General features: G+C 36.8%; 5 protein-coding genes across 6 annotated transcripts; all 5 read right to left on the reverse strand.

Annotated features, from left to right (window-relative positions):
- Positions 1-1,740: 1,740 nt before the first annotated feature.
- cnpy3 (canopy FGF signaling regulator 3) lies at positions 1,741-12,372 on the reverse strand. Of its 2 annotated transcripts, XR_014029897.1 has the most exons (7): positions 12,155-12,352; positions 11,434-11,560; positions 11,208-11,304; positions 10,724-10,846; positions 4,143-4,260; positions 2,907-3,276; positions 1,804-2,701 (listed from the first exon to the last, which is right to left on the reverse strand). XR_014029897.1 is itself a non-coding variant. In XM_081361448.1 (6 exons), the coding sequence occupies exons 1-6, from the start codon at positions 12,252-12,254 to the stop codon at positions 3,014-3,016; spliced, it is 828 nt and encodes a 275-aa protein (XP_081217574.1). In that variant the 5' UTR covers positions 12,255-12,372; the 3' UTR covers positions 1,741-3,013. The 2 variants fall into 2 exon arrangements, 1 of the variants encoding a protein (XP_081217574.1); XM_081361448.1 differs by having other exon boundaries at positions 1,741-3,276; positions 12,155-12,372.
- A 999-nt stretch (positions 12,373-13,371) lies between these two features.
- trpc5a (transient receptor potential cation channel, subfamily C, member 5a) lies at positions 13,372-73,106 on the reverse strand. The gene is made up of 10 exons (XM_081361442.1): positions 72,714-73,106; positions 64,671-65,192; positions 38,085-38,421; positions 36,612-36,751; positions 34,564-34,886; positions 29,850-30,045; positions 22,030-22,242; positions 18,406-18,447; positions 18,097-18,186; positions 13,372-16,516 (listed from the first exon to the last, which is right to left on the reverse strand). Exons 1-10 carry the CDS (start codon positions 73,098-73,100, stop codon positions 15,638-15,640), a joined length of 3,129 nt encoding a protein of 1,042 aa, XP_081217568.1. The 5' UTR covers positions 73,101-73,106; the 3' UTR covers positions 13,372-15,637.
- Positions 73,107-97,859: 24,753 nt separating this feature from the next.
- LOC308688434 (uncharacterized protein) lies at positions 97,860-99,419 on the reverse strand. The gene is made up of 3 exons (XM_081361454.1): positions 99,191-99,419; positions 98,227-98,559; positions 97,860-98,130 (listed from the first exon to the last, which is right to left on the reverse strand). Exons 1-3 carry the CDS (start codon positions 99,264-99,266, stop codon positions 98,030-98,032), a joined length of 510 nt encoding a protein of 169 aa, XP_081217580.1. The 5' UTR covers positions 99,267-99,419; the 3' UTR covers positions 97,860-98,029.
- Positions 99,420-107,173: 7,754 nt separating this feature from the next.
- LOC308688435 (uncharacterized protein) lies at positions 107,174-109,748 on the reverse strand. The gene is made up of 3 exons (XM_081361455.1): positions 109,609-109,748; positions 108,659-108,991; positions 107,174-108,562 (listed from the first exon to the last, which is right to left on the reverse strand). Exons 1-3 carry the CDS (start codon positions 109,682-109,684, stop codon positions 108,462-108,464), a joined length of 510 nt encoding a protein of 169 aa, XP_081217581.1. The 5' UTR covers positions 109,685-109,748; the 3' UTR covers positions 107,174-108,461.
- A 1,763-nt stretch (positions 109,749-111,511) lies between these two features.
- Positions 111,512-112,768, reverse strand: LOC308688921 (OX-2 membrane glycoprotein-like; the record flags this gene model as incomplete). The annotated part of the gene is made up of 2 exons (XM_081362357.1): positions 111,512-111,831; positions 112,414-112,768. Coding segments are annotated over 2 exons (675 nt in total), but the record flags the coding sequence as incomplete, so codon positions are not given.
- Between the last annotated feature and the right edge of the window lie 3,236 nt (positions 112,769-116,004).

A 116,004-nucleotide genomic window follows, 5' to 3' on the forward strand; every position in this document is an offset into this window, starting at 1 on the left:
GAAAACCGAGAATTTTTTTAGTACTTTACTGTTATTTTAATTAATATTATACTATACTAAATGAATCCTATCTTTTTAAATTAATATCCTACATATTAATTACTCTCCACGCCCATGTTATTAACAACTAAGAATCTTCAGTCCACCAACAGGGTTAAAAAAAAACAAAAAACAAGCCCAATTCTTTCAAATTAAATGTTAATTACCATGGGTAAACCGGAAGCCATGCAGGATATACATGATTTCACTGACTAAAAAAAAAGAAAAAAAGGCCCACAGAAGAGATATTTATATTACTCACACATACTGTCTCTGGTGTAATATACCGGGTGATTGCAATGTAAAAGATCAATATTTCAATTTCAGACTGCATTTTTATTCTCAGAGATTAGAGAACAATCAAATACTCGATTTTCTCCATCTGCCGAAGGAAGAATCTCCCGGCATAACTGATAGCAAAATGAAAAGGTTTTAGCCTGGGGGCAAGATGTTTGTTTTTATGAATTATTCATTGAGATGTGTTTGTGCAAGTGAATAGGCATTTTCTCCAATACTGAAGGGCAAATAATACAGATTGCTCAAACATAACAGAAGAGGAATTTGACATTGAGAAGTGGAAACGCGGACAAAGCCTTCAGGGTCACTGACTGATAAACAGTCATCGTGACAAACGGAGCGACACTGAAGCTTGTATATTAAACAACAATTCTTACATCTGGGGCTTAAGAGCTTTGATAGATTTGTAGGATGTTGATTGTACAAATTTATTTATTTTTATTTATTTATTTATTTTGGGAGGGGGGGGGCACAACTGTTAAATAATGTGGCAAAAATAATAATAAATTATTTTTTGATAATCACCGGTAATATCAAATAATTTCCGTTTCTGTTGTTTTTGCTCAAGGTTTGCTATACTATAGAGCACAAACATACCAACAAGGACAAAGCTACATTAGAATGTCGGTATGAAACGGAAGTAGCCTAGGCTAGCGATTTTGTGACATATCCGAGTTAAAAGGCTTCTCGAACAAGAAAATAATATTTTCTATTTTGTCCATATGAAATAGATGGGATTGTTGTGGTTTGACAGGTTGTGACATAGGCTACACACACGTTGGGTTTCCGTGTTTTTCCATAGACAAAGGATTTTATACTGTACAAACTGTATGCACAAACACAACCCTCACAGAAAACTTTCTGCATTTTTACATTTTCAAAAAAACAAAAAAAAAAAAAAAAACATAATTTGGAGACGTCATTTAATTTTACTCATGGGGGAGACAGGGAAATCTGCAGGTCGGAGTAATGGGCGTGTCGAAAGGTGACTTCCCCCAACGGAAACTGACCCCACACCCTGACAGACAGCTTTCGCGACCAATGATAAAGATCTTTCTCCACGCGCCTACCTTTCGGCACGCCCATTAGTCCAATCTGCAGATAACAACGCTTGGTGAAAAAAAGTCTCAATAAGGTAAAAAAATTCTTCTATTACTATACTTGTGGGGACAGTCGTAAGGAATACCATGATCTTTCTTCTCACACACTCGTTGAATGCTAACCTGAATAGTTCTGTTACAACAAACCACAAGTAAACTATTCAGAATATCGTAGTAACACATTCCCACATTCACATAAAACTATAAAAGCAAGGATTTGTTTTCTTCTTGGCGTTACCACCCCCTTGTGGTAAAGGCTGCAAAACAACTGCTTAAAACACATTTTCTTCAGACATATTTAAAAATAATAATAATAATAATAATAATTCAACCCAAAAGTTGCTTGTTGTTGGTTTCTTTTTTATTTATCAGTCATACAACTCACTCACTTGTCAAAAGCATCAGCTAATGAGCTGGTCCCAAGAAACACAAACCGGCACATGTTCCTCCTATTACAGCATGTGCATATCCAGTTCAATCTCAGGTCAATAACTTTCATACACACTCCACATCGCACTCCAAACAACACTAATCTGAATATACATACAAACACCTGCAGGAGCTCACACACATACACATACATACATACAGCTTTTGGAAATAGCCTGATACATAAACAGTTGAAGTAAACAATACCATACAGAAAAGTATTAAGAAAAAATTAAGTCAAACATTCCCTGTAAGTGACATCACATACATAAACACTGCAAACACAAAAACAAACATGGACAGATCAAGCAAAAATGGTACAACCATATTTGGATTTTAAAAAAAGAAAGAAAGAAAAGGTCCCTGCTTTCTCAGGGTTACATCTGCATTACTTAAATGAGAGATGTGGAAAATTAACAGGTGCCAAGTTCAGACTGTTCCATCTAAAAATAAAATAATAAAATTAAATATTTATGGAGAAAAAAATATCAGCGCATTTTATGGACATGTAGAATCACAAAAAACAAAACATATTTGTTGCATCACATAAAATGTTTTCATACAAATATTATCCTATACAAAAAAATTGTGTACCACCTAATCATATTACTACTGAAAAAAGCTCCAATAATGTATTTTCTTATTTGGAATCTATGAGGGATCTACAATGATGAAAATGAATGGCAAGTAAAAGTAACAGTGGTTAAAAGACTAAATTTATAACCTATAATCTAAACTAAATTTTAGGAAAGAAACATGAGTGAGAGGAAAAGAAATGAGAACCATTCCAGAATCCATTCCAAGAGCTTTCCGGCTTCATTGATTCAAAACACTTCCTGAAAGAACAATTTTAGCATGTTATCAATGTCACCAGCATGAGAACAAACACAAGCAAACGTTTAAATCCAAGCTCTGATTTGATTGGTCTACAGTAGCTGCCATTTTAGGATCTGAAATGGCGTTTGATTTTAGCATCTTCCTATTCATGTAACATTCCAGTGACATGTTCTGTCTGATCTAGAAAGAGGACCTCAATATTACCTCCTTCTCATGGACTTAAAACTCAACGTACATCTTGGTATCAGTTGTAATTTTAGACGTCAAGAGGTCAAGCATCAGAAAACAAACAAAAAAGGCAAAGAACTATATCAGAGTTCAGTTTTCTCCTGATTAAGAGGAACTTTCTTCTGAATCTCGTCCTCATCTGAGGTGTGTCCAGCTTCTTCGGTTTTCCGCTTTTTGGTGTTGTGAAGCTTGGACTTTTCCTTCTTCTTCTTCTTCACCTTCTTTTCCTTTTTCTGCCCATCCTCGCTGTCTTTACCCTTCTTCTTTTTGCCCTTCTTTTTCTTCTTGTCCTCTGCGATGGCTGCCGTGTCTCCCTTTCTCCCAGCCCATGTCTCTTTAAGACAGTCTGCAGAGAGAGAGTCAAAGGCACGCGTTTGCACATCTTTATACTGACTGTTCGCACTGTTATCAGCAACAAGTGATCAAATTAGAGCTTTGTGTTCGGGAAGTGATGTCTTTTTCTGGCAGATCTATATTGGTTGCTATAGCAATGATATAAGAGCCAGCACAATGCCAAATTAATCATTAATCTTCTATAACAGGAAGCAACAAGCTGGTGATATGAAGACAGACAGCTAATCGTTTGTATTCTGACCACAACTATATAAATGACAATTAAAAGGGATAGTCTACCCAAAAAATGTACTCGTCCAACTCATGTTGTTTCAAAGAAGACATTTTGAAGAATGTTGGTAACCAAACAGTTTTGTTCCAATTGACTTCCATTGTATGCACAAAAAATACAATGAAAGTCAATGGGAACCGAAACTGTTTGGTTACCAACATTCATCAAAATATTTTGTTCATGTTCCACAGAAGACAGAAAGTCATACAGGTTTGGAACAACATGTGGGCGAGTAAATGATGATAGAATTTTTGGGTGAACTATCCATTTAATGCATCTTTGCTGAATAAAAGAATTTCTTTAAAAAAAAATAAAAAATTTAAAGCCTTGTCCATTTAGTTGTACAAGCATGCGCACAGGACACCAGCTGAAGCTGCTATTCGCTTTAGAGTACGTCATTTACTATTTTAGCTCCTGTGGCCTTGAGTAACTGTCTGATTCTTCCCAGAAACAACGGCTCTTAAAACCGGTGCCGATAAAGGAGATCAAGAGTTTTAGTCTATAAGAAGTCATAATATTATGTCTAGTGCGGTTTAACTGTTAAGTGGGTGTGTGATGAAGTAAAACAGCTGTTAGTTTCACATTACCAGTGTCTTGTCCTTTCAGCACATGTTTTTCACACAGGTAAGTGGTGAGATCTTCCTCCTGGCTGCCTTTATACCAGTCTTCAATGACTTCTTCATACTGCTCTACCATCACGTCACACTGAGGGAAGAAAACACACATCTCTTACTGGGGAATATCAGATCTCTCATTTACCTGGACATACACTGCAAACAGGTACACAGATTTACACAGATTGTTTTATACACTTAACCACTAATATAAAACAAAATACAATATATATAATGTGTATATATATATATATACAGTGTGTGCAGAATTATTAGGCACGTTGATTTTCTGATCATATTTTATTTCCAGGAACATTTTGCCAATTCCAAACCATATTAAACTTAATAACTACTATTAATTTTCTATTTAATCATGTATAAGTGATATATAATTGTTCATGAAGGCTGGAAATTAAAAATGTCTTATTTTCAAGTGTGCAGAATTATTAGGCAAGTTTTCTTTTACAGATAAAATAAGCCAAAAATGAGATTTAACAAAGACTGAAAAGTCAAAAATTATTAAATCCCCATGAGAAGAATGCAAAACTAATGCAATACTAGAGATTACAGTTAAGGCATGACCATTGGACAGTGAAATGCTCATTGGGTCAGCAGGGTCAGACAAAAACAGGTGGAGAAGAAAAAACACATGTTAACTGCAAAAGAATGGAGAATTAAGGTGAAGAATTAAGTGTGAAACCATCGGGAACCCTTTAGTCTCCAGCACCACCATTTTCCAGAACTGCAACCTACCTGGAGTCTCCAGAAGAGCAAGGTGTCAGGGTCTCAGAGACTTGGGTTAGGCAAAGAATCCTAAAAAATGACCCCCTCTTAATAAGAGTCACAAGCTGAAGTGTTGTTAAATACATGAAGACTGTTTTTTAATAGGCTTTATAGACAGACAGATTGAGAGTGACTCTTGAAGGACCAGCACCACATCCTCTTCTACCACTGTTTGAAGAATTCATCTTCCAGAATATGTTTTAATACGTTTTGGGAGTTAATTTTTAGTCCATCTCTGCAAAACGGACTTCAGGGTAGGAGATGGACTAAAAATAAACTCACAAAACGTAAACACGGCTGAAAGTTAAAGCTGGTGTAAAAGATCGTGCAACATCCATTATTTGGACTTGGTTCGGATTTAAGCCGTCCGACGTAGACTGTGTGGTGTAACAGTTCGGTAAGTTAACACACGACTAATCCGTTCTACCACCTCAAATTCAAAACGAAACATATCACTGAATACCAGCGCGCGCGTATTATTCCCAATATATCTGAGTGGTGTAGAACATAATCTCTGTCTGCGCCCGATTTAAAGAATCGTTGTTGTGTTTCTTTTTAACTGAAAAGACATCAGTTAGAATATTCTAATTTTAAATTTGGGGTTTCATAAGCTCCAAGCCATAATAAACATTAGACCTACTTAAGTCTCTGCAGCTAGTGTACTTAAATTTTATTTATCTGCAAAATTATGTTGTATACTTACAGTTTTGCACAATATATGTTCTCAAAACTACATGCACCCTTTAAAAAAAAAAAAAAAAAAAAACCTTTAGCAATTGTTTAGCAGGGTCTGTGTAACCTGTTCTGAAATGGTTTTATTATAATATCGTTATCGCAAGAGGCTGCAATGTATCACAATATGGATTTTAGGCCATATCGCCCATCCCTAATTGATAGCCTATATAGTAGTTGATAATAACATAGGCCTACCTAATGTTGCCTACGGACGGTAACAGTACAGTAGTAACTTTTTACAGTCTATGAGTAGAACAGCTTTCTCAAGCAGTTTGTGATGCATTTTGGAAACAGGAGATGAGCCCCTGTTCTAATGCGTCACCTGGCTTGAGAAACCCGTTCTCAAAGACTTACTTTTATAGTCATTATTTGGGTAGCACACATTCTGAATGCCTTCAGCAGAATTCAAATGAGCCATTTTAATCTAGATTAATCTAGATTAATTTCAAAATTAATCTAGATTAATCTAGATTAAAAAAATTAATCTATGCCCACCTCTAATATATATATATATATATATACACTCACCTAAAGGATTATTAGGAACACCATACTAATACTGTGTTTGACACGCTTTCGCCTTCAGAACTGCCTTAATTCTACGTGGCATTGATTCAACAAGGTGCTGAAAGCATTCTTTAGAAATGTTGGCCCATATTGATAGGATTGCATCTTGCAGTTGATGGAGATTTGTGGGATGAACATCCAGGGCACGAAGCTCCTGTTCCACCACATCCCAAAGATGCTCTATTGGGTTGAGATCTGGTGACTGTTGGGGCCATTTTAGTACAGTGAACTCATTGTCATGTTCAAGAAACCAGTTTGAAATGATTCGAGCTTTGTGACATGGTGCATTAACCTGCTGGAAGTAGCCATCAGAGGATGGGTACATGGTGGTCATAAAGGGATGGACATGGTCAGAAACAATGCTCAGATAGGCCGTGGCATTTAAACGATGCCCAATTGGCACTAATGGGCCTAAAGTGTGCCAAGAAAACATCCCCCACACCATTACACCACCACCACCAGCCTGCACAGTGGTAACAAGGAATGATGGATCCATGTTCTCATTCTGTTTACGCCAAATTCTGACTCTACCATCTGAATGTCTCAACAGAAATCGAGACTCATCAGACCAGGCAACATTTTTCCAGTCTTCAACTGTCCAATTGGTGAGCTCGTGCAAATTGTAGCCTCTTTTTCCTATTTGTAGTGGAGATGAGTGGTACCCGGTGGGGTCTTCTGCTGTTGTAGCCCATCCGCCTCAAGGTTGTGCGTGTTGTGGCTTCACAAATGCTTTGCTGCATACCTCGGTTGTAACGAGTGGTTATTTCAGTCAAAGTTGCTCTTCTATCAGCTTGAATCAGTCGGCCCATTCTCCTCTGACCTCTAGCATCAACAAGGCATTTTCGCCCACAGGACTGCCGCATACTGGATGTTTTTCCCTTTTCACACCATTCTTTGTAAACCCTAGAAATGGTTGTGCGTGAAAATCCCAGTAACTGAGCAGAATGTGAAATACTCAGACACGTCTGGCACCAACAACCATGCCACGCTCCAAATTGCTTAAATCACCTTTCTTTCCCATTCTGACATTCAGTTTGGAGTTCAGGAGGTTGTCTTGACCAGGACCACACCCCTAAATGCATTGAAGCAACTGCCATGTGATTGGTTGATTAGGTAATTGCACTAATGAGAAATTGAACAGGTGTTCCTAATAATCCTTTAGGTGAGTGTGTATATATATATATATATATATATATATATATATATATATATATATATGTGTGTGCATGTGTGTGTGTGTGATGTGAGTGTGAGTTCACACTCACATCACACACACACACATATATATGTGTGTGTGTGTGTGCGTGTGCGTGTGCGTGTGTGCGCGTATATATATATATATACAAAGATATATTTACAGATACATACACTACCGTTCAAAAGTTTGGGGTCAGTAAGATTTTTAATGTTTTTAAAAGAAGTCTCTTCTGCTCACCAAGGCTGCATTTATTTGATTAAAAAAACAAACAAAAACAGTAATATTGTGAAATATTATTCCAATTTAAAACAGCTGTTTTCTATGTGAATATACAGTAAAGTGTAATTTATTCCTGTGATCAAAGCTGAATTTTAAACATCATTACTCCAGTATTCAGTGTCACATGATCCTTCAGAAATCATTCTAATATGATGATTTGATGCTCAAGAAACATTTATGATTATTATCAATGTTGAAAACAGTTATATACATTTTTATTTCATGATGCTATGATGAATAGAAAGTTCAAAAGAACAGCATTTATCTGAAATCTAAAGCTTTTGAAACATTAAACACTACCGTTCAAAAGTTTGGGGTCAGTAAGAATTTTAATTTTATTTTTGGGGGAAATAAATAAAATAAATCAATAATTATTCATCAAGGATGAGTTAAACTGATCACTGTTACAGTAAAGACATTTATAATGTTAGAAAATATTCAATTTTAAATAAATGCTGTTCTTTTGAACTTTCTATTCATCAAAGAATTTTGAAAAAAAAAATTGTACACAACTGTTTTCAACATTGATAATAATAATGAATGTTTCTCGATCACCAAATGCATACCTGTCAACAGTCCCGGCTCCAGGACAAACTACTTGGGGGGGCTTTTACAATTTTTAGGTGGGCTTGCGTGACGACGGGGGGGGGGGGGGGGGGGGGTTAATAAGACGTGCGCGAAATGTGATTGGAAATATTTCGTGGGGATATCGCGGCGAAATGTGATTGTTGTCCATCATTCTGCGCAATTGTTGAAAAAGAAAAACGTCACGTCGCAACATTTGACATATTTGCGTTTTAAACTATGAAGGCGAGCACTTTGAGCTAAGGTGAGTTATGTCGGTGGAGAAGTACTATCAAATCCCATTCAATTTTTCACTATAGAAAGTGAAACTAAAAACTGACCGATGAGAGCTGAATCTACTTAACATGTGCTGATAACGTATAGGCCGCCTAACCTTAATTTATTTTCTTAATATTTCTCTTGTGGCCCATGGTGAAAAAATTGAGAATTATTTCATGTTAAACACGTTGTTTTTTAAATGAGGACTAATATAACATCTTCTTCGCTGCGCGTCGGTTATGCAGTGATGCGCTATGAGATTATTGCGGGCCTAATTAATTGTAGCCTAATATTGATTTGATAATAAAAGTAGCCTAATAATTGTAACAGACCTTATGTTTGATTGTGTATATGCACATTAATTCTGGATGTGCTGGCGCTCGTTCTATGTGTGCAATGCATTTTAACCTCGGGGCTAGTAGATAGGCAATTAAGGTCATGCATTGCGTACTTGGGGTGTCACGGTCTTCGGATTTTCCTCTCACATGTGTGTGAAAAGACGTTTAATAGCCTAAAGTAAAGAACAGTTCAGGCAGTTCTCGTTTATTGTTATCTTATTCATAAAGTGTTTAGGCGAACCCTGCACGAACGCTCAGTCACATAATCATCATTCAGATCACCGCAAGGGGGGCTTGAGATCATCTTAGGGGGGGCTAAGCCCCCCCAAGCCCCCCCTTGACGCCGGGCCTGAGGTTACAATGACGGGTAGGTTTAGGGGTCAGTGTTTGGTGTAGGCAATCAGTACTGTGATTCACATGACCAATAAAATCTTTAGAATCGGCTGCAGGGCGGGATTTCCACTGAAGTAGTTTGGGGGAAAAAATCGCGCAAAGAACAGCAGCATCCGAGGATGGATGAACATGAGAGAGATGGCATTAACACACGCAATTATGTCAAAATGTCCGTTTTGTCGAGTATCCTCATAAGAACAGTCTGAGCAGTCTATTAGTTAAAAAAAAAAAAAGTCGTAAATGAAAGTAAAGAGTTGTGAGAGAATGAGACGCGTGTGAGATCCGTCAGCGGCTGTTTTTAAAGAGACAGTAGCCAATAAAGCTTTCTGTCAGTAAAGTTAATCAAAGAACAAAGGTAACAGAGAAAAGCACTCACTGCTCTTGACTAAAGATCTTTTTTTACTTTAATAAGGATTAATCTATGTACAATTTAAATTGTATGCAGTGCAAACTGTTTGATAACTTCAATTTCTGTATATTTTTCCTACCTGTTAGACAAATATTTAAAATATACTGTTTTATGTTTTTCTACATTAATTTGGAGATTAACTGTGAAATTATTACATTATAAAATGTAAGTTTTTTTAATGGCAATTAATCGTGATTAATTAATGTAGTTAATTCTTGCAATTGATAAAAATAAATAAAGAAACATGAATAAGTCTTATGTTTATTTTAATTGAATAGTATGTATGTATTTTTAATGTCTATTTAGCCTGCCTCTGCCATCCCGTTCAGATTTCCCGTATTTTGGTATCCAAATGTTGAGAGGTATGCCAAATGTACATGCTGAAAATTCAGCTTTGATCACAGGAATAAATTACAGTTTAAAATATATTAAAATAGAAAACAGTAATTTTAAGTTGTCATAATATTTCACAATATTAATATTTTTTTAATGTTTTTTTTTATCAAATAAATGCAGCCTTGGTGAGCAGAAGATACTTCTTTTAAACACATTAAAAAATCTTGCCAATATATATATACCTTGCCAATATATATATATATATATATATATATATATATATATATATATATATATATATATATATATATATACACACACACACACACACATATACACATCTCATATATATATATACACACACACACACACACACATATACACATATATATATATATATATATACATACATACACGATACATTTTTCAGGATTGTTTGATGAATATAAAGTTCAAAATAACAGCATTTATTTAAAATAGAAACTATTGTTACTTTATAAATGTCTTTATTGCCATTTTAAGACCAATTTAATTCAACCTTTCTGAATAAAAGTATTCATAATAAAAATAAAAATAAACTTTTGTACAGTAATGGACAGTAATAAGACTTTCAGCATGAATCACATTAATGGCAAAATTGAATCCACTGACAATCTCTCAGTCACTCGCACACCTGTTTTTTGAGGTCAGCCACTTCTGCACTGGTCTCATTCCACAGTTCAAAGGGAATGTCCATGACCACCTTCACGCCTTTATTAACCAGGTTATGTAAGGTAGAGAATGTCTCAGACATACCCTGAGCAGAGAAAGAGAAATGATCAGATCTCACCGTTTGACACATGACACATCACAGCATAGATATTACAGTAAAATAATTCACAATCTCAACATCACATACTGTACATCCCTTCATTTACTAGATTATCAGTTAAAGAAACCTTTTGACACTACATTTATGGCATTCATGATATGAAATGTGATCATTTATCATTGGCACTGCAATTTGGTGCATTCAATTTTCATTCATTAACAACTTTTCACTCTACAACCAAGTCTTAGTCACTCAAGATTGTTCAATAAATGTTAATTATTCAGCAAGAGCACTAAAGTTGTGGTGCAAAAACATAAAGGTGGTAGAAGAGCATGTAGTAGCCAACCTTTGCGAAGCGATTGCTGCCATCTCTCTCTTTGTGTAGATTGTACTGCATAATCCTTGAGCAAACGTTCTCCATCACCTCTATGAAACGAATATCACTGAAAAGCAAAAGACAGCAATAGATGTTGCTCAACTCACACTGCATCTAAATACAGTATGCACATGTCCACTAGACCAGATGCCTCATTATTTAGCTTAAGATCATGGTTTGCATTGAAAACACTTACGATTTGACATATTTGATTGGCGGTGCACCTTTATCATCCAGGAAACGGTAGTTGGTTTCAATCACTTCTTTTGTTTTGCCAGTCTCTTCAAATGCAGACTTCATCTCAATACTCACAAATTTGCACACTATACAAACATATAGACCATATTCAGATTTAGAAGACCAGAAAGAGGAACAGAAAGCTGCAAAGTCTCAAAAGCTAGTGCACTGCCTACATAGACTGCACTGTCGGTCATTATAAGCCCATTCAAAGGTTCCATGCAGTCTAGGTAGGCAGCACACTAGGTTTTGAGACACCAAGTAAGGTCCATTGAAAAGGGGAATATCCTGAATTCATAAATCATTAGAATTGTATAGTACAATATATTATACCACATATAACGTAGTACGACAGGTAAAAGAAATAATGTGGAATATCAATTACTTCAATGTTCAGACAGTTTACCGTTTTGGGAAATTGAAATGATTCAAGTGATCTTTTTCGATTTAAAGCTGTTATGAAACAAAAAACTAAGTAGACTGCCATTAATATAGGCTACATGAACCTCTGAAATGAGTCTGAAACAGATCTTAGACCTCTTATATTATGTAAAATATGTGCGTGCGATTGCATTGAAGCATGATTTTATCAAGCATTGAACATTGGTGTGGAGATGCACAAAAGATCATGATGTATATGAAATCAAAATATTGATTAATTATAAATAAGGACAGTTTACCTTCACATTTATCTGGCAGATGCACCCACTCATCGTCCCCGCTTTTTTTAGCAGCTGTGGCACTTACGAGAAATAACACGACGCAGGTAACAACATTCATTTTTGTTAGTGAGAAATATTTACAATGAGCAATACTAAAATACCGGACATAGTTATTTAACTAGCCGCTATTTCCACTGAAGCTTTCACTTCCGCTGTGGCAGGTTGACGCAGACACTGAGCGGAGTGGACCAATCACGGCAGCCGAAGTGGCATGAGCGAGCCAATGAAAAACGTGGGCGGGGTCGACGATAAGTAGTATTCTTGCATGAGAGATGTTTATGACAGAACGTCTTGACGTAGGCTATATTTAACAGTAAGTAAGTTAGTTTGAAGAAAGAAAGAATTTGTACGTTTTCTTAAATGTGGTAGAAATTCCTCTTATGCAGGTCAGGTTCTAGAACAATGCAACTAAACAAAACTCTAATATGAATTAAACTAGTATTTGTGCAATGGGTGTACGCAACCACTAGAGGGCATCGCACTCCACATAATTAGATTTTCCACAGAAACGAAAAATTGCAATCATAAATTAGCATGTCATGTGTTTGCAGTGTTTCCTAATCTTATCCCTGCCAAAGACTCGTAGGAACATTTTCTCTGTCATTTACAAGAGTCCCTCATTTGTAGAAGATGTCAGCTTCGTTTTTCATATTCCGCTTACAAAGTTCATGGTAATATAAATAAATGTGTACTAATAAAAATTTCTCATTTAAGGGCATTGTTTATACTTTATACAATACCTTTACACAACACACATTTTTAGTAGAGTCCAAAGTGAAATTTAAGAACCTCTGTCCTACATTAAATAATTTACATGCATACATTTTTCATACATGCATGTTGCACGTGCAAAGTCCAGCTTGATTTAACACCTTGAAGTCAATACTGCACTTCTCACCTCAGTGACTGAATGTGCTGATTAATAAAGGTAATTAAAATGCGAGGCAAAAGTCATCACATTTATCTGAATTTGCGGTGCCAATTTGACATAACTACTGTACCGTGGTGTTTGCATGGATCCCACAGGAAAGCATTGCATATTTGCATAGTATGGTACTTGTTTTGTTAATACCAAAACTCTGTTCTCAATTTACTGTACATCTTAGAGCCAGGAAAAAGTAGAGCACTTATCGACATTTATATCTATGGCAAGAAACCAAAGACATCACCAGGGTTATTTAGCTTTATTGAATCTGCATATTCGGCATTCCCTTGAGTTCAGTTTCTGGCTGTCAGAACTACTTTTTATCTTCATCGTATGTTCACACATTTCCAAGGAAAAGTAGAAACTTGTAAGAATCATACAAGAGTAGCATGTATTTCATTCAAGTGTTTACATAAGCATTTACAGCGCCTTGGCAAAAGTAATCAGGCCTTGACCAATTCTGTCATGTTACTGGATTACACAGTCCCACATTACAGTTGTGCCCATTTCAAAGCAGTTTTGTTACATTTAATCCCTTCATTGTAATATTTTGGAACCTTTTTACAGCTATGACAGCATCACTCAGAAATGTTTACATAGCGTAATTGTAAGACACTCCCATTTTTGTTGAATTTATATGTATTTCATAAATATCATATCATCCAATACTCTGCAAACTGTACAGATAATTTCTGCCCCAAAACCAACTTTTATTCCTAATTTCCAACATAAAACAATAACAAATTAAAATAACTTCTAAACACAAGTATGACTAATGTCATATTTATAACTCAGTAAAGTATCAGAGCTGGTTAAATGACTGAATATTTTTGCAAGGCACTGTACATGGTTCATCAGCATTCATCATCGCAGAGCAGGGGGATGTCTTATTCGATGCATCTCCCCCATACCTGATTATAATAATATACTAATTAATATTCACATACAGTAAAAAGTAAGCAGTCAAAAAAAAAAACAGCTCCAAAAACATTGTAATAGTATAATCTATAAATAATGTCTGTCTATACTAAAACAGTCTTGAAATTAAATCATTTGTACATGCTATTCAAAATACAAAAATAAGATTTCAGTCATGTTAGATTCTAGCATAACTTCAGCCCTCCGGGTGCATAACACAAGTAACGTCACACTATGATGTGCACGTATCATAGCACTAATGTGAGAAACCTTCACCGGGTGAGTGCCAGCGGCTCACTGATCAGTTACTGAGAAAAAGAAAATTCAAACCTGTTCCACCGAGAGCATCATGTCCTGAAACGTTCACCGTAAGTCCATATCAGATGTGTTTCTTGCTCAAGTACACTTTCCAATGAGAACTTTCTATGAAAATTAAATACATGAACTGGCAATGCTTCCAGTGCACATTGCTGATATAGTGTATTGACTGGTGTGGTTTAGGGTTTACGTCAACATGAAATGGCACACGCAAACAATTTTTCTTATGTAACGCGACATTTGTGAGTGAAATAGGATATTCAATGTTAAAAGTAATGTAGTGTGGGACTCAAGTCTACCATTCCCAAAAGTATCCCATTAGTAACGCTTTGTAAATCAGTCAAATAATTAGCGTGAGTTTCTTTCAATTTTAACTTTAACTGACATTAAATTGATGCACTAACAATTCGATAAAAAGATGTTCGAAAATTGAATTCATAGCCTGCACATCAACCAAAAAGACAAGTCGTTTTAAGTGGCGGAGCAGGTTATTACATTTTGACTTATAATATTTTTATCTTTGGAAAAACATGCATTGATGCATCATACACAATACAACCAGAAAAATTGATTAAGAAAATAAATTGTCAATTTTGATTTCAAGTTGACTTTTAGGTTGACCCAAAATCTTAACCCTCATGTTATTTTGACCTGGAGAGGATTTTCTTTTCCCAAAAATGTTATCGCGTTAGAATAAAACTGACTGACTTCACTCACACAGGGTATAACTACTTCCCAATTTTTTGGGGGATAATTTTTGTACTTTTTTGGAGATTTTTTCTCCCCAACCTTGTTACACTTGTGGTATTACACTTGTACAAAATGGAACAACTTGTGGCGTTCCCGGTCAAAAATGACCGTCATACAAAAAATAGCTTATAAATCTCTCGTTATGCTATATTATCACCAAATATTGGATTCAATCTTTTTCTCAACTTGATTTCTTTCAATTAGGACAAGTTTTGTATTTATGTTTGAAACTGACTTTTGATTTTTGGGATGATATGATGCAATGAAGACACAAAAATGAGTTTGTCTGCTTTGCTGATTATGGCACTTTTCTGTCCCTTTCTGAATCTCTGTCATCCATCATTTTATTTACTCACCCCATCTGTCTTGTAAATGACTTTCGATTTGGTTAAATCTCAGAGAGAAATGAAAAATATTGCAGCAGCAAACAAAAGAACAAACAAGAATCGGTCGTTGTCAAGGTAATAGTTATTGATATCATCACTGATTATTGTTATTATCAAAGTGCTGTACAGTACAGACTAGCAATACTATAGCTGTGTGGTCACCGAATCGTCCTGTTCCGTTACCCAGCGGGACGAGTCTGGCGTTCGTCCGCCGCAGGGCCCGACCAACCCCTGGAACACGTCCTCGTTTGAGTCCAGGAGGCGGGAGCTGGAGGCGGAGAAACTGGAAGCACAGTGCAGGGAAGAAGGTGGACACAGAGGTCCTAATGTCAGTAAAACATCCCTCCCGTTAGCTCTCTGTCTGGTTGGCATTGCAACACTGTCGCCCTCATTTAAAGCGGCCACGTCCACCTGATTGAGGTTGGTCTCGCTGCGGGTGACCGGACCATCGCCTCTGGTGAAGCCCAAGTCCTGCCAGGCCCCCGGCGGGTGAAGCAATCCATCTGAGATAGTGTATGTTGCAGCAGTGACACCTGCGGCCTGCGGGATGTGGCTGCCCATGCGTGAGAACAGCAGCCCGAGCCGTCTGAAGGAGTTCTTCTTGGAACTAGAGAAGCGTGAAAAGCGCCTCCAAGTTCGTGAAAGTGCAGGTCTTGCTGGAGCCACTGAGGACAGGGAAGAGGAGGGCGAGGGATTCTTCCTCAGTCCGTTGATCTTTGGTTTACCTTCCCTGTACGCAGACGATGCTGCCGCTGCCGTCGTCGTGGAGGCCTCCATTCCGGAGATGGAGCGGAAAAGGGCGGAGACTCCGTACGACGGATCTGAAGGCGTGATGGTTTTGAAAGAGACGCCTTTGGCCCCGACGCTGCTCCCGTCGCTGTGGTAACAGGCCTCGCCGTCGTCGCTGGCCTCGTCCCGAAGCGTGGCCTCGCTGCTCGAGGAATAGTTCCGCCGGGGCGGCTTTCGGTTGCCGAGAAGGTCCAAAACTTCGTAGCGAAAGCTGGAAATGTCCTGTTTCAGCTCCTACGGCAGAGTATTACTCAATTACACGATGCATTCGAAAAATATCCTCATTTTAGCACAACAGAATCCAAGATTCTAACATGATGCATGACAAAAGTAAATCACTACTAGTCATATTATATTAAATGTTACTATTCTGATGAACTGTTTTTAGAAACCAGATTTCACCGTGGGTCGAGAAAGAGCACTAAAATGAAGGCACTGTCATGGATTATTGCTTTATGACTTAAGGTGCAATTAATGGATGAAAATATCCCGTATGGATATCATTGTAAAAAAACATCTGTGAAATTTATGGTAAAATGACAGCTGTGGTTGTCAGAACTTTACTGTAAAAAAATTGGTAACGGATTGAACTTAAAGGTATAGCGGAGGATTTTCTTTTTCCGGGTGGATCATCAAGACTATTGGTGCTCCTAAGTGTCAATCATTCTGGTGATATGTTTACGTAAGGCCGTCTTACGTGCTCGTGCACAAGATTCACAAGATGGCGTGCGCTCAAAACACAGGTTGGGCTTCCCACTGATGCCTCAGTCGCGAAGTTTCTACTTGACAGGTAAAGTTTGGCATGCTATTTGGAGAAATCCATTCAAAATCACTGCTAGTAAAAGTTAATGTAAGCTATGATTAGCTCGTGCATACGTTTAATAGGCGTTCCCTCTCGGGAGCAGGTAGAGTGTTGCGCATGTGCATTTTTTCAAAAAGTGAAGAGGGCGGTTCTTTTCTAAAATTCGGGAAAATCCTCCGCTATACCTTTAAATTTACTGTAAAAAAACGTATTTCATTAACTGATATAATGTTAATGGTAACACTTTAGTTTGAGGAACACATTCACCATTAACTATGACTTTTGCCTCAATAAACTCCTAATTGACTGCTTATTAATAGTTAGTAAGGTAGTTGTTGTAGTGGTTAAGTTTAGGTAGGCTATTGGGTGGGTTAAGGGATGTAGAATATGGTCATGTAGAAAAAGGCATTAATATGTTCTTTATAAGTACTAATAAACAGCCAATTTACAAGTAATATGCAAGCTAATAAGCAAAGAGTTAATAGTGAGAATTGGTCCCCAAACTAAAGTGTGACCATGTTAATATACAAACGTACTAAAATCTGTCTTGTACCTTTATAATATACTGACAACCACCTTAGAAATAGAGAAAGCCACATGATGAATAAAACAACAAAAATTTAGTGTACAATTATATGATTTGTCCCTTCAGAAATATAGTTTATCACTGTATTTTGTAAGGAAAGTACCATTACTGTTAACCAATAAACAGGTTTTTTACTCTTAAAATAGTAATCATAATATATATTTCACATTTTTTCAAGTGTGCTAGTGTAGTGTTAGTGTAACACGTGTGCTAGTGTACCAAAAATGTTTGTTACATGATAATTAGTAACAAAAAGTAACAATTGTGAATAAAGATAATAAAAATACAATACAAAAGAAGATGCCCAGATTTTGTAGAAACACTGGAGCATTTGAAGAATGATTATTTGTGACAGTTGTTTTGTTGGTGAGCATCCATTTCCTTATGTCTGCAAGATTAATAGAGAGCAGTCAGTTTCTGAAGCACCTTAAAATTCTCCTCCGTCAGCCCTTCGTTTGTCTTAGCGTTGCGGATCATGGACGCCACGTACCTCTTCACTAGACTACGGATGACCTCCTGAGGGGTTGAAGGAGAAGAAGAGAAAGCAAGCAATCAGACAGAACTCCATAATCTTGTTAATCTGGAAATGTACAGCTGGATCGTTGGTGTGACATTGCAAGGAAAAAGAGAGACGGGAAAAACAAAGCCAGAGGCAAAGTGATGTAATGCAATTACATGCACAATGTTGTTTTCTTGCATATGTGTGTAATTGCAGAGCTTTATCTGCTGGCATACCTGATAATGCTGATTCTGTATCAGCCTGTCAACATGCTTTTCCTAAAAGGAGAAACAAATATTCACACTGTAATTATAGGGTAATTGAGCTCATTGACTAATCAAATACATGCCACTTATTTATTTGTTTGTTGGATAATTATTCAATTAAATTCCAGGGTCATTCACAATAAACTGTGGCATTTGTGCGCTACGTGTCCCCATTACTTACAATTGACATTAACAGGGCACTAAAGTTTAAATGAATTATAATATAATATAATGAATCTGAATTAAATACATTTATAAATTCATTATATATAATTTAGGGTCGATTACAGATGTTTGTCATTCAATATGCATGTTCACATTCGTCATTTCTACATTTGAATGGCCTTGAATGGTAAACCATACATTTACCGTAGTTTTTGCATATTATTTACTGTAAGTCGGTTCCCTACTGTACTTTGATGATTGTAAATTTAGGGTAAAAAAAAAAAGTTTCTGTTACCACTATGTTAGCATTTATATCGGCCTCTGCAATATTAATATCACACTGCAGTTAGAATATTTTTAGCATAGGAGAGGTTGATAAACACACAATACCATTCAGATGTTTTGCGGACTGCAAGATTTTTTACAGAAGTAAGAATATTTGAAAAGAAGTCTCTTCTTCTCTTCCAGCTAACCAAGACTTTGTTCATTTGAAGAATGCAGTAAAAACACAAATCATGTGAAATATTATTCATGTGATGCAAAGCTGTATTTTCAGCATCATTACTCCAGTCTTCAGTGTCACATGATCCGTATTTAAAATCAATTTTAAATACATGAAATGTATTTAAAATTGAATGAATCTCACAAATTGATGGTTTGCACACACACACAAACATGCACATACAATAAGACATGAGTCTCACAGCTGTGTAAATAACCCAGCTAGACGCTACAGAGCTCCTGCGCATCTACGAGCTCCCTTAGGGTGAAAGGAATAGTCATTTTTCCCCCATTGCATTAAATATTCAACATCGTCAGCATTCATCAAAGTTTTGGCAGAGATAATCTTCAGAAATCATTCTAATATGCCTATTTGATACTCAAGAAGCATTTCTGATTATTATCAATGTTGAAAACAGTTTTGCTGCTTAATATTTTTGTGAAAACCGTGCATTGTTTAATTCAGGATTGGTTGAGGTTCATGAAAGCTCAGAAGAACGGCATTTATTTGAAATAGAAATCTTTTGGGTTACACTTTATTTTAAGGTGTCTTTGTTACACTGTAATTATACATTTAAGTACTGAGTAATATTAAGCAACTACATATCTAAGGTTTAGTGTTAATAGCATGTAATTATGCATAATTTAGTAACTGAATGTAACATAACAATGACACTGTCAAATAAAGTGTTACCATCTTTTGTTACATATGAATGTCTTTACTGTCACTTTTAATGCATTGTTGCTGAATAAAATTTTTTTTTTTTCGCTTTTAAACAGTAGTGTACAAAAAAAGTTGGACAGTAAAAAGACACAGTAACTATGGAAGCAAAGGTTTATATCAACACTTTCCTTTCACATCCACAATGAAGGAATTAATCAAAATGTTCAAATGCTATTTAAATGTAAATTCTAATGTGCAGCCCTGCAATGCTTCTGCACTGTATCGAGATGTATTTATCCAGCAGATGCTTTTTCAATTGGATATTCAAAATGTGATGCACATGCAGAAAAAGGCATTCTGATATCGCAGTATGAGCTGTAAAAGATCTTTAATATTCTTCTCAGATATTGCAGGAGAGCTGCTCTCCTCTTGGCTCTACATGTAGGCAGCTTTATATAATGATCAAGGTTTGATCCCAGCACAGCAATGCCAGCAAACATGTGGGAGAGAGTTTTGAGTGAGTGTGCTTCGGTTGTGTGTGTGTGTGTGTGTGTGTGTGTGCGCGCGCGCGTGAATGACAGTGGAATCAGTGCATCAGGTGGAACCAGAGAGGTTATATTCGAAACAGAAATGACGAAAGTCCCGGGAGTTTCGAGGGAAGTTGCATGGCAACACAGGAGGTTAAACTCCAGACAGACTTGGGCCATGTTACACCTCATTACATCATCAAAGGAGACATACAAACTTGTTGAATAAAGGAATCTTCCTTCATAGAAGTTTAATTAATTCACATGAAACTCCACCGATTCAATTGAAATGAAATTTGCTACCAATCTGGCCACTCTGAATGAAAGCAGTATTTGGAGTTAGGGGGGAGGGGGGCTGACAAGCTGATTGTGATGTCAAAAAAAGGCAAAGACCTGTCTCATGAATATTGATTAGGTCATGCTGACGTTGCTAGGTAACCTTCCTGGTTATCTAACTTAATTAATATTCATGCACCAAGCCTTTGCCATAGTAGCCCTGATAAATGGGTATTTCAGATAAAATGCAGCTGACCATGCTAAAAACTGTGTTAAACCGCATGTTGCCAGTTCTTATATAAGAAATATCCAAGCTGTTTTCTTGACCTCATATTAATTGATTAAAGACTATACAGAATAATTGTACTTTTAAAAATGTAAAATGCAAGACCATTTAAATGGTACTACTGAAGACAAGTAGTAATGGTGGACAATTTTCATTTAAAATATACACTACCTGGAATACAATATTTTTATTCAGCAAGGAAGCATAAAAGTGACAGTAAAGACATTTAAAATGTTACAAAAGATTTATATCTCAAATAAATGCTGTTCTTTTGAATTTTCCATTGATCAAGGAATCACGAAAAAAAATGTATCACGGTTTCCACAAAAATATTAAGCTGTTTTCAACATTGATAATAATCATAAATGTTTCTTGAGCAGCAAATCAGCATATTATAATGATTTCTGAAGGATCATGTGACACTGAAGACTGGAGGAATGATGCTGAAATGATCACAGGAATAAATTGAAATAGAAAACAGTTATTTTAAATTTGAATAATATTTCACAATATTACTATTTTACTGTATTTTTGATTAAATAAATGCAGCCTGGGTGAGCAGAAGAGACTTCTTTCGTCTTACTGACCCCAAACTTTTGAACGGTAGTGTATACTGTACTTTCCCTTAAAATGAATGTATATTTGAACCTGAAGTCTTAATGTTAATACAAAAAGAAAGCAACCCAATGAGTGTATATGTGCACTGCAGATATGTTTGAGGTGTAAGGTGTTGTAGACATACAACACTGACATCACCGACTTAATCGGAAGATCAAGGTTTGAAGCAGAATATTTGATCTGATGTTGATTTGAATGTGCTAGATTTTTTAAGTTGTTGTCTTTCTTAAAGTCAAAGGTTTTTACATGTACACTATTTCTTTCACCCAGTGATACCTGGTAATGCATGATGATACCAGTCCAAATACAATTACTGCAGCCCACTATGTGTCAAAAAACCAATAGTTCAAAAGCAATAAAAATGTAAATGAGCTGTTTTAGCATTCAACATGCTGATATATGTGTGTGGCTGTGCTGTTAGTCACTGTAATGGGTAATCAGTTACACAATGTGCCGGCTGCATTGTGCTTAAGGTGTCATTTAAACCAGAACCACTTGATCAGATTCAGATGAAATCACAGAGAGAATGTTCAAATTAATTCAGGGTTTTTCTTTACCGTAAACTCCTTCAGATTCTCATGTTTATGAGGGATTTCTTCAGGTGGAGCAGCCTCCGACCCGCAGAGGCGCCCGTGTACCCACAGACACAGGTACCAGAAGGACTTAGGACTGGGGACTATATTGAATGGTGGAGGGAGTGTCCCACCCTCATCAAAGTAACTCATCCACAGCTTGGTCCGAGCAAACTTCCATTCGATGTCAGCGTGGTCCTGAGGCACAGTAACGAAAGAATTAATAAGAAGAAGAACTGAATCAGAGTAATCAACAAAATATTCTACCAATGCATCTAGTACTGTGGTTCTCAACCACTGAGGGTGCCTCAGCAAACTGAATTCAAGATGAATTCAAAGTATTTAAATTAATAAATGATTATTAATGTATTCAAATAACTTTTAATTCACTCAATAACTATTGTTTTGATTGAAGAATATGTTCTGGAATCACAAAATCAATCATGGTTAACAAATATATAAATACACTCAGTTTCTTTTCCTAAAAACATTTTAAAACAAGCAGCTTTGTCATAATCATGGAAGACAGATATATATAGATAGAACCACTGATATAGTATATAATAAAACAAATGGATATTTATATTAAACGGTATATTATATTAAAAAAAACTATGAATGACCATTTGTGATGATATACAAGTCAAGTCAAGTCAAGTCAAGTTTATTTATATAGCGCTTTTCACAACACAGGTTGTATCAAAGCAGCTTCACAGTAATAAATTAGAACAATACATCAATGTTTGTTTCTAGTGGAACGTCTACGTTCGGTAATGCTGATCAATAGTATCGTTGATTGATTAATTCAATTAAATATCCCCAAATATCCCCAACTGAGCAAGCCAAAGGCAACAGTGGCAAGGAACCGAAAAACTCCATCAGGTGACCTAATGGAGAAAAAAAAAAAAAAAAAACCTTGGGAGAACCCGGGCTCAGTCGGGGGCCAGTTCTCCTCTGGCGTTTATGAACTAGAGGTCGGATTTAACTGTAGGATTAAAAGTATTATATGAATGCCTGGCTGAAGAGATGCGTCTTTAATCTAGTTTTAAACTGGGAGAGCGAGTCTGAGCAACGAACAGTATCCGGAAGACTATTCCAGAGTTTTGGTGCTAAATGTGAAAATGCTCTCCCTCCTTTGGTGGATCTGGATATCCTAGGTATGACCAAAAGCCTCGAATTTAGTGACCTTAAAGAGCGCGATGGATTATAGGGCGATAGAAGATCGGTTAAATAGACTGGAGCTAAGCCGTTTAGGGCTTTATAAGTCAGTAGCAATACCTTGTAATTAATACGGGACTTTATAGGTAACCAATGTAGGGATGATAAAATCGGTGTTATATGATCATATTTTCTTGATCTAGTTAGAACTCTAGCGGCGGCATTTTGGACTAACTGTAGCTTGTTTATTAAGGATGCAGGACAACCGGCTAATAACGCATTACAGTAATCTAGTCTCGAGGTCATGAATGCATGAACTAACTTTTCTGCGTCAGAAACTGATAGCATATTACGTAGCTTAGCAATGTTTCTAAGGTGGAAAAAGGCTGTTCTTGTAACATATGAAATATGATTTTCAAAAGACAGGTTGCAGTCTAATATAACACCCAGGTCTTTTACTGTAGAGGATGAAGTAACAGGACATCCTACTATGTTAAAGTTGTATTGTGAGAGGTTTTGTGGGTGGTTTTTTGAACCGATAAGTAGTACCTCTGTCTTGTCTGGATTTAATAAAAGAAAATTATGCGTCATCCAATCTTTTATATCTTTAACACACTCTGTCAATTTGGATAATTTAGCGTTTTCATCTGGCCGTGATGAAATATAGATTTGAGTGTCATCAGCATAACAATGGAAACTAATTCCATGTTTCCTTATAATATTTCCAAGTGGTAGCATATATATTGAGAATAATAGAGGGCCTAACACAGATCCCTGCGGCACTCCATAGTTTACTGGAGTTATGATAGATTTTTCTCCATTTAAATAAACAAAATGGTAGCGGTCAGATAAATACGATCTAAACCAGCTTAATGCTTGTCCTTGAACACCAGTATAATTTTGTAGTCGATCTAAGAGTATTGTATGATCTATAGTATCGAACGCAGCACTAAGATCAAGTAAAACTAATATTGAGATACAGCCTTGGTCAGAAGCTAAAAGTAAATCATTTGTGATTTTAACGAGCGCAGTTTCAGTGCTATGATGCGGCCTGAATCCAGACTGAAACTTTTCATAGGTGTCATTTTCTTGTAAGAAAGAGCCCAGTTGAGCGGACACAACTTTTTCTAGTATTTTAGACATAAAAGGTAGATTTGAAATGGGTCTATAATTTACTAGATTATTCGGATCTAATTGTGGTTTCTTAATGAGAGGTTTTATAACTGCCAGTTTAAATGTTCTTGGAACATGACCTAAAGATAAAGACGAGTTAATAATATTGAGGAGAGGCTCTTCCACTACAGGTAACACTTCTTTCAATAGTTTAGTTGGTATGGGATCTAATAAACATGTTGTTGTTTTAGAGGAAATGATAAATTTATTTAACTCTTTTTGTTCTATAGTTGAAAAGCACTGTAATTGTTCTTGCGGCGTGATAATTGAGGCTGAATTATAAGGCGCGATTGAGGATTGAACGTTTACAATTGTGGTTCTGATGTTTTCTATTTTCTCAGTGAAGAACTTCATGAAATCATTACTACTAAACTGTAATGGAATACTTTGTTCAGGAGACATCTGTTTATTTGTTAGTCTCGCCACAGTGTTAAATAAGAACTTAGGATTGTTATGGTTGTTTTCTATTAGTTTGCGTAGATGCTCAGCCCTGGCCGCTTTTAGGGCCTTTTTATAACGTGACATACTGTCTTTCCATGCGATTCTAAAGACCTCTAAGTTGGTTTGTTTCCATTTACGCTCTAAATTACGGGTTTCTCTCTTTAGAACACGCGTAGTACTGTTGTACCATGGTGCTTTACTTTTCTCTCTGACCTTTTTTAATCTAATGGGCGCAACAATATCCAATGATCCAGAGAGAATGGTGCTCATAGTGCTAGTTAATTCCTCAAGTTCATCTGTTTGTTTGGGTTCACTGAGCAGCTGAGACAGATCCGATAAGCTGTTTGAAAAATTATCTATGGTGGATGGAAGGATTGTTCTGCCTAATCGATAACGCGGCGCAGCATGATATATTACAGGAGTACGTAATATGCAAGTTACCATGTAATGGTCAGTGACATCGTCACTTTGTGGAATGATATCTATATCGGTTGGATCGGTTCCATGTGATATAATTAAATCGAGTGTATGATTAAATCGATGAGTCGGTCCGGTAATGTTTTGCTTGACCCCAAAGGAGTTTAATAAATCTGTAAACGCAGCCCCTAACGCATCATTTTGATTATCTACATGGATATTAAAGTCTCCAACAATTAATGCTTTATCGAAGTTAACTAATAGGTCTGAGAGAAAATCTGCAAACTCTTTTAGGAAATCAGCGTAAGGCCCAGGCGGTCTATATACGGTAGCCAAGGCTAGAGATAATAGGGATGTTTTTCGAACATCTAAGAGCGTAACATTTAGTACAAGTACTTCAAATGAAATAAACTTATAACCCGTTTTCTGAGTAACATTGAGAAAATCTCTATAGATTGTTGCAACACCGCCGCCACGACCAATCAGACGGGGCTCGTGCTTATAGGAGTATCCTGATGGAGTAGACTCATTTAAACCGAAATAATCATTTGGTTTAAGCCAGGTTTCAGTAAGGCAAAGTACATCGAAGCTATTATCTGTGACTATTTCATTTACAATAACTGCCTTAGGTGTGAGTGATCTAATGTTTAGAAGACCTAGCTTTAAAAATTGTTTTTGATTACCAATAGCAACATTTTCTGGTTTAATAACAATTAGATTTTTTCTAGATCCTGCAGTAGATTTATGATTTGATCTCACTAAACGAGGAATAGACACAGTTTCTATGCAATGTTCTACACTATTTATATCAGTTAAATTGGTGCAGCAGAGACTATGATTTGGACTTTTGTTTACTAGTCAAAAGGTATTTAACATTTTGGAGATGTTATCTGACAGAAGATCCGATCCGAATCTGCTTGGGTGTAAGCCATCAGCACGGTAAAGCCTAGGACGCTCCCAAAACAGATTCCAATTATTTACAAAGAGAAGTTTCTGCTCATTGCACCATGACATTAACCATTCATTAAGCGCAAATAATCTACTAAACTTTTCATGACCTAGTCGATACGTGGGAAGCGGTCCTGACACAATAATCGTTATATCAGGCGATGTGCTGCGTACCGTATCGATCAGATTCCTGAAGTCTTTCTTCAAAACCTCCGTTTGGCGCAGTCTGATGTCGGCCCCTCCCGCGTGCAGGACAACGGTTCCGACGCGCTCGTTCAGAATCTCGGGAACGTGAGCAGCGATTTCAGAAACACGAGCACCAGGAAAGCAGTGACTATGCACCTTACTTTTATTTAACGTAGCGTGTACGTGTCGAACGATGGAATCGCCGATGATCACAGCAACGCGTTCTGTTTCGCGAAGAGGGGAGAAGCGGTTTTGTGTGGATATCTCGAAAACCGGGAGGGTCGGAGAGAGTTTTCTTGGTCTAGACCTGACTCGCGACTTCCGCTGCGGAAAAATCCAGGCTTCGTGATGGCATGTTGGAGCCGGAGTGAACGAGACCATGGCTGATCGCGACCTCGACGTTCGGGACCGATGTTGAGGAACGCACGGAGTAGACGAGGTCGGAGTCAGCGGGTTAGTAACATTAATCTCTGATTTGTGTGCCTCGGCACGTGATGTTTCGAGAGCCAAACGCCGGTCTATCAGCTCGGCTTTTCTTACTAAAAGGTCGTGGATCTGTTTCTCAACAGCTTCCAGCTCAGACTGCACCGCGTGCAGCTCAAATGTGTCCTCACCTGCACCAAAAGGTAGACTACTTACATTTGATATATTCGCCATTTTAACAGATGGACAGTAAGTTAAGTTAGCAACGACGCTACCAGTGGTGCTATCAATATTAATACTAATTTATGGCTTAAGTCTTGGATATAATCCGTCTTTTCAGTGGTACGGGTGTAGAGTAGACGCACGATAGGCGAAAAAATGTTTGTTTGTAACTTAAATGAGTGCGGAGAAGACGCGTTCAGCCGTGATCCACGGACGTAACCTATAAGAGTATCCAGCGTTGGATCACTAGGCTTGAGACGCGTCTACTCAACAATCCGCGTTATAACTATGAGGTGAGGAAAAGTAGAAAATGTTCGTTGTAAGTGAGTTTAAAGAGACCCTCTGGGGTCTGAGCTGTTTTCTGGGCCCTGGAGGTGTTCTGACATGCTCTGACATTTGTGGTTATTTCTGTTACTTGTGACATTTTCATGGCTAAAGTCTAATTACACTGTATTCAGCACAAACTCTGCTACAATAATATATCAGCAGCATGTATGTAAAAGTTTGTAGTTTTGAGATAATGACATTTATGCGTGGTTTGTGAAAATACAAAAATAAATTCTCACTGAAATAAGGTCATGAAACCCCTACTGATTATTTCTTCACAAGACTTTTGAAAATTGTATCACGTAGCCTAGAATATTTGCTCTAAAACTATGTGAGAATCACCCTGACTGCTCATTCAGAGAAGACAATATATTGATTTAAAAATTTTACGACGTGTTTTGTGTTAGAAAGCAATATGCGAAGGGGCGGATCATCTCATTAATATGAAAGCTTTCCACACCTGAGAAAGACAAAGAACCTCCCTAATGGCCCTATTAGGAGCTTATCAGGGCCCATCATTCTGACCAACCTTGCACAAAGAATGAGGAGATTTAAAAAAGAATGGCTTTTAAAATTGTTTGGATTTATTTACAACACAACATAATCCAAAGATACACAACAAAAAAGCACTTATTGAAGAAAGAGACCTTTGTGCCATTCCTAAAAACATTGTACATACCTTTCATTTTCTAAGGTGTTTGATTTTCACTTTACCATGTTCATGTACAGAGACATGTACTGTGAATGTTGAAGTCAGCAGGACTCAGTGGCATCTGGGCCCTGAAAAAAAAAAGTGAACATACTGATATCAAGAGAAAGGCCTGCACGATTTTGGGAATACATTTTAGATTTTTCTTGTTAAAATTGCTTTTTAAAATTCACAGAATACACACACTCACACAAATGTTTCCAACAATATATTATATAATGAACACCAGTTTTGTTGTGCCTTGTAGGTATAGGCTATGCGCAGTGCTGCATAAAATAATAACAATATAGCAGCCTATATATATTTTCAAAAAGATTTCAGTAACAACTAAGCTAGAGAAAAATATATTGATTATCATGTTACTTCAAATGTTTCCATTCGTTATGATGATATGAAATGAGATAATAGTAAAAACATGAAGCCGTTTGGAGCGTTTTGCTTTTCCAAAATATGATACATTCAAACGCGATCGCGATCAAAAATATGATACATTAAAACGCGATCGCGATCAAAAATATGATACATTCAAACGCGATCGCGCTCAAATATAAAACATTATGGTTAGGCCTACCGTATACATATCTACGTTTGAGCAGATATCCACAAACACAGTAACAGTAAACACGGGTCTAAATATTATAATATTCACCATATATCTAGCAACAGTTCAACTGCAATGTGAAATTTATGCAACAATAGCAAACTAATATGTAAGAATTTCTTACCTTATCTTTCTTGTCTTCAAATATCGTTCTTCTTCTTCTGATGTAAATCCAATCTAAGCTCAGGCACGTCTTTCAAACTCGACGAAAAGTGAAGTGAAGTGTTTTGTTGTTGAGGTAATGAAGGCGATCGCGTTCCATGTGGAGATTTGCATGTGAATCTCTTTTGCTCGTGTGGGCGTGGTAAATTAAAAAATAATTAGGAAGCGTTTGAGAAGCTGGACATCTTGTTGGTTTTATACAAATTACTTAAACAGAGAATGTTTGTTTTCGTTTTGAATCCGATCATTTAAAAGTACACACTTAAATGTTTATAAAGGTGTATGGCTCATAAATGTGTGACAAGTATTCGCTGAGTTTTGTTTCAGTTTATAGACGTGCTCAAGAAAAAAAAGTTCACCGCGACGGAGAGGCAGAACGCACACCTTGTTTATTTTCTTTATTTTACAAAAGCACAATGTTTTGTTTTGATTTGATTGGAAGTGGACACATACAAAAGTAGAAATGCCACAGATTCTTTTTTTATATTTCTTTTTTCTGTATGACCATAAATGACGGAGAAATTTAAGTTTATAGTGCTACAATGTGGAGAAAATGCAGCAAAACGCGCCGGCGCGTTTGTCGACCTCAGAGGGTTAAAGAGAAATCAAGAATTATAAATCAATCGATGGAGCTCCAAAGACAACAACGCGCTCAGACGCGACGCATGCGCATTCGAAACAGGAAGTTCAAAATCACTAGTGCTAGTGCTAGTGCTAGTATACACTACCGTTAAAAAGTTTGGGGGTGTAAAGTTTTTTTTTTTAATCCGAGATTAGAATGAGGGATCATGTGACACTGACTAGACTAACTCAGCTTTGCTATCACAGAAAATATACTGAAGTGGAAAGCAGTGTAATAATATTTCACAATATTATTTATTATTTTTGATCAAATAAATGCAGCCTTGGTGAGAAGAACATATGATAAAAAAAACAAGCCATAAACCCATAAACTTTTAAATGGTTGTGAACACCTATTGAAAAGACTACATCAAACTGTATATTTCTGGCCTTTGGATTATTGTGCTCAGTACTCACAGCGATCAGCTGGTAGGAGTTGTTCATCATAGCGATGAGCATGTTGAGGAGAACCACCAGTGAGATGACGTTGTAGGTGCCGAACATGGTGGCTCCAACAAACTCAGTGAACTCGTGACGAGCCTTCACATTGGTTACATAAAGATTCAAGAGGCCAAATATCGACCAGAACAGAGACTGAAGTGTCTCAAATAACCTGAAAGATTAAGGGAAAAAAGGCAAGAAAGAAAGAAAAAATGAATATTAGATTAGGAATATTGTGCAACATCATCACAGATGCGTTAAGGATGGGCCAGAAAAGATCACGAAGCTCCGGGGGTAAACAGTTCATTAGGAAATAATGTGAAATGGATCAAGTTATTATTGTGTGTGAATGATGGTGAATATGAGAGATTATAACTTGGAGAGATGGGGCAATTGTAACAATTCACTCTCCCCCACCCAATAAAATGTGAAATGATGTTCCCACATTCTAAATATGTTAGTAAATAACATATACATTATGTATATATACATAAAAAGCATTGGACACTTAAATATGCTTCCATTGCATAAAAATATGCTCATATATATCATATATATATATATATATATATATATATATATATATATATGATAAATCAGTGTTTAAGTCCATTGCTATATTTATTATTCCTTTGCAGTTGCATTTAGAAAGTTTAAATTCATCTTCATCGCACTGACAGTCTGAAAATGTATTTAAAATTGAATGAATCTCACAAATTGATGGTTTGCACACACACACAAACATGCACATACAATAAGACATGAGTCTCACAGCTGTGTAAATAACCCAGCTAGACGCTACAGAGCTCCTGCGCATCTACGAGCTCCCTTAGGGTGAAAGGAATAGTCATTTTTCCCCCATTGCATTAAATATTCAACATCGTCAGCATTCATCAAAGTTTTGGCAGAGATAAATACAATATGGTTTCCAGAAAATAGGAAAAAGAACAGAACAGAGATGACACAGCACTGTGGATCATGCATGGGAGCGGGTATTAAACTGCGTGTGATAGCATTTGATGGGAGAAACTTCAGTGGCATCGACATATAAAAGAAACACACAAAAAGGCTATGGAGTAAAAGCTGAGAACGAAAAGTGCAGCATCCGGGACAGGTGAGGAAAAAATATTTCATTGTTTGTAACAGACTTCTGGCTGCATTTAATTCCCAACAGCAGTGGCAGCCCTGACTCACTTTGTGCCCATAGCCAAAAAACAAACAATAGAAATAACAACACGTGATAGTTAGTAGTGTATACTTCCCCAGGTAAATGGCGCACATGTACAAGGATGTAAAAGAAAACGGGACTTGTCGAACAAGGCCTTCTGTTATTGCACCAAGGTCAGTTCCGACACTCATGTGCCCATTGTAGGGGCTTTCAGCTGTGGACAGGGGTCATCATAGTGACCAGGAGCAACACACTAGGCTTGACATTTCAGAAATGCTATGACCCAGTTGTCTGACCATAAAAATGTGGCCCTTGTCAAAGCAGTTGCTCAGATCTTAATTCATTCTATATACAATATACAATATACTGTATATATATATATACCTATATATATCTTATCTGTGTGAATAGTAGTGTCGATTTTGATCACATGGGCCAAATTTAGAAGGCTGTATCCATGTTATATTTTTGCCACATTCATATAATAAATGGAAAAAAAAGCACCTAAACCACATGACTGCCGTGACAGACCTGCCGTGGCAGAGCCCTAATGGAGGCACACAGGTTTGCCTCAAGCACCTCACTGGCTTGTCAGAGATAGTGACATAACAACTGGCAGCCCACTAGAGCCAGCAGCTCCGCACATCCTGTGCCGGTTCAGCCGACATTTGGCATTTCAAGCTTTCCAATTCAAAGGCCAAAATAATACAGAGAAGACATGAACATTTTTTTAGTGTACTGTGTGCTGCTATGCACTGCTATGCAAAAAAAAAAAAAAATGTATATCTAAACATCCATAAAAACCAGATACATTTACTTGAGAAGCAAAACGTAATTATTAAAAAATATGTTGAATAAATTTACAATTTAATTCTCAATTATTTGAGAATACTTGTTTCCAGAGAATAAATCTTGAATCAAGTTGATTTTTCTTACCCTATTGGGAAATTGTTCTTTTTCCCCCAATATGGTCTCAGATTAAAAATGCTAATAGTGCAAGTATTACTGGGAAAGCAGACAAAATACTGATTAATAAAAACGTGTCTCTTTGAAAGGCTCAAGCCGTATGGGATGTCAAAGACTTTAATCTGTGAAGGGGAGTCTCTGTGACTGAACCTCAGAAAACACCACAGGAAGCCTGAAGGAGCTTGTGCTGCTTCAGATGTGATATGAGTTGAGGGATTTGATATCTCCGTGTGGTAATGCCACATACAGCTCATGTGCAGCTGCAGGCAAAAAAAAAAAAAAAAAAAAAAAAAAAAAACGAATTCTGATGGAAATGCAAGAAAATCCCAGGACGATTCAACAACATGCTCAGATATTTTATGTTTCAGGTGTTTATGTTTCACAGAGCAGCTGCAGTTTTCTGAGAGACACAGCACAGATTTATCTTCTTTCTCAACGCTTGCTCTCAAATATTCATGAGGTGATTCTTGAATTTATTGTGTTATTGTGCAGTGGTGGATGATTGTGCAGTTATCGATGTGATCAACAAATCACAGGAAAAGCAAGAGGTCTTGACGAATATTCAGAAGCAGCATCAGCATTGACTGAGCCTGACCTGGAGCTGCAGTGCAGGGAAGGATGAATGTATGTTGTAAACAAACAGTGTTGAGCAAGCTTCCTTCAAACAACAGTCAAGGTACCATTTTGACTACATAGGGCTAATAAAATGTAGTTAACTACATTGAAGCTATATGGGGGCCAATAGAGTTCAGCAGAATGACATATTTTTGTACTTGTGGTTTCATTTTCCTTAAGTCAATGGGATTTTTGAATGGATTTTTGGTTAAATGTTTTTAACAAACGATCAAATAAGGTCTGTTTTTAACATAAGCTCAAGATATTTTTATCCTATGGCATAAAATACACGTAATACCTCCTTGTGATTTTTTTAAAGCTTTTACTAGTCATGAAGAAAGCGGTTGTTAACAAATCCAACTAAAAACACATATCTATGGCCTAGTATACACATAACACATTATAGACTTCTATAATTCAATGTTAGGCTGCATAGGTCAGCCGGAACTGGGAACACTTCCCCTGAATCCTGATGTACTTGTTACATCATAAGAAGGATGGCGTCTACGTTAATATTAGTCTCTCTGTTTATCTCGAGGTTTACCGCAGTCCGTCGGATCCAGGCTGTATCCAGATCTGATGAAGGAACTGCGCCTGGACGCGACGACAATGAAGAAAGCGGTTGTTAACAAATGGCTTAATGGGACCAACTTTAACTGAGGATTGTCCATCACTGAAAATGTCATTAAAAACCACGCTTCGATTGTAAATAATATAATGATATATACTTAAAATAATTGTGTAAGTTGTAAAACAATACAAACGCAAACGGAGCAAAAACAAGTGTTTGTTGACGAAATTGGGCTACGTTTACACTGGTTCAAGTGTTGAAAAGTGTTGTAGAGACCCCAATAACGTGATATGTACCTCCCAGAATGTGATTTTTACCAGAGAAACCCTGCCAAAAAACGTGGATTTTACCGCCCGGAACACGATTGGGATAAGTAGACTGTCAAGGCTATTTTATTCACTTTAAACATCGGATGAAGTGATTCTTTTCTCTTAAATACAGTCATTAATAAATTAGTCATGACAATAAAATGATGATATCCAATGTATTTTTCCACGAGTCCGCTATTCTAGCGATTATAATGGTGATAAGTTTATGTGTGAACTGATATTAGGCTAATATTGTAGATATTTGTGTTGGATTTTGCTCAATATGATGTTAAGTGGCAGATCAGTGGACTTGCTGCAGTTGAAAATCTAAGAGACGTCCTCTGTCCCACAAAATACTATGTGAAGGATGCAAATAATTTAATAATTGTACAGTAAATAGGGCTTTCCTCTGTGTACACATATCCTTACAAGTACAATTTTGCCTGTATTATTTGAGTCCCCTTAAAAAATTGCTCTTGAGAAATTTTGTTTATTGTCCCTCCAACTGTTGCAACGTTACTTATAGTCAAGAGAATGTGTTAAAGGAACTATCAAAATAAAGCGAAACCAGAATCATAAACTTTTGTTGGTCACAGAGTTTATATTCTGCAATAATAAATCCCATTGTGAACCAGGGTGATGATAACTTCCGGGTTGTCCGACAAAAATACGTCATCACTGCAGCACTATATATTGAAGCTATTTAAAAAAATCTTTTTAAATATGTAACATAAAATGATACATAACAGTCAATTTACACTAAATACCACAAATAGAATTAGAAAACCTCTCAGTTTATGAATAACATAGTGATAAACTACAGAACTACAAAATGATTGTAATAGAAATCTATATTGTACATCACTTCAAAAATACGTAAAATGCTGCACGGGATTTACTGCAGGGACAATAATTAATCTGTGACTGTTTTTTTTTTTCTGATTCAAACAAACTGATTCACTAAAGAACAAAAAGAACAAAATAACACAACAAACTGATGACAAAGGGAGGGATGAAGAAATATGAAGATGCTAGCCCGGTCATAAAAGCTGATAAACTCACGTAGAGAATGCATTGTTCTGTTTCTCGCAGCGGATCCCCTTGCAATGGTTGGGTTCGTCTGCTGCCTCGGTCTCGTAGTAGAAGTAAAGCTGGTTGAGTCCATTGGCAAAGGCCAGCAGCACAAGACAGTAGATGAAGAGGAACTTGAGGATGTCCAGCAACATACGGCCCAGAGAAATCTGCAGTGGGCCCAGATGAGAGTTGGCTGTGAAGAGGGAGATGAGCCGAAGCGAGCTGAAGATGTTAGCAATGGCAAATAAAGCCTCAGCGATCAGCGTCGGATGCCACATCTCCCATTCCTCTCGTGGACGAGAACTGTTATACTGGAGAGAACATAAAAACATTCAGAAATATTGCTAATTATTTCATGATTTAGTTTCAGCGTTAGAAGGGATTCTAGCTACGCAAACATGATGCAAAAGTACTGCAAAAATGCATGTTACGTGCACTGCCGTTCAAACGTTTGGGGTTGGTAAGGTTTTTGAAAGAAGTCTCTTATGCTCACCAAGTCTGCATTTGTTTGATCAAAAATATAGTAAAAACAGCTTTCTATTTTAATAACTAATATTTTCAAATGTAATTGATTCCTGTGATGGCAAAGCTGTATTTTCAGTGTCACATGATCCTTCAGAAATCATTCTAATATGCTGATTTGGAGCTCAAGAAACATTTAATATTATTATCAGTGTGGAAAATGGTTGCCCTGCTTAATATTTTTTGAACGGTAGTGCATGCACAATGGGACCATCCTTACAGTTGGTTGGCCAAGAGTTTCCATATTTGTGTAGAGTCCATTTTTAGCCTTATTCACATACTGTAACACCCACAATACAACATAGCAGGTGCTAAATGCACTGATATAGCGCTGCATCATGCTTATTTAAATTCATTGCCAAGTCACTGTCATTTGTTTCTGGGCAAATAAGCCTTCTTTTTATGCAAATGTGGCTCAATGGATCGAATTCACAAACATGAACGGATTGGCTTATTTGCCTGATGCAGTTAACGCTGCGCTATAACCACCTGCAGAAGCTGACAGTAATTGTATTTAAAAAGTATGTTTGTGTACATTTTCTAGTGATCGTGGCAGCAGTAATTCATCAAATGATGATCAAAAGATGGAGAGCAAAAGACGTGCTGTGTAGTCGAGCAATATTTAGCCATTTTAAAGAGCCTAGATTGCAATGGTGAAGCACAGGAAAGAAAAAAATTGAAATGCAGATTGCAATCAGCACTAATTTTGTGGGCGTGTTTGCACCATTACCTGATTTGCATAATTCCTTGAGTTAATCAGGTGCTGTAACAATACAGACAACAGATGCAAATGACACAACACTATCAACAGGTTCAAATCATTAGTGAATTCCCTCTAGAATGTTTTGAAATGGTCTGATAAAGAAAAAACGGACATTTTTAATGCGCCAACTACAGATCCATTAGATTTTGTATTGTTTTTCCAGGCAGTTGAGTCAACGGTCAAATAGGTTCTTGGAGATTTCCTGAGCTTTTTCCTTGCATAACTTGAGGGTGGAACAAGACGGCTTCTTCCCTCTGCACCATCCTTCAATTCCATGTTTCAGTGGGCAGAGAAATAAGGCTGGCTTTTGAGTGCAAGGCATGGCCGAGCTCTTCTTGCTTTAAATTCTGCTCTCTACTGGGACTAAGACCACAATATTAACTGACTCATAAATTCACCCTCTATTCCCACGTTTTGAAATCATACTATACATGTAGTCAGGAACATTCGCACAGACATTTATAGCTTTAAATGCATTTCTTGAGAACATGTCCAAATGCAAAACAGAACATAAATTGTATGGCTTAAACCATTGGATTTCTCATCTCACAAATGTACACACACACACACACACACACACACACACGCTGTAAGGGACTCGTGTGGGCTGAGACCCTTCCATGCAGGGTGACTAACACAGCTGCAGATGGTCATGGAGTCTGGAGTGTGTCTGTGTGCATGTGCTCGCGTGCATTCGAGTATGAGCGAGGATGACTTAACCGAGAGCAAAACAATTAAGGGAGGAGCTCACCTTGACATAAGCAACGATCTTTAAAGAAATAGTGGCCAAATACAGAGAATTCATAGCAAAGTCCATCAGGTTCCACCAGTCATGGACGTACTCATTAAAACCTCCGTCCCACATCTCCTTAATCTCAGCCCATATGAAGCCTATGTGCAAAACACACAAACATATAGGAATAAACTTGGGATGGAACATATCAGCTATTGAAAGATACTTTAATTTATCATATGGGTTGATATAACTGGATATATATTGGATAATATTGCATTAATAATTGTGCATGCTCATTTCCCCTATTTATTAAAAAACGGTTACACTTTATTTCGATTGTCCAGTTTAGACCAACTAACTACAAGTAACTTTGCAACTACATGCCAACTAACTCTAATTAAAGTATTAGTAGACTGTCTGCTTAATATCTGCTAACACTATCTTTTTACAGACATTCTATTAGGTAACTATGAAACTACATGTCAACTTATTCTTCTTACCTAACACCTGAAAGTCTACTAGTCTACTCTAATGAGAATTAGTTGACAAGTAGCAGCAAAGTTACTTATAGTTAGTATGATGAAAAAGGTAATAAATAATTCAATTTAATAACAATGTTATATTTAATCATATGCAAATCTCACAATGAAAATACATTTTTCATACTGTACATTATAACGCTGTGATGCCTGAATTCACTTGTAGATTTGTATTACTGTTTTAATTTTAATTTATTGTATCAGTTTTTGTATGCATTTATTGGATGAAATTGCATTTTTAATTGTTCATGCTCATTTCTGCCACTTTTACATTTAGATTAGCTTTGCCATTGTTTAATACTCACTTTAACTTATAAAACACTAATAACTTAATAATTTAATAACACAGTTAAATGTAATCAAATCTTACAATGAATATCAACAGTACATTATAAAGCTGTGATGCCTAAACTCACTTTAATGTTTTTTTTTATTTTATTTTATTTAGACAAAATATCATTTAATTTAAATCTTATTGGTTATTGGCAATAATAGGATAATAATAATGGGTTTATCAAATTACATTTGTTATTGCACACTATGAACTGTAAATTATATTTTATATAAATATATATATCTGTATGAGATAGACTTTAACATTACAAATTAAATCAAACATTTCAATCTATGTCAGTTACATTTTGAATTGTAAGTCAATGTGAGATTTTTAAACTTTAAACTTTAATCTTAAAGGTCTAAAACATGTCTGAAAACACTAAAATAAATATAAAAATATACAAATATCAAAGCTGGAAATAATCTGCAAAAAAGTTGAAAGCTGTTAGGGTTTAATTATAATTGCAGGACTTTATTACTTAGGGCTAAGGGTTAAGTAAAAAATCCCTTATACAGCGTCAACTTGCACACACTATAAATATGCAATTTCATTACTAATTTTTACAAGCTAAGCAACCTACATCCCCATCATCACACACACAATCATACTCACCCAGCACCCAAGGTAATATCATCCACTCCACCACAGTGGGCGGAGGGCCCTGTATGTGTAGGTTGGTGCGTGCTATGTGCTGTGAGGCCAGGAGGAGGAGGAAGAGGAAGGTGAGGTAGGAGGCTGTGTGGCAGATAAATTTAATGAAGGGTTTTTTGATGAAGAGCCCCAGTGCGCTTTTGGGAGCCAGAAGGTAGACCAGCGAGAAGACAGGGAAGAGCAGGCCGATAATGAAACACATGACCAGCTTAACTGCCCAGTGACGACGACGCCAGCCAGGAAATCCATCATACCATAGTGTGGCCAAGAGCTGCTGACAGTTTGGCTGTGCCACGAACTAGAGAAGAAAAAAAAGAGAGCTTTGTAAATGGATTTGTAAATGCTCATGCATAATGGCAACCATACGCAGAAGGACCAATTAGCTAGGAGAAAAAGGAGCATTACTCACTCTGACAAGAATGAGCAATATTTCATCTATCCAACAGATGGGTAAAACTACATATTTTCTTAATCCTCTTGTTGGTGGGTGGCATGAATGACTAGTTGACTATCTGATCTTAAGGAGAACCTGTATAAATAGGGTCCACCAGACCAGACTCAAAATCAGATATGTTTCTTATGGGACATTCACAGGATGCATTCAAGTGTCAAAAAACTGAAGATGAAGCAACAGAATGGAACAAGATTAAATGCAATATGCAGTCTTGAGCTGAACTTGTCAACTGAAGATGTTTTCAACTTCACATGCAAACAATCATGGACAAACTTTTGATGGGTACTCTATATAATCGCATTTATGATTTATGATGCATCTTACCAGCAACAATATAATGTCTCCTTTACAGTCAAATGCAATTGTAAAAGTACAAAAAAAAATGAAAGTAACTGCCTTTATCTATAAAAATGATAAATCGATGTACATTTATTGCATAAACATGGCTCGCTTTAAAAGACACACCAAACCTGTGAATCATTTCTCCGCATTTGTTGTTGATTGAACCATGCGTGTTAACACATTTAGCTCTGAAATGTCACTCATGGTTTGCAGCTGAATGCGAATGTTGGAACAGGAAGACAAACGACAAAGAAAAAGAAAGGGGGTTGAAGCTTTCAAGTGTCAAAAAGGACACAAAAGCACAATAAAAGTGTCAGAAAATAAAACATATGATGTGCTTGCTATATTCACAATCTTTTAGAGTGCTTTCACTCTAGCACTTTTGGTGCACACCCGGGTTCGAATGATGTCAGAGTTCGGTTCATTTGGATAATGTGAACTCTGTTTTCCGAACTCGGGTGTGCACCCGTGAACCGTACCAGTCCGCATAAAAAAGGGTGGTCTGGGGTACGGATCATGTGAAATCAAGTACGGTTTTCTGCTGATATGAATGCAATCGTACTAAATCTCTGAAGTGAACCTCTATTAATGACGTATGATTTAATAAAACTGCGTGTTTGAGTATGTTTCACTCACTTTCCTGACAAGCGTGAGTGACGTACTGCAAGCAGAGAGAATGTGTAATTTCTGATCTTCTTCAGCAGAAATGGACCCCCGTGTTCTTTAGAACATTTGCACACATTTGCGTCAGACAGACACAAGTGCCATTATGTGCTGATGCTTTGGAAACCAAAGGATCAAAAACCAAAATTTAAAAGTGAGGTGAGCACCGTTGTGCATTTTACCACCTTCTCCTGCGTCGTTGTAACCATGCATAGGGTAAACAGATGCTGCTTTGATGCAGTTCGGACAGAAATAATATAATGTGAACACAATCCAGCGGGGGCAGCAATCGAACTCGGGTTTGAACCTCCTTGAAACCAACACGGAAGTGTATTAAATGGCAATTCATCGGCCCTGTCCCAAATGGCACACTCCGGACTTCCTCAGAGTCCACACTTTGGTGACGTCATGTAGTGCAGACCTATAGGGCCCTTGGCGCGAGTCCACGAGGGCGCATTGAGAGGTATTTTTGGGACAGACTCGATCGTCACGCCGGAAATACGGCCTGTTTTTTTTTTTTTTGCATTACAATATATATCATTACAATGGAAATAATACAAAACAATGAACATGAACATGTGGGGATACAGAGAAAATGAAAGTAAATAATAACAGTAAATAAAATATTTTTACAATTTATATAAAACTTGTTCTATAATACAGGATATTTTCGAAGCTCTTTTATTGGAGGGGATTTTTTGAAGTGAAGAATAACTGTAAATCATAAGCAAAAAATTTGCAACTAGGTTTGAATTTAAGGTATATTGCTTTGTGAATATGATATTTACCCATCGTACAGAAAAAGTGTAATATATCATCTAGCTTTTTATTTTCAGAGACATCAGAGTGAAAAATAACCTTACTGACAGAAATATTACAGGCCTGGTTGTTGTTGGACAGGAGAAATCACATTTTTTGCGCTCCAGCGTCTCATCTCCACGTCCACTACACAGCCTAATTTTACAGTTCTATATTTTGATATTGTGCATATCACCTGGGCATTAGACAATAGATATATCATGCTTATTTAAATGATGTATACAGTTGTACATAATAATACATAATGTTACATTTGAACTAAGATTGCAATTTTAAAACATAATGAAAATGTGCATGAGTTTCAGATGAATTTACAGGCTCAATATTCATACTATGTTTACATATGACTCAGTAAAGCCTTGATATTCGGTTCTATTTATTTAATGAATCATAATGTGATCGTATTATTCAACACACTATTATTATGTTTGAGACATCAACCACTGGTCGATGACCATAATGTTTGTATAAACTGTAGGGAACAACTGGTAAAATGTACATTTAGGTCATAAAAACTGTAATATTTTCTTCTCAGCCATGTCAACAATTATCCGTGAGTGAAATCTCCTCCCATCCGTTGTGTGATTGGCCTTTCGCAAGGATTCCTGGGTAGTTAAAGTGCGTGAAGCCTGCTTCTATGCGGGCTTCGCGGAAGACCGCTTCAAGGGTACAAAGGGGGCGCTGCTGAGCACACTTCAGAGCGGTAAAATGCTGAATGGGACAGTCTACGGACTCGTAGACTCAGCGAGCACGCGCAATTCAAGTCCACGAGACCGAAAGTCCGCATGAAGTGCGCCATTTGGGACAGGGCCATCAATTGGCCGCTTGAGGCTGGCTGCAAAAGTGAGTCAAATCTGTATCTCCCCCATGTTAAAATGCCCAGCAGAAAAAAAACATGTTTACAGCCTGGAGCAAAAAGTACAGCTAGTTTTGCCCTTCATGACTGTAAGGGGGGTGAATTTTTTTTATAACTCATCCGTTTAAATTATATTAAGCCTTAAATTTCTGCATAATTAAGGGTGTCCACTTTTGAGTGACAGGTAGATTCCCGCTGCTGTGGTCGTTAGTCATCATTAGCCGTTTGTCTGCTGTCTGTTAGCCGTCACGTTACCTCAGCTCATTGTCTGACTGTAAAAATAAATAAATTCGAGAGTGACGCGCTGCCAAGATGGCGACGGTCGGCCACGCCCACTTTAGGCTTCAAAAACGGTCTTCAGAAACCTACGGGTGATGTCACGGACACTACGTCCATATTTTTTTACAGTCTATGGTTTGAACCAGGCAATCGAACCATGTGTGAAAGCACCCTTAAAGCCATTTAACCAATCACCTTTTGTGATCCACACACAAAGTAAGTCATATAGATTTTCAACAACACGAGAGCAATTAGATAATGACAAAATCTTAATTTTAGGGTGAACTATTTCTTTAATGATGCAAAAAGTATCATTATTATCAATCATTTTCAAAGGAGGAAGTGGAGGATGAATGGCAAAGCACTTCTTTCGAGTGTAAACAAAGCTAATTACCAGTTTAGCGCACTGCTGTAGGATACTTGCTTGTAGAAGAGCATCCTCAGAAACATCTGCTTTGAAATGAAGCGAGCCAAGAACTGACTTGCCTCATATTTCATAGCCCATTTGTGATAAGTTATCTAGTGGCTATAATGGAAAATGTTGCGTGGGATGACAACACTGCATGATAGATGAGTAACAACTCTATCTCAGATTTAAAAGTTTCCATAGTCAAGAGTTTCTGTAGCAAGCCTGAGAAAGCAATGGCTTCTGAACCAGCCGTGCCCCTCTGAATATCCAAACCCACAGCCAATCATTGGTTCCCACAATCCCCGCTCAAACTCATTGCATATATCACAAAAGGTCCCGTAGGAAAAAGACAATCAACCTCCACTTAATCAAGTAAGCTAATGAACCCTAGGGAGGGGACGTGGAAAAAGGTTAAAAAAAAGGACACAATAGTGAATTTAACAAAGAGCTTTGAGAAAGGAGATAGGACAGTAATTTCCTTCAGGTTTTATTTTATAATGAACAGTTTGGGAGGATGGGTAATTTCCCCACACCTGACTTGCTGTTATTTCGTCCATGGTGTGAGAGTAACACTACAGCAATAAGCTTCTTCATCCATCAGTATGAACACTAACCTTCAGGCGGCCCTTTAGCTAACAACATCATTCCTCAACCTGCCCATGAAATGAGACTCACAACATCCCAGCCAGCATGCACCACTACGGACTGTAGTAATGACTTACAACACATGGCTTGCAAGTAAATAAATGGCGTCTTGTATTCTGACCTGGGAGAATGGTCTTGAAGCACATATGTACTGCAACACTGCGTTGAAGATAAATTAAACTATATTACTGTAAAGATGGATGAGTTTGCTGTAGTGGTGTTTCAGGCGACTCTGATATGAATGAAGTGAATGAATCGTTCTTGCTCACTTTCATGCAGTCCAGTGGACTAACTAACTCAAAGTAGTGATTCTACTAACCTAACTAATTCTCAGAGCCGTGACAGAAGCTCAGCCACATGATAGCTTTTCCAGTAAATCTCTCAGTACAGAGATTCACAGTCAATGATAGCTCGCAAAGATTTTCGTCTTGCTTTTTTAAAAGATATAAAACCGAAATTATGACTCAATTGCATTTAATTTATAAATAAATGTGTCTTTCTCAGTTCTTAATGATAGTATTCATTGTTTTAGTTTATACGTGAATGACTGTAATAATATCCACTTTAATAAATTAAATGATAGTGTTTTGAATGAATATTTTGGGTAAATGATAAAATGATTCACTCATAATTGAATTGGCATAATGATTCAAGCTAAAGAAAGTTATCAGTGAATTCATCTTTTTGGTGAAGAGATTCAAAAGTGTCGAGCCACTGGGATCAATCAACACCATTAGTTTGTAGGTTTACTCTGAGCGACCTTTATAAGACAGGTCAAAAGGTGAACAGAGGGGCAGGTAATGATGTAATCTGTTGTTCTTCTGCCTTGTTTGACAGAAGCGATTACAGAACAACAGATGTCCTGTTCATGTTCTGGTTGCTAGGAAGCAGTATGCTAATGAGGATTGATCTCCAGCTCTGATAATGCAAAGAGTTTAGGCTCACTGTTGAAGAGTAACTGACTCTAATGCAGAGTCTAAGAATACATTAACTTTCCCTAACACTGTGAACATCTGCATGAGATGAATTTGACCTGCATGATATGACCGTGGCCCCAACAGTATTTGGACACTGATGTCACGCTTAAAATGTATGAATGCATTAGATAACAAAATATCAAAACAGCATCTGCAAACAAATTATGTTACAGGGTTTTTTCAGATCTGACTTTTCTGACCCATTTTTGGTCACACTTTAGATTATGGTCCACTTTTGCCTCAATAAACTCCTAATTACTGCTAGTTAGTATGGTAATTGTTCATTTTAGGTATTGATTAAGGGATGTAGAATGTGGTAATGTAGAATAAGGCATTAAAATGTGCTTTATAAGTAATAAACAGCCAATTTCCTAGTAATATGCTTGCTAATAAGCAACTAGTTAGTAGTGAGAATTAGCCTGGGTTTCCCCATGCTGCCTTGCACGCAGCGCGATTTTGATTTATTTAAAATTGCACTGTAATGTCACTCTTTACATGGTCGTCTTCTGACCTTGGTGCTGACAAGGCAGAACTTCGGATCATACCACACAAGTCGTGTACGTGACCATTCAGCAAATAGTTATAGGTATCTAAAGATTTATATGCCCTCAGTTTCTCTTTATGCTCGATTTCTCTATCAGGTAGGTGTAGAAGTCAGGCCTCTCAACCGGAGGTAATCCTGTCAGATCGTCCATCCATTGAGTGAGCGTGTACGGGCCGGCCAGTCTGGTTCCGTCCGTTAAAATTTACTTTTGCAAATAGCAATCGCGGTCCTGGACAGTGAGTGACCTTACAAATTAAAATAAAATTGGATTTTCTCCAGTCATTGTTAAAAAACAAGCTAACAAAACTTGCTAACTAGCGTTAGTGAAGCGGCCAGAGGAATCGTTCTGCCTCCACCTAAGCTCCGTCCACAAAAAAAACGTCACCATGTTTACTAACAGAAAAGGGGTCTATTGTTCTATCATAATTGAATTTCAATGGTTTAATGCTCTCATTAGCCAGTCATTTACTACACAAAGGACAAATCATGTTTGTGACTCATAGCTTTTTTATCATGGGTAATATTTTAAGTAATAGGTTTCTTAGGACAAACTGCATTCAGTATCAGCAAAAAACAATTTTGGAAGTTTTCTCTTTTTAAAAGTATTTATTTTTTCAACTCCATGATATACTATGATTTATTATTGTCTTTTAGTGTTGTTTTCTTGTATGTATCAGTAAAGACCTTCAAAACATTTTAAGAACCACTGCCTTTAAATGCAACTTCATTGCAATATAAACAGCCACCAGACAGTTTATTAGGTATACCTTGCAATAGTACCGGGTTGGACTCCCTTTCACCTTCAGAACTGCCTTATTTCTTTGTGGCATAGATTCAAAAAGGTGCTGTTCAAAAGAACAGTTTGAGATTATTTGATCTTTGTGACAAGGTGCGTTCTCCTGCTGAATAGCCATCAGAAGATGGGTACATTGGGGTCATTACATGATGGAACTGGTCAGCAACAATACTCAGGTGGGCTATGGCGTTTAAACAATGCTCAGTTGAAGGGGCCCAAAGTGTGCCAAGAAAATCTCCCTCACACTACCACCACCAGCCTGAACCGTCGAGACAAGGCAGGATAGAATAATGCTTTCATGTTGTTAATGCGAAATTCTGACCCTACCATCTGAATGTCGCAGCAGAAATCGGTGTGGTCTTCTGCTGTAGCCACCAAACGACATCTTTACTGCAATCTCAAAAGCTTACAGAAACCTGCAAAACTGCACTGTGATCAGCGTCTTTTTTATTTCTGACAAATTAAGTTGCCACTGGGGATCTTGTTGTTCCCTAAAACCCAGACACAGCACCTCCTTAATCTTTTAAAAATGGCTCTTTTCTAGGAAATTGTCTCTGTAAGGGTGCAATGCTTCCCAAATCCTTTTGAAACCATCTGCTGTAAAAAGGCTTTGCGCATCAAAGTTTCTCAATATGAGCTGGTGGACTAAATTGCATACCGTATCTGGCAATAAAGTAGGAGGTGAATCAAAACTCATACTGCAGTACAAAAGAGCGCTAGAGAGAGAGAGGGAGAGAAGGAATGGTGATTCGTTTTCATCTTCAGTGCAATGCAATAATCGTTTATATTCAAATCTGAGAAAAAAGACATTAAAATCTCATTATACACAGGGTAAAGATTTTCAGCAAGACTGAAATTTTTTTATTGAGGCTCAATAAAAAAAAATTAAAAATCCTGATGTCCATAAAATACGTATGTTTTTTATTGTATCTTCTTGCAGAAAGAAAAGATTAATATGTCATATGTAGAATGGACAAAAGGTTATTCAGGTGCGTAAGCACTCCCTTTAGATTACCGAACAAGCACTATTTAGCTGCCACTTTGACTTTATTTGAGTAATGGAACTTGCAGACCTGACAAGGCAATGGGTACAGGCTACAGGCTTCTTTAAGTCACATTAGTATAGCGTTATCTGCATGTCAGCTGCATCTACTTGAATCACGGTCTGAAAAGACAGTTTCTCATTAAGTTCCTCAAAAACAGAATACAGTATGTTTGAAAAAAGTTATCCACAGTAAGGTAAGCTATTACTGGCTGCTTTTTTCAGGATTACATAACAGATTTTCCCCCCCTCATGTGGTGATGCTAGATCTATTGAAGAAATAGCCTACTAACAGCAACATTTGAAAACATACATACAAGTAATGTAATTTTAAAAAAGTGTGGCAGTACCATGGTATGGCCATCGTGATTTTGAAACATACTGTAAAACATGTTCATGGATCAACATATTTTGTACTTGGTGAAATCACGTTCACCACCATGGTGCAGTGAAGGTATCAGATGGTAATACCATGATATACTGTATAACATGGTACAGTATGACCATACTTATGTATGGTTTACACATATAGGAATTTAAAGAATACCATGGATAATATTCCATGCCCGAAAAAGCATGTTCGTAAGTTATAGCAAAACATCAAGCATTAATTCGATCACAAACAGATTCATTAAAGAAAGTTATTACTCCACCACCTCATTAACTAACATGGTTAAATGACCAATTTGCAACAATACGGTTTCGGGAAACAGTCGTGACTAACTAGTTGATTTCTTCAACGATGCATCATACTATGGTAGTGAACCAGCGCAGCGAGTAACGTCGTTGTACGGGAAACGCACCCCTGGTTGGTTACACTTTATTTTAAGGTGATGTAGTTACATTGTAATAAAACATACTGTAAATATATACTGCAAATAAAAATATACCGTAGCCACCAAATTGCAGCATCTTTTGTGTGCAGTTTTCTTTACTGCAATCTCAAAAGCTTACAGAAAAACAGCAAAAGTGCACTTTGACAGCATCTTTTTTATTTCTGCAAAATATAGTTGCCATCGGTAATCTTGCAAAATAAAAACTACAGAGCTTTCAAACATAAACCTAAGCTTTTAAATTTAATCTTTAATAAGACATGTTATTGGGAGGGATAGAGTGATAACTGATACTTACAGTCATTTTATGTAAGCAGTGTGCTATACAGTTATAAAGATCCCATTGATTTACATTACAAGCTAGACTTTTAGGCCAAACTTTCTGGACATAAAAATTATGAAGGACTAAAAATGACAGAACGAAAAATAAATAAATAAATAAATAAAAGTAGAAATAAATAAATAAATGCAGAAATAATAGTAAAAATAAATACATTTTGGTAATATAAATGGCTATTTCTGTATTTTTACATGTATTTATTTATTTATTTATGCATTTCTATATGTATTTATTTATGTATTTATACATTTATTTATATATTTATGTATTTATATATTTATTTATTTATATATCTATATATGTATTTATGTATACATTTATTTATTCCTACATTTATTTATTTCTGTATTTCCACATTTCTACATTTATTTATTTCTGTATTTCCACATTTCTACATTTATTTATTTCTGTATTTCCACATTTCTACATTTATTTTTCCCTGCGCATGTATGCTAATTGACCAATGGCTAAGCCACGCCCCCAAACGCGATGAGCCAATCACAGTACGCATAGCTAACCCAAGACACTTGGACGTTCTCTGCTTCCTCGTCCACTGCAATGCATTGCGGTTATCAGTTTTCATTCGTTTTTATGTTTTTTCTTGTCATTTTGGCTTTAAAACAGCGTGTGTGTGTGATTTTGGTTGGGTGACAGTTGTAGGTTACAGTTTGACAAGAGTACAGTTTGACAAAAGCACAATGTTGTGTTTTACACAAATATAAGTAGGCTAAACACTTTGCAGTTTTAATTATGTCCTGTATGAACAAAATGGAGTATGTTTTTATGTTTCCACTGTTCGATCGCGCCCCGGCGCCCGCTCTCTGACACACACACACACACACACACACACACATTCCAGCAATGCAATCTTGACATCGCAGCCTGTTCATTATTCTGCGCTCCCACCAAACGCGAATAGAGCGTCAAATTCGCGCGTATCCGCGTCTAGTTCGACGCTTGAACATTTTGAATCCAAAGCGAATAGGACGCGCGTTTGAAGCGAAATAGCACCAAACTGTGACGTTTACACTGTGAACTGTAAATCTTTGTTCTGGAGCTGAAGCTTATCGGCCTTCTCAACAATAAAATTATTAATATAACCCTCCAATGCATATTTAAGGCCCTTTTGGTGACATCGAGATGATATATAATCTTTCTGTCTCCAAAAAATCATCAATTGCCTCCTGTGAAATGTCTCAGACTGTGACAGCTGCCAAAGCGCCTGTTACCGAATGTTGACTGAGTGAGTGGAGGGGGCGTGGCTTAGCCATTGGTCAATTAGCATACATGCGCAGGGAAAAATAAATGTAGAAATGTGGAAATACAGAAATAAATAAATGTAGAAATGTGGAAATACAGAAATAAATAAATGTAGAAATGTGGAAATACAGAAATAAATAAATGTAGGAATAAATAAATGTATAAATAAATACATATATAAATATATAAATAAATAAATATATAAATACATAAATATATAAATAAATGTATAAATACATAAATAAATACATATAGAAATGCATAAATAAATAAATAAATACATGTAAAAATACAGAAATAGCCATTTATATTACCAAAATGTATTTATTTTTACTATTATTTCTGCATTTATTTATTTATTTCTACTTTTATTTATTTATTTTTCGTTCTGTCATTTTTAGTCCTTCATAAAAAATAGCAACATCTGTGCCAAATTACATCTTTTTGTTCAGTTTGGGCTTCCATATTCTCCTGACCTATATCATACTATACGAGTCATTAAAGCCTGATGTATCAAATATGATACTATAATATAATTTATATGTATCAATATAATATTATGGTCTTCAATGACAATACAGTGACTACAATGACTACTTTAGGGGAGATCAGTTATTCAAACTCTACGCTTCTAATCTTTTCCTCCCCACCATGCGGTTCTCCTTCAACCTCCCTTAATAAGCGTTCAGCTTGCTCAACTTCATTTTGCACAGTTCAGGTCAGATGTGATTTAAATGCTAATTCACTTAGCCTCTCCAGTCCCCACAGCTGCATTGTTGCTGCAGTGCCACTGCAATTCTGTAAAGCCCCGGCAGCACTCCAAACGACAGATCACGAACACTGTAAGCAGATTGTCATTCGCTCTTTAGCTGAGCATGAGCAACCCAGCAGATAATGCACCGTTGGCTCCAGGATGTGTCGGATGCCACTCCAGCCAAACTTCACAAATCATGATGTCAATTCTTACTTGCTCTGCACAACAGGGGAGTAAATATTAATTTCATATTGTTCCACTGCATGCTATATGTAATTGTATTTCATCATATACACTCTCAATAACATCATTATAATTAAAAGAATAGAATAGATGTAAATTAGATTGGCTTACATAACAGTCTCCCCTACAAAGGGCAACCAACTGCATATCCAATGATGTCAAAGACCTTTAAAGGAACACGCCGACTTTTTGGGACTTTGGCTTATTCACAGAATCCCCCGGAGTTATATAAGTCCACTCCATACATACCCTTTTCATCTCCGTGCATGCTGTAACTCTGTCTGGCGCACCCATTGCTAGCCTAGCTTAGCACAAAGACTGGAGGTAAACGGCTCCAGCTAGCATACTGCTCCCAATAAGTGACAAAATAACACCAACATTTGTATAGTCACAGCGTGGACAAATAACAAGGTCACATGAGACACAGCCATCTTCTAACCGTACTGGGAACTATATTATCAGAAGGTGAAGCACTGCTACTTGGGCGGAGTGATTTGCTCGCAGCACCTGAGAAGCCCCGTGGTGAGGAGCAGAGAGTTCGCTCAGAGTTGGAGTAAATCACTCCGCCCAAGTAGCAGTGCTTCGCCTTCAGAGAATATAGTTCCCAGTATGTATACGGTTAGAAGATGGCTGTGTCTCATGTGACCTTGTTATTTGTACACGCTGTGACTATACAAATCACAACATGTAAATAGGAAAATGTTGGCGTTATTTTGTCACTCATTGGGAGCAGTATGCTAGATGGAGCCGTTTACCTCCAGTCTTTGTGCTAAGCTAGGCTAGCAGTGGGTGCGTCAGACAGAGTTACGGCACGCACGGAGATGAAAAGGGTATGTATGGACTTATCTAACTCGGGGGGGGGGAGCTAAAGTCTAAAGCTAAAGTCCCAAAAAGTCGGCATGTTCCTTTAAAGCATTATAACATTGGTAATCATCAGGTGTTACGAAGCAGCAAATATTGATTATTTACCAACCTCTGCCTTTAGGAGTAATGGGACAACGTCATACAACTTAATTAATCTTCATGAGTCAAGTTGATAAGTTTGATAGATCTTTAAATAGATTCTTTATTATAAAGCTTAACGAGAACATTTTAAACCTGAAGAACTTTTTTAAAACTTCTCAAGGAAAAAACTCACAGTTTTCCTTCCTGTGTTGATGTATTTTCAATTGAACATATCAAAGTACGACATTGTGCGGCAAGCTTAATGTGTGCGCTTGAGCACAGAATAGGCTATATATATCATGCCCATATATATTAAAGGCTCATTATGGCTTAGTATAATATAAATACATTTTATATATAGACGTGTGATTAGTCGACTAATGGACGACTACTAGTCGACTAGAAAAAACTTTAGTCGGCAGCCCTAATATAGATGGCCTTAAAGCTACCAGATAGAAGCTACAGTATAAGCCACTGAACAACAATAATGATGTCATGGGTCTTTAAAGAGCTATGCTCATAATTTGTGCTCAAATTGAAAAATGCTCAAGAACAATTTAATGGTTATATTCTACTAACCAAGCTCTACTAAACACCAGTCTAACATACATCAGAAGTCCAATCCCAGTGCTGTACCGCATAAAACAAGCTGTAAACACTTCCCCTGATTTCCTTAGTGAGGAATCATCAGGATGTGTTCTCCAGGGCACAATCCACCAGTGAGAACTTCTACAACCTGTACACTCACTCACCAGCAAACCCACAGAATAGATAAAAATAACCGCTGCCAGTGATAGAGGATGAACGAGAGGGAGAGATTAAGAGATGGAGGCGGAGGCCAGCGAATAAGTGAGAGATGCAGAAATGCAAGTGTAAGACTCTGGAGTGAAGAATAATCGCTCCCAGCTTTTTCCACGGAGGTCTCCTGTCCCTGTTTGTACTGTAGAAACAACATAGGGAGGGGAGGACGCAGAGGGGATAGCTGAGGGAAAAAAATGAAGTCAAAGAGAATCTTGATGAGACAGAATAAGAGTAGGATGGAGACCAAATGGGCTGTTGGAGATACAGTATGGATAAAGCGCTAACTCTCGGCAGATGTCACGGCCACTGTCCTCACAGGGGTATATTAATAGGCATCGTGCCACTTTAGTAAGCTGTGCCCGCTGGCATGTTTAACTGCGAAAATGACATGGCAAAAGATCCCAGTGTTTCTCTGTACAATGTGTAAATACCGCTTTAATACTCTGAATTGAATTATGAACAATGCTAATGTATAATTCAGCCATTTATATGATGAAATCACTCATAATTCATATTTAATCTGGCCACTAAGCTCAAAACAACTTTGAGCTAACCGCAATAAATGTTTCATGGCAGAATTCAAAGTACAATCGGAGGTGAAATGTTTAGATCAGCGTCCTCGCATTTGGATTTGAATTTTTTTTAATTCAAATTGAGAATAATGATGAATGTCACAACAGCACAAGAGAAAGACAATGACATCAAGCAGAGCAGATTGTGAACTGTTTACCTAATCATGCAGCTGAATCACAACTATACACTGAAGTGCTTGCAGAGGTGTGAAGTGGTTTAATCGATACATACTATAAACAGTTGTAGGTGACGTTTAACACTGAGGCAAGTAAAGATATAATTCATGCTTTGCTGAAACTAATGATGCAGAATATGCATAAATGACACAACAGCACACATCAGATCCTGAGAAAATTCAGAGAATCTTCAAATCAAACTGTGCAACTATCCAGTTTCCCTACAGCAGTGTTCACAAGGTTTATGAAAAGTTTTACTTTCATATTTTACTTTTTATGAATTTTTTTTTTTTTTTTGGTCATGATCTCAACATATCGAAATATGTTTTCTAAGGAATGACTCTTCTCTCAAAATACAATATTTTATATATGCTTACATACAGTATAAATACAATACTCTTTTTTTCTTGGCTTGGCAATAACAAAAGCCACTTTATCACAAGAAATTTAAGTTGTGATAAGAAACAAAAGAGAAAAAAAGAATGCATGGCCTCTAAAAATATATTTTTTTAAATCTCTAAATCCTTTTTGCTAAAACTTTAGATATGCACCAATGTTCAAAGTTTGGGGTCAGTAAGATTTTCTTTTAAAGAAATTAATACTTTTATTTAGCAAGGATACATGATGATAAAAAACGAAAGGACATTTATAATGCTACAAAAGATTTCTATTTCAAATAAATAATCACAATTTCTACAAAAATATTAAGCAACACGACTGTGTTCAACGTTGATAATAAAAATAAAGGTCAACAACAACTTAGCATATTGAATGATTTCTGAAGGATCATGTGATATTGAAGACTGGCTGCTGAAAATTCTGAATCTTCAGAACTCTTGAAAGGCAGAAAGAACAAAACCATACCTTTTACCATATCCTTACATGTTCAACATACTTCAACAAAGACATTCCGTTTGATAAGAACACTGTGTGTGATCACCATGGGGAATTGTTCTGAATTGGCATGAACGCAGTAGTCCACATAACTGTCCTTTAATTTGGCTGTAGCTCACTCGCATATACTTACATTTCCATGCATATTTGAATGTAGGTGAGTTGTTTTTAATCTACACAATCAGCTCCTCTTTGTAAACAGACAAAGATTAATAATTAAGCGAACAACACAGCATACATCAGAAACACATGCTAAAATTAATAAATAACCATTGTTTGCGGACTGATTTAAATTAACTTATTTCATTATTTACTAACACAAACACTGAAGAATATAGAGAATTGTAATTTTAACTATAAAACCAATCCTACCGTGCTGTTTACAGTAAGCAGGGGAGTCAAAAACGTACTAGTTTACTAATGTTGACTTCGCTAGTATATAAACACAAAGGCAATAAGCTTGACCCAATACTGCAGTGGGTAGAACTAGTTAACATTCACATTAACAAATATGTATTATCAACTATGCACCAAAAGCCAAGATAACATTCTGTCTAATGGGTTATCCCTCGTCATAACTTCCTTGTGTTTTTAAGCTGTTGAGAGAAATCGGCTTGTCACAGAGACATTGGAGTGCTGGTTAATTTATGCAGTCCCTGCTATTCTTACCGAGTGAGATGAATAAATGACAAGGGTGGGCAGGGTAGTGTAGTGTAGTAGAAGCAGACGGGCAGCGAACTGAAACTCTTGTTCTCACACAAGCTGCCAAGAATAAGCCTGATGTTACTGTATAGCCAGAAAGTCATCTATCTTTTTTCCTGGCTGGAATAAGAGCTCTTTGTCTCTCTTTCTCTAACTCTCAGCTTCCTGTAACCTCCTTCCCCAGCTTCCTCCTTCCTGCTTAGTCCAATTTACAGCTCATATTAATGATTAATGAGGCTATGACTGAGCAAAACAGCACATATATAATTTTTAACAGTGTATGACATCACAAGTAGGATAAGTGCGCACAGGAAGCTTGTACTAGATTGTACAATTTGTCGCTTGCCAGAAAAGTCAGTAATGTTGCCATTGCAAGCCAATGTCAGAATCTAGTGTTTTCTTAACATCCTGTCTACTAAGATTTCTTTATCTGGTTGTTTTTTATAGACATACTATCCTATACTATTAATATCTTTGGATGTAAAACTTTTTAATGTGGAAAAGGCTAAATCTACTGTATGAGAAATTGAACAGGTGTTCCTAATAATCCTTTAGGTGACTGTATATATATATATACAGTATATATATATATATACACTCACCTAAGGATTATTAGGAACACCTGTTCAATTTCTCATTAATGCAATTATCTAATCAACCAATCACATGGCAGTTGCTTCAATGCATTTAGGGGTGTGGTCCTGGTCAAGACAACCTCCTGAACTCCAAACTGAATGTCAGAATGGGAAAGAAAGGTGATTTAAGCAATTTTGAGCGTGGCATGGTTGTTGGTGCCAGACGGGCCGGTCTGAGTATTTCACAATCTGCTCAGTTACTGGGATTTTCACGCACAACCATTTCTAGGGTTTACAAAGAATGGTGTGAAAAGGGAAAAACATCCAGTATGCGGCAGTCCTGTGGGCAAAAATGCCTTGTTGATGCTAGAGGTCAGAGGAGAATGGGCCGACTGATTCAAGCTGATAGAAGAGCAACTTTGACTGAAATAACCACTCGTTACAACCGAGGTATGCAGCAAAGCATTTGTGAAGCCACAACACGCACAACCTTGAGGCGGATGGGCTACAACAGCAGAAGACCCCACCGAGTACCACTCATCTCCACTACAAATAGGAAAAAGAGGCTACAATTTGCACGAGCTCACCAAAATTGGACAGTTGAAGACTGGAAAAATGTCGCCTGGTCTGATGAGTCTCGATTTCTGTTGAGACATTCAGATGGTAGAGTCAGAATTTGGCGTAAACAGAATGAGAACATGGATCCATCATGCCTTGTTACCACTGTGCAGGCTGGTGGTGGTGGTGTAATGGTGTGGGGGATGTTTTCTTGGCACACTTTAGGCCCCTTAGTGCCAATTGGGCATCGTTTAAATGCCACGGCCTACCTGAGCATTGTTTCTGACCATGTCCATCCCTTTATGACCACCATGTACCCATCCTCTGATGGCTACTTCCAGCAGGATAATGCACCATGTCACAAAGCTCGAATCATTTCAAATTGGTTTCTTGAACATGACAATGAGTTCACTGTACTAAAATGGCCCCAACAGTCACCAGATCTCAACCCAATAGAGCATCTTTGGGATGTGGTGGAACGGGAGCTTCGTGCCCTGGATGTGCATCCCACAAATCTCCATCAACTGCAAGATGCTATCCTATCAATATGGGCCAACATTTCTAAAGAATGCTTTCAGCACCTTGTTGAATCAATGCCACGTAGAATTAAGGCAGTTCTGAAGACGAAAGGGGGTCAAACACAGTATTAGTATGGTGTTCCTAATAATCCTTTAGGTGAGTGTATATATATATATATATATATATATATATATATATATATATATATATATATATATATATAAATAATTTGTAAATGTAAAAAACACAACCAAAGGGAAAAAAATTATAGGCTACGTGTTGGTTAAGTGATACAGTTTTCATTTAACGCACAAGGGGCCCCATGCAAATTCTGATCTAATAATTAAATATTACAGTTATAAAATAAATTTGAAATACCAAAAATGACTAAAATTAAAACTGATTAAAGCTAAATAGAAATAAAAAATATAAAAAATAAAAATGACAACAGCACATAACAAAATTAGAACAACAAACTAAAATGACAAAAAAAAAGCAAAATAAATTTTAATAAATACTATAGTATATAAATAATGCTAAAAAAACACTATATGCTGTATATGACAAAATACACTTCATACACATGCCCCAAGAAGTTCCCATTATCTCTCTAGTATACTATTAATATAAGGGCCAAAAAGAAAAGCAAGACATTTTTGCTTAACTTATTGTGGATTCCTGTAAGTCATCAAAGCGGAGAAGCATTGATTGTCTTTACACACAAGGTCTAGAACAGCAGAATAGAGCAGCAGAGTGCAAGAGAGAAAGAATACACCTATCTCTCTCTCCTCCTTTGCTCTATCAGAACAAAAGAAGCCATTGCTGCTCAGTTGGCCGGGAGCGATCCAACCTGCCGACCAGGAATTGATTTGCGTTGTATTATTCAGCAACAATTTGTTCTCAGTCAGATACTTTTACCGTCTTTTTTTTATCTATCCCTCATCCTTTCTGCCCCCCTCACTCTGTATGTGTGTTTGACTTGGATCAGTATGAGAAAGAGAGAAAATAATGTTTTGAGAGAGGGAGCGGAGGGAGCGTATACTCTAATCCCAGGGTGCCGTAAGTGAGCGTGCAGTGAGAACAGAGCGAGCAATTCCTCCGGCAGGGTACAGAGCTAAAAATACAGGGAGATATCCAATGTTCATCCAGTATCCAGCGTGAAGAACAAGCGGAAGATCAGCGGTCGTTTACAAGACAACTGTGTACTAAAAACGGAAACGTTTTTCCTTTGCGTTTTTGAAAAGTTCTACGTACAGACGACAGTGTTGTCAAAACAATCCCCATTTACAGGTATAAAAAAAAAAAAAAGATATATTATGCATGCCAGACCAGTAGTTGGCGATGTCACTTTTCTAAAGAACCACTACGTGACTACACACATACACATTCTTCTACAGTGCCAGACTGAACATTCAATAGAATGGTGCACAGATGACATATTTTGTAGGTCAAAACATGGAAACAAGTTAGCATTTTAGCACTTCCGGTTCAGTTGTCCCATAATCAATGGGTTTTTTCAATGGGTTTTTGGTGCCTGAAATGAGATCTGTGGCGAACACAAGCTCAAGATATTTTCACGGTTTATTCTATGACATAAAATTTGTTTACTTGTCTTGAAATAAGTAGTTACTAACAAGTGGCTAAATGGGACTATAGATGTTGATGGGGACATTAAACGGCATCAGCCGAACAGGTAATCTCATCTACTCACTAGTCTCCTTGTGTTGGCAATCGTGCTCTTGAAAACTAGTATTAACACAAAACTTTTAGGCAAAAGTGTTCTAAAAACAAAGAGTTTTTGGAAGCTCAGAGATGGTGATGTTGAAGTCATGCGACTGTGGTGTGGTTCGTAGTATATAGACGACGTTTAGCTTTAGACTTCTGATGATTGTATGTACGGTTTGAAATTGATAAAAATTGAGTTCGTTTGTGAAGATTATCATGATGAACAAAATGTATAAGAATTATAATCTTTTGTTAGTTATTGACCTGCAATCCAAAATCCATTGGAAAAATCCTATTGGGGTTTTATTGAGAGAACCAGTGTGATGGGCTACAAAATAACGTCATCCCTGCACCAATCTATATAGATGCACATGACGTCACCATTTTCACAAATTCACTTTTTTGTAGTTTACATGGAGACGATAACAGTATCGTTTTCAAAAATTTGCATTTTCAAGCCCCCAAAACGCTGTTGTCATGTAAATGACCTGCCAAAATCTTTAATTGAAAACTGTCGTGACTCGTGTAAACGTCCCTTTAGACAGCCTAGTTCACCCATAATTGAAAATTCATCGACTTACTCTCATGTTGTCCAAAACCATTTGAATTTCTGTCTTCCATAGAACATAAAAGTAAATGTTTAACACAATTCCCAAGCTGCTCTTTTCTCTAAAAGTGAAGGGGGACCCTTCTGATCCTTGCACAAAGCTATCACAAGGAAACAGAAGACTTGGAATGTAGTGCACGAGGTGTACAGATTACTTTTATGGTGATTTGTTGTTGTTGTTGTTGTCTTTTTTGGAGTCTGACTCGCTTTCAATGAATAAAGGAGAGCAGCTTCTGCTAAATTTCGCTTTTTTGTTTCCAATGAAAGAAAAGAAAAGTCAGGTTTGAATTGACACAATGGTGGGTAAATGCTTCATATGTCTTAAAATTACTGAAATGTCTTTATTTTAATAAAACTGAAGAGTTCTATTCTGAGGTACTAAATTAAGTATGTTCATTTACTGGGATATTCAGCCAAAAAAGCAACAACAACAACAACAAAAAATTTATTTACACATTAGTTTGGAGACCAATTCTCACTATTAACCAGTTACGTATTAGCTTGCATATTATTAGCATATTGGCTGTTAATTAGTACTTATAAAGCACATATTAATGCCTTATTCTGCATGACCATATATTCTACATCCCTTAATCCTACCTAATACCTAAACTTAACAACTACCTTACTAACTATTAATAAGTAGTAAATTAGGAGATTATTGAGGCACACACTGTAGATAAACTAGTAGTCTGAACGCACTTCACGTTGACAAAAAATGATGCTAGAGTAGCAATATGTAAAATTTGTTTGGCTGAAATATCGAGAAGCTCACTGCCGAAGAACTTTTCTACAACTGGTTTACTTTATCACTTGAGAATACGAGAATACTGAACAGCAAACTGAGTTCAATTACCCAATTAGCTAAGTCTAATTACTGAAACTTTAGATTTGGTTTCTGTTTCAGAAAAAAATATCACTAAAGCTTTAAAGTAAGCATGAAACAGAAAAATCATCTTTTTCTTCTTTGCTGTGATGCATATCCAAGTGTATGGAGCCCCAGACATGAAATGTAAAAAAAGAAAAAGAAATCGTTGCCACGAATTAAGAATTTCTTCCAATGATTTATTAATTTGTTCCCGCATTTTAGTTAAGTCATGGCATTGATTTAACGACGGGAGGGAACAAATTAATAAATCATAGGAAGGAATTACTACAACTTGGCCATGATTGACCTAAAACGTGGTAACAGATCAACTTATCAACCTTTTTTAAGTCCCCTTCAATAACACTGGCCAAATCCTAGATCCCACCTCTGTACAGTTATAACATCAGCAGTTGTGTCTATCGATGCGCATGAATACAGCACAGATTTCAAGCAGTAGTTCAGATGAGAGGCGAGGTAATGAGATTGAAGCACAGCAGTTATTGAGCAAAGTGCTGCTCAGAGTATATGGGGTATGTAATCCTTATCGATTCAAAAAGCGAATGAACGGAGGGGTGGGATGAGGGAAGGGAGGGAATGAGGGAGGGGGGGTTTAATCAACTGCAGTAAATCAACTTTCCTCCCTCTTCCAAAATTACAGAAAAAAAGAGACGATGGAAGGACAGGAGGTGATGAGAAAAAAAATGATGAGATGGGAACGACATCAGAAGAAGGATAGAAAGGGCCTCTAGAATCTGATTGCTTAGAAATGTAACCACCTCTCCACAAAAAAAAAAAAAGAAACACATAATTCGGGGTATCATTCATGTTCATACATGGGATAAGTTACACACCAAAGTTATTAACTAAAACTAATTGAAATAAAGCTGATATCAAATAAAAGATGAAAACTTGAACAAAAACGCAATATAAAATGGCATCTATTTTCAATTCTTTTTGGCTGAATAGAATCTGCAGCCGAAATTTCAGGGCATCACTAATTTCAATATTGAAAAAAATTACATGCGTTGGCTTTAATTCACACTGCGCCTCTAGAATGCTCAATGTTTGGTCATTGACTATTCTGAGATCAAATTTTTGTTATAGATTTGTATTTTCATGTCTGCTTGGTGTCAAGAGTCCTGATCACCCTGTCTTGGTTTATTTTGTAACAATGAATTTTGGACTGTACAAAGTGTACATGTTCCGGTACTTTGTGTTTTGGGGCTCTGTAATATGTCAAAATAAACATGTATTAATAAAATATAAATATTAGATGAAAAAACGGAAATAAAAAGAAATGAAAGCTAAATAGAAATATTAAAAAAATTACCAAAAATTGTTTTTACCAAAACTTAAACTAAAATTAAAATGTATTAAATTAAAATAAACTAAAAACTTAAAATATAAAAATAAAAGCTGGGTAACACTTTACAATACGGGTGCACTAACATGCACAGATAATCATGTGTTAATGACTCATGAAGAACTAAACCATTAATAAATGACATCAGCAACTAATAAAGATTCTATATGGTTAATATAAGTAATGAATTGTTATTAATTAAATGTGTCATATCTTAATAACATATTTTATTAACTAAAAGTGTAAATGAATGCGTTAATTACCACAGTTGGTCAAAGCAATATAAATACTAATCAATAAATACTATAATAGTATATAAATAATACTAACATAGCACTGATACTTAATGTTTGAAGCTTGTTCCAATCCCTATAGGTATCAGTAATACAAATTGCATCTACAAGATGAAAATCCAGAAACCAAGTAGATGTCTTGCCAACGTTTGTGCAAGGTGGTACAACCCTTTATCAGCAACAAAAAAGACCAGAACATTCAGAGAGACCAGAATCATCCAATTAAAGGATAGCTCTAAGCATCAGCACAGAGGCTCTTCCTGAGACCTGTGACTCGTGAGCATATAATGAAATCCATAAGCAGCATTATCTGTAACTATAAAAACCTTAAGTGATGTTTCAAGCCTGTATGGCTGTATTTGATTCTCTGCACTCTCCTCACCATTTCAGCGCAGTATTACGCGTCATCTTCTCTGACTCATTTCATTGTCATATTAACAATTTATATTAGACAAATTACTGTGTGAAATCTCAAGCAACCAGCTAGAAATCTCCAGCTAACGTTTTCTCAATTTTTAATCTCACCCTAAAACTTTAATCACTAGCACTACAAATATTATGGCACACTAAATGTGCTCATAATAATCCTGATCTCTCTTTCAACTGTATAGCATGTCTTGGCTCAAAGCGCCACATCTGGCTTGACCACCTTCCCCTTGTGTGTGTATGCGTACAGCATTGTGATCTGTATTCACAGCAGCTTTCCTTGAGGTGCACAAAACAATTAGAGCTAATTGCAGGAGCAGTCTCGTAGTGCCAGGGCTAACATCACCTCTGACTGACAGGAAGAGAAACCAACCGCTTTGACACAGACTCTCAAATCCTCCGTTTGGATCAAGTGTCAGTTCTGCAACAAGACAGTTTGGGTTTCAAAATGAAAAAGATCACTGTAATCTCCCTAGAGAGCCCATGACGGTTTTTAAAATTGATTTACACAGTCTCGAGTAAACATAACTTGAGGTGGTTTCCAATGTACCATTACGGTGTTTTTCACACAATTTTGATTGAAAAGCATTATAGCCTTTAAAAAAATGTATTAGACCTTGCATGTTTCCTTTTATTTATGACTTTAGTCCGACTGCATATGCTGTTTTTTGTTTACTGCAGATATAATCCATGCTTCAACGTATACTGTCCAAAAGTTTAATTTTAAAACAAGAAAAGAATCTTATGCTCACCAAGGTTGTATTTGTTTCATCAAAAATACAGTATATATAGTTTTGTTTTTTTACTTTATGTTTTATATATACAACATATGCCATCTTATATATAACATATTAGAAGATTATTTAGCTTTATTTCATTTTATTACAATTTTAAGTAACCACTTTCTATTTTTAATACATTTTAAAACATAATATATATTCTTGTGATGGCAAAGATGAATTTTCAGCATCATTATTCCAGTCTTCAGTGTCACATGATCCTTCAGAAATCATTCTAATTGGCTGATTTCGTGTTCAAGAAACATTTCTTCTTATCAATATTGAAAACAGTTGTGCTGAGATTTTTTATGGAAAACTAACTAATTTTTTTTTCAGGATTCTTTGATGACTAAAACGTTGAAAAGAACACTGTTTATTAAAAATAGATTGTTTTTGTGCATTTTTTTGTTTAACAAACATAAAAGTCTTTATTGGTACTGTTGTCAATATGTCCTTGCTGAATAAAAGCATTCATTTTCTTTCAAAAAAAAAACTTTTGAACTCATTTGTGTGTTAGTGCTTTAAGTTTGATAATGTCAAGTAAACAGTAATAAAAAAGTAAGGAATTATATACAACAAACCAGTCATTATCACAAAATAAACCCAGTATCCAAACCATTGCCCTGGAAGGGTTTATTCTGACTGAAAATGATCCCACTTATTACATGCAGTATGACCTAAATAAACCCTCAGTTGGACATTGATATTGTTTTTGATTTAAATATTTGCTTTGTGATGGAAGCCAACAGCAGCAAAGTAGTAAAAATGTAGAAAGAAATTCTATTCAAATGCAAGTCTACATCCAAATATGTTCAGAAAATGCTGCAAACATTCTACCTACTGTAGCACATCACTCCCTTGTTCTTTCTTCTTCTTCCAAAACCTAGTGATCTGCCAACAAAGGAAGCATTTTAAGGCATCATTGGAGCGCTTCCAGTACGAAAGCTGTTCCAAAAGGTAGGCTTCAAAACTTAATTATGCTGCCTTCTTTTGGCCAAATTCTAAGACAGCATCATGGATCTTCTGTGGAGAATGCAATCCCATAATGCACTGCGACAAGCTCAGTGGAAAAAAAATAATCCAAGATGGCAGATGAGGAGAAATGTAGATTAAATGTATATTACACTCAGTACTAAGCAGTGTCAATAAAAATGGTTCAGTGTAATTCAAATTTAACTCAGTATTTGTGTGTGATGTATTTTTATGTTTATTAGATTACTGTGTCATTTAATATAAATTTTAAGTCAAGTCTCAATTGCAATGCTCTATTTATTTGTTGCATTGATTGCTATTGTCTAGAGAGTTTCAAATTACTTCCAAGACTATTTGGATGCTGACTTTGAAGGCAGCTGCCTATAGGCAGTAGGCAGTGTGGCAGCTCACAAGGTTTTGGAACAAAGCTCCTGTCTTTCATCTGTCTAGTGCTTCTTTCTCATTGTCTCTATCTCCTGTCTTTCTAATCTCGTCAAGTCTCTGGTCTTCAGCACACATCGCATCCCCCTGTGGATCACAAAGTTCAGAGAGAAAGATAGAAAGGCACTTTCCCTACAAGACATTACAATATTCCAAGGGTCTGCAGAATAATAATAATAATAAATTGTGTGTACAGAATAAACACGAAAAAGTGGGTGGACTTTTTCCATACAATAAAATTCATACAAAAGATAGATTTTTCTCTAGCTGGTAAAATTTTGGGTTGGTGAAGCAATTGGCTTATGTCATGCACCTAAGGGAATGACAAGAATGACAATAAAGGCATGACAGTTCAAATTTTATGTGTTTATGCTGCATTGTTATGGCAAAAAAAAAAAAGTAAAGTTTAAATCAAGTGCAAAAAATGTCATGGTGTAAATTGGTGCATCTCCGAAAACCTGTTAAGAACATGTCCAACATTTCACCCCAAAATTATATTTTGCTTAAATAATATGAAGCCTATTTTTATAAAAAATGAAATAATAAAAAAATCGAGACAATTTTTTCTTCTGAAACTGCATTACAATTACATTATAATGAATTAAATAAAAAATAATAAACAGAAATATATATATTTTTTAATAAAGTATCTATACTACATTGTAGCGTTTTTGTACTGCTTTTAATTTATGTTGATTTAAATGTATATTATAAGAATAACCAAAGTGAATACTGAGAATTAAGAAAAAAAATAAAAAACGTATGCAGATGCATTATGTTATTGACAACAATTACATACATTTCCCTCCTAAAAATGTGATAAAAGCCTAATAAAAGGCTTCATTATTTTCTGCAAAACTATCAAATTCCTTTGGATTTGGGGGTGAAATTTCAAGATAATGTTTAATGGACTTGTTTTCTTGAGATTCGCACACAGGGCCCTATTTTAACCATCTGAAACGCAAGTGTCAAAGCGCAAAGCGCAAGTAACTTTGTGGGCGGGTCTCGGCGCTGTTGCTATTTTCCCGGCGGGATAAATGACTCTTGCGCCAGGCGCAAATCTAAAATGGGTTGGTCTGAAGTAGCTTCATTATTCATAGGTGTGGTTTGGGCGTAACGTGAAATAAACCAATCAGAGCGTTATCTCACATTCCCTTTAAGAGCAGGCGCGCTTGTTCTAAAGCGGAATCCTATTATAACGGCGGATTCGCCTGGCGCGCGCCAGGAGCGGTTCACAGCCGAGGAGAGCAACGCTCTCGTCAGGGACGTTGGGGATGGAGAAACCCACCCAAATTAACTTCGGTTAAAAAGGCGTATGATAATTTGGGTAAATGTGTAAGCTAGATGTATGCTTTTAATAAATTGTCTATCTATCTATCTATCTATCTATCTATCTATCTATCTATCTATCTATCTATCTATCTATCTATCTATCTATCGTAATAATGTATGATTTGCAAAAAATGAAAACTGCTGCTTCTGTATAGATGAGAGAATCAAAGTGTATGCGCGTTGTGCACACGCTACATTGATTATGGCCAAGCATGCACCCTTAAAATAGCATAAGAATAACATGCGCAACGCGCCACTGACTTTAAACTATTTTTTCCTGGTTAGTGGCGCAATTGTTTTCTAAACCTGCAAAATAGCATGAAGGAACGTTTGCGCCGGAACACGCCTCCTTTTTTGCGCTGAACCGCCCAATGAGCGCAAGTTCATTCCCTAGTTTAGCGACGTGCTTCTGTGGAGGGAAAAGCGCGCTTTGCACGGGTGCAAAATAGGAATGATACATGCGACGGTGTACAAAGTCAATTGCACTGGGTGCAAGATAGGGCCCACAATCTTCAAGTGAGGTTTTTGTGCTGCCTATGCTGAAGCCATTGCAAGCAGATGTACGTCCATGACAGGAGGGAAATCTCAGATACAACTGCAAAAAATCACAGTAATAGACTCTTTCTCCAAAAGCATCATTCAATAAAGTGAAGGAGAAATCTCCCATCGTACGTTCAACATCAGCCTGGGTAGAAATGACCAGCAACAGGTTTACTCAAGAAGCTAATGGAAGTTTCCTCACCTCTTTCTGGTGATATTTAATGGCCAGCTTGAGTTTGGCCAAGTCTCGGCACTCTCGCGGGTCCAGCTCCTCGCTTTGGTCATCACGGTGATTGAGGATGGTCTCCAGCTCACGGGAGCTACGTGCCTGGTCCAGCAGGTCTTTGGCAAAGAGCTTACACTGTTGAGAAAGCTCCTCGTACTCTTGTCGAAACTCGTTCTCCACTTTACTGAGCTCCTTCAGTTCCCAGCCCAATCTAAAGGCGGTTAGGATAGGATCCTCGCTGGAGAGGGCGATGAGAGAGGGGCTGGCGAGCGCTTTATAGATGTTGAGACGGGACCGAGAGTGACGCAAGCTGTCCACTTCAGAGCTGGACACACACTCCACACAGTCACAGCGGATCTGGTGCGGCCGAGGGATGGTGACTTTGCGTTGGACCAGGAGTTTGATGATCTCATAGTTGTTTGTGTGGGCGGCGAGCATGATGGGAGTGATGTCAGGTGTGAACTCGGAAAACTGGGCGTCCATCAATAATGATGGAACCTGAGAAAGAGGGGACAAGAACGAAAGTGTGAAAAACACTAGATTCATGGAGCGTTTCACCTGCACAAGCTGCTGCGAGTCTATCATTATGGCAATCCACCAACCTGCTCTGCATGTAAACACAAACTAAAGCAGCAGAATACAGATGACTGGACAAGAGTGCAGCCAGCTCTCTAATATCCCATTTGATTGCTGTACCAGCCATAAGATTAAATTAAGAACAATTGGAGACTTTAACTAGTCAGTGAAAAAGGCCCTACAAAATCTGAAATAACGGCAGCTGCGGTTGCCAGACCTTTACCATATTTCAGTATAAAATAACCTCTAATAAAAACTGATACCTTTATAATATACTGGCAACCACCTGAAAACACAGTTGATAAAAACAAAGCCACATGATGGATCAAAGTTCAGCTTGAGGTAAACACTAAAATAGAAGGTACACAATGTCATAAATACATGAATACAAAACACCATTATATTAACAGACATGACAAAAAAACAACATAGCCCTAATTTACTTAAATGAGATAAAACTCTGCATTTTACAGTATTTTATTGTAAAATTACATGACTGTCCCATTATATCTATTACAGTTTTTCACCATCTAGAGTAAGGGAACTTACTGTACCTTTAACCAATGAACAGGTTTTTAACGTAGCACTTTTACAGTCTTTTACCGTTAAAATTATGATCTCACACGCGTGTCTCCTCTGAGTAGGAATTGGGCAGGATTGGTTGACTCTGTATTTTTGCATGCTGTCTGTCAGTTCAATAAACTTCTCCTTTAAAGAGTGCTGTACAAATTCATCTTCACATTACAAATGCAATTAATGCGTGAGTCCAAGCGCTCACTGAAGCATATTGCTTCTGTGTCCGTGAGAGTCTATTAGATGCTTTCTTATGAAGACTTTTGACAGTTTGAAAAAGAATGCAACTAAAATATTCGCAAATCCGACAAAAATAAAAATGTGTGACAATAATTTAAAATCGTCTACAGTATGTGCATGTAGCAACAATCACAGTGTGACTCTTATGAACTTGTTCTTTGTAGTGAGTCAATTAAAAAGATACAAAAAAGAGCTTCAAACTCTCTCCTTGGCTGCGTTCCACTCCAAATTGTTATGCCCTTTATTGGCTAACTTTTTTTTTTCTTCCTTTATTGGCTAACTTCCCTCCCTCTCGTGGACTCGAAAGTGCATCATTACTTGAGTTGCACGAGTGCCCACTACTGGCGGAACTAGTAAATAAGGTTTAAATGAACGCACTAAGCCCTTGATCACTTGGAATTCACTATGGAGCTGATTTATTATTTAAACCCTTTTTTTTACTTATGAATGTGTTTTATATACAATTCTATATGCGTATAAGTTGTTGGAGAAAATATATAAAATCCTACAGATAGCTGTTGGAGAAAAAATGCATTACACAAACAGAAAAAAATATCACTAGTATAAACTTTGACTGTGAACATAAGGTAGATGCGATTAAATCTCAATATAATTAATATATTATACACTATTATAGGATTAATTCTCAAAATAATTAATATTTATTATACACTACAGTTAAGCGCGATCGCTATGACAATCAAGTTGAACTGTGGGATAAAGAGCTGCTTGAAGTGTACATCGGCTTGGTCAAAATTGAGGGGACAAGGGCTTATCCTCACCCACTTGACAAAGTGAAACTCACTTCAAAATTGTGGCACTTAGTAGTTTGTGAGTGTATGTCTAAAAGCGAAGTTGGACACACCCAATGAATAGGACTTAACTCAGTCAATAAAACGTTCAGAGCCATTACTGAGTTCACAATTGACCTACCAATAACCGTGACTCCAATTCAAAATAACTTAGGAAGCAATAAGAATTTCTAAGTTAAGAATAACTTAAGTTACTAATAATAACTTAGGAACTTACTCTTGTGATGTAAACAATTAGGTTCGTAATTAAAATATAAGGCTCGTAAAAAAAAATAAAAAAATCTGTTACTGCTTGGAACAACATGAGGATGAGTAAATAATGAGAGAATTTTCATTTATTTCGGATTTTAGAATTGGATGAAAAACAGAATAAAGAGAGAGGGAGTGGACCAAATACACAATATACGCATGTTAGCAGGAGTAGCTAAGACTGGAGCTTTATATTTTGACGCATGTTTTTAGAGAAATGTTAATTTGGCAGAAATGAGAAGTGGTTAAAAACAGAAGGTTCCAGAACATTCAAGGCCCCGCCTCCTCTGCCTTACACTCCTCCCCTCACAAAGAGGGAGGCTACACAAGATACATGACAGAAAGACTGTTTACAGGATGAGTGAACAAAGAAACAAGCAATGATGGAGGACAACTGCTTATATATCATGCTGTCCTTGCAGCTGTCAGAAAGATGAACCTCAAGCCAGTTAGAGCCTTTCCTATCTTTCATCTCTCCTTCTTTATGTCTTTCACACCATTTGTATCTTTTCTCCCCATCCATCACATCCACAGTCATTCAGAGGTCTTCCCATGAACCTTTTTGTAATTCCTTCCCTTTTTACACTGACTGTTTACCTTTGTTTAGGAGTCAAGGGCTTTACTTTTAAGCACAGATGACTACATGTGAATACACAAACACACTTAAAAGCATATCATATGCATGACGCCATTAATCCATTTTTAAGTGCCAGTATATGACCAAAATACTCAATCCTATCATAAAGACAGCCATATCTGCCATGAGAACATTACAGAAATATGATTTGTGGTATGGCGGTGCTACACGCCAGTGATTAAGTGAGGTTTGCAAATGCATTTTATTTTGAGATTTATTTTCAGTCCATTAGTATAACAGTCCTCGCCCAGAACTCCCAAGTGGCTGCAAGGGTTGCTATAGTGATAGCAATGCAAAATAGCCCATGCTCTGCGAACGGCAAGCACATGGTACATGGGCTTGATTCCAATTTAGGCCCCACGGCACTTCCCGCAACAATCTCACTTGATGTATCTGCACCAATGGAGTTCACTTTAGAAAACCAAATAATAAAGGAAAAAGAACAAACCTTGCTACCGGCTTTATTTCCCCTAATGCTTGTTCACTCTAACATCAAAAGTATAGGAAGCCTGTGCTTCTCTTCTGAACAGTATTAGTGATGTAGCACTTCACTTCATAAAACTGTGTATGTCTAATCCAAGAGGGAGCACCAAAGCTACCTGAAGCTGCATAAACATCATCGCTGCTCATTTGTAAGTCAGTGAAGCTGTAGAATTACAAAAGAGCTATAAAATAATTCATGTCTCCTGCATCTTCACTCCAATGGGGCGGTCACTCTAGACTTTGAGCAAATTCAACATATAATAAAATTCAAATATATAACATAAAAAATAAATAGATTTATTGACTTCAAAAATGTTTACCAGAAACATTCAGAAATGTTAATATTCAGTCTCTCATCTTAATAATTTTGCTTATTATTGGGGTTACCCAGCTAACAAAAATATGTTCTAAGAACATTTTGCTAACTTTCCCATTAAGTTATGAAAAGTTATTTCTAAATGTTTTCAGAATGTTCAAAACGTCCAGTCTTTTTTAATGTTTTCTTGGTTATTGTGAACCTTACAGAAAACATTAAAGGGATAGTTCACTTTGAAATTAATTTTTGATATGTTTTAGCTTACCTCAAGGGCATCCAAGATGTAGGTGTCTTTGTTTCCGCAGTAGTTTCAATTTTGATATTTTTAGGTCAAACCGTTCTTGTCTGACAGTCATATAATGCAGGTCGATGGTCACTGTCTCAAAACACAAGCACAGAGTCCAAATTAAAACAATTCCCCATCGTCCAAATGAAACAATTCCCCATCGTAAGTACACATTGATGGCCTAAGACACGAAACGAGCGGTTTGTGTGAGAAAACGAACAGTATTTATTAGATGTCGCTTAGCTACGGTTTCGTTCCGATGAACTGCAGTAGCCAAGGCGACATCTATGTATATATCTATACCCACCCGCGCCGTCAGATCATTTGGACGTGTGCTGTTTTCAAGAGATAACAACGATATAAATACTGTTCGTTTTCTCACACAAACCGCTCGTTTCGTGTCTTAGGCCATCAATGTGTACTTATGATGGGGAATTGTTTCATTTGGACGATGGGGAATTGTTTTAATTTGGACTCTGTGCTTGTGTTTTGAGACAGTGACCATCGACCTGCATTATATGACTGACAGACAAGAACGGTTTGACCTAAAAATATCAAAATTGAAACTACTGCGGAAACAAAGACACCTACATCTTGGATGCCCTTGAGGTAAGCTAAAACATATCAAAAATTAATTTCAAAGTGAACTATCCCTTTAAAGGGGACCTATTATGCCCTTTTCACAATGTCCCCAGTGTCACAGTGTCCCCAGTTTTCACGGTGTCCCCAGAATGTGTCTGTGAAGTTTCAGCACAAAATACCCCACAGGTCACTTATTATAGCTTGTCAAATTTGCCCCTATTTGGGTGTGAGCAAAAATACGTGTCTCTTTAAATGCAAATGAGCCCCGGCCCCCTTTCCAAAAGAGGGCGGAGCCTTTACAGCTCGCGCTTCGGATACTTCTGCAACAACAAAACTGGGGAATGTCACGCAACCCAAATGTCAGAAATTGTCAGTTGCGCTGTTCAGGCTTACATGTTCGATCCAGAGTTGGATACTGATGGAGAAACTCAGGAAGAAGTTACAACATTTAGAATGCAACTGTAAGTTTCTGGATACATTTATTTAGTTGTCATGTTAATCTTTTGTGCAAATCCAGTGTTGAATTGACCTTCATTTGTGAAGCAGTCAGGTGTAAAATGACTTACGCAAATATATAACACTTTCCCGAAATTCAACCATGGTGTCCTCAGTGGCTCAGATGCTGGGAGTCTATGGAGACTCTTATGTTTATTGGTACATCTAATATCAGAACATTTGTAATGTTTAACATTGTATTATCTCCAGCTGCTACAGCAGAAATGGCTGAAACAGAAATGGCGGACTGCTGTGGCTCACTCAGGGTAGTATCTATGCTAATAGGGCAGATCGTCACCAGTCATGGGTGGGGCTTCCACCTATTCTTACATAAGAATAGGGGGAAATCTAGAACCGCTCATTTAGGAGAGATTGTTTATGATTTATGGGGATTATAAAAATAGGAGATATGTGAATTTTTAGTCTGAATTCGAAAAATACCACATAAAATTAAATGACAAGCTCAGTGTTCTTTGCCTTGTGACATATTGAAGAGCTCATCCCAAATAAGAAAATAATTTTCAGTTTAAAGGGATAGTTTGAAATTATGTATTAGGTTGACATATTGGAGGAAAAAAATGGATATTCCATTAAAAAAATCCTGCTTGCACAATTTACATAATTTAAATAAGCCAATAAAAAACTATTCTTGAACAAGCTACCACAATTTATTTTTACGGCATGCAGTCTGTTTAAATTTGTTAAACAGAAGTTTACTCAGTCCATTAATCCTCTGCATGAACATTTTTCATTGGCAGTAACACTGCATTACTGAAAAAGGACAGATGATTTCCAGTTTGCTTATCATGGGACTGGCTGGGGCGAGTAAATATTGAAATGAAGTCTTAGGGCCTGTTTACACCTGGTCACTTCATGTGTTTTCTCTGATTGGATAGCTTTAGTTGGTGTTTTAGAGGGTACCCTTGTGGTGAAGAGTGGAGCTTGAGTTGATCACCTTGTCCACCTCAAGAGGTTACAGTACAGTATGTGAGATAAGACTAGATAAAGTATAAATAAATCTGATTGTTCAGATAACACAGCAGCTGAGCTCCTGAGTTGATCTACATCTACACGTGAGTGAGAAATTCTAGTTGAAACGAAGAAACTCAAGCACTAAATTCCATGAGTTTACAGATTACTTTAACGTTAACAAACCCTTATCTCGAAACTGAATTAAGTTCATTGAATTTGTAAAGAATTGTAAAGACATCTCAATGGAATTGCAAAAAATGATTTAGTGAGATTCTGCAGCTTCTGCATTTCCTGTGCTTGGATCTATTCACCCGGAGATGGGAGTGATTTTATGTGCATAATTGATTCTAGCCCTAAAAAAGTGCATTCATAACCTCAAGCAATGATAAATTCATAGTGATAGCTTTTGTGTGCATGTGGCTTCCTTCTGGCACTGTGCTGTACAAATCGAACCTCAGTTCACATTGAATACCGCTGTCACATGCCCTTTTTCAGAGTATGCTAGCAGAACTCTCTTGAAGTTACATTCCCCTTCATCCTCCACTATGAAATCAAGCATGCCACAAAACATGAACTGTGAGAATACAGGAACGCAAGCATTTCAGGTTAATCTTACCATTGAATGAGGGGAAAGATTAGAGGATAACAAAATGCAATCCAATAAAGATTTGTCGTGCTACGTGAGGTGAAAATCAAATCTGAAAGATAAATCTCTGCCATCTCATCTTTTCTATTAGCTTTGGAACACCCACTCATCCAAACACATGCACATAGAGTACAACCACAAATATGAACAGTTCCCACCTGCATGCACACTGTTCAATAACAGACACTCACTCAATACACACTAACAACGATTAGGCATTGCATAAGAAGGAGGACACTGACAAAATGCACATGAAAATTCTATATTTATATCTATTGTGTCATAACCAGGTGCATTGGTGTGGGAATGAAGAACTGGTTCTTATTCAGTATCAGTTCCGTTTTTTAAAAACGTCCCTCAAGCCCCAACCACCACAATTTATACCCAATAAAATATTTTAGAGCTTGGCATAACTAGAGGACTGTTGTATATTCATTATTAGAAATATCCAAATAATAAGAAATATCTACACTTTTAATTGTTTTAGCTCATTTTAATGCTTGCTTTGTCTTATTTTAAATAAATTTCAATCACCTTGAGGCCCCCTTGGAAGTTTGTTGAGGCCCCCTGGTTGAGAGTCACTGTGTTGTCCTCACTGATTGTATGCAAAAAACATCCGATTCACAATATCACATTCGACTCATTTGAATAAATTCTTCTTTTTAATAACTGGGTCAATCTCAAACTCGTGATTTATTGGATTAAATTGTTTAAGAAACTTTCAGGACCGGTCTAAGACTTACTCACTGAACTGCACTTAATCTTAATTATTTGTGCGACTGTTGTTTTCTATACTGTTATCCAAATCTAGTTGATTTACATTACAAGCTATCAGAATTTCAGCTTACTTTTTGACCATATAAAATAACAACATCTGCACCAAATTGCATGTTTTGTCTCAGTTTGGGCCATAAAGTCTAAATTTTGTCAAAAATTTCTGTGATTAATAAACTATTCAATAAAAATATTGTGACAATTATTTAATATCTCAGGCTTCACAGGGTGAACTAACTTAACTATCAGCATTGTCAGAACGAGTCTAGACTAGAAACTATACAACATAAACCAGCCTGGACCTCAACAGAAATAATAATGCTATAGACTAAAGCTTCTCTTTTCAGCAGTGAAAATGCATCCGAAACACAAACATACCTGTTTCTCTCCACTGGGTTTCCTGTGGGACAGCAGTAACTCCACGGCTCCCACCACTTCTTTGCGGATGGCGTAGAGCAATGCATCTCCAGTGTTCACTCCGTGACCCAGAAGTAGCTCTATCACCTCAAGGTTCTCATTCTCAATAGCAATTAGCAGCGCGCTGCGGCCTAGTGGATCCACACAGTTCACATCAATGTTGTAATAGACCTCTGCCTCACGCAGTGCATGCTGGACCCCTGCATAGTCGCCTTTTTCCACGGCCAAAAGGAATGAACGCTCCTCTGGTGACAGCTCTACCTCTGCCCGGACGATCTGTAGAGGGATCCGGTCCCGGTACGGAGAGTAGCTGCTCTTTTTGTAGTATAGATGTGACATGGGATTCATGATGGATGCTGCTGGAAGAAAGAAAAATGAGATAGAGAAGCTATAATCATTTAATTTTCACTAACAAACAGGAAATAGGCACTTGATAAAAATAAAAAAAATTCATTACAAAAGTCAGATTACTTGCTGTCTGTTCGTGGAAATAGTATACATTTATAAATGATATATCTTATCATTCCACATAAGTTGAAATGCATTAAGATATGCTCGTTGAAGTTTAATTTGAGTACATTTCAATCAGAGATACTTGTAGATGGATGTGGGAAATGAATTGGTGACCTTTTTGTTCACTACATCTAAAAAAAGACTTAGGCCCGGTTTCACTTGTAATTATTTTTTTATACGTTTCCGGGAGTGACTGATGCATCAAGTAATTTTTCTTAATGGCCACAACATGGTCACAAGCAACAGCTATCTCTGTTATTATGTTCAGTCATACTGTGGTGCCAGTAATTCAGTTTGGCCATAACTGAAGAGCCATTTGCTATGCTTTTTGTGAAATACTAACCACACACATGTATACCTCAGGTGTCTATCAAAAGAAGGAGAGCAAATACATTTGTGTTGAAACATGATGGTGTTATCGCACTCTTTTGTCACCCTTGCTTTAGGGGAAGTCCTTTAGAAAAGGAGTGCAGTGATCAATTAAATCATTATTACATTCCTTATTTGACTGATATTTACATTTGGTGTATCTTTAATGGCACACTCATATTTATACAGATATTTATACAAGTGTCTGATGGAAGAGTGTAAGGATTAATCAGAATCAAAATCATATGCAGTCAACTCTTAAAGCTACATTGTGTAATTGTTTGCACTAGTGGCACCAAATGGAATTTTAAAAATGGTTGTTCAAACTAGGGAGATTTTGATTCATATATAAATTGAACCTTATAAACCCCTTCACTAAAAATATTCTTTCAGATTAATCCATTCATACAGAGACTAAATTAATGAGTTAACATGGGGCCGGTGGAAACAATAGGTTCCTAACAAAACACACACTAGAAAACACTGGCTGCATCCGTAATCGCATACTTCCCTACTATATAGTAGGCGAAAAACAGTATGTGACAAAAGAAGTATGTCCGAATTCACAGTACTCATAAGGGAATAGGCAAGAAGTACCTAGATGACCTACTTACTACTTCCTACGAGATTCTGAAGTGTACATACATTTTACTATACCATGAGGCCACGGGAGAGGATTTGTGAATGGCAGTGAAGAGATGCAATTGATGCTGGTAGGTCACATGATAATGACAACATTGCTAAAGTAGTACGTCTGGATTACATTCATACTACACACACTCTTGAAGTCAAGTCAAGTATATTTGTATAGCGCTTTTCACAATACAGATTGTATCAAAGCAGCTTCACAGCATTAAATCAAAATAATACAACAAGGTTTGTTTCCAGTGGAATTTATTGATTGATAAAATTAAATTAAATATCCCCAAAATATCCCCAACAGAGCAAGCCAAAGGCAACAGTGGCAAGGAACCAAAAAACTCCATCAAGTGACCTAATGGTGTCCTAAAACTCCATCAGGTGACCAAATGGAGAAAAAAAACCTTGGGAGAACCCAGGCTCAGTCGGGGGCCAGTTCTCCTCTGGCATTTATGAACTAGAGGCCGGATTGTAGTTTGAACTGTAAGATTAAAAATATTATATGAATGCCTGGCCGAAAAGATGCGTCTTTAATCTAGTTTTAAACTAGGAGAGCGAGTCTGAGCAACGAACAGTATCAGGAAGGCTATTCCAGAGTTTTGGAGCTAAATGTGAAAATGATCTCCCTCCTTTGGTTGATCTGGATATCCTAGGTATGACCAAAAGCCTCGAATTTATTGATCTTAAAGAGCGCGATGGATTATAGGGCGATAGAAGATCCGTTAAATAGACTGGAGCTAAGCCGTTTAGGGCTTTATAAGTCAGTAGCAATACCTTGTAAATAATACGGAACTTTATAGGTAACCAATGCAGTGATGATAAAATCGTGTTATATGATCATATTTTCATGATCTAGTAAGAACTCTAGCGGCTGCATTTTGGACTAACTGTAGCTTGTTTATTGAGGATGCAGGACAACCAGCTAATAAAGCATTACAGTAATCTAGTCTCAAGGTCATGAATGCATGAACTAACTTTTCTGCATCAGAAACTGATAGCATATTACGTAGCTTAGCAATGTTTCTAAGGTGGAAAAAGGCTGTTTTTGTAACATATGAAATATGATTTTCAAAAGACAGGTTACAGTCGAGTATAACACCCAGGTCTTTTACTGTAGAGGATAAAGTAACAGGACATCCTACTATGTTAAAGTTGTATTGTAAGAGGTTTTGTGGGCGGTTTTTTTAACCGATAAGTAGTACCTCTGTCTTGTCTGGATTTAATAAAAGAAAATTACGCGTCATCCAATCTTTTATATCTTTAACACACTCTGTCAATTTGGATAATTTAGCGTTTTCATCCAGCCGTGATGAAATATAGATTTGAGTGTCATCAGCATAACAATGGAAACTAATTCCATGTTTCCTTATAATATTTCCAAGTGGCATCATATATATTGAGAATAATAGATGGCCCAACACAGATCCCTGCGGCACTCCATAGTTTACTGAAGTTATGATCGATTTTTCTCCATTCAAATAGACAAAATGGTAGCGGTCTGATAAGTATGATCTGAACCAGCTTAATGCTTGTCCTTGAACACCAGTATAATTTTGTAGTCGATCTAAGAGTATTGTGTGATCTATAGTATCGAACGCAGCACTAAGATCAAGTAAAACTAGTATTGAGATACAGCCTTGGTCAGAAGCTAAAAGTAAATCATTTGTGATTTTAACGAGCGCAGTTTCAGTGCTATGGTGCGGCCTGAATCCAGACTGAAACTTTTCATAGATGTCATTTTCTTGCAAGAAAGAGCCCAGTTGAGCGGACACAACTTTTTCTAGTATTTTAGACATAAATGGAAGATTTGAAATGGGTCTATAATTTGCTAGATTATTATGATCTAATTGTGGTTTCTTAATGAGAGGTTTTATAACTGCCAGTTTAAATGTTCTTGGAACATGACCTAAAGTTAAAGATGAGTTAATAATATTGAGGAGAGGCTCTTCCACTACAGGAAACACTACTTTCAATAGTTTAGTGGGTATAGGATCTAATAAACATGTTGTTGTTTTAGATGAGGTGATAAGTTTATTTAACTCTTTTTGTTCTATAGTTGTAAAGCACTGTAATTGTTCTTGCGGGGTGATAATTGAGGCTGAATAATAAGGCGCGATTGAAGATTGAACGTTTACAATTGTGGTTCTGATGTTTTCTATTTTCTCAGTGAAGAAGTTCATGAAATCATTACTACTAAACTGTAACGGGATATTTTGTTCGGGTGATGTCTGTTTATTTGTTAGTCTAGCCACGGTGTTAAATAAAAACCTTGGATTATTTTGGTTATTTTCTATTAGTTTGCGGAGGTGCTCAGCCCTGGCCGCTTTTAGGGCCTTTTTATAACGTGACATACTGTCTTTCCACGCGATTCTAAAGACCTCTAAATTAGTTTGTTTCCATTTAAGCTCTAAATTACGGGTTTCTCTCTTTAGAACACGCGTAGTATTGTTGTACCATGGTGCTTTAATTTTCTCTCTGACCTTTTTTAATCTAATGGGTGCAACAATATCCAGTGTTCCAGAGAGAATGGTGCTCATAGTGCTAGTTAGTTCTTCTAATTCATCTGTTTGTTTGGGTTCAGGCAGCAGCTGAGACAGATTAGATAAGCAATTTGAGAAATTATCTATGGTGGATGGAAGGATTGTTCTGCCTGGTCGATAACACGGCGCCGCATGACATATTACAGCAGTACGTAATATGCAAGTTACCATATAATGGTCAGTGACATCATCACTTTGTGGAATGATATCTATATCGGTTGGATCGGTTCCATATGATATAATTAAATCGAGTGTATGATTAAGACGATGAGTTGGTCCGGTGACGTTTTGCTTGACCCCAAAGGAATTTAATAAATCTGTAAAAGCAGCCCCTAACGCATCATTTGGATTATCTACGTGTATGTTAAAATCTCCAACAATTAATGCTTTATCATATTGACCAATAGATGTGAGAGAAAATCTGCAAACTCTTTTAGGAAATCAGAGTAAGGCCCAGGCGGTCTATATACGGTAGCCAAGGCTAGAGATAATAGGGATTTTTTTCTAACATCTAAGAGCGTAACATTTAGTACAAGTACTTCAAACAAAATAAACTTATAACCCGTTTTCTGAGTAACATTGAGAATATCTCTATAGATTGTTGCAACACCGCCGCCACGACCAATCAGACGGGGCTCATGCTTATAGGAGTATCCAGATGGAGTAGACTCATTTAGACCGAAATAATCATTTGGTTTAAGCCAGGTTTCAGTAAGGCAAAGTACATCGAAGCTATTATCTGTGACTATGTCATTTACAATAACTGCCTTAGGTGTGAGTGATCTAATGTTTAGAAGACCTAGCTTTAGAAATTGTTTTTGTTTACTAATAGCAACATTTTCTGTTTTAATAACAATTAGATTTTTCCTAGATCCTGCAGTAGATTTATTATTTGATCTCACTAAACGAGGAATAGACACAGTTTCTATGCAATGTTCTACACTAGTATTTATATCAGTTAAATTGGTGCAGCAGAGACTATGATTTGGACTAATTACTTGAACTAATTACTTTTTCAAAATAAGTACCTACTGAAGAGAGTATGCGTTTTTGGATGCAGCGTGTCCGCTAAGGAAGACAAGATAATAAACTGGGAACACAACTTTTCACATCCACACACTATTAAGTAGCAAAGAACGTAGAAGTGTTAATGCTCCAAAATCAGACTGCCTACTCAAATCAATTACTTTTACATTTAGTTGTCAAAACTACTAATTAAACGTACTTGATTGCTATGTGTGGACAAAATTGTAGTTTAGACAGAAGATACTGTAATACAGTATTTGTACATATATAAAATGTTAAATGAACATTAACAACTATTACGTCTAAGAACAGTATCTGTGGAAATGCTGTCGAGGTGGGAAAAAAAATCTGTAAAATATTTTTGAAGTGGGACTTGCTGGAAAAACCTCTGATTGTGCCTTTCTAGTGTAATTCCTGTGGGTGTAGTTCGCAAAACTTGGCTGTTAGCTCCATGTAAACAGTTTGTTATGAGTAGTTACGTCACATCTTTTCCATGGTATTCCGGATATCTTCACATGGAACTAGATTTACATTTTTAGCTGGCCATTATATTAACTTAAAAATCGGATAGAACTCGCTACATACTAAACATTAAACATTTATTGCAGTTGAACCACTTGCCTGCTAGGCTGCTATTATGGTAATACATTTATAAAAAGCATTTCTCTTTCAATTATACACACTGAAGGTTGAAATTATTGTTTGTGGTAATCAACAGCATTTTTACAGATGCAGCCCATAAACTAAACCCAAATTATCCTTTTAAGGAAACCTTACATAAGTTGCCGTTTGATCAGGAAACAGGATACATATTTCTTTGTTTTGTGTTTGTTTAGTGTTATTGGTAAGCAAACCCGTGGAATTTTCCAGTTTACCAGCAGTTCATCTCTACTCATTCCAAAGTGTACCGATCAGCAATGAAAGATATCCCTCTAATTTCTGAATAAATGGGAAGACTTGAGTAATTACTGTGATTGACTCGGTGATGATGTTGTGTCTTGCTTTGATCTTCTTCTCTGAAGAAGATGAACAGACACACCAGGTGGCGTCTTCCATATGGTCTCGCTTCAGCTGACACCACATATGCACACACACACACTTATCAGCACATTCAGACTCATTAGCACCCAATTTACACGTTGCGTAGAATTTTATATTATAGGGTCTAACCAGTGTCTAATAGATGCAGATCCTCTAATCCACTAATAACATAATGTCATGTTATTATGATGTCTGTTTTTTGTTTTGTTTTTACAGGGGAACTAGAGTAACTATGTTAATTTAATAGAATTATTTTAGCTTGTCAAGTTTTGTCAATTGCATTTGCACTTAAAGTTGGCATGAAATAATAGAATTATTATGTAAATTATTTATCCATGCATGTTTCTTTTTTTAAATCAAAATATAACATGATGAAATGATAGACTTCTTGACATGCTGGACTTCTCGAATCATTTAGTCCGCTTAAACTCTGCCCCCACCGTCGACCTCAAGCTCACATTCACATCTGCAACCATCCAATCAACCACCAATGAACTGCCCTACTTTTTTCTTTTTTGATAATCACTTTCATTCAGATCTACGTCACAATATGGAAGAAAATATCTACTTCTGTTACATCGCGACTTCAATTTTTTTCTAGAAAGAAAGCCTGTGGTACCTAACAATAATTTTACCAAATAACAAGTTGCAACTTTATCACTAAATCCAAGTTCTTTTTCTCAACCTCTTTAAATATCCACACCATGTTAATCCGATGCTGGTGAACACATCAGTGCACTTGCCCCCACTGCAGCTGGTACACCCACACAGCTTTCTGCTCCTTAATGCTAATTTTTAGATACTGGATAGGCGCATGCACAGGCGAACAGGTCCAGGATCAGTAATGTTTTCTAAATGGATTCTGGTTGCTTTAGGAAAAAAAAATCCATTGTGTTAGAATGCTGCTGGTTAGTCTGAAAAGCAAAGATTGTAGAGCTTGTAAGGACTGAGAAGTGAGTTGGATATGCTTTCCTATAGAGAATCCTATGGAATCTGCTCCTGTAGAACTCAGATGAAAGCTCTGCTGATAGCCATAGAAGTGAGACGTTTTGACCTTTACAAAGTTCTACACATCCCCTGTACCTTGCGGTTTTGTAAATTGGCGATTTGAAAGTTCTCTCAGATACCAACACACACACACACACACACACCCCGATGCATAAGGATGTAGTGTAACAAAGAATTATTATTTTTTCCGAAGTGTTAACAACTTAGTGTTAACTAATAATTGTTGCAAACTGGTACTACCAACAAAATATTAGTGCATTCCTTGAACTGGCCGTTGTTACACTACATCCTTATGCATCGCTTTCTGCCAGGACTTTTACGTGCTTTTCCCAAATCACTGAAGTGACGCTGACGTCCGGGTTAGTAGTAGCATGAGCCGTCAGGCAAGTGTTATTTAAATAAACTCCTGATGTTGAAGATTTTATTATTTAGATAATAAGTAATTTAACTATACATTGTACACTATTATTTCCTCTGTGGGTGACTTTGGCTTGACTTTGGAACCTGAGAGCAGAATGTGTTGTTACAGCAGAGAATTCTATTTCAGTAATGTCACATGGTACAAAATAATTTCTCAAAATACCTATAGAATGTATTACCATCTTTGGGACAAGGATGTAGATATATATGTTAAGCTGGACACTGCTTTACAGGGTCTTTTCTGAAGAGGGGCACTCGGCTTTGTTTGTTAATAAAGTCTAATATTTCTGGCATCAAATATCTCAAATATCAAGTCATTCCCCTGAAAAGAATTAAACTACAACACTCATGTACTTACAAACTTTCCAATGCCTCATTTTATGAGTACAGAACCTATTTGTACTACTGTATAAGTTTGGTACCATTCTGGGCATTATTAGTGGGGTAATTTACGACATCCTTAGGATCCATTAGCGCCTGCACTAAGCCATTCGGTTGATATCTCTAAATAAGCTCTAACTTTAATAATGTTCGACCAAGTGAAAAAAGGCTTTTGGGTTACTCTGAACCATCCCTTTAATTACACTTTAAAAGCGAACAGTGAAGTCAACTAAATGAATCTCACTAAAATTTGTACTGAAAGTTCATTCAACTTAATAAAAAAAGTTATGTTAACTTAATAACTGATTACATAAAGATGAACATAAAATGAATAAGTTGCAGCAGTAGTTCCAACCATGTTTTTGTGTCAGACTGAATAAAGATCATAATTGTTGAAAATAAGTGTTATTTTGTGTATTTTTGCACAAGATTAATATGTGGTGTGTTGGGATTTAAAGGGGTAACTGATTACCTGAGTTATGAATGTCTAAGACATGAATGCATACTTTTTTTGTCAAATGTGGAGTGTCGGAGTTTAAGCACACACTAAATGATTGCGGGAAGATGGCTATGTCTAAGTCTGTCGTTTTCACCGGAAGATTGAGTTATGTAATTCTGACTAAACATTATAAGGTTCAATAAAATAAAATAATCAAAAAAAATAAACATACATAAGTAAGCGTTCATAATAAAATCTATATAATTCATTTATGTATAGATAGGAGAAAATGTCATTATTTTGCATTCTTTCTTTAGGCTTCTTTTACTTTCATGTGGTTTTAATGATTTCTAACAATGGATGACCCATAAATTTTACCCTGCTTCTTACCCTGATGAGAAGATAAAAGGGAAGGCATGCTTTGGACAGCCTCAGTGACTCCACTACAAAGCACCACTCTGACCGAGCAATTATCTCTGCAGTCTAATCGCAGATGGCTTAATTGTGTAATTAATCTGTGGTCCTCAGTCCTCTAAGGGCTGCGTATCTCTGAGGAATATCATTCGAGTATAAGCTGGGCCAAACATTAGCTGATAAATTAGACGTAAACTAAGTGTGCAGGACATTCCCCAGTGATCTATCGGAAGTGGACTGCGCTTCTCTGGTTGGAATGAGAGCCATTCTGGAATGCCTTAACTTAGTAATACTTCCTTCCATATCATCAAACAAAATCATTCATTTATTTACTGCAATAATGAACCACATTATCTGATTGATTTTTTTTTTTTTTTTTTTTTACAGTACCAGAACAGTATGTGAAATATTTTACAAAAGAACAGGTCACTAATCAATTTGTCACAATCCTTTATACAAAGTACATTTTGGTCTGTTTGTGTAAAATGTGGATCATTGGGGTTTGGGAGAAGGGAGAAATGCCAAATACTAAGACAGGGTTCCTCAAATCAAGCCCTGGAGGGCCACTTTCCTCAAACCCTGATCAAACACACCTACAGTACCTGTAATCTTAGTAACTGTGAAGACTTTGGCCCTCCAGGACCGGATTTGAGGAACCCTGAAATTCATATGCATTTTTCAAATCAACGCAATAAAATGCTAAACAGCAACATTTTCACTAATAGTCTCAGGCTTTTTGAACCCCACTGTAACATTGTCTTGCAGAATTGCTTTTTGTTTTCCCTGTTTTTAACCGCAGTAAAAAGAAACAAACTGTGCTCTGAGGGGAAATAACTTTAACTTGTACGATCAATGAAAAGCCGCTGACAAGGTCCGAATGGGCACACTGATTAAATCAATACATCGATGAGTATTTTCCAGATTGGATCAGACAGAGAGTATGGATCTCTCAGGAGAAACCTCAAGAGAATCAAACACAGACGCTCATAAGAATTCATTTGGGCTTGTCTGGTCCTTTGAGATGAGTAAATTAATTTAAAAATGGCCCTGACACAGCACAGTTGTGTCTTGAGGGCAGTTTCCTTGAATTATGGGAAGCAGGGAGATTAGCACATATAGCTTATGTCGTAACTAAAGAGGAACAAGCTGGCAGGGATGGCATGCAACTGGGAAGACATTTACGGATATTAGAGACATCAGAAATGTAAGCACGGCTACAAAACAACAGCCGACTGCAAAGGATGCCACGTTTACGCCACTGTAATCCAATTAGACTCTTTTCTGTGATGTGTGTGTTGAGAGAGAGAGACAGTCTAAACCCGTCTGCAAAGACGAATAAGAAATTGAAAAAAAATGAAAAAACATGAATTACCTGTCTGTCTATCTGTCAATCTATGTCTGTCTATCTGTCTTACAACCTAGTACACAGGCCTGAATGAACATTAAACTTAAATTTTTTAAAAGCAACAACAGAGAACCTTCCCTTTTCAAGCTTCTGTTGTTTTTCTGATGTCGTAATTTATTATCGTGGTCAATATGTCGTGCCCTACAGTTAACATTTAGAGGAAACCTCTGTCATTTTTTCCATTACCCATTCGACAAACCCTAACAAACACTGACAGGCAGACGTATAATGAAAATTTAACATACGTCTGAGAGGAAGGAAAATGCTTCCTCCTGTCAGATTCTCTAACAATACAAAGTGACAGCTCGCCTCACTGTTATATCTTTTCCTTTTAGCAAACTCGGCCATGTGCTCCACCATCATGTCATAAAGCCATGAGCAAACCCTTGAGGGTGTTTGGGAAACCTTCCTTTACATTTTTATGAAGAGCTAAGCTCTACAATCTCTCATGATCCAAAACAAACTCACGAAAGACAAGCATGGAAACATCGCCGACCATGCCTGTTCTTCCCAGCATATTTCACATATAAACATGAAAATCCCAGATCTGCTTCTCCAAATGTTGACAAGCAGGAAAGGGGCTATTTTGTGTAAGTTGCTTTGCATTACATTATCAAATATGATCAAATATTTTCTTTTCTAGCTACTATCCTGGCATATGCTGCCAATTCTGAAATCTGTTGTTTTCACACATTAGAGTTACCTATTATTATTATTATTTATTATGCATTATTAAAAATCAGCTCTAAATTCAGTCACATCTGTACGCTTCTGTACAACAGATACACTTTTCTTTTTAATCATCCAGTCATACCTGAATGTATTCCCAACAGCCTGTCTCCATGCAGTTTAACCTTTAAGTTTAATAGATAATCAACAACCCATAGTCTCCCTGTCGTTTGTAACACATAAACACACACGCAAACACAATTTTCTATCATTTATCCACGTCAACGAACTCGCTGGTCTATGGAAAGGCTGTTTAATTCAGTAGCAGCGATAATTACGGGAAAGAATAAGCCATGAGTGAGTTCATCTCGTGAGTCATTTTCAGGGTTAAGAGCTGTGCGCAGTGATATATGGAGACGCTGTGGCAGTGATATAGAGCATCGGTGTGAGAGTTTAATATGCCAGGCACGTTGAGTTACTCTCCTCTCCATGAACTTAGGCGACACTTCAAAGCCATGATTTTGTCATGTCTAAAGAATGTGTCATCGATGTGAGATGGGATCAAAGTTTCTGATTTGTGTGTCTGCAGCTCTCTTTCACAACCTAGCGAGCATCTAGTGCAGCATCCTAAAGAGTAAGGAACCTCAAACGTGACTGATTTGGAGCGCTCTATCCATGTGCCACACCAATAACTCATCTCACATGAAACGCATGGGAGATTCGACTCAGAATTGACTCACTGGAGACATTAGCATGAAATTCTAACACAGGTATTGGGTACAATAATATTTTTATAATTACATTAATTACTATGTAATAACTACTATTTTTAGTGATACATTGCCTAATTGAATGTGGGTCTGGAGCACATAATGCCTTTTATAAGCAGGTTTCTTTTTATTGGATATTATTCTTACTGTACATTGGCTGGAAGTGTAAAGTGTGATTTTGCAAAGCATTTTATCTGCCGTTTGTCTTTGTCTTTTAAATTATGCAGTACTGCATTTAAAAAGAGTCTACAAATCAGAACCACTTATCATGGTTGAATGAATTAAAAAAAAGCATAATTTGAAAGAGATTAATTTACCTTGCAGCAAATGTTACTGATGTTATACAGCTAAATATGAAATAAAAAAAATTGCATACAAAATTTCAAAATTAAATTAAATTCCAAACTCACTAAAGCTTCTCTGGTAATATAATGCATTGAAAAAAAATTGTTTAGATAGGACTGGTTGGTAATTTGTGGGCTTTAGATTTTGATTAGACTATTAATCAAATTTAAATAACATTATATAATTGTAAATAAAACACAAATTTATGTTTTCCCAAACAGGCAAAATGTGTAGGCTACCTTTTAAAATTTTAAAAAGATCCATTTTGAAATCACGCACACCAATAATTTAAACGTTAGATGTAACAATGCCTCCAAAGCATTTTCGTCATGACCAAAACAGTACAGTACATACAGCATTTCCAACAATGGCACACTATTCTTGCTAAAAAGCACTGGCAGTTTCAGTAATGAGCTCTGATTTGATATAAACCACGTAAGCAGCTTGTATGAGTCTGGGCTTTGATGGAGGTGACTTCAGCTGGTCTCAAACACTCCGTCACAGCAAAGCCAGACAGCATAAGCCACCAGACACCCTGCAAATCTATTAGATTTATTATCTTCTCACTAAGTAAATCTGACCTTCTCCCTTTGTCCTTTTTTCTCTTTTTCCTTCTTCCTCTCCTACTCTTTCACTGTTTTTTTACCACTGTACCTTTTGAAGAATCTATGCTTTGCTTGGTGCTAATAAGTCTGTTTTATCTTCTTCAAGTCCTGAATGATGCCCAAGGGACACAATGACAAAATAAGCAAGAGGAATCAAGGATAAGAGGTCTGGAGAACTTATCACACATGTTGTTAGTCTTTGTCCTTCAAGAACTCTTTTTGAATGCTTTAGCATCCTTAAAATCACTTAAGGGTGCAATGTACTATAAAGATGTAATATTTAAGGAAACAAAATATTTTATGAAACTTTCCGATAATTTATTGATCATTCTATGACAAATTGCTAAAAGCTTGACAATCCACTGTTTTGGAGACCTGTGAGCGGTCCAGTAAACACACACCTGTATTTGCTAAGTCCCAAATCTGTTTGTCTTATGTAATGCACCATTAAGCGATGTAATCTTATTTTAGAGACTAGGTCACTCACTTATAATCAAGGGTTTGAAAGGTTGGACCCTGATGGGTCCTGTGCAATTTCATTACAACCATGGAGATGAAAAACTGGGGACAAGGTTAAATTGATCCCTGGAGACATGAGCCCAAATGAACCCTGGCTTACAAACTCAAAACGTCTCTCATATACCAACAAACTGAATGTTATAAAGTAAAGATTTTTTTCTGTTACCTCCTAATAGTGTTGCTTGCACCAATTTCCTTTTTTTTTCCCTGAGCTAACCTTGAGGCAGTGTGCATGGACAGTCCAAACGCTATACTTGCCTCCCTTTGGTTTCCACTCAAAACAGCACCTGGAACGAGTGTATAAACCATTGGTCACACTCCTCAACGCTCAGAGATGGCCAGATATTAAGGTATATGCACACACATCCCATTTCTGTACTAAAATATACTAAAATGTACTAAAATATGCCACTGACCCATCTCATCTGACCCTCATATCCAAACCAGCTTTATTTAATAATTTATGTGTGGGTTTTTTCTTCTTCATTTCTATTCATAATTTCTTTCTTTTTTCTGAACTTAGAAACAGCATGTTCTCACAGATATTTACCGTAAAAAAAAGAAAAAAAGAAAAAGAAAAAAGCTAGCAACATTTTTAGGTTTTACAAATTGAACTTGGATTTACAGTAAAAACTAATTTATTCATTAACTGATTTAATGTTCATTTGCCAACCAATTGAAGTACCCTATTGAAGTACTAATATCTGGTTGGTACCTTTGTAATACACAGACAACCACCAAAAACAGGACCAAATGATGAATCAATGCTCATCACAAGCAGCTTTTCCACAAACTGAAAGGACAAATACTAATATAAAGAAGGTGCACAGTGTCATTCACACAAACACTTAACACCATCATGGTAACACACAACATAAAAAACGCAGTAAACATTAATTTAACAACATTATATGTAACATGAAACCCAAATGTACATAACTGATTAAGAAGAAACAGTTATTTCAATGAAAATACATCAAGTGTGAAGTGTCACAGGGAATTGGGGGAATGTCAATTTACGATTTTTCTCTGTAAATTATACAATGACACTTCCAAAAATGGTTAATTTAACAGTATTTTACTGTAAAATTAAGATCTTTTACTTACTATATATAGTACGTAAACGTTCTGTTAACCAATTAACAGATTTTCACCGTAGTATTTTACAGTCTTTTACCATTACAGTCCTTTACCGTTTATCATTTCACGATAATTTATCGTATTTACAGTGGTTTGTTGGTCATTGTTATTGAAATTGGGCTCCATCTTGCCTCAAAAGTGTTTGACTATTGGAGTAAGTTATTTGTTCCATTCAATAAATCTCTCTGACTCTTTGGACCCACTGTTCATATGGTTCTGTGCATCATCATTTCTAAACTTAAATGGTGACGAATGCTTCGGAATACATAACTAAAGTTGGAAAGCACTTAAAAAAAATGTATTTACTTTTTTACACTTTAATTTTTGTTTTAAGTGCTTTCCAGCCTGTCTGTTTTCCAAAGCATTCATGACAATTTAAGTTTAGAAAATTTACTGTAAAGCAGATGTACTGAAAAAAAACTTTTACTTTTTTATACTTTTTTTTTTCACAGGATGAATTTTGAGTGTTTCATTTTTTTAATGATGCCAAATTTTTGATGATTACTAAAATATGTGATAGGGGGAAAAGGCAATAAAAAACGTGTCAAATGTCCCACTACTGGGTCACTGACAGCTAACAGGCAATAACATTTTACAACATAATTTCTGCATTAATAATGTCTGTACAAATGCACCTTTTGTGAAATACTGTATATCACTTCAGTTCCAGCTTCTGTGCCGCAGTGTAAAGTCGACATGCATTAATTCATGCCAAAAAGAATTATCTTTGTTTACATAACCATTACCATCTAAAAAGCTGAACTCAAACCAACACTGCATTATACTCGATGGAACCCAAATACTATACAAGACACACAATTACAATACAATCTAATGATGTTAGACCCTACACTGTAAAAAATTTCTAACCCTCCCAAATCAAAAATTTCAAGTGACCGATAACATCTACATTTTTCAATTGGCCCAAGTGAAATTCTGTAAATTATAAAATTAAATTAACAGATTTTTACTTGGGCCAATTGAAATTTACAGAATTTCACTTGGGCCAATTGAAAAATTTAGATGTTATCGGTCACTTGAAATTTTTGATTTGGGAGGGTTAGAAATTTTTTACAGTGTAACTAAACGGAACATAAATGTTACAACAACTATCATTTGAATCCTTGGTGACAATTGCTTGTGAAATATTACTAGCTTCCCCTAATCATTAATGATATGCATTAAAACATGCTTAATTTACTTTACAGACCAAACTGGTTTGCTCACACCAATTTCTTTTCCCTCAGCTCCCTTGAGGCAATGAGCATGGACAATCTATTGGGACAAAACCTGTCTTCCTAACCTCTGTTTCCACACGTGACAGCGCCTGAAACGAGTGTATGAATCTTTGATCACACTCTATAGCCCTCAGAGAGCAGCGCCAACGAGTATCAATAATTATCCTGCAGAAAGCTGTGCCTCGCTACTTAGCAAGTCTTAGATGCATATATATATATATATATATATATATATATATATATATATATATATATATATATATATATATATATATATATATATATATATATGCATATATAATCGTGCATTTTTGAACAGATACAGACTGATACTCAGTTTGACCAATATTTGTCCTGATAAAAAGAGAATAATTTTGTCCAGAGAAGTGAGAATTGTGTAGTTTAATATTCAGACAGCCCTAAACCATCTAGATCACAAATCAACTTTGAATAAATATCATGGAAATAATAATAATAATACATTATTCAGAAGGCATATCATTTTTGTTGTTGTTGTATTATGATAATCATGTGTCATAAAGAAGGAAAAAATAATAGTTGCAAATCTGTAATGCGTATCGGTTATTGGACACATCATATATAATCTGTATTGATATCGTCATTAAAAAGCAATACCGTGCGATCTCGAAGTTGAACTCAGACCAACACTGCAGCATTAAGCATTCATGCAGTAGTAATCAGGATCGTTTAAGATGATGGAAGACCAATACATCATTACAAGATAATATCTAAGTTGTAAGAAGACCATTTAAGTAAACAGAACATGAATATTGTGATAACTCTTATCGAATGAACTGGTCTCAATTGGCTGTCAAATCTCAAGAAGCTTCCCCAATTGACTAAAATCCGCATGAAAACGCTTAATTTAGGTACTTTGCAGACCAGGTTTCCGTGGCCAGTTTTGTGATGTCCATTTTTGTTGATCAAGCGCACGCACTGACACCTGCATATGAAGGTACGAAGGCGCTTGTGCGCTTTCACTTTTGCGACGCATCAAATGGGAATGCAACCCCCGTATCGCCTTACCTGATGCGTCTTACTATGTGGATATTCAATCGCACCTCGTATTAAACAAGGGGTCTCTGAGGAGGGTGTTCCGTGGTCCTCTTATGTGGCAGGAGAGTCTGGAATACTATTTATCTTTGGCGTCCTCACAAGATCCTCATATTCCCCATTTAGAGCCAGTGGAACGCGTGCGGCGAATGTACAAGCCTCTTTTCTTTCCTCTATTTTTCTTTCTCACTCTCTCACACATGCATTAACACACACAGCACACACGCCCCAGTGGGCTCTCCACGCGTAAACGCCATGAGGAGCATCCCTGACTGACTCCAATGCGCATTTCATCCCTCCTGATTTTAGTGAAGGCTATTCAAACCAGCGCAGTTCTAACGGCACAGAAATATTAAGGTTTGGCCAACAGAAAGACTGTTTAACTCACATTGCCGACGGACGCTAGATACAGGTGGTTGTGCAAATCTCCGACGTCTTCTTCCAAAAGTGCGGAGCGAGGAATATTTCAAAAGAACAAGTGCGTCTCGCGCTCGTATGGCGGCATCTTGTCTTCATATTGGGCTTCGCGGCAGCAGCAAAGATTCCAGCGTTCGCGCGCTGCGGTTGTCATGGTGTCAGACTGAGGGATGCTGCCGTGGCGCTTGATTCGTGACATCACACAACCGTTAGAATTGCCTACAAGTTTTCTTTTATTGGTTAACAACACTTACGGGGTTTCCCTTCTTATAATTTAACTCTTAAATGTTGGAGATAGATTATTTTACTGCAATATTAAACCTTCGAAAAATGGTTAGAGGAATAGAACATCTTAGAATTTTCAGCCGTCATTCCAAATCCATATGCATTTTCTTCTGTAGAATAGCTGAGATGTTCGGAAGAATGTTTTTGCTGCATTTTTCTCTCCATTTCACAAAAGCATATCATAACCAGAGGCGTATTACCAGTCAAATGAACACCAAAATAAAATAAAAAATAAAAAACTTCTTACAGTAGCCTATGTTCCATGACAATTAAAGCCATACAATATAAAAATTATATAATTAGACTATACAGACTCTAAAATATTACATGTTAACCAGTTATCTTATAAAACATTTTAAAGAACAGCAAATGTAAATTTAGGCTACTGTAAAATAATGTAGGCTATAATTTAAATTGCATGGAATTGTTCACTGAAAAATTAAAATTCTGTGATCACTTTAGATTAGGGTCTAATTCTCATTATTAACTAACTAAAGCCCCCCTGTAATCAATAATTGTAACCCTTAAAATTCATCGTTTATCACCAAAATTATATATTTAAATGTTTTTTTTCTTGAAAAATATTCTTCATGCCTTGAAATAGCTTGAATTCATCGTTTATCACCAAAATGATATATTTCAATGTTTTTTTTCTTGAAAAATATTCTTCATGCCTTGAACTAGCTTTTGTATTCTGTATTTGTATTCTGAAAATTTGTATTCTGAAATAGAAATTGTAACTCTACACCTTTGCCTCATTTAGTATACCGCTTCTATTAATATGCAAATTAGCCCCGCCTCCACTCACTCACGCCAGCTCAGAGATCCACTCGTTGATCACACGTTGATGTGATTCGGTTACAAGGTAGTTCGTGACGTCAGAATCACCAGCGATTTCAAAACGCGTTTTTGAGACAGAGACTTTTCACTGGAGTTTTGAGGAGAAAATACTCAGCGATGGTGTTCACTTATGAATTTGTCTTTAAGCATATTAAAAACACTACATAGACATATAAACAACATTAAAAGCTTGATTTTAACCACAGGGGGACTTTAATTACGACTTTTGCCTCAATTAACTCCTAATTACTGCTTATTAATTGTAAGGTTGTTGTTAAGTTTAGGTATTGGGTAGGATTATGGGATGTAGAATATGGTCATAAGACATAAATATGTGCTTTATAAGACTTAATAAACAGCCAATATCATACACTGAAAAAAATTATTTGTTGAAATGAATTAAAAAAATATAGTACGTGGTTGCATTCAATTGATTTTATCTACATTTAAACAAATGCATTAAAGGGTAACTAAACCAACTTTTTTTATTTAATGATCTGTAAGAATGAGGCTTTATTAGTGCTGTTCATTGATTCGAGTAACTTTTTTGACATTTGGGTATAAAGTGTTTTAATTTTACAATATATGGTGTAAAACGTCTGAGTGCTGCCCTCTTAAGGTTGAACGGTGGCTACTGCAGTTGAATTTTCCTATTGGATGTTGCGGTGGCAAGTGACGTAAAAGGTGGCAGGTGACGTAAGCAGGTTCCAGCTCTTGAACTTAATCAATTTGAGTTCAACTTAAAGGGTTAGTTCACCCAAAAATGAAAATTCTGTCATCATATACTCACCCTCAAGCTGTTTCAAACCTGGATGAATTTCTTTTTTTCTGCTGAACACAAAAGAAGATATTTTGAAAAATGTCTGTAACCAAACAGTTGATGTGTCCATTTACTTCCATAGTAGGAAAAAAAAATACTATGGAAGTAAATGGACACATACTGTTTGGTTACAGACATTTTTCAAAATATCTTCTTTTGTGTTCAGCAGAAAAAAGAAATTCATCCAGGTTTGAAACAACTTGAGGGTGAGTCTATGATGACAGAATTTTCATTTTTGGGTGAACTATCCCTTTAAGTTGAACTCAAATTGATTAAGTTCAACTTAATGCATTTGTTTAAATGTATATAAAATCAATTTAATGCAACCACTTACGATACATTTTTTTATTAATTTCAACGAATCATTTTTTTCAGTGTTAGTAAGCAATAATGAGAAATGCACCCTAATCTGTTCTTTACCATTCCATAAATAGAATAGTGACGAGGGGGTGTTAAACTCCAAAAAGGATAAATTTGCATCATAATAGAAGTCCATATGACTTGTGCTATACAGATCTTAAGAATTCTCAATTGTGTCATTCACTCAAAATTCGGCTGTAGTTATAAGATCTGCAAATTCAAATGTGCTGATTGTTCAGCATCAAATACTCGACACTAAGCACCAAACTGGCAACTGATCACCCTGTATAAATATGTGGATGAATGCCAATAAGGCTGCCGTCAACAAATACTGCTAAATATCTCTTCACTTTGACTTGCCTGTAATTGGGAGCGGAATCAGAGAAGTAACAGCACCCGTTCTCACTCTCCAATGTGTGAGTCAGTGATGTGTTTGGACAGAGCTTTGGAAATTTATGTCCCTGGGTATTGACTGGTGGTTCTTCTAGCCGCCTCGATGCATATATGTGATTCACAATAGTTGTTTTGCCCTTATTAGCTGAAGACTTGGACACAAGAGAAACATTACAGAGTCCCGCTGTGATCTTACACTCATCACCATTAAATAATCATTAAATACACACCTCCTCTCAGCTCAACCTATCATCAAAGGAACATTTCCCTAAACTTGTCAGATGAATCTCTGTTCCCATCACATAATCTACATCTTTCTCTTCAATTCACATCTCACTTTAAAGTCTTGAAAACAAATTAAGTAATAAATGCTCCAAATGCTTTTTTCCATGTTGGGATCTCCAAAGAACCTTTTAGTGAAAGTTCTAAAAAAAAAACATGTTTTTCTTGTGATCATTTTAATAATCTAAAGAACCTTTTTTCCACCATAAAGAATAAATCCATGGATGTTAATGAGGTGGTTGGTTATGATTTCACTTTTTTAACTTTAGTTAGTGTGTAATGTTGTTGTTTGAGCATAAACAACATCTGCAAAGTTACGACGCTCAAAGTTCAAAGCAAAGGGAGATATTTTCTTTTACAGAAATCGCTTTTTAAGGACTAAGAAATGGCTGGTATGCTAATCAATTTCTTAAAGATAGTTAACTCCACATCAGCTACATCAATTTATCAACTAACCATTCAGAAATGTCCTGTTGCATTCTACTGTACATGCTGTCACTTCTTCTTGAGTCTCTCCATCTTTGTCCGGTTTGAACATAAAAGGCTAAAAGTTTTTGAAAATTTCACTGTGTCTGTGAGGTAATTCGGAGCTGATAACACATGAGCCCTTGAAGCTCCGCTGGGAGCAGCAGCTCATTTTGCATTTAAAGGGACACACACACACACACACACACACAAAACTACAGATTATACTTCTGCATTTTTGTATTCCCACCCACGGGCAGTCGAATCAACAGAGGGATATTAGCAGAACAGTTATTGTAAGGGTTTATCACTGAAAATTGTATTCTTTACACAGCATTATTGAACAAATGGAACACTGGCAACATCTTTCTTACCTGCACACAACAGAGTTTGGCTTTGTGGGGTTGGGCGGAACTGACAGAACGGCCGTTTCTTTTCGTTTTTTCCCCTCAGTTTGGCATAAATGGCTGTGTTCGTGGTCATCCAGTTCGAAATGTCGCGCCATTTTTTCCGTATTTACGATTCTTTGCAGCATTTAGCCACTGCTTACAACGCGCTGGATCCTTCACCGGAAACCGAAAGAAACTCATTTAGGTTAAAATTTAGGCTATCTTTGAATCATCATGAATAAAGTTTGCTAAGAAGTATTTCCAAAGCAAGGCAGTATTTGACATTATGGGTGTTGAAGCTTTCCTACATTTGGCAAATTGGAAGACAAAAGGTTGTTTTCTCTAGTCAGGTGGCACCGCACCGATAAATAAAAAAAATCGCCTTACTACTGTAGGCAGACAAATTTTATTGATGGCCCATTTTGCCAATTATGAAGTAGCCTACCTCTTTAAGAGTGTAGAGGCAAAAGAAACGCTCTTTTTGGACATTTTCCCCTATGTGTTACAATTAATATAAACTAGGTAGTTTAGTATCCGAAAGTCTACAGTATGCCAACATTTGGCTGTTTAGATTTTTAGCTGTGGTGATTTCAGGTTTTACTAACTGCATTCATTCCAGCCAAAACCTAACCCACACATGCTAAGTAATGTCTTAATCAAAATATAAAAACAATTTAAGTGTAAGCAAAATCCACACCATGATTGAAAAAACAAATGAGTGTGTTACTGAAATGCTAGATATAAGCTCTGACTACTTACTGACATCTGGTTTCCAGTATGAAAACTGTGCACTGTAAATGCAGGGATTATATATTTAGGTTTTTTTTTATTATTTTTTTTAAGATGAACTTTGCCGTTTGATGCAGTATTACTTAAGTTAATTTGGTGAAAGGGATATGTTTTACCCAGTTAAGTTGAAAAATGATTTTGCAATAGACTCAGTGAGCTGAGCACCACTTTGAAATCCTGTTTATTACTGAAATGAAAGCATAGCACACTTATCTATAAATGTCCACATGTAGCAGTTGTTTCTGCCTCTATCTGTCTTTTCAAGTAATAATAAATTATAAATGTGCTTCCTCTCCACAAAGGAAAAGGGCATTATTTTTCCTTACTGCAAGCCATTAAAATAAATTCTACTAAGGTTTCATTATCCATCAATGTTGCTTTGTTGGAAACATGATATCACAGACTACATCAGATCTAATAGACATCAGCACATATTATTCACTGTGTTCAGTAAATTAATTATTATTTTATTATTTTTTACATTAGCATCAGTTACAAGGCTTTTCTCATATGGGCTGGTCTTACTTGTTTTGAAATAGCAAAAATCAAAGTTGAAATGAATAAGCCTCAGGCAAGTTCACACCTGTACAGAGGGCGCAGCTCAAACAAACCTTTAAGCTGTGCCGCCATCCTGAATTTCAGAAGAATATGATGTAGGATAAGAAAGTTCAATACTCTTACTAAAAAAAAAAACTTTTTAAAAATTACTTTAGATAAACATGCCATTTGTGTTTTATTATTTGCTTATTCACATGGTTGAATTGGATCATCAAAGGTCAGCTAAAGATATTTGTTAATAAAGTGAGATTAAATACATAAAGTATATTTGTGTTATTTAACATATAAAATTACTGCAGGTTTGCGTAATATTCTGAGTTTGCATTTCATAGTTTTGTGTTCCTTTTGAGGAATACTGAATCTGAGATGAGTAAATGCTCACATTTAGTCTATAGAACAAAAACCATCTTGTTTACACATCGTACACAACACCTCTAACTCCTGATTTCTCTCAACATGGAGAGCTGTCAGTCAATAAATGGAAAAACAAACTTGCGTTACTCATTCAAAAAAGTAACTCAGATATTTTGCTGTAAATATAAAAGTAATGCATTACTTAATCTGATTATGGAACTCACGTTTCAAATGCTCGTTGCATTAAAAAAAATATGACTATGTTTTGCTAAATAAAGATTGGCTATCAAACAAACATTTCAGAAAAGCTCTAGGTTCTTTTGAATGCTCATGCCACTTTGTTTGATATTTTATTTAATGAAACTGTATAAAATTGTATAAAACGTAATCGGTAGGTAATAACATTTAAAATATGGTTTATACTCCCAGGAAACTTTGGATTTATTATGTTAAACATCCTGATAATAAATTACGGCAATTTATCCACAGTTGCTTGCTTCAATCATTCCTGCGAATGAATAATTGATATAGAGCTTAAAATGATTCCACTATAAGAACAGAAACCTATATACCTCTCACCTCTGATTATGAGCCACATTATCAATGGACAAGCCCTCCATGCTCATTTGACAAAGTGATGAATTTGAACTGCCCTGGACGGCTCTATTAAATAATACATTAAATCTGGGTGCAATTTGGATGCTTGCAAAGAGAAGTGCTGGTATACTGGTGGAATGAGATTGTTTTTCATATTGACATCTAATTACAAATGAATGAGAGGGTGAGCAAGTGTTTAAAGATTAGTCAGAATGACAGCCATAATGACAGTGAATTTACACCATACCATGCTGTCAACAGTTTACTGAAAAACTTTACTGACCGTATTTACTCACATTGTTGTTATAGTTTTAGTCAAACTTCTGCTCAACCATGTGATTTTTTTATTTTTATTGTTTGAATCAAAATGCAGATGCTACCAAACTTCCCTTTGATAGGTTTATGCCCCATTGGTTACTGAAATAATTTGAATACCAATACTATTTTCGGACTGTACTTTTTGGTGATACAAGCAGAGCACTGAAACTTCAACTCTAATTCTGCATGTTCTGCCAGTAATTTCAAAACAAAACCAAAAAGTTTTTTCAAGACTCAAATCTTGTTTAACCTGTTGGGGAAGTTGAAGCCTCTGTAAAATATATATATAAAGGATTTACAAAAAATAAAACAATTTTGAGGTCAGAAATGACAACATACTGTAATATCATCAGCTGTGAAATATAATTGTTATGAAATATATAACACTCCTTTAAAACCTTAGTAGTTGTAATTCGATCCAGTCATTTTTGTAGCTATAGAGTGACCAGCAGAAAAATAACAGGGGGAGTTTTCAGTGTTTTCAGTCAAATTGAAAATGAAAATTCAGAATTACCTGGCATCATTCCTGGATAAAGTCCCCATGAAGGGAAAACAAATGAGAGATAGGGAGAGAGAAACTGACAGGAAAAGAAAGAGAAAGTCAACAGACCGTATAAGCTCACTGAAGGTTAAATTTGCAGATGGGCACTTCAATCCCTGCACCTCTCTCAAATGCCTCCAATGATAGAAGGTAAAACCTGGTTACTTTACCCCTTCGTAAAGACCATTAATCCTTTTATTATAAGCTCATTTAATAGGTTATCAGGCTGATTGGTTATATAAAACATAATGTTAAATCTTCCCCAACCTGTCATCCTTAGAATCTCAGGCAGAAGTACTAGTGCTTGCACAGCCTTAGATGGTTTATTATTGGCCACAAAAGAACACCTTTTATTACTATGTCCATGAGTTGAATAAATCACTGACAGGAATGAAATATTATATTCCTTATATTTTCCGTGACTTCTACAAGACATCTGATATCCAGTAGATGGCAGTATTTATCTTCTGAGATCAATCCAAATCCCTTGGTTTAACTCTAAATCTGCACACTGTAGATTTTTGCAAATTTATCCAGGTCAAAAAAAAAAAAAAAAAAAACCATGACCTTGATTTACAAAACTGATTAGTTTAATAAAATTCAATGTATTAAATAAATAATTATTTATTTATTTAGAATTGAAATTATTATTATTATTGTATTTGTGAAATATGTTAACTTAAAAGTATTAACTTAGCGCATTCCACAGACAAGAATCCATGAACTGGATTATTAGACCGTTTTACTAAGAAGACTGCACGATATATTAAAACCATTTAAAACCATGCTATAGCAAAGTGCTATTGTGAATTCACAAAGGCTGCGATTCAATAAAATAAATATATACCTTGCAGCCAGGTTTACCACATTCGCATGTGTGTAGGTTATATGTGTCTAAAGAAGGCAATAAATATGTTATTTTTGGCGAGACGAGCTTGTTTTCAGTTTCAGCCATGCCTGGACCGTTGCATTGAAATATTCCATTGCAGTTAAAATGAGTGTTGCACAAAAGATCATTTATATACAGACTGTGCAATTCATCATCTCTTTGACAACTTCAGTTACTCAGTATATATTATCTTTTAGGCAATAAGAATATTAAAATATAGAAATAAAATTCAAATAACTCAGTTTATGGTGATTTAGGCTTAAATTGGAACCAATAAAGAACCATTTTATTATTTAATTTTTTAATGAACTAAAAAAAATTAGGTAGCCAGCTCTACAGCAACCTTTAAATTGAGCTGGTAAACTATATATACAGTAGGTGTTGAAACCTTGTGTTGGTTCATACAGAAAACACAATGTCATTTACTAACGGCTTAAAAATAAGATGGCGCTGAGTGCCAGCACAGCTTCGTCTGCCTTTAACTGGCCACTCCACCTTGAGGCCTTCAGACCTTTGTTTGGATCAGCTGTAGAAACAGGTTTTTCATATTAATAAATGTTACACACAAGAACATTGTAACAACAGTGTAACAATCAAAGTAATGTTTTGTTTCAGTTCAAACCTGTGACGTTGAGGTACACAAGATGGCCTTTCGCTTGAGTCCCACTATTGAGACATTTGGCATCACACTGGTAGAATCCACTGTCCTCAAGGCTCAATGAATTGAATGAGAGGAAAATGTTCCTGTTCCTGAATTGTTCTTTTTCGGTTTCATTTACTGTGATTAAATATTGGTTCGAATCTGTAATGGGCTTGGGCTCTTTTTCATTGGGTTCTGTGTACCACCAATTGGCCACAATGTCACAGTGCTTCATCTCATACTGCACCTCACACTTGAGAGACACAAAATGGCCTTCAGTCTTCGTCAGCGGTTCACGTGAGTATTTCACAATCACTGTACATGGGGAATATTTTGTATTTCATTAAGCCCATCAAAAATGTTGAATGCATTAAAAAAGACCGTAACACCAAAATTTGACAACAACCCAGCTAGCAAAAGTATGTTGTAAGAATATTTTGCTAACGTTCTGATTAAATCATGAAAACGTTATTTCAGAATGTTAAAAATATCACATTTTTTTAAATGTAAAAACAAATCTTGGTTCTTGGTTAATGTCATATAATAGGCCCTACTTGCAAAATGATCAAATCGAGAAAACACTCCCTTAATGTTTTCTGTTTTATGATTTTTCAAGTATTATGGGAACATTAATTTTGAACGTACTTTGAACCATCTGAAAAATGTAGTAAGTAGCAATGTTTAATACACATTTGACTAATGTCTAACTAAAATGTTTCAGAATAACGTTCCATGAATGATATAAACAACACTTTTGTGCAAATGTTCAATGACGTTATTAAAGACCAGATAACTTTGATCTAACGTTCCGTTATGTGGAAGAACATTTGTTCATAACTTTGAACCTTGGCAGAAAGTTAGCTGTTAGCTGGGAAAGCTTCATTAAAAACAAATGTGTCTGATTTATATACATAAATGTAACGTTAAGTCGAGAAGTGAGACTTACCCCCTGCTAGAGACGATAGCAGACTGCAGAGAACAACCATTGTAAGAAACACAGAAGACGGGTGAAAGATCTGCATGTTTCTTTAGTTAGTTAGTCAGAATAAAATGGCTAAATTGAATATGGCTACTATATATAGTGAGAGGAGACGGTATTAACCATAGACTGTAAAAAAAGATGGACGACGCCCCTTCGCTCTCTTCCATTGGTGAGAACTGAAGCCGCCAGTGTCCCGATATGGCGCTGACATATTGGAACTTGAGTCTGCGCAGTAGCGATCTCGGGACCAGACCTGCGCAGTAGTGAGCAGGAAGTAAAGCCGCGAAATCATAGACAGTAAGCGCGAAATCAACCATAGAAATCAACGCTCCACCAGAGCTCCACCCTCACTCTCGCAGGGAAAGTGCATTCTGCACACTTTTTAAAAAATTGATTGCAGTACGACAAGAGGTTTGTTAAAATAAAGTAAATACAATCTCCTCAGTCCTCCGAAGATCCCGAAAAAAATGTCCGTTGGTGCTTCAGTGACTACTTCGCTCGGAGAACCTGTCAATCACAGCTGTCAATCATGACGTTACACCACCGCATCACGTAACTAACTAAAAACCAACTTATTTTTGAAACAGACACTTGAACTTACATCAGCGTGATAAAAACGACAGCAAATGAAAGAAACCACCTTTGGCAAAAAGATATTTGAAGTGTAATTTAATTGTTTAGTTGGTCTCGCGTCCCGTTGAATAACACGGGGAGGCGGGGCTTATGACCTATACTAGGACCAGTCACCGGGGGGCGATCGAGACGTTTTGGCTTCACTTTTCAGGGCTTGTGCGGCACGCTTGGTATAGGCGGATCTTTTGTGACGTCATTGTTTATGTTTGCCGCGTTGCATCACGGGAATCGTGTGGCAGGAAACACCGCTAGATACCTGTAATTTGACTGTTTTGCACGTTTGGAGGAGGATTTAGAGAAGAGGATGGTTCACTCTTGCTGTGTGGTCGATTGTACGGCTCGTTGGGGGCCTGATAAAAAGTTTTTTCGAATTCCCTCCGAAAAGGATCGCGAAAAACGAAAGAAATGGTTGCGTGCAATTAGGCGATTGAACCTGGGCGCTCCGAAGCCTGGATTCCTAACGTTACTGATCGAGTTTGTGAGGCTCATTTTGTTCATGGTAGGCCTAAGTCTTAGTGACTATGTATTTATAGAAGATTGAATAAAATAAAAAATAATAAAACTGAGTCAAATCAACCGAGTCATATGTTTTCGCGTTCTGATTCAGGTGTCCCAAACCGCGATCCACAGCACCCAGACTACCGTATTTTCCGCACTATATAAGCAGAGGCGCACCTTCAATAAATGGCCTATTTTATAACTGTTTTCATATATAGGGCGCACCGGATTATAAAGCGCATAGAATAGAAGATACTGCAGTCAAATGTTTGACTGGGTTTGCGTTATGCAGTGGTCACCAACCTTTTCAAGCCTATAAGATCACATCCAAGTCCAAATGTAAACCAAGATCTTCCACTTGCAAAAAAAATATGAAAAAAACAAGTGGCTGAGGCTGAGCTGTAAAACCTTGTTTATACTCGACGCGTCCGCATGAGCGCGAAGGTAATAAAAAAACTAATATCCGTCTGCTCGGGCAGATTCGGCTTAACAGCGCGCGCGCGCATCCGTAGATGCACGACTTTGAGCCGAATCTGCCCGGGCAAACGGATATTAGTACATCTCATCATCACCCAGTTTGCGCGTCTAAATCAGTTGTATGGTCTGGTGTTCAGTCTAAAACAAAACAGTTGCGTCAAGTATAAATGCCTCGTCTGTTTGGGGAGCTGCACGCACAGTCAGCGGAGATCTCATATGGGCTTTGAATAACTTCGATTTTGTCACCAATACAAATTTTGAGCTTCTCTCCAAACCTCCTCCGGTCTTCAGATGTTAAAGTGCTTATATATTGTGGATTTTGCCCGCTAACTCTCTTGAAAGTGCTCGTCGCGTCTTTACAGCCCGCAATACTGTTTGATTTGTTGCCACACAACCACTCGCGCATGCGTACAAATATGTCAACAAAGATCCTCCTATTAACATTAAAGGAGAACTCGGCAACTCTAGCGAACTCTAGTCACTTCTTCGCTGATTTTCTCTTTTGTTGTCACATGTTTTCCCCACGAGCTCCCCCTACAGTTGTGGGGGGGCGTATTTTTCACAACACGGTCGTAAAAAACTCACTTGCGGCGGCCTCCTCCCCCTCTCTACCGCTGCTCATGTGCGTTTGTTTTGATCGGAGCAAGCCAACTGTATCTGTGGAGCTATGTCTACCGAGGTGGGTAATCTGGTAATACATCATACATGCGTGTGTGTTTATGTCGAATTGCCATAAAGCAATTCGTGTTTCGCGCTCGTTCTCGTTCTCATTCTCGCTTCTCACTAGACTTCCAATTTCTATCTTGCCAGGACGGTAGTCCCCACGTTGCAAGTTTGGTTTTCTGCCTGGGAACGCTGGGGGGAGCGGGGAAAGTCACCAATATCACCAGAACAGGTTGTTTAACCATCCAAATGATTTCTAGACAGTTTTATTACGTAAAAAAGTTACCAAGTTCTCCTTTAAGTGACATGGCATCTGACGCACAGAAGCCAATGGCACATGTCACTATGCGTTTTGGGACATCAGGTGGCACATCCGGTCTTCATTGGCATGTGCCACTGACATTATTGGCATGTGTCACTGACATTATCGCGACACACTGACACTTACATGACACCTAACTGACACCGAGTCGCGGAACATGTCACCATATGTTGTGACACCTCCAGTAGTGACTGACAGATGAATCGAGCACCTATATACTGACGTAATTGTGACACAAAATCCTAAATAAATAGCCTAATTTTTTGATATTTTAAATATCAATTAAACGCATTAAAGTCAGTAATATATTTTTTCAAACGTGTTATTTGTGTCACGTCTGTATTTGATTGGTATGTGCCACTGAATGTTTTGTAATACCAGTGCTACTTTATGTTGTTTATCTCGCAAAGTCACAAACTGCCCATTCTAGGAAAGACATGAAATAAATCTATTATGGGTCACTCCTCACTACTATATGTCACTTAAAGGTGCTCCAAGCGATGTCACGCATTTTTTAGGCCAAAGCATATTTTGTCATATACAGCAAACATCTCCTCACTATCCGCTAGCTGCCTGTCCCCTGAACACTCTGTAAAAAAACCGCGATCTCTGTAGACAGCCCAGGCTCCACAAACGGCAAGAAAAACAAACTGGCCTAGCCTGGACCACAAAACATAACAAACAGTGTTCCAGCCAATAACCGACAAGAATGATTTGGGGGTGGGGGTTGGGGGGTTAGTGCAGTGCACATGAAGGGGTATGGAGATAGATTTGTGTCTTTATTACATGCGAGTAAATAAATGATCTGAGAGAAAAAAAAAAGTTTGAGAAAAAAAGTTATCACACTGATAGCAAAAAAGCATTTCATGAGAGAAAAAATAATATTTGAGAGAAAAAGTTTTCATACCAATAGCAAAAAATAATCATATTTGAGACTAAAAAGGTTTTGAGAGAAAGTATTTTCTCATAGAACATAAAAAATAAAAAAAAATCATATTTTAAAAATTATTTCTGAGAAAAAAAAAATCTCTCAAAATACTATATTTTTTGCTATCAGTGTGAAAATATTTTCTCAAAAAAAAAAAGTTTCTCTCAAAACGCTTTTCTTTGCTCTCGATGCAATTTTTTGCTCTCGTGTCAGGATTTTGCTTTAGCTGTGAAATTTGTGTCATGGGCGGGGCCACGTTCCTATTGGCCAGTCGGGTGAGCATCGTCTCGTCTTGGGAGTCGAACTGAATCATTACACCATTGTTCGGTTCACCAGCATAGATGTCGCCTCTGCCTTAGTTGAGCACGGACACTCCAATGTTTGGGTAAGATCAGGCTTGGGAGGGTTACTTTAAAAATGTATTCCGTTACAGTTACAAGTTACTTCATAAAAAAAGTATTCAGTAACGTAATCCAAGTACTATAATATGAAAGTAATGTAACTGATTACTTTTGGATTACTTCAAGGTCACGTATATAAATAAAGTCAAGCAAGAAGAAATATTATAAAAAAAAAACTATATTTGCAAAATATACACACCGGCCTGAATATATATTTATGTAAAGGGCTATACAGACATCTAGTGGCTAATTTATGGTATTACAGATTATTTTGTTTTATTTTTAACTAATTTTTTACTAAAAAATAAAAACACAACATTTAAAATGTTTACAATCTACATATTAGTTTATTTTAAAATAGGCCTACATGTTGACTAACGCCGTGATCTTTCTTAATTTGCCTGACTGAACTTGGGGCGTTGGCAGTGGGAGTTCCCCTACGCTACCTAGACAGCGAACATCCCGTTACGTGAGAAAAGATTAAGAAAGGACATTTGGGGTACTAAAAAAGCTACTCTCCTAATTCCTACAAAATAGCAGCGGAATTTCCATGAATTAAAAGCGATTTTACCCGCAGACAGCATCGTTTCTACTAGCAGCAGTGATTCAATCTGCGTCTGAGGAGATTGTAGACAGCTGTTATTTGCGCATGTACCAGAGGGTGGCACACGTGAGTCATTACTGGCAACAGAACCAGGAACTACTGTATAATCAAGCAGCGCTTAATATAGTGTTATTATGCCAAAATACTTATTTGTTTAGTTTTAAATGAAACTATTGTAATCCTGAAAGTATTCCCCCTTTTTTCAAAATGTAACTATAATCTGATTACTACGTTTTTTGACGTAACTGTAACGGATTACAGTTACTGGATTTTTGTATCCTGATTACATAACGCCGTTACATGTATTCCGTTACTCCCCAACCCTGGGTAAGATGATGACACACACAATTCGATGGATAGCTGGCTTAGCAAGTTCTGCATCACTGAAGATTAAACATTAAAAAATAGCCCTCATATTCATGAATGAATGTGTATTATATTATTTAGCTTGCTAATTGCTAATTAGCCATCATGATAGGTAAACTTGCAAACTCACCTGGTTTATACTATTTTTAAATCAACTGCCAACTTAATGTTTTGATTTAGATAGTTTCACTCCTTATTTAGTGAGTAGTGAGCTAGTTTCTACATTTGCACTTACTAGCCTCAAAGCACCTGAAGAGTAACTGCTTGTTCATCAACCTCCTGTACAACTTTCAACTAAGTTAACGTTAGTATGCATGGAAGGTGGCAACCCATAGCTAGCTGACGTTAGACAGTGATTGATATACTGTTTGAAAGTGTCCCACTTAGTTTTGTTTAAAATAGTCTTTGTATGGTTGTTGCATTAAACGTTTAGCTACACTGCATGTGTGTAGCTTGCAAACTCAGCTACACAGGGCTTATTCTAAATATTTTTTTACCATCTAGCCGAGGTCTAGAGCTGACGAGGTACGTCTAGTAGGCTACTAACTCTTACATTAGCAACCCAAGCTAATAATATAATACACATTCATTCATGAATATGTGTGCTATTTTTTAATGTTTAATCTTCAGTGATGCTCAACTTGCTCAGCCAGCTATCCATCGAGTTGTGTGTGGCATCATCTTGGGTGCGATTTGTGAAAAAAACAGAGGGGTGGGGGGGATGTTTTGAAACATTTTTATTCATAAAAATAAATCATGAGAACATGAACTTCATCACTGCATTTGCAGGAATTGTAAATTATTTTTTCTTATTAACTCATGAAGTAGCCTAACGCAATATCTTTACTCTAATAGCTTATCTTTCCCCACACATATGAACTGTGATCATGCAGAACGAAAAAACATGCAATAATTAAATCCCCCTCCCAGTACCATGGATTGCCACTCGGCTAGACTTGTCAAAACACTTATTAATGAATGGCAAAATTAAATGGCCCAGTTTTACTGCTGCTGTTAAAGTAATAATAACGTGAACTTTAGATCGCGATGCTGAGCTACAGTGAAATAATAGAAAAGACTGCATTATCTCGTGTTAGTCAATTCGCCTCATTCGCGCGAACTGGACGCGCCCGCGCCGCAGGACCTCTAGACGCGCGTAAACGCGTCTTTACATTGAATCGAAATCACTCGCGCCAGACTCTGAAGAGTGAGTGATCAAAAAACCTTTGCTTTAGCTTCAATTGAGTGAAACACCGTATGTGTAACTTCGGCCATTCTCAGTGGTGTGACTGGGACACTAACTCTGCTTGTCATCATAGAAACAAAAATCAGATTGTGATGTTTATTCCCGCTTCAGTAATACGCTGAAGGCAGCCTTCCTTTCGACACACACGTGTTGATAGGCTATTACTCGTGAGGTGTAACCAATCAGATAGCGCCGTGGGCGGGACATTGAGCAAGTCTGCAGAGTGGTGATTACAGAGAGGCTGCGGCAGCTATATCAGAGCCAGCCAAAGTAGCGCATTTTAAAATAAAATCGACTTTAATCAAACCACGGATCTGTGATACGTTTTGTGATCCGTCTCGCCACTAGTGTAGTAGCACTGATCACTTTGAGGGGGGTTAAATTTATCCCCACCGGGGATAAAAATAATTAAGCAGAGGCATGGATACATTGACCTGAAAGGGGGAAATCCCACGCATATCCTCATATCCTCAAACATTGGAGTGTCCGTGCTCAACTAAGGCAGAGGCGGCATCTATGCCGGTGAACCGAACAATGGTGTAATGATTCAGTTCGACTCCCAAGACGAGACGATGCTCACCCGACTGGCCAATAGGAACGTGGCCCCGCCCATGACACAATTTTCACAGCTAAAGCAAAATCCTGACACGAGAGCAAAAAATTGCATCGAGAGCAAAGAAAAGCGTTTTGAGAGAAACTTTTTTTTTTTTGAGAAAATATTTTCACACTGATAGCAAAAAATATAGTATTTTGAGAGATATTTTTTTTTCTCAGAAATAATTTTTAAAATATGATTTTTTTTATTTTTTATGTTCTATGAGAAAATACTTTCTCTCAAAACTTTTTTAGTCTCAAATATGATTATTTTTTGCTATTGGTATGAAAACTTTTTCTCTCAAATATTATTTTTTCTCTCATGAAATGCTTTTTTGCTATCAGTGTGATAATTTTTTTTCTCAAACTTTTTTTTTTCTCTCAGATCATTTATTTACTCGCATGTAATAAAGACACAAATCTATCTCCATAATGGGGGGAGTGGAGGAGAGAGAAGCATGAAGTGGGAAGTTAGCAAGAGGAGAGATGTCCTAGACTTAGACAACAACAACGACTAACGTTAAACATTTAAATTCTTGAGAATTTTGATATGGCTGACACACGACCAAAGAGACGACGTTCCGATGAACAAATAACAAAGAAGAGGGAAAAGGAGAAGGAACGCGCAAAGTCCCGAATTTACATCGGAAAAGCGTTCAAAAGGTGGCGAGAACGCTGCCGGCAGAAGGGCTTCCAATCCGAAATTCAGGTGGCTCTGTTTTTGCTGGACAGGTGGGTTTTTCTAAATGGTTCATGACTGTTTCAGGAAGCACGAAGGAAGGGGGAGGGGACGGGATGAGGAGGAGGGAGGGTTGGGAGCTAGCCTCCGTTTTGTTTGACAATACTTTGAACGTAAACAAGAATTGTGACTTCACCCAACATCGCTTAGAGCACCTTTAATGTTAATACTGCTACTGGATATATAGTGGGAAGTTCGGATCATTTTACTGACTCGAATCTTTGAATCTCGTTCAGCAAAATTAACGAATCTTTTTTCAAGTCATTTTGTTCATTTCAGCAGAATATAATTAAAATGTCATGTTAAATAGCCCAACACATCTAATAGGCTAGCCTTTACGAAAATCTTGATTACATTTGAAAGAAATAAAAATTAACTTGCAGCTAAAGCCAAATGATAAGAAACCGAAATGTTTAATTAATTAAAACCTTTCCCTTTTACGGATTACCAATATTATGACCATAATATGCATGTGTGACACAAAATCACTATAATTTTTAATCCAACATTTTAATCAAGTCTTACAATGGGGAAAATTATCAATGATCATTGGATGGACAAAAAATTTACATTGATGATAGGTCATTCATGAGAGAAAAATGCATTCATCAAAATGGGCATGTGACACACTGCCACATCAGAAAGAAAAGGACAGCACTTCCTGGAGCTTTTATCCTAAAAGTAAGTATTAGGGAATTGGCCAAGAGTACTGATTTGCAACACATGATAGTTATTGTAGTTATATGTTAACTTATCATGCATTTACTCATTTCACTTGCACAAAAACAGATTCAGTATTCCTCAAAATAAATAAAAACTGTAAAGCTGAGTGAAACAGAAATATCACACAAACCTGCAATGAGTAAAAGTAATTTATAACACAAATATACTTTATTTAATTTCACGTTATTAACCAATGTCTTTGCTGCTGACCTTCAACAATCTAATTCAACCATATTAATAAGCAAAAATGACTTTAGATAAACATAACATTTGAGTTTTTTGCTAAAGAGTATTGCACTTTCTGCATCCTATTCTTCTGCAATCCAGAATGGCAGCACATCTTAAAGGTTTGTTTGAGCTGCACCCTCTGTACAGGTGTGAATTTGCTTTTCCTTCCGCCTGAGGCTTATTCGTTTCACTCTTGGTGTGAAAGGGCCTTTACATTTGCCAAAAATAGAACTTTTTTTTGTTATTAAAAAAATAGACATGCAAGACCAGCCCAAGTGAGAAAAAAGTAACATAATGCATTACTTCCCATAAAACACATACTTTCCATTGTATTGCAAGTCCACTCTCAAATGCAAAAAATAAATAAATAAATGCATTAGTCCCATCACTGAGCTGATCACAACTGTGGAGGTTCATGTTCTTTTTGGCGAGGCGAGCTTGGTTTCAGTTTCAGCCACAAGCCTGGACCGTTGCATTGAAATATTCCATTGCATTTAAAATGAGTGTTGCACAAAAGATCATTTATATACAGACTGTGCAATTCATCATCTCTTTGACAACTTCACATACTCAGTATATATTATCTTTTAGGCAATAAGAATATTAAAATATAGAAATAAGATTTCAGTTTATGGTGATTTAGGCTTAAATTGGAACCAATAAAGAACCATTTTATTATTACATTTTTTAACGAACTAAAAAAAAAATCAGGTAGCCAGCTCTACAGCAACCTTTAAATTGAGCTGGTAAAGTATATATACAGTAGGTGTTGAAACCTTGTGTTGGTTCATACAGAAAACACAATGTCATTTACTAACGGCTTAAAAATAAGATGGCGCTGAGTGCCAGCACAGCTTCGTCTGCCTTTAACTGGCCACTCCACCTTGAGGCCTTCAGACCTTTGTTTGGATCAGCTGTAGAAACAGGTTTTTCATATTAATAAATGTTACACACAAGAACATTGTAACAACCGTGTAACAATCAAAGTAATGTTTTGTTTCAGTTCAAACCTGTGACATTGAGGTACACAAGATGGCCTTTCGCTTGAGTCCCACTATTGAGACATTTGGCATCACACTGGTAGAATCCACTGTCCTCAAGGCTCAAGGAATTGAATGAGAGGAAAATGTTCCTGTTCCTGAATTGTTCTTTTTCGGTTTCATTTACTGTGATTAAATATTGGTTCGGATCTGTAATGGGCTTGGACTCTTTTTCATTGGGTTCTGTGTACCACCAATTGGTCACAATGTCACAGTGCTTCATCTCATACTGCACCTCACACTTGAGAGACACAAAATGGCCTTCAGTCTTCGTCAGCGGTTCACGTGAGTATTTCACAAGCACTGTACATGGGGAATATTTTGTATTTCATTAAGCCCGTCAAAAATGTTGAATGCATTAAAAAAGACCTTAAAATTTGACAACAACCCAGCTGGCAAAAGTATGTTGTAAGAACGTTTTGCTAATGTTCCGATTAAGTCATGAAAACGCTATTTCAGAATGTTAAAAATGTCCACTTTAAAAAAAATCTTGGTTCTTGGTGAATGTCATATAATACTTGCAAAATGATCAAATTGAGAAAACACTCCCTTAATGTTTTTTGTTTTATAATTTTTCAAGTATTATGGGAACATTAATTTTGAACGTACTTTGAATCATCTGAAAAAGTAAGTAGCAATGTTTAATACACATTTGACTAATGTCTAACTAAAATGTTTAAACCATGTTTAAAAATGTTTAATATGTCTAACCATGAATGATATAAACAACACTTTTGTGCAAATGTTCGATGACGTTATTAAAGACCAGATAACTTTGATCTAACGTTCCGTTATGTGGAAGAACATTTGTTCATAACTTTGAACCTTGGCAGAAAGTTAGCTGTTAGCTGGGAAAGCTTCATTAAAAACAAATGTGTCTGATTAATATACATAAATGTGAGTCGAGAAGTGAGACTTACCCCCTGCTAGAGACGATAGCAGACTGCAGAGAACAACCATTGTAAGAAACAGAGAAGACGGGTGAAAGATCTGCATGTTTCTTTAGTCAGTTAGTCAGAAGAAAATGGCTAGCTTGAACATGGCTACCTGAAGTTTGTCTGAAGCTCTAACCACATCGAGAGGACTTCCTTTGAACTTTGCAGATGCAGCACTGCTGCATCATTTTAGACAGGCAATCACAGGCCACACGGCTGCTGAAAAAAGAGGCAGCAAAGAACTGCTACAAGTTACAAGTTGGTCGTTTGAGGGCGCAAAAACTTTAAAAGAACTTGCCGCTATACTTCAAGTTGTGTAGGTTTAGACCTTGTACAGGAATCATGCCTAAACTTTTACCGCTAGCAAGTGGTTACTGCTTCATTTTCAGTTCAACCAGACCAGTTGACCTTTCTTTTCACTTCACTTCTTTTTTCAAAATCTGCAGTGTTATAAATAGTCAGAACTTTTTAGATTTTTTTTTTTTAACTAGAATTACTCAAAATGCTATATGACACTATGATTATAAGGGGATTTCAGGAAGTTGGTTAATCTTACATATGATATTTTTAATCTTGTTATCTGTGTGTCACACTAATTTGTTGACATCATTTATGTGCCCTGCATACATTTCCTGTGTTTGCCACACTTCTTCCCTTTTTGGGGTTACGCATAGAAATGTAAGTAATGTTAATGCAGCAGTTGACAAGTTGTTTTTAATTCAATGCAAGTTCAAATTGTTAGACATATATTGTAACATACATATACTGTAACAAACACAAACACTTTATACTCTTCATTTACTTTCCACTTGTACTTCTTGTAATCTTCCTGCAATGAACAAATAGCAATAGTACAAATACTACCAATGGTAACAAAAGAAGTCATCTCTCTGAGCAGGCTTTAGAGTTTCCTGCAGGAAACCACAAAACAGGATCTGATTCCAGTGATGACATAACTTTCACTTTGTTTCACAATGTTGAAAACTAGGTTTTTCACCCTTTAAATTCTCGGTTTGACAGCAATGACATAATTTGAACAATGACATCATGAAAACATCAAAACTTGCATTTATGAATTTATAAATAACTGTCACATACATACTCAGCTCCAGAGGAATTACATTACATTCAAGCAGTACATTCTTAAAGTGCAAAAGTGCAAAATATGCTGACATAGTGGCAAAAATATTCTGTTAATGTAATTTAATACAATTAATGCAATACTACACAGTAATCTACACATAAATATGTAAAATAATATGTTTAAAAAAAATAAATTAAATAAATACTAAAAATATTTCCTTTAAGGAACATAAAAAAATTCACATTCACAAAGATCATGAGCAAAAACAAAATGCATTCTAGGAGGTAGCTGCAGAGTTAACATTCCTCGTTTGAGTCATGAAGAGATTTCATCCCAAAACTGTCTCCTTGGTGGGGAGAAATAAAATTATTTAATTAGTTTGTTATTGACATGCTGTTCTTAATAGACGACAGTATGTGGGGTTGCATTAACCAATTTAAACTAGAGGGATAGAATTTTGCGGCTTACTCTTTAGCTTGGTGTGAAGACAGATGGCAAAAATGACAATAATCACAATAGCCATGACAATGATGACTGAAAATGTGATGACGTAACTTCTTGGTGTAGTGTTGTTCGCTGTAAGACAAGAAAATATATTTTTCATTAAATAGTGAGAAAAATTATTGCAGTCAAAAACTGCCAAAATGGCAACAATGAATGTGTGGCTTAATTGGTTTTGCTCTTTTGTCTCTAAAAATGTGTTTCAAGTTGTAACATCTAAATTGTACTTATGTCAACAATATTTCGTTTGACTGAATCAAGTGACTGTAGAAAGTAACAACTGCACATTTTCTTAATGCGATTCTAGCCGATGTTGAACCTGTTACCTTTATCATCTTGAGGCACGTAGATTTGGTCACTCTTCTCCACACTGTCACTCTGAGCCAAACATTCCACGAACTTCCCATGAAACTGTGACAGTGGAATTGTGATGTTACTTGTAATGGTGGTTGAACTGTCTTCGTTGAGGTTAGTGAAATTATTTGAACTAAAGTGCTTCAGGTCTTTCTCTGAGGATTTCCATTGAATTGTTGGAGTTGGTTTACCAGTGGCTGAACATGAGACTACGACATCTGAATCAGAAGTGGGTGAAGGATTCACTTCCGCTTTTATTTCTGAGATACCTGGAAAATACCAGCAAGATAATGACTTAAATGACTTAAACAATGACAACTAAACTATAAAAACTTCTAAATATAATTTTGTGTGTGTATATAATATATATATATATATATATATATATATATATATATATGTGTGTGTGTGTGCTTAATATTTTGCAGGTACAACTGTGACAACATGCCCCGCCACAAAAGATCAAACGTGCGAGTCAAGATATAGTACAAGTTATGTGCTGTTTTTATTCATAAAGTGACTTTTAAAATTAAATTTATATTTGAGTACAAACTGCTGCAATTAGCCCGTATACCAAACTGTACCTTGGTATCATCACAGTAATGTTTAACTTGTCAAACATGTCAAACCACTGTTTTGGCAAAAATAACTTGTATAAAATTGATAAAATTACACATTTAAAAAAAACATGTGACACATAACCTTCCACAAACTGATATGCCCCAGTCTAAAATACAGTTCAATGTTTTGGTTCAAAACTGCCTTTGTTAATTGATCCTTGTGTTTCTGACTCAAAATCTGATTGATAAGCTTAGTGATTTCCCTTAGTTTGGTTGCAGGTATTTACCTACCTTTAACAGTGAGGCACATGGTTTTTCGTATGGGTCCTGATGGATACACTTTGAAGGAACAAATGTAGCAAGCCTCATCTTCAAATGTTATGTTTTTGATCTCAATCGATGTTGAATTAAATGTCGCCAGAGTTAAATGGACTTTTCCCACATACTGCTCATCCACATTATCCTGGAATTGTTCGCTGAATGTTGCGAGAGTTTTAACATCTTCGTGCGTGCGCACGGTGCGCACCCGCTGCCAGGTGACATGTTTGACTCCAGACGCGAAGGGCAGCGTACACGAGAGTGAAGCATCCTCACCCAGCACGACATCTCTGTCTCCTCGTGCTACAATATCTGAAAGGTAAGCTGTCGAATGAAAATAAACAAGTTATTAGTTTGCAAGCTTAACACAGTTTTGTCCTAAAAAGAAATGCAATGTAGGCTGTTGAATAAAAAGTAGGATTCTCATTACTAACCTCTGTTTATGAAGCTTAAAATTAGGATCAAGTTCAACAGACACAACATGTCGAATGTTTGGCATGGTCCGTTTGTAATCTGACTCAAATATATAGTCGAATAATCGAAAGTAAAAGGAGAAATTCCCATGCAATTACGCGCCTTACTGGTTGTGAGTTCACAAAAAGGGCTTCCCCAGTCTCGCGTAACTCACGTGATAAAAAGAAAATACATTGAACATTGTAAAAAACATTTTTTGATGAACATGTTTTAGAGTTCGTTTTGTGATATTTCTGTCATAGTTTTGGAGACTGGAAAAGAAAAAGAAAATACTCGTCATTAACATTAAAAAAAGAAGAAATGAAACATGAGTGCAATATTAATAGATAGCTACAGCCTACATGAAAAAAAAATACAGTTAAGTTCCTGCATTCATGTAATTTGAATTGCCTACGTCACCATGTGAATTTCCTATTTAAATGGCAGGATATTTTGTATTATGACAGGTAAAATGAGCCACCACTTTTGGAAAGGAAATGCCCATGTTAAACAGGAAGTCTCACATTTCCCAGAAACTAATCTGCAAATGCAGAAATGGTTTGTATATTTGCTGTCTCACGTAAATGTATCGTGGCAAATCCGTGAATTCATCACAGCAGATTCACCACTCCACATTAGCAAAGCCTGTTCACTCCAACAACGCCCTATTAAGTCCTATTGGTTGTAGTTCCAAGCAGAGTTCCACTGGGGGCGCTCGCCATGAGTGCAAAATGAATGGGAGTCAATGGGGCTAGACGGCTAAATTTGTCTCCCTCACCCGATTGCCGTTGAGAAATCTCAGATTTGATTGTAGGTTTTGCAAGTTTAACATGGGTTATAGATCTAAAGTTGAATGAACGAGTACTTATTTCTTTTCGATTTCTTACAGGTTGAGTTGTTGTTGCCCATAACACGCTAGCATTCTGCTTGACGTCAGCATTCTGACGTCAATGACATTTTGAAAGACTTTTTAAAGCAAATAAGTGACTCTAAAAAATCTAACACCAAGCAATGTGTAATTTCTTTGCATCCCCTTTCGAAAACAACATTCAAATTACTAGACAAAAAAATATATCCTAAGAAAAGTGGATTTTGAGCGGTATAGCTCCATAGACCTCCATTCATTCTGCACTCGTCCTGTGAGCGCCCTAAAAGGAACAAGAGTGGAACTGCAACCGGAAGTTTATTGAGTGGCACTTCTCTCCTCATTAGACAGGCTTGTTTGAGATGAGCAAAATCTGCGCAGAATCAATCACCGGTGATCAGCGCGAGATGCATGCCGGTTAGAAATGTGTCCGAGTGCTGTCCGCCTTGCTCTGATGTCATGCTGACGTATGTCAAAAAACTCTCGCGACCGCAAGGCGCACGTGTCGGATTCTGCAGTTGAGCGCAGTTGCTGATGACACAGCTTAATGTTCATTGGTTTAAACTTTAAACAACCGTGATGTATTGTTCTCTTTTAAAAGGTTTGATTTTAAAACTCTGATATCATGTTTTATGTGTGTGTGAATATTCCCAAACTATCTGACAGTACGATCTCTATGGGTTATGCAATGTAATTTTTATTAAAAAAAAAACTAAAAAAAAATCACATATGTCTGTATTAAAGATAAAAAGATTGATAAACATGTATTTGGAATGGAATTAAATAAGTAGGCTAATTTGGGTGTCTTGTTCATTATATTTATTTTCATATAAAAGCAACAGAACTTAAATTCCATCCAGTTTATTAGCAACACTGTGCACGAGCTTGAATCCCGCAATATCCATCTTTGATCTTACAGGTGTCAGATCCACTGCGTGAAGAGAGAACTGTCCGGCTTGCCTGCGCTTTTTTCACTCCTCCTCTCACTGCAGCCGTCTACTCTCGCATACATTTCAGGCGAGGCAAGTCGCATCTCAAACAAGCCTATTCTCTGACATTAGGTTAGCCTGGCTCCGCCCTCCTGCGTACTTCCGCTCAATTTTATTTCCCTTCAGGTTTTCTCCGATAATTTTTTTGGCGGTCCAATCAGCGAACAGAGGGAGTGGCTGAGAACGATGACGTTGAGGTCGTGCGCTAGTTTGAGTTGTAGGGTTACGTCACGACCAAACGTTAGTGATTGGTTATGGCAGATCCAGAGTGGCTCTGGGCAGATCCATAGACAGTATAAGAAGTGGACAGAGCCATCTCATTGTTTCTCAATTGAGCTGAAGCCCATTTTTAGCGAGATTTCTTAGCACTTCCTTTCCTGACGCGCAGACTCAAACTGAGCTTGACGACGTAGATGTGGCGTGAGCAACCCGTCTGTCTTCTAGTAGCTGTGCCAAGAGAAATCTGAATCATTCCCTTCCGAATCTTGCAGAGACGGAGAGTGTGAGTAGGAGGTGTCCATGAGCTTGGAGCAGGAGCAACTTTTGCTAGGTATTCTGATTCATTATTTTGTCATTTTGCCTCCACGTCTCCCCGATTGCCTGCGAGCTTCTCCTCCTGTCCATACGGTAATTTCTCTACTGTGCGACAGAGAGTCGCGTGGTTATGACTCAATCGTTAGCCTACTTTTACAAAAACTGCTTCTATGGGGCCATAACATAAGCTACAAGGTAATGGAGTCGTGTAATTGTCGTGTTTCTTTAGAAATAAATAATGGACAAATGGAGTCTTCAAACGCCTCAGATGTAAAGTTATTCACTGTCAAAGTGACGCCAAAATGAATGGGAGTCAATGGGATGCTAACAGCAGGTGAAGTTCTGCTACAAGATGGTGGCACGCGGCCGGCTTCAACTTCCGGTCGACTTTCTTCCCGCTTGGGCAGATCCAATAGTTTTAAACTTCAACAGAGTACCTACAAGGAAGTTAACCAAAGAGTTGGTAAGTCCCGCCCCTTCCGCTAACCCCACTGGACATCTAGGTTGAAAAATCGTCAATGCAAGTGAATGGGAGAAAATAATTATTTTCTGGTCCCGTTTGAATTGTGCCATGAATGGGAACATATGTTGTCTGTGAATTTTTAATATAGTTTTTCGACTTACCAGCTCTATAGAGGTTAACGCTTGTCATTGGAGAGAGGCCAGACTCTCTGTACAAATGAAATGTACGAGAGTCTGGTAGAACCATTAGGCTACTGTACA

The sequence above is a fragment of the Scardinius erythrophthalmus genome (assembly GCF_964197995.2).
Source record: "Scardinius erythrophthalmus genome assembly, chromosome: 3".
In the NCBI taxonomy this organism is placed as follows: Eukaryota; Metazoa; Chordata; class Actinopteri; order Cypriniformes; family Leuciscidae; genus Scardinius; species Scardinius erythrophthalmus.

Excerpts from the sequence above, each read along its gene's own strand:
- cnpy3 (XM_081361448.1), bottom strand. The coding sequence starts at position 12,254 with ATGAATGTTGTTACCTGCGTCGTGTTATTTCTCGTAAGTGCCACAGCT. Across the intron at positions 10,847-11,207 it reads GCAGCAATCGCTTCGCAAAG|GGTATGTCTGAGACATTCTC; the intron begins GTTGGCTACTAC and ends TTCTCTGCTCAG. Across the intron at positions 4,261-10,723 it reads TGGCTGACCTCAAAAAACAG|TGTGACGTGATGGTAGAGCA; the intron begins GTGTGCGAGTGA and ends TTCTTCCCTCAG.
- trpc5a (XM_081361442.1), bottom strand. The coding sequence starts at position 73,100 with ATGAATCCCATGTCACATCTATACTACAAAAAGAGCAGCTACTCTCCG. Across the intron at positions 30,046-34,563 it reads CAGAACAATGCATTCTCTAC|GTTATTTGAGACACTTCAGT; the intron begins GTGAGTTTATCA and ends TTAATCTTTCAG. Across the intron at positions 18,187-18,405 it reads TACAGAATCAGCATTATCAG|GAGGTCATCCGTAGTCTAGT; the intron begins GTATGCCAGCAG and ends TCAACCCCTCAG.
- LOC308688434 (XM_081361454.1), bottom strand. The coding sequence starts at position 99,266 with ATGCAGATCTTTCACCCGTCTTCTGTGTTTCTTACAATGGTTGTTCTC. Across the intron at positions 98,560-99,190 it reads GCTATCGTCTCTAGCAGGGG|TGATTGTGAAATACTCACGT; the intron begins GTAAGTCTCACT and ends CCCCATGTACAG. Across the intron at positions 98,131-98,226 it reads TGTGTACCTCAACGTCACAG|CTGATCCAAACAAAGGTCTG; the intron begins GTTTGAACTGAA and ends CTGTTTCTACAG.
- LOC308688435 (XM_081361455.1), bottom strand. The coding sequence starts at position 109,684 with ATGCAGATCTTTCACCCGTCTTCTCTGTTTCTTACAATGGTTGTTCTC. Across the intron at positions 108,992-109,608 it reads GCTATCGTCTCTAGCAGGGG|TGCTTGTGAAATACTCACGT; the intron begins GTAAGTCTCACT and ends CCCCATGTACAG. Across the intron at positions 108,563-108,658 it reads TGTGTACCTCAATGTCACAG|CTGATCCAAACAAAGGTCTG; the intron begins GTTTGAACTGAA and ends CTGTTTCTACAG.